Raw genomic sequence first — 133942 nt, 5'->3', positions numbered from 1 at the left:
CACAGGAGGACGGGGGTTGCTTAGCCTGTCCTACAGAGGGGCCAAGCCCCCCCTCAAGCCCCTTTGAAAGCATACATTTTATGAATGTCATTTATCTAGGTTTCAGGCTTTGATTTCTGTGAAAAGAAGGAAGACAAAAATCTACACACTGACGTCCTAACCACCCATGCACTGTTTATCCTGGGCCTGCAGTGTTTGGGGAGCTGTGGAGAAAATGGCAGGTCTCTTCCAATGTACCAGGAAGGAGCATGCCAGGAGCAGCTTTGCTGCCGGGTGGTAGGGTCTCCGTCCTCTGCTTTGTCTGGCACATGGCCATGTAAGTGAGATGTGGCCATGGGACTTCCTTTAGCTGAAAAAGTGAGCCCTGTCCGCTTTGCTAGAAATAGTTAGATCCCGTGAGTCCCCAGCCCTCTGTGGTGCAAACAAGGGTCTCGAACTCAGTCGCCCAGCCTGCAGTTGTCTCATCACCTGGGCCCCTGGTAAACTTTAGTGAGCAGAGCCCCACTGACCAGCAGGAAGTGAGCCTGGGATAGTTTAAGACACCAAGAGTTGAGGGTGTTTGTGCAGCACAGTCTACCCACTCCCGATCCAGGATACCAGGTGTCTGAAAAGCTCTTAAATAGGAAGGAAAAGAAAATCCCACAAAGTTATTCGAGACAGCAGCTGAGCTGTGGGATCTCCCTGCCCTCTCTCCTTTTTTCCTGTCTTGCCCTTTCACAGTGTGCAAACCAGAAGTCCCCAGTGATGATGCCAAGAGGAAGACTAGAGCAGGAGGGATCAGCTGCCATTGGGACTACCTGGGGGTGTAGGGAGCACTGTAGGGTTTGAGGGAGGGGCACCTGAAGCCAAGTTATCTGGTTTGACGTGGCAGTCCCGTTCTGTCCTGCCCAGAACATCTGTGGCCAGTGCCATGCTCCACAGTCTAAAGTTTCTGAGAGCAAGACAAAAGCAGTTGCGAGGAGGCAGGCGAGGAGAGCAGCAGCGTTTGATTACAAGAGAGTCGGCCGAGCACCTCTGCCAGGGCTTTTCTGACCTCACAAGGGTCTATCAGTGGTCCCAGGAGATAGTAAGGGCTGTGCAGGGCGTGGCCACCAGGCCGTCCTTCCTGGACTCACGTGATTCCCAAGACGTGTTGTTTTCAGTCTGGAAAGTCAAGGATTTTTGTGTGTGTGTATAAATTGGATAAACATTTGAGCAGGGGAATTACAGGAGGATGTGCGGGCGAGGAGGGACGCACTTCCGTCGGTTCGTGTGCGTGCCCGTGAGTGAGAGTGGCCACGTGCGCGCTCGAGTGCGTCTGCCCAGGGAGACTCCTTTGTTCAAACCACACCAAGAGGTGTCCGTGCATAGCCCGCTCGCCAGATGGCCGCGCCCCGTCCCCACGGCCGTCTGCGGGAGGCCCCTGCCAGGCCTCGGAGCGTCCCCCGGGTTCCCGCACTCGCCCCGCGAATTTCGGCGTCGAGGCAGGGAGGACCCCGGGCGCTGCGCTGCGGTGACCGACAGTAACCCCGCGCGGGGCACCCTCGGCCGGGTCAATGACCGCGCTCGCCTTGCAGCGGCCCGCGCAGCGCCCGGGGCCGCCCGGCCCATCACCCTATCACCTAGCAACGCCCACTCGAGGGGCGCCATTGGGCCAGCGCGCACGCCCCCGGCCCCCGATTGGCTGCGGCTGCAGAGAGAGCCACGCCCCCGGCCCGTCTCCGCGCCGCCCGGACGCGGGCCGGTCAATTCGTACGCCTAGGGGTCCGTCTAGCCCCCAGTGTGGCCCCAGTATGACCCCCAGAGTGACCCAAGTAAGCCCCGTTCCGTTTCCACCGCGCGCCGTGCACACGTGGCCCCCGCGGTCCCGGGGGTGGGGGCGGCCCTGGGAGGCGTGGAGCACGAAACGGAAGTTGGGGGGCGGGGGTGACGCCGCGCCCCGCCCCGAAGCCCCCCGAGTACGGGGGCCCTCAACCCGGCGCCCCCCGGGCGCGCCCCCGAGCAGGGTCCCGGCTCCCGGCGGCAGCGCGCCGCATCACCCCACTGGCGGCGGCGCGCCTGGTCCCGGGGCGCAGCCCCGACGCTCATTGGCCTGGGCGGCGCAGCCAAGCTGTCAGCCCATGTGGCGTGTCCGCACGGGGATGGCCGTGGTTAAATAGAGCCGGCGCGGGCCTAGAGGGAGCCAGAGAGACAGTAGCGGCCTCCCCTTCACCGCGCGCTCCATCCTCGCTCTCCCCCAGCCGTTTGCACAGCCGCCCGAGCCCAGACCAGGTACAAGCGGCCAGGCCGGGCCGGGGTCGGAAGTTGCGAGCCGGGAACCGGGTCCTGGGGCCAGACTGGATCGGGGGCTGGGGCGGGAGCAAGGCTGCCGGGCTCGAGGGGGCGCCGCCGGCCCGCATCCTCCGGCCTTGGGTGCGCATGGTTCGGCGCGCTGATGGTGAGGGCTCATCTCGCAGAGCCTGCTCTGGTCTCGGGGTCCGAGCTTCTGGTCTGGATGTTCGAGCCCCACGAGGCGCCCGAGGCTAGGCGGCAAAGGGCCCTCGCGCCGTGCCTAGGCCCGGCGGGGCAGGTGGGCGGATGGCGAGGGGCGGACGCCCGGGAACGCCGCGAACAGCCATTTTGGTCTTGGGCTGGGCCAGGCGGCTGCGGACCCTCGAGGGCCTGTTGGAGCCCCCAGCCGCCAGGTGGGCGCCGGCTCCCGGCGCCCTCGAGGGCCTCCTTTTCCGGCTTGGCCGCCGAGACCCTCCACCCGCGGCATCCTCCCGCCTCCGGGTGCAGGATAGCCGTCTCGGCCGACCGGAGGGCCTGAGAAGAGGGGAGGGAGGTGGATGCAGGAGGCGCAGGACTGTATGAGGACGGCTTCTCCAGCACGTGGGCTCCCTTTGGAGCCCCCAAAGTTCTGCGGGGAGAGCCACTCCTGCCGGGTGCAACCTCGCGGCGGCGCGCGCGGTTTCGCCTGCGCCGCAGGGGTCTCCACCCTTTTGCCTCGTCCCGCCGGACTCCGTGTGAATAGCAAGTAGGGGGAGAACAGAGCAGGCGCTTTCTGGAGAAGCAGCCGCCCCGGGAGCTGGTGCTTCTGGGCCGGCAAAGGGCTCTTTATTCAGCGCTGGGGGAGGGGGCTCCCTCTGCCGGGACGCCAGGGCCATCAGGCCACCCAAGGAAGACGCTCTCTCCACTCCTACTTTCCCATGCTCAGAGAAACCCTAAAGGGTCGGTGGTTGGCGAGTTCACCAGTCATCGGCGCCATGAGGCCCTGGAGGCTTGGTGGAAGTTTGTAGGACCAACCTTTGGCCTTGCCCCCTTCCTCAGGGACTGCACAGGAGCCCCCATCGTGGGCCCACCGGCTTAGAGTAGTCTAGGTTCCCTCGTTGGTGCTGGGAGACGTGGGTCTGGGTAGACAGGCAGGCTGCACGGAAGTAGGCAAGCACAGTCCTGAGGCCTCGAACTGTGCAAATGTGTGGGTCTGGGTAGCGCTTGCCTGGCAGCCAACCAGGAGTGGTTCTCCAGGTTGGAGCCTGCTGAAGGGGCCGTACAGGCTGGGGCTGCCGACTGTGGGACAGGGACCAATTTTTCCCCAGAGCGCCACCAAGCCTTGGCAGTGTCGAGAAGCCCAAGCTGTGGTTCCGGCCTGGAGGGCAGCTTGGGATGCTGAGCGCAGAGCCAGCTAGTGTGGGCGCTTTTTCCCACCCCCACATTTGCCCTTTCTCCTTCGCCTACTAAATTCCCTGGGCCACCTCTTAACAGGCTGACGGCCAGGCAGTCCCTTCCTCAGAAGGGTTTGGGCCCTGCCTGCCTCCCACCGTAGGGGCCCCTCCTGAGTCTCCTGCAGCAGGGCTGTGGTGGGGTCACCCCAGGCTAAGGCCAATGCCCAGAGAGCCCAGTGCGAGGTGTTAGCAGGCTGGACTAGAGTGGACTTCCCCCTCCCAACCACTGTACATACACTTCACACACTTGCACACACAACGTTCCAGCGGGTGCACAGCCCCAGAGCTGGCCATGTGGATCTCTTTGCAGGGCTTTCTGAGCTGCTGTTCTCAGACCCTTGGGTGGGCCAGATGGAGGAGGGGCGTCAGGAAGCCAGGGTTGGGGAGCAGCTGGGTCTCCAGCAAGGCTGTGGACTGGCAGTGTTGGGGCCCCGGCTGACCAGTGTCTGGGCCCTCGCGCCACCCTCCTTGCAGAGAGAGCAGCCATGGAGGAGGTGGTGATCGCTGGCATGTCCGGGAAGCTGCCCGAGTCGGAGAACCTGGAGGAGTTCTGGGCCAATCTCATCGGCGGCGTGGACATGGTGACAGATGATGACAGGCGGTGGAAGGCGGGTAAGCCAGCCTGGGGCTCCCCGCCTACTTGGGATGTTCTTTTCTCTTTTCTCACCGCTACTGTGGACACAGTCTCCCGGGGTTACCAGGGCAGGCCTGTTCTGGCCTGCACTCCGGTCCCATTGGCAGAGCCAACGGTCACCTAAGGTGAGGCCGTGTTGCAGCCTCTTTCTGGAGATGGTATCAGAAGGCTCTGGGCTAGGGGAACCTGGGACCTCTGGCCAGTGGGCTAGGGACTGAACTCCAGCCTGTGGGAGTCTGGAGTTCCTGGTTGTGGCCTTTGCTCCTTTCACAGACCAGGGGCGTTGCTTGGGGGTGGAGCCAGGGCAAGGCCAGGTGGGTGAACACCTCCGGCCAGCCACTGCCCGCCCACTGGCCCACCCACCTGCTGTCAGATAAGACATCAGGCTCCCCCGGGAAGCTGGTTTGACTCCCTCACGCCCAGTAGGTTCTCCCACAGAGCGGCTCCACCTGATCTACAGGATGTGAGTCAGTGTGGCAGAGCCTGGCTGGCCTTAGCTGCCAGGCCAGGATGGGGCCAGGCAGAAGGTCTCCAGCCAGGTCAGGACCGTGGGAGGTGGAAGGAGGTAGCGCTGCCCCCTACAGTGTTCTGCTCTGCCTGTTATCACCCATGAGGTTCCTCCTCCAGGACCCCCCCTCAGAAGTGAGCCCACCCATCCCAGGGAGCTTTAGCTCCCTGTTGCAGCAGGGACCCCCCCCAAATCAATCACTCAGGGCCATGATGTCCTGTGACTGATTTCTCCACCTGTGTGTGTTCCCTAGGACTATATGGCCTGCCTCGGCGGACAGGCAAGCTGAAGGACCTGTCCCGGTTTGACGCCTCCTTCTTCGGGGTCCATCCCAAGCAGGCGCACAATATGGACCCCCAGCTCCGCTTGCTGCTGGAGGTCACCTACGAGGCCATTGTGGATGCAGGTGGGCCATCTGGGGGGCTGCAGAGGGCCTGTCCCTGAGTTTCCTGCTGCCCTTCTTGAAAACCTCCCTTTTTGCTTCTAAAAGCATCGTGTGTTCATAACAAAACATCCAAAACAGAAGATAATGAGGAGGGAGCGGAGTCCCAGGTTGGGGCCGACGGGGTGGGGAGGTGTGGGCCTCAGGCAACTCAGGTTTCACAACTGCACACCAGAGGTATCCCGGGCATGTCCCATCGCCCCAGTTTCCTCACTCCCCATTGCGTGGCTGAACTTGGTGAGGGCAAGACACCAGGTGCCAGGCAGAGCAGGAGGCAGGATCTGACCCCAGGACTCTTGCCCTCCACTCCCCTCTGCTAGGTTGTGTCTAGCCTTGGAAAAGTGCTTTGAGGGCACAGACTTGTCCCAGGGATACCAGGGACATGGAAGTCCTGCTGGGTGGGAGCAGGAAGGCTGGCCATGGGGGTGAGGCCCCTCAGCAGGTGGGCAGCGGGGGAACCCGGGACCTGCCTACTGCCACCTGTGGTTTGCAGGGTGGGTATCCTGGCCTTGCAGGTCTCTTGTCCTGCAGCAGATGCTAAGTAGTCCCTGGGGTTGTCACTTGAGTGTGACAGGGTCCTGGACAGGCACTGGGGGGAGGGGCGGGGAGGTAGAGGCCTTTCTGCTGCCCAGGCCCCACCCGGAGACCTTGGATGCCGCTCTCCTGGGGCTGGCCAGTGTCCCTCCCTCCTTCCCAAGCCTGGACACTCGGCCTTTGTCTCTCTCTGTCTTCTTATCTTGGCCCGCCCAGGGCAGGCCGCCCTCAGGGCTCATCAGACCCTGCCAGCAGTACCAATGCCCAGGGGAGTAGCCTGGGGACAATGCTGTCCTCTGTCCCCACCTCTGGCTGTCTCTGGCCGCTACCTGACCCAGAGACTGGAGCCCCACCTGGCACCCCGCTTGCCCCCCGGACCCTAGTTTCCTATGACCTGGTTATCTGTTGTCAACCCTCCCTGGGCCGGCCACCCCACTCAGGCTCCACTGTCTCTTCCCTGGCCCCCAGCCACTCCAGAGTCAGGCGAGGTGGAGCCTCCTCTCATCCAAGCCCTAGTGGCTCATACAATAAAGAATCCCCCTACAAGGTAGAATTGAACCCACAATCGATCCCACGGAGATGGAAACGGCAACCCACTCCAGTATTCTTGCCTGGAGAAATCCCATGGACAGAAGAGCCTGGGGGGCTACAGTCCGTAGGGTTGCAGAGAGTCGGATATAACTGAAGTGACTTAGCATGCACGCGGTCAGCCAAGCCAGAGAGGCCAAGGGGGGACGCCTCACCTCCTAGAGCTCGACAGCGGGCTAGGCACAGCACAGCTGCAGGTCTGACTTCTGCCTCCCACAGGCATCAACCCAGCTTCCATTCGGGGGACAAACACCGGTGTCTGGGTGGGTGTGAGTGGCTCTGAGGCTTCAGAGGCTCTAAGCCGAGACCCTGAGACCCTCGTGGGCTACAGCATGGTGGGCTGCCAGCGTGCCATGATGGCCAACCGCCTCTCCTTCTACTTTGACTTCAAAGGTGGGTGCCCACACAGTCCCTTTGGGTCTGACTTGGGAGCGGGGGGCAGGGGCCGGATGACAACTGAGACCCTTCCAGACTCTGACCGCACCTCCCCCAGGAAGGACAGCAGGAACAAGGTCCTGGTGTCGTAGGCTCCACGTGGAGAGCACTCAACAGAGCAGTCAGAGCCCCGAGGTGGTAGGGTGGGGAGGCGGTCCCATAGCTGCATTGTGTCTTTGCCTGCAGGGCCCAGCATTGCCCTGGACACAGCCTGCTCCTCCAGCCTGCTGGCCCTGCAGAGGGCCTACCAGGCCATCCAGAGAGGGGAGTGCGCCATGGCAATTGCGGGCGGCATAAACATCCTGCTGAAGCCCAACACCTCGGTGCAGTTCATGAAGCTGGGCATGCTCAGCCCCGAGGGCACCTGCAAGTCCTTTGATGCATCAGGTGAGGGCAGTGGGCATGGGGCCCCGGGCAGTGCCCCCACCCCCTCTTCTATCCAGCACCAGCCCCTGAGCCCTTCCTTGAGCTTGTGAGCCTGAAGTGCCCTCCGCCCCCAGGGAATGGCTACTGCCGTGCAGAGGCTGTGGTGGCCGTCTTTCTGACCAAGAAGTCCCTGGCCCGACGGGTGTATGCCACCATCCTCAACGCTGGCACCAACACGGACGGCTGCAAAGAGCAAGGTGGGAGCTGGCCTGGGGCGGGTGAGGGTGGGGCTGCAGGCAGTCAGGCGGCGCTGGGTGTGCTGAGGCCCGGCCCCATCCCCAGGCGTCACCTTCCCCTCCGGAGAGGCACAGGCACAGCTCCTCAGCTCCCTGTACAAGCCGGCCGGTCTGGACCCGGAGTCCCTGGAGTATGTCGAAGCCCATGGCACCGGTACCAAGGTGAGACCCCTTCCTGGCCCTGCTCACACCCCACATCCCATGCCAGAGAGGCACCAGGGCGGTGTCCTGACCTCCCTGAGTTCCCCACAGGTGGGCGACCCCCAGGAGTTGAACGGCATTGCGCAAGCTTTGTGTGGCACCCGCAAGGGCCCCCTGCTGATTGGGTCCACCAAGTCGAACATGGGACACCCAGAGCCTGCCTCGGGGCTCGCGGCGCTGGCCAAGGTAGGCAGGAGAGTCTAGGGCCATCTTTTCCCTGCCCCATCAGCTTCTTACAGCCTGCTGGGGGCGGGGGGGGGGCGGTCCCTCCAGGCTGTGCTGTGGGGTGTGGGCCAACTGAGGCCCGGAGAGCAGGCCGCCAGCATGTGGCCAGTCCCTGCTGGCTTCATGGGGCCATACATTTCACCCAGTACTTGCTCCACAAGGGGCCAGCCAGAGGGAGCAGAAGCAACAGGGCAGCCCGCCTCTCCAGGCTTGCCCTCCCTGTGGCCTCCTGACCAGCTGGTAGCTTGGAGGACCCAGGTTGCCACTGGTTGAGCTTCTGGGTGTGGTGGGAACTTCAGGTGGTCTCGGCTCCCTGGGCCAGCATAGCCACCTGTCTGCAGCTCTTAGCTTGAGAGATGGAGTGGGGAATGGCTAAGGAGCCTTTGTCTAAACCCATAGCCAATCAGGCCAGGAGGTGGCAGGGCCCCGGGTGAGGCCTAAGCCTGAGAGGGGACCCAGCATGTGGCTTGGTCACCAGATCTCTGCACTGGGGCAGGGCGAGCTTGGTGGGGAAGGAGGTTGCTTGCAGTGGGCGGGGCCTCTGGGGTGGCCCCGAGGGCCCTCAGGAGGGGACGTACCTGAAGCTCATCCCGACCAGCAGGGGCAGGGAGCCCGGGGCCAGCCGCCCTGCTGACCGCTAGGCACCCACAGGTGCTGCTGTCCCTGGAGCACGGGCTCTGGGCCCCCAACCTGCACTTCCACAACCCAAACCCCAAGATCCCAGCACTGCAGGACGGGCGGCTGCAGGTGGTGGACCGGCCCCTGCCCGTCCTCGGGGGCAACGTGGGCGTCAACTCCTTTGGCTTCGGTGGCTCCAACGTGCACGTCATCCTCCAGCCCAACACCCAGCCACCGCCACCGCCTGCCCCGCATGCCGCCCTGCCCCGTCTGCTGCGGGCCAGTGGGCGCACCCTGGAGGGTGTGCAGGGTCTGCTGGAGCTAGGCCTCCAGCACAACCAGAACCTGGCCTTCGTGAGCATGCTCAATGACATCGCAGCCCCCTCCCCAGCAGCCATGCCCTTCCATGGCTACGCCGTGCTGGGCAGCCAGGGGGGCAGCCAGGAGGTGCAGCAGGTGCCAGCCGTCAAGCGCCCGCTCTGGTTCATCTGCTCCGGTGAGCCCCCACCCCACCCCGCCCCACCCCACCCCAGGTTTTCCCCGAGGGCCACACGGGCTGGGACTGCACGGCGCTGCCCTGACATCTCCCTCCGGAACAGGAATGGGCACACAGTGGCGTGGAATGGGGCTGAGCCTCATGCGTCTGAGCAGTTTCCGTGACTCCATCCTGCGCTCGGATGAGGCTGTGAAGCCTTTGGGACTGCAGGTGTCACAGCTGTTGCTGAGCACAGACGAGACCACCTTTGACGACATTGTCGTCTCCTTTGTGAGCCTCACTGCCATCCAGGTGTGCCCCTGGGGTCCGGGGTGAGTGGGCTTGGCAGGGCGATGAGTCTGGGACTGGCATGACCCATCCTGTCCCCCGCCCCCCCAGATCGCCCTCATAGACCTGCTGACTTCTATGGGCCTTCAGCCCGACGGCATCATCGGGCACTCCCTGGGTGAGGTGGCCTGTGGATATGCTGACGGCTGCATCTCCCAGAAGGAGGCCATCCTTGCTGCCTACTGGAGGGGCCAGTGCATCAAGGAGGCCAACATCCCGCCTGGGGCCATGGCAGCTGTAGGTAGGTGCTGCCCTCTGCTCCCCCATTCCGCTTCACCCCTGGGCCTAAGGGTTTCCGTGGGAGGTGGGTATCTTACTGGCACCATTCTGTGTTGGCGCTGGGCAGAGGCCAGGGCCTGGGGGCAGCTCGCCAGCCACTGTCCTCGCTGCAGGGTGAGAACGACCCTGACACCCTGCCCCGCTGTGCCCCGGATGACCTTGGAGCCCGGCATACTTGCCCACGGGGGTGTCGGTAGAGGCCAGCGTGATTTTCACATGAACCCCTTGGGGCAGGCTGCAGGCAGAGGAGTGGGCCTGCTCACACTTGGGACAGGCAGGGTTGGGGATGGGAGGAGACCAGAGAGAGCCAGAGGGGCTGTCGGAAGAGTAAGGCCAAGGCCCTCTCTGGTGGGCCAGGCGTGGGACCCGAAACTGGCTCCCGCCCGTAGGATGGCATTAATGACACCTCCGCCTGAGACCAGACAACCACAAGGGTGAAACTGCCTCATAAAGATGCCGCTCGGCAGCTGTTATTAGGGCCACCCGGGCAGTGTCCCCCTCCCCGGGGAGGGCCGTGTGGGGGTGCCTGCTCCCCATGCACCCTCTGAGGCTCTCTTCTGCTCCCAGGCTTGACCTGGGAAGAGTGTAAGCAGCGCTGCCCCCCTGGCATCGTGCCTGCCTGCCACAACTCCATTGACACCGTCACCATCTCAGGACCTCAGGTGGGCCCTGGGAGGCGAGGCCTCGTCCCCAAGTCCCCTCCCACCCCCCCAGGACGTGCTCTATGTGGGGAGCCAGGCACTGGCCCAGGCCCGGACTGCCGTCAGCGCCCGCATCCCTCCCCATCTGCGCCCCACCCCCCAGGCTGCCATGTTGGAGTTCGTGCAGCAGCTGAAGCAGGAGGGTGTGTTCGCCAAGGAGGTGCGGACGGGCGGCATGGCATTCCACTCCTACTTCATGGACGCCATCGCCCCCACGCTGCTTCAGCAGCTCAAGAAGGTGGGCGGCTGTCCACGTGCTGCACGGCAGGGTCCTCCCTGAGGACGGGTGGGGAAGGCGGGCCCTGGGTCCCTCAGGCTGACTGACCCTGCCCGGCCCTGCGCGCAGGTGATCCGGGACCCCCAGCCACGTTCCTCACGCTGGCTCAGCACTTCCATCCCCAAGACCCAGTGGCAGGAGAGCCTGGCCCGCACCTTCTCGGCTGAGTACAACGTGAACAACCTGGTGAGCCCCGTGCTGTTCCAGGAGGCGCTGTGGCAAGTGCCCGAGAATGCTGTGGTGCTGGAGATCGCGCCCCACGCCCTGCTGCAGGTACGCGTGGTCCTGGAGGGATGGTGGGCTGGCCAGGCTCCGTGGGACCGAGCAGGGGGCCAGTGGGAACCGGTCAGGGGGAGGCCCAGCCTGTCTCTGCCTCTGCAGGCCGTCCTGAAGAGAGGCCTCAAGACCAGCTGCACCATCATCCCACTGATGAAGAAGGACCACAAGGACAACCTGGAGTTCTTCCTCAGCAGCATGGGCCGGCTCTACCTGACCGGGTGCGTCCCTGCTCAACCCTGGGAGGCTCCTCACCAGCCAGGCCACAGGCCGGCCTTGAGATTGTCCCCAGGAAGCGGACCTCTGGGTGCTGGGGCCACCTCCGCACCCTTGCCATGCCCCCCACCCCACCCTGTCTCAGCCGTCTCCAGGGTCTTAGGGGAGACGGGTTGACCATGGGTGTGACAGGGCAGTCACAGCTCCCCGCTTCCACCCTCCAGCATCGACGTCAACCCCAATGGACTATTCCCACCTGTGGAGTTCCCGGCTCCCCGGGGCACCCCCCTCATCTCCCCCCACATCAAGTGGGACCATAGCCAGACCTGGGATGTGCCCGCTGCCGAGGACTTCCCCAACGGCTCCAACAGCTCCTCTGCCACCGTCTATAAGATCGGTGAGTCCTTGCGATGCAGGCGGGCCGGGGGGTGTGGTGGCTTCCCCCCTCCGCAGCGGTGGCACTAAGGCCCCGGCCCCACAGACATCAACCCCGAGTCCCCTGACCGCTACCTGGTGGATCACTGCATCGACGGTCGCGTCATCTTCCCGGCCACCGGCTACCTGTGCCTGGTCTGGAAGACACTGGCCCGAGCCTTGGACCAGAACATGGAGGACACGCCTATAGTATTTGAGAATGTGACGCTGCACCAGGCCACCATCCTGCCGAAGACAGGTGAGGCGGGCAGCTCGGACTACGGGATAAGAGGGCCAGCTGCTGACCCCTGCAGCTGACCTCTTCTCCCGCTGCCCACAGGGACTGCGGCCCTGGAAGTGCGGCTTCTGGAAGCCTCCTGCACCTTCGAGGTGTCTGAGAATGGCAACCTGATCGTAAGCGGTGAGCAAGGGGCACCAGACCAGGCTACAGGGTCCCTGCCTGGGGGTCTCTGGCTGGACCTCGGCTGCCGGCTCAGCCCTGCCCTCACTCAGGCCCTTCTGCCACCCCCACCCACAGGGAAGGTATACCAGTGGGAAGATCCCGACCCCAAGCTCTTTGACAACCGGTATGGCATAGACCCTGCGACCCCCACGGACCCCACGGACCCCACGACTGCCATCCGCCTGAGCCGTGGTGATGTGTATAAGGAGCTACAGCTGCGGGGCTACAACTATGGCCCCTGCTTCCAGGGTGTCCTCGAGACCAGCTCCAAAGGTAGGTGCACGGGAGGTCCCACTTTGTGCTTTGGGGCCAATTCCTGCTGCCTTGTATGAGGGGGCCACAAGGGGTCCCCCAGGTTGGGGCACATGGGGGAGAGGGCCCACAGCGGGAAGAGACCCAGGCTGGCTGAACCGACAGCCCCTTTTCCCCAGGCAACATGGGCCAGCTGCTCTGGAAGGACAACTGGGTGACCTTCATGGACACCATGCTGCAGATATCCGTCCTGGCCCCGGGCCAGCGCAACCTGCGCCTGCCCACACGCATCACCGCAATCTACATCCACCCGGCCACCCACCAGCAGAAGCTGTACACGCTGCAGGACGGGACACAAGGTCAGCCCTGCCCTGGCCCCACACACGTGGCTCCCTGTGCCAGGCCCCACCCACCCTCACCCAGTGTGTCCCCACAGTGGCCGACGTGGTAGTGAACAGGTGTCTGGACACCACGGTGGCCGGCGGTGTCTACATCTCGAGGGTCCACACCTCGGTGGCCCCCCGGCGTCAGCAGGAGCAGCCGATGCCCATCCTGGAGAAGTTCTGCTTCACACCATACATGGAGAGCGGGTGCCTGGCCGGGGACCTGGCCCTGCAGGAGGAGCTGCAGCTGTGTGCGGGTGAGTCTTTTGCACCCACCACCTTCATCCCAGGGTCCAGCTCCCAGTGCCTGGGCCCGTTACCCCATCACAGCCTCTCCTACATGTGGGGTCTACATCTGCCTTCCCCTGGAAGCGCCCCCCCACCCGGAGCTGATGTCTTCAGAGGGGGCCTCGGCACAAAGGTGACAGATTTCGCCCCTCCTGTCTGCCTCCAGCCAGCTGCACAGGCGTGAGACCACCCTCTACCCAGGGCTCATGCCCAAGCTGAGGGGTGCGGGATGGTGGTGGGAGCTAGGCAGGGGCAGCCAGGGCCGGCAAAACACGGAACCCACCCTCTGGGGAATCCACACCCTGTGGCGCTCACACCTGCATGGGGCGCAGGGCCGCCCTTTGCCCACCTAGTGGTACCGATGGTCAAAGCCAGTTTCCAGCCCTGGAGGACTAGATGGTCCACTCTATCCCTCTATTTTCTGTCAGCGGGCAGAGCCAGGTAGTGGGTTCTGCTCCAAGCAGTCACCAGTTCCTGGTGGCGGGGAGCTTCAGGAACCCCAGCCCAGCTGAGGCTCTTGCCTGACACGCGACTCTCCCCTCCCCAGGGCTGACACAGGCACTTCAGACCAAGGTGGCCCAGCAGGGGATAAAGATGGTGATTCCCGGGCTCGACGGTGCCCAGGCTCCCCAGGAGGCCCCACAGCAGGGCCTGCCTCGGCTGCTGGCCACCGCCTGCCAGCTGCAACTCAACGGGAACCTGCAGATGGAGATGGGCCAGATCCTAGCCCAGGAGAGAGCCCTGCTGTGTGATGACCCCCTGCTCAGTGGGCTCCTCAACTCCCCAGCACTCAAGGCGTGCGTGGACACTGCCCTGGAGAACATGACCAGCCTCAAGATGAAAGTGGTGGAGGTGGGTGCCCCGCGCAGCCGCAGGCCCAGTGCACAAGGACTCAGATACAGGCAGTTCCGACCCTAAGGAGGGCCCAGGGCCTCTCAGATGTGAAGTTGCCCGACTTGAGATGGTGCTGAGGCTTCCCAGACACCAAAGGGGAAGGGGACACTGGGAAGGGACTGGAGCTGGGCTCCAGGGGTGTGGTGGGCAGGGCAGCACTGGCCAGTGACCCCTGCGGAGTCGGTGGGTGGGCCTTTCTGGGAGACACCCACCTGAGGTTGGGGGACGCCTGCCCAGTGGCAGCTGATCCAAGAAACTATTCCACGCCAGGTGCTAGCTGGTGACGGCCAACTGTATTCCCGCATCCCTACGCTGCTCAACCTCCAGCCCTTGTTGCAGCTGGACTACACAGCCACTGACCGCCACCCCCAGGCCCTGGAAGCTGCCCAGGCCAAGTTGCAGCAGCTCAACATAACCCAGGGCCAGTGGGACCCCTCAGACCCGGCCCCCAGCAACCTGGGTGGGGCCAACCTCGTGGTGTGCAACTGTGCCCTGGCCAGCCTCGGTGACCCGGCCACGGCTGTCGGCAACATGGTGGCTGCCCTCAAGGAGGGAGGCTTCCTGTTGCTGCACACGCTGCTCAGAGGACACCCCTTGGGAGAGACTGTCACCTTCCTCACCTGCCCTGAGCCACAGCAAGGCCAACAGCACCTCCTGAGCCAGGTGCGGGCGGGGCCGGGATTGGGTGGGCGGGGCCTGGGTGGGGGCGGGGCCGGGAGGCTGCTGAGCCCTGACCCCCTCAATTTGCAGGATGAGTGGGAGAGCCTGTTTGCTGGGGCGTCCCTGCACCTGGTGGCCCTGAAGAAGTCCTTCTACGGCTCAGTGCTCTTCCTGTGCCGCCGGCTGGCCCCGCATGACAGCCCAATCTTCCTGCCCGTGGAGGACACCAGCTTCCAGTGGGTTGACTCCCTGAAGGTCAGTCCTTCCCAGCCCCCACCAGGCCAGGCTGACCCAGCTCCAGTGCCGGGTCCTGGGGAACCCGCACCCCCCCGCCAGTCAACTCTTCCCTCGTCCTTCTACAGAACATCCTGGCCGATTCCTCCTCCCGGCCCGTGTGGCTTATGGCTGTTGGCTGCACCACCTCAGGGGTCGTGGGCTTGGTGACCTGTCTCCGGAAAGAGCCTGACGGGCACCGGATTCGGTGAGATGCCCACTGTGCTACGTTGCCCCTTGCCCCCCAGGGCCCCACCACAGCCTCCCCTCACCTGTCTGGCTGCCCACAGGTGTGTCCTGGTGTCCAACCACAACAGCACATCCCCCATCCCTGAGACAGACCCGAAGTCCTTGGAGCTGCAGAAGGTGCTCCAGAGTGACCTGGTGATGAACGTCTACCGTGACGGGGCCTGGGGAGCATTCCGCCACTTCCCACTGGAACAAGGTGAGCCCCCCCGGGACTGCCCTGCTCCTCCAGGTTCCTCGCCTACCAGCTGGGTGAATGAGGAGAGGGCAAGAGGACTCTGGCTGGAAGCCCTGCTCCAGGCCAGGGCCACATGTGATCCTAAGGACTCCACTTCCTGTCACCCCCTAGACAAGCCCGAGGAGCAGACGGAGCACGCCTTCATAAATGTCCTCACCCGAGGGGACCTGTCTTCCATCCGCTGGGTCTGCTCCCCTCTGCGCCACACCCAGTCCACGGGCCCTGGCGTCCAGCTCTGCACCATCTATTATGCCTCCCTCAACTTCCGCGACATCATGCTGGCCACGGGCAAGCTGTCCCCCGACGCTATCCCAGGTACAGGCAGCCCACAGTAGGGGGACCAGAACAAAGACCCCCCCCGAGACCAGGGCCTGGGATGAGAGGGGTCCTCACCCCACAGTGCTCAGGAACCTGGGAGGCTCCTCCTAGTGAGGTCAGGGCCCACTCACCCGCCATCTGCCCCCAGGAAATTGGGCCTCTCGGGACTGCATGCTAGGCATGGAGTTCTCTGGCCGAGATGCCAGTGGAAAGCGTGTGATGGGGCTGGTACCCGCCGAAGGCCTGGCCACCTCCACTCTGGTGCCTCAGAGCTTCTTGTGGGACGTGCCTTCCAACTGGTGAGTCACCAGGGCTGGGACCCGGGGCCCGACGTGGACGTGGCCAGGCATCGGGCCAGAACTGACCCCTGCACTGTGCCCTCAGGACCCTGGAGGAGGCCACCTCGGTGCCCGTTGTCTACACCACAGCCTACTACGCGCTGATAGTCCGCGGACGCATGCAGCCAGGGGAGACAGTGCTGATTCACTCGGGCTCCGGCGGCGTAGGCCAGGCTGCCATTGCCATTGCCCTCAGCCTGGGCTGCCGCGTCTTCACCACTGTGGGTAAGCCTCTGACCCTTCCCAGAGCCCAGGATTGTCTGCCAAAACCCAGACTCACCAGGTGTGCCTCTCTCTGCCAGGGTCAGCCGAAAAGCGGGCATACCTCCAGTCCAGGTTCCCCCAGCTCAACGAAACCAGCTTTGCCAACTCCCGGGACACATCCTTCGAGCAGCATGTCCTGTGGCACACAGCCGGGAAGGGTGAGTGGTCCCCATCACTCACCACCCACCATCCACCTGTATCCTCAGCCCCCTCTTCCTTCCACCCCCCACTCACCAGCCACGCTAGAGGAGACGCTGGCCCAGGAGGGACAGGGTCTAGCCTTCAGACTTGTGCCAGGTTGGCCGGGCTGTGACCTTCACTATGGGGACCCTGCTTGCCCCCCTATCCCAAGGTGTTGACCTGGTCCTCAACTCCCTGGCGGAAGAGAAGCTGCAGGCCAGCGTGCGGTGCCTGGCCCAGCATGGTCGATTCCTGGAAATTGGCAAATTTGACCTTTCCAACAACCACCCCCTGGGTGAGATGGGGCGGCAGGCCTGGTGGGCGGCTGGGTGGGCAGGGGGCTGTTGGGCAGAGTGGAGGTCTGCAGGGTGGTGGGCTGTGGGCTGTGTGGTGAGGCCCCCCGCCTGCCCACTTGTCCAGGCATGGCCATCTTCCTGAAGAACGTGACTTTCCATGGGATCCTACTGGATGCACTCTTTGAAGAAAACAGCACCATGTGGCAGGAAGTGTCGATGCTGCTGAAGGCAGGCATCCGGGAGGGTGTAGTACAGCCCCTCAAGCGCACAGTGTTCCCCAAGACCCAGGTGGAGGACGCCTTCCGCTACATGGCCCAGGGCAAACACATCGGCAAAGTGGTCATTCAGGTGAGTGGGGGGCCCTGGGGTACTCCGGCCCCAGCCCTGGCCCCTGCCCCTGCCTGCAGTGTGTGAACAAGGGCGCTGCTTGGGCTGCAGATACGTGAGGAAGAGCAGAAGGCAGTGCTGCACGGGACCAAACCCACCCAGATGGCGGCCTTGTGCAAGACCTTCTGCCCAGCCCACAAGAGCTACATCATCACTGGGGGCCTGGGTGGCTTTGGCCTAGAGCTGGGCCACTGGCTCGTGGAGCGAGGGGCCCAGAAGCTGGTGCTGACCTCCCGCTCTGGGATCCGCACAGGTAAGTGGCCCCAGGGCGGGCACGAGGGTGGGGCAGTGGGAAGGGCCTCCTTCAGACCCCCTTATGGTGCTCTCAGGGCACCTAGGCTTGGGGCCCGACCTTCATTTGCCCTTCCCCTCCCACCGTCTGTGTCCCGCAGGCTACCAAGCCAGGCAGGTCCGTGAGTGGAGACACCAGGGGGTGCAGGTCCTGGTGTCCACCAGAGATGTCAGCTCACTGGATGGGACCCGGAGCCTTATCACTGAGGCCGCCCAGCTTGGGCCCGTAGGAGGCATCTTCAACCTGGCCGTGGTGAGGATGGCTTTAGAGGGGCTGGAGCCAGCTGCCCAGGGAAGGGCCCCTCCTAAGAAGCCCTCCAAAGGCCTGGGGCCGAGGTAGGTGCTAAGATCCCCTCACCCCAGGTCCTGAGAGATGCCATGCTGGATAACCAGACCCCCGAGTTCTTCCAGGACGTCAGCAAGCCCAAGTACAATGGCACCCTGAACTTGGACAGGTGGGCTCCTCCCTCCTCCCCTCCCTCCTCCCACCGCCCTCCCCTGCACGGCCTTTGCACTGGTGTCCAGAGGTCTGGCTACGGGCCTCTGCTGGGGTCTGACTGCAGGTCCAGGGGAGGGGAGGCGGTTTGGCGGGCAAGCAGGAGTCCTGGGCATGACAGCCGGTGGGCTGGGGAAGCCGGCTGGGGGTGACTTAAGAACCCACAGGGTGACCCGGGAGGCATGCCCGGAGCTGGACTACTTCGTCGTCTTCTCCTCGGTGAGCTGCGGGCGTGGCAACGCCGGCCAGACCAACTACGGGTTCGCCAATTCCACCATGGAGCGCATATGTGAGAAGCGTCGGCACGACGGCCTCCCAGGTGGGCCCACCTGCCACTCCCCAACTCCCGCAGAGCCACCCTCACACCTAGCCCGACTCACCCCAGCGCCACTGCCCACCCACAGGCCTGGCCGTGCAGTGGGGCGCAATTGCTGATGTGGGCCTCATCGTGGAGTTGAAGGGCACTAACGAGACGGTCATTGGCGGGACACTGCCGCAGCGCATCACCTCCTGCCTGGAGGTGCTAGACCTCTTCCTGAACCAGCCCCACCCCGTCCTGAGCAGCTTTGTGTTGGCGGAGAAGGCCGCATCCCGTGGCGACGGCGGCAGCCAGCAGGATCTGGTGAAGGCCGTGGCTCACATCCTGGGTGAGGCAGCACCCTGCCCCCTCCCCACCTGCGGACACTCGTCTCCCGGGTCTGGTTTCCCAGGCTGCCAAGGGGGGCGTGCTGGGCTTGCTCATGGAGGGAGAGGCACAGGTGGTCTGTGCAGAGCTGGGTGGGGGCTGTGGGTCCCATGACCATAGTGATGATGGTGTGCGAAGATCCGGTCACCAGGGTACAATACCCACCCAGGGCCCCTCCCGAGTTGCCAACTGAGCCACCTCCCCACCCCCTCCCCACCCAGGCATCCGTGACTTGGCCACTGTCAACCCAGACAGCTCGCTTTCAGACCTTGGCCTCGACTCACTCATGGGTGTGGAGGTGCGCCAGATGCTGGAGCGTGAGCACAACCTGGTGCTGTCCATGCGGGAAATCCGGCAGCTCACAATCCGCAAGCTGCAGGAGATTTCCGCGCAGGCTGGCACAGCTGATGGTAGGTATGGAGGGGGTGTCCCCGCAGCAGCACTGTCCCCTCAGGGCTCTTGGCCTCCGAGCAGGTCAGGGCTTGTCCATCTGGCCCGTTCCTGAGAGCCCTCCTTGGGTGCCCAGCGGCCCCCACCCACCTGCCCTGGCCACCCGCAGCCAACATGTGTGCGTGTATGTGTGTGTTTGTGGCAGGGGACCCTATGGTATCGTCCCTGGTATCTGCTCCTCTTCACAGAGCTGACGGACTCCACACCCAAAATGGGGAGCCCTGCCCAGCCGCAGACCCAGCTGAACCTGAGCACCCTGTTGGTGAACCCCGAGGGCCCGACCTTGACACGGCTCAACTCGGTGCAGAGCTCCGAGCGGCCCCTGTTCCTGGTGCACCCCATCGAGGGCTCCACCACCGTGTTCCACAGCCTGGCCGCCAAGCTCAGCATCCCCACCTACGGCCTGCAGTGTACAGGAGGTATGTCAGGGACCTAGGGGGCTGCCCCCCAGGGAGTTGGGGATGGCACAGCACCTGCAGACAAGGGCTAATAAGCCTCATGCTTTGCCCACAGCGGCACCCCTGGACAGCATCCAGAGCCTGGCCACCTACTACATCGAGTGCATCAGGCAGGTGCAGCCAGAGGGGCCCTACCGCATCGCTGGCTACTCCTACGGGGCCTGCGTGGCTTTCGAGATGTGCTCACAGCTGCAGGCCCAGCAGAGCAGTGGCCCCACGAACAACAGCCTCTTCCTATTTGACGGCTCCCACACCTTCGTGATGGCCTACACTCAGGTGAGGGCGGCAGCCGACGGGAGTCCCCGTGTCCTTAGGCCCAACCGCTTGTACCTGCCACTGCAGCAGCTCCTCCTTTCTTTGCAGAGCTACCGGGCCAAGATGAACCCTGGCTGCGAGGCAGAGGCGGAGGCCGAGGCCATGTGCTTCTTCATGCGGCAGTTCACGGAGGTGGAGCACAGCAGGGTGAGTCGACCGGGCTTGGGACCTGGCCTCCCGATGACCCCGCCCCTGCCCAGGTGCCGCTCACTCACTGTTCTGTGCTACAGGTGCTGGAAGCCCTTCTGCCCCTCGGGGATCTGGAGGCGCGTGTGGCGGCCACCGTCGAGCTGATCACGCAGAGCCACGCGAGCCTGGACCGGCACGCGCTCAGCTTTGCTGCGCGCTCCTTCTACCACAAGCTGCGCGCCGCCGAGCAGTACACGCCTCGGGCCACCTACCACGGCAGCGTGACGCTGCTACGGGCCAAGATGGGCGGCGCCTATGGGAACGGCCTGGGCGCTGACTACAATCTGTCCCAGGTGTGCGACGGCAAGGTGTCGGTGCACGTCATCGAGGGCGACCACCGCACGCTGCTGGAAGGCAGCGGCCTGGAGTCCATCCTTAGCATTATTCACAGTTCCCTGGCCGAGCCGCGCGTCAGCGTGCGGGAGGGCTAGGCCACTGGCCCGCCTCCCCGCCTCCCACCTGCCGACCCTGGCACCGCACCCCACGCGCAGGCGCCCATAGGACCAGCACCCCCACGCACGCACACACACACACACCCCCCACCCCGCGGCTGCCCTGGGCGCAGGGCCAGGACTGGCGCCGCCGACTCGGAGACCTGCCTGGTCTGTGAAGAGTTGGCTGAGTCCCTAGCCGGGCCGAGCTTCCAGAACCACACGGGCTCTGCCGCACAGGTGTGGTCGTCAGTTTTTCTGTTTGGATTCTCCTATTTATTGCGTCGCCGGGGGGGAGCGGGGAGTGGAGACGCCAGTCTGTCCACCTGTGAGGCTGGCGCTCGCGGCAGCCGGCCCGGGGCCCCATGATGCCGGAGGTCGCGCGGAGCAGCCCTGGGCGCTGGGCACCCACCCTATTTGTCTGTGTTCGTTTTTCAAGAAATAAGGTTCAAATTGCTGCGTGGGTTTTGAAATTTACTGTAATTGTCTGTGTAAAGAACTATGTCTGTACTGTTTCATTTTTACACCAATCTGGTAAAGATATTGTCTCCCATGATTAAACCGCACGTTCGCTCTGGCGTCTGGGCATCCTTTCATCCTGCCTGCTGATCAGCTGTGTGAGCCTCCACTGTCCTGGCACCCCAGAGAGTACCACCCTCTGCTCCCCACAGGAGAGGGGGAGGTGATACCTGGCTCCAGAAAACAGGCTGGACACCTCCAGGGAAGGGGCCCTCGATCAGGGAAACTTGACCAGGAGGAGACAGGCAGGCAGTCTGATAATCGGCTGGCATAATTGTGGAGGACCCCGCCTAGGGAAGCCTTGCCAGAATTCCTTCTCCCTCAGGGAAACCTTGGGTTTTCTCTCCTTGGCCTCAACTGAGTGGAGGATTCCCACCCACATTATTGAGAGTAAATTTTACTTGAAGTCACCTGGTTGTAGACCTGCACCAGATGGACCAAATCCCTTCACAGCAACACTTAGATGAGCGTTTGCTTAACTGGCCGAGTCCAGCGGAAGCCTGACCGCCACTGACTCACACAGGTTTAGGAGGAATGAAGACTGGATGGGAGGGAGTAAGAGGGGCAGGGAGGCCCTGGGGAAGGCTGAGCCCCTCCAAGCCAAGGGAGGAGGTGGACCTGCTGGGCTGGAGGCTTCTGGGCCAACAGAGGTGAGCTGGAACAGGGAGAGATGGGCCCTACAGTGAGCCAGGACTAAATGGGCAAGGGGAGTAGGCCCCCTGCTAGACTTCTATCAGAAATGACAGAGGTGACTTAACTAAGATTATACATATATTAAAGGCTAAAGACTTTGCAGTGGTCCAGAGGTTTAGCATCTGTGCTACAGCAGGGGGTGTGGATTCAGACTGTGGTCTGGGAACTAAGACCCTGTGTGCTGCGAGGTATGGCCAAAAAAAGGCTAATGGAATATTACAAATGACTTACTTCAAACAATTGGACAACTTAAAAATGAACAAATTCCATGCAAAACAAAGTCAAGAAGAAATAGACAACCTGAATAATCCATCTATTGAGGAAAATAAATTTGTTTTTAGAAATCTTTCCACAAAGAAAATTCCAGGCCTGAATAGCAAATTCTACCACTGTTTAACAGGAGTGAGTGACAGGGATTTAACAGGAAAATATTACCAGTTCTATTCAGACTTTCAGAATTTTGGAAAGGAAACCAGCCTCAATAATTTCAAAAGAATTCAACTTACATAAAACGTTTTGGGGTGTCCTAGTCTTCTCAGGGGCCATAACAAAATACCATAGATTGAGTGGCTCACACAACGGGAATTTATTTTCTCACAGTTCTAGATGCTGGAAAGTCCAAAATTAAGGTTCCTGCCAATTTGGTTCCTGGTGAGCACTGCCTTTTTGCCTTGCTATGTCCTTTGGCAGAGTAAGCACAAGCTCTAGTGTCTTTCCCTCTTGTAAGGACATCCATCCTATTGTATCAGGACCCCACCCTTATGACTTCATTTAACCTTTTTATTTCCAGCTAGGCCCCACCTCCAAATACAGTCACATACAACTGGAATGGGAGAGAGGAGGACCCAATTCAGTCCACATCAAGGGGATAATTTACAACTCTTCTGTAAGGCCAGCGTTACTTTTGACACTGACAAAATATTATAAGAAAACTACCAGTCTCTATCATAATCATATATGCAAAAATTCTAAAAATAATTTTAGCAAGTAGAATTATAGTATAATGTTAAGACAAAATGGTGTTTTCCTAAGAATGCAAGGCTGGTTTAACATTCAAAATTCAATATAACTCACCATATTAATTTTAAAAAATTATTATCTCAGTGGATGTAGAAAAGATCTATTAAATGCAGATGTACAGAATACAAAATCATTTATGAGAAAAACTCGCAGCTAGCTAGGAATAGAAGGAAGCTTCCTCAACCTGATAAAAGATTTCTATGAAAAGCATACAGCTAACATCACACTTGATGGTGAAAAATGATATATTGTCCAAGATTAGGAACAAAACAGATTTCCAGTCTCACCGCTTCTACTCAACACTGTATTGGAAGTTCTGCCCAGTTCAGTAAACCCAAGAAAGGAAATCAAAGGCATATGGATTAGAAAGGAAGAAATAAAATTTCCCCTATTTGCAGATGACATCATTGTTTTTGTAGAAAAGCTGATGACATCTACAAATCTGCTAGAACTCATGAGTGCATTTAGGAAAATTGCAATATACAAAACCCACTTGTAGAGCTTTCTTGATGGCTCAGTGGTAAAGAATCTGTCTGCCAGTGCAGGAGACACAGTTTCAGTTCCTGGTCTGGGAGGATCTCTCATGCCATGGAGCAGCTAAGCCCATGCACCACATCTGAGCCTGTACTCTGGAGCCCAGAAACCACAACTACTGATGCCTGTGCACTCTAGACCCCATGCTCTGAAACTAGAGTAGCCACTGCAACTAGAGTAGCCCAGACACCCCACAACTAGAGAAAACCCACGCTCATCAACGAAGACCCAGTGCAACCAAAAATAAATAAAAATTTTAGAAAGCTTATTTCCTTGTCACCTTATATGCAGTTTTAAACTATTAATTCTACCTCAATAAAGCTGTTAAAAAATTATATACATGCATGTATGAGACTGCACATGCTCATGTCCGACTCTTTGCAACGCTATGGACTATACCCCACCAGGCTCCTCTGTCCATGGGATTCTCCAGGCAAGAATACTGGAGTGGGTTGCCATGGCCTCCTCCAGGTCATCTTCCAAACCCAGGCATCAAACCCATGTCTCCTGCATCTTATGCATTGTAGGTGGATTCTTTACCCACTGAGCCACCTGGGAAGCCCATCTATGTACATAGATACCAGATAAAAGTCGCTTAGAAGCCTAACATATAATAAGACACTTAACTTCTTTTATTCTAAGAAAAATGCAAAATATAACCACTCTGAACTATTTCATTCCTTACCCATCAGACATACAAAAATTCAGAACACCACCTACATCCTCGGCTGGTGAGGCTGAGAGGAGACAGCAACTCATGCATGCCTGGTGGCAATGCAGAATAGCACAAACCCTCTGGAAGGAATTTGGCAATCTACAGAAAGATTATCCATGCAATCCCATGTCTTGTAATTTATCCTAAATGTACACCTACAGCAATTTTTATAGAAAGCAGCACCACATGTTCACAAGCAGATTCATTGCAGCACTATTTGAAATTACAAAATATCAGAGATCACATGTCCATGACGGTTGTGGCTCAGATCATGAATTCTTTATTGCCAAATTCAGACTGAAATTGAAGAAAGTGGAGAAAACCACTAGACCATTCAGGTATGACCTAAATCATATCCCTTATGACTATACAGTGGAAGTGAGAAATAGATTTAAGGGACTAGTTCTGATAGACAGAGTGTCTGATGACCTATGGATGGAGGTTCGTGACATTGTACAGGAGACAGGAATCAAGACCATCTCCAAGAAAAAGAAATGCAAAAAAGCAAAATGGCTGTCTGAGGAGGGCTTACAAATAGCTGTGAAAAGAAGAGAAGTGAAAAGCAAAGGAGAAAAGAAAAGATATACCCATTTGAATGCAGAGTTCCGAAGAACAGCAAAGAGGGATAAGAAAGCCTTCCTCAGTGATCAATGCAAAGAAATAGAGGAAAACAATAGAATGGGAAAGACTAGCAATCTCTTCAAGAAAATTAGAGATACCAAGGGAAAATTTTACGCAAAGATGGGGTCAATAAAGGACAGAAATGGTAGGGACCAAACAGAAGCAGAAGATATTAAGAAGAGGTGGCAAGAATACACAGAAGAACTGTACAAAAAAGATTCACAACCCAGATAATCACGATGGTGTGATCACTCACCTAGAGCCAGACATCCTGGAATGTGAAGTCAGGTGGGCCTTAGAAAGCATCACAACAAACAAAGCTGGTGGATGTGATGGAATTCCAGTTGAGCTACTTCAAATCCTGAAAGATGACGCTGTGAAAGTGCTGCACTCAATATGATAGCAAATTTGGAAAACTCAGCAGTGGCCACAGGACTGGAAAAGGTCAGTTTTCATTCCAATCCTGAAGAAAGGCAATGCCAAAGAATGCTCAAACTACCACACAATGGCACTCATCTCACACACTAGCGAAGTGATGCTCAAAATTCTCCAAGCCAGGCTTCAGCAATACGTGAACCGTGAACTTCCAGATGTTCAAGCTGGTTTTAGAAAAGGCAGAGGAACCAGAGATCAAATTGTCAACATTCGCTGGATCATCGAAAAAGCAAGAGAATTCCAGAAAAACATCTATTTCTACTTTATTGACGATGCCAAAGCATCCACACATTTGACTGTGTGGATCACCAGAAACTGTGGCAAACTCTTCAAGAGGTGGGAATACCAGACCACCTGACCTGCCTCTTGAGAAACCTGTATGCAGGTCAAAAAGCAACACTTAGAACTGGACATGGAACAACAGACTCGTTCCAAATCTGGAAAGGAGTACATCAAGGCTGTATATTGTATCCCTGCTTATTTAACTTATATTCAGAGTACATCATGAGAAACACTGGGCTGGAAGAAGCACAAGCTGGAATCAAGATTGCCGGGAGAAGTATCAATAACCTCAGATATGCAGATGACACCACCTTTATGGCAGAAAGTGAAGAAGAACGAAAGAGCCTCTTGATGAAAGTGAAAGAGGAGAGTGGAAAAGTTGGCTTAAAGCTCAACATTCAGAAAACTAAGATCATGGCATCCAGTCCCATCACTTCATGGCAAATAGATGGGGAAACAGTGGAAACAGTGGCTGACTTTATTTTGGGGGCTCCAAAATCACTGCAGATGGTGATTGCAGCCATGAAATTAAAAGATGCTTACTCCTTGCAAGGAAAGTTATGACCAACCTAGACAGCATGTTAAAAAGCAGAGACATTACTTTGTCAACAAAGGTCCGTCTAGTCAAGGCTAAGGTTTTTCCCCGTAGTCATGTATGGATGTGAGAGTTGGACTATAAAGAAAGCTGAGCGCTGAAGAATTGATGCTTTTGAGCTGTGGTGTTGGAGAAGACTCTTGAGAGTCCCTTGGACTGCAAGGAGATCCAGCCAGTCCATCCTAAAGGAGATCAGTCCTGGGTGTTCATTGGAAGGACTGATGTTGAAGCTGAAACTCCAATACTTTGGCCACCTGGTGCGAAGAGCTGACCCCATTTGAAAAGACCCTGATGCTGGGAAAGATTGAGAGCAGGAGGAGAAGGGGACGACAGAGGATGAGATGATTGGATGGCATCATCGACTGCATGGACATGGGTTTGGGTAAACTCTGGGAGTTGGTGATGGACAGGGAGGCCTGGCGTGCTGCGGTTCATGGAGTTGCAAAGAGTCAGACTCGGCTCTGCGACCAAACTGAACCAAACTGAACGGCTGATTGACATAATAAGCAGCAGCCCGTTCCCAGTAAGAATGAGAAAGACCATTATGATATTCTGGACACATGTATTAAGTGAAAAAGTGTTAAAGAATGATATCTCTGTATATTTGAGAAGGAGAAATAGGAATATGTATGTGCACCTGTGCTTATTTTTTCAGAAAGGAGCAAGAAGGATGAAGAAACCCAGGGGCAGTTGAGAAGGGGTTGGTAGGACATTTTTCTGAGCAAGTCTTTCCATATGGCTTTGATTTGGGGAATTACATTAATATTTTATATATTCAAGAGTAAAATTAAAAAAAAAAAAAGAGTAAAATTAAGGCTCCCCTGCTGGCTCAGTGGTAAAGAATCCACCTGCCAGCTCAGGAGACATGCGTTCGTTCAATCCCTGATCCAGGACGACCCCACGTGCCACAGAGCAACCAAGCCCACGAGCCACTACTACTGAACCCACATGCTGCAACTACTGAAGCTCGTGCATCCAGAGCCTGTGTTCTGCAACAAGAGAAGCCAGCACAGTGAGAAGTCCATTCATCACAACTAGAGAGTAACACTCACTCACCACAACTGGAGAAAGCCCTGTGAAGCAATGAAGACCCAGCACAGTCATAAATAAGCAAATTTTTTAAGTCCCTGAGGGCACAAACCACATGGTAGAACAATTATTCAAGAAAATCTGCAATGACTTGAAAGAAAGTTACAAAACCTTGCTGAGGGCAATTAAAGAAAATCTAAATAAAGGGGGAAATGTGCCTAATTCATGTATTCAAAGAGTCAGTATTGTTCCTATTTCTGCTCTCCCCAACTTGATCTATAAATCCAGTGCAATCCGAATAAAAGTCCCACAGGTGTTTTTTTTGTTTGTTTGTTTTAACGTGAAAATTGAAAAACTGGTGCTAAAATTTAAGTGGAAATGCAAAGAACCTGACATGGACGAAATAAATTTTGGAAAGTACAAAGCTGGAGGAATTCCACCTTTGATTTTAAGACTTATGATAAAGTTATATTAACTAAAACAGTGTGGTATGGGTGTAAAGCTAGACATATGGGTTAATGAAACAGAAGAGAGACTCCACAAAAACACCCTCACATATACAGTTGCTTTTTAAAAAGGTACCCACCATACTGATAATTTAAGGGGTAAAAAGAGTCCTTTTTTTTTTTTTTTACCGCTAAAAAAAATTTTTTTTTTCATTAAAAAAATTTTATTGGGGTATAGTTGATTTACAATGCTAGTTTCAGGTACACAGTAAACTGAATCAGTTATACAAACACTTTGGGATCCTCTTCTCTTATAGACTTTTACAGAGGACTGAATTTCCTGTGTTATACAGGTCTTTATTATCTATTTTATACTTAGTGGTGTGTATGTATCAATTCCAATCTTCCAATTTATGCCTCCCCAAATCTTTACCACTTTTAGGCATACAGTTCAGTGGTAATAACAATGTTCATAACATTGAGCAATTATCACCACCATCCATCCCCATGAACTCTTTCACCTTGTAAAACTGAAACAATACCCATTAAGTATTTCTTCACTTCCTCATTCCCAGCTCCTGACAACCACCAGGAGTATTATTCTTCTAAAAATATATCCAGACAACCTATGTTTTCACCAATTCATCAAGAAAACTGGATGATTGTGTTAATAGTATAATTAAAACCTCAAATATTAAAAATGTTATGGTACTCCATCTAGAAATCCTCAACATTGGTGTCAATATGTGACAAACCTAATTTTAGTTTTTTGTAATGTACCTGGAAAGAGGTACAGCTAGATGTCAACTGTGATGCTCATTCACTTTCACATCCCTAAATCTTTCTGTACCCTCTTGCTTTTACCCAGACCCACCTATTTTTATTTGCTTTAAAACATTTATTGCAATCTTTCTAATAAAGATCACCTAATTGATTTTGGTCCCCAAATTTCTAGGCAGCCCACCCCCTCTCCACCGGAGTTTGACAGCTGCTCACACAGGTTCACGCAGGAAACATGTGAAGTTTCAAGGATCTGACCAACACCAGGTAGCGGACATCCTCTGCATCAGCAAAATCCTAGAACACAGTACCCAGGCAGAAGGCATCTTGCTCTCCACTTCTTGTCACAGCCTGTTGCTGAAGTGGCAGAAACCATCACCTGGACATCCCAGCCACCCCAAAAGTGCTTCTCCAAGAGAATTCCAAACTTTAGGCCTTCAGTCACCAGGCTAGCCTGGAATCTCTGTGAAGGGGTACTGCCCTGGCTGGGCTTCCAAAGCTCTCAGGCCTTCTTTTAAGAATAACACACCGGTGGACGTTTAACTCCCTCGTGGTGCCTCGGACCCTCCTTCGAGAATCAGGAGCCTGCACGCCGGTAGATGTGCAAAGACGGCGCAGGCTGCAGCCTCCCCCTGGTCTGGGGAAGGTTCCGCAGCAAGCGACAGGCCAACCGCCTGAGGACCATCCTTACTCTGCGCGAGTTCGCCACACAAAGAGCGGTAAAGAGTCCTTTAACCAGTGCTGGAACAACTAGAGGTACATGTGGGGGAAGGGAGGAAACACAACCACAAGCACTACCTGTACAAAAACTAATTCAAAATGGATTATAACCTGTAAATGAAATCTAAATCTACAACATTTCTGTAAGAAAATATAATAGGAAATCTTCAAGATCTCTGCGGAGGCAAAGATTTTTTAGGCCATAAAAAAGCCTAAATATATGCTTAACTGGTTATCATCAAATTCATCTGCTCCTCAAAAGATCCTGTTTGGAAAACAAAACTAGAACCAACCATCACACTAGGCGGAACTATTTAGGGTTCTTATAGCTAACAAAAGATTTATATCCAAAATTATATAAAGAACCATTAGGATGCAGTAATGAGACAAATGGGGCTTCTCAAGTGACACAGTGATTAAGAATCCACCTCCCAATGCAGGAAATGCAAGAGACACAGTTTCAATCCCTGGGTCTGGAAGATCCCCTGGAGAGTAGGAAATGGCCACCCACTCCAGTATCCTTGCCTGGAAAATCCCATGGACAGAGGAGCCTGGTGGGCTACAGTTCGCGGGGTTGCAAAGAGTCAGACATAACTGAGCAACTGAGCACAGTACATACATAGTACAGCACAATGAGACAAATAGTTCAAAGTTTTTAATGACAAAAGAATTGAACAGTCACTTTACAAAATAAGATACACACACTTCCCAATAAACATATGAATACAGGCTCAATATCTTTAGTTATTCAGTTCAGTTCAGGCGCTCAGTCATGTCCGACTCTGCGATCCCATGAACTGCAGCACGCCAGGCCTCCCTGTCCATCACCAACTCCCAGAGTTTACCCAAACCCATGTCCATGCAGTCGATGATGCCATCCAATCATCTCATCCTCTGTCGTCCCCTTCTCCTCCTGCTCTCAATCTTTCCCAGCATCAGGGTCTTTTCAAATGGGGTCAGCTCTTCACATCAGGTGGCCAAAGTATTGGAGTTTCAGCTTCAACATCAGTCCTTCCAATGAACACCCAGGACTGATCTTTAGGATGGACTGGCTGGATCTCGTTGCAGTCCAAGGGACTCTCAAGAGTCTTCTCCAACACCACAGCTCAAAAGCATCAATTCTTCAGCGCTCAGCTTTCTTTATAGTCCAACTCTCACATCCATACATGACTACGGGGAAAAACCTTAGCCTTGACTAGACGGACCTTTGTTGACAAAGTAATGTCTCTGCTTTTTAACATGCTGTCTAGGTTGGTCATAACTTTCCTTGCAAGGAGTAAGCATCTTTTAATTTCATGGCTGCAATCACCATCTGCAGTGATTTTGGAGCCCCCAAAATAAAGTCAGCCACTGTTTCCACTGTTTCCCCATCTATTTGCCATGAAGTGATGGGACTGGATGCCATGATCTTAGTTTTCTGAATGTTGAGCTTTAAGCCAACTTTTCCACTCTCCTCTTTCACTTTCATCAAGAGGCTCTTTCGTTCTTCTTCACTTTCTGCCATAAAGGTGGTGTCATCTGCATATCTGAGGTTATTGATACTTCTCCCGGCAATCTTGATTCCAGCTTGTGCTTCTTCCAGCCCAGTGTTTCTCATGATGTACTCTGAATATAAGTTAAATAAGCAGGGATACAATATACAGCCTTGATGTACTCCTTTCCAGATTTGGAACGAGTCTGTTGTTCCATGTCCAGTTCTAAGTGTTGCTTTTTGACCTGCATACAGGTTTCTCAAGAGGCAGGTCAGGTGGTCTGGTATTCCCACCTCTTGAAGAGTTTGCCACAGTTTCTGGTGATCCACACAGTCAAATGTGTGGATGCTTTGGCATCGTCAATAAAGTAGAAATAGATGTTTTTCTGGAATTCTCTTGCTTTTTCGATGATCCAGCGAATGTTGACAATTTGATCTCTGGTTCCTCTGCCTTTTCTAAAACCAGCTTGAACATCTGGAAGTTCACGGTTCACGTATTGCTGAAGCCTGGCTTGGAGAATTTTGAGCATCACTTCGCTAGTGTGTGAGATGAGTGCCATTGTGTGGTAGTTTGAGCATTCTTTGGCATTGCCTTTCTTCAGGATTGGAATGAAAACTGACCTTTTCCAGTCCTGTGGCCACTGCTGAGTTTTCCAAATTTGCTATCATATTGAGTGCAGCACTTTCACAGCGTCATCTTTCAGGATTTGAAGTAGCTCAACTGGAATTCCATCACATCCACTAGCTTTGTTCATAGTGATGCTTTCTAAGGCCCACCTGACTTCACATTCCAGGATGTCTGGCTCTAGGTGAGTGATCACACCATCGTGATTATCTGGGTCGTGAAGATCTTTTTTGTACAGTTCTGTGTATTCTTGCCACCTCTTCTTAATATCTTCTGCTTCTGTTTGGTCCCTACCATTTCTGTCCTTTATTGACCCCATCTTTGCATAAAATTTTCCCTCGGTATCTCTAATTTTCTTGAAGACAGATCGCTAGTCTTTCCCATTCTACTGTTTTCCTCTATTTCTTTGCATTGATCACTGAGGAAGGTTTTCTTAGCTCTCCTTGCTATTCTTTGGAACTCTGCATTCAAATGGGTATATCTTTCCTTTTCTCCTTGGTTTTTGCTTCCTGTCTTTTCACAGCTATTTGTAAGGCCTCCTCAGACAGCCATTTTGCTTTTTTGCATTTCTTTTTCTTGGAGATGGTCTTGATTCCTGTCTCCTGTACAATGTCACAAACCTCCAACCATAGGTCATCAGACACTCTGTCTATCAGAACTAGTCCCTTAAATCTATTTCTCACTTCCACTGTATAGTCATAAGGGATATGATTTAGGTCATACCTGAATGGTCTAGTGGTTTTCTCCACTTTCTTCAATTTCAGTCTGAATTTGGCAATAAGGAGTTCATGATCTGAGCCACAGTCAGCTCCTGGACTGTATAGAGCTTCTCCATCTTTGGCTGCAAAGAATATAATCAATCTGATTTCGGTGTTGACCATCTGGCGATGTCCATATGTAGAGTCTTCTCTTGTGTTGTTGGAAGAGGGTGTTTGCTATGACCCGTTCTCTTGGTAGAACTCTATTAGCCTTTGCCCTGCTTCATTCCATATTCCAAGGCCAAATTTGCCTGTTACTCCAGGTGTTTCTTGACTTCCTACTTTTGCATTCCAGTCCCCTATAATGAAAAGGACATCTTTTGGGGGTGTTAGTTCTAGAAGGTCTTATAGGTCTTCATAGAACTGTTCAACTTCAGCTCCTTCAGCGTTACTGATCAGGGCATAGACTTGAATTACCATGATATTGAATGGTTTGCCTTGAAAACGAACAGAGATCATTCTGTCATTTTTGAGATTGCATCCAAGTACTGCATTTTGGACTCTTTTGTTGACTATGATGGCTACTCCATTTCTTCTAAGGGATTCCTGTCCACAGTAGTAGATATAATGGTCATCTGAGTTAAATTCACCCATTCCAGTCCATCTTAGTTCACTGATTCCTAGAATGTCGATGTTCACTCTTGTCATCTGTTTGACCACTTCCAATTTGCCTTGATTCATGGACCTAACATTCCAGGCTCCTATGCAATATTGCTCTTTACAGCATCGAATCTTGCTTCTATCACCAATCCCATTCACAACTGGGTGTTGTTTTTGCTTTGGCTCCATCCCTTCATTCTTTCTGGAGTTATTTCTCCACTGATCTTCAGTAGCATATTGGGCACCTACTGACCTGGGGAGTTCATCTTTCAGTGTCCTATATTTTTGCCTTTTCATACTGTTCATGGGGTTCTCAAGGCAAGAATGCTGAAGTGGTTTGCCATTCCCTTCTCCAGTGGACCACATTCTGTCAGACCTTTCCACCATGACCCATCCATCTTGGGTGGCCCCATACAGCATAGCTTAGTTTCATTGAGTTAGACAAGGCTGTGGCCCATGTGATCAGATTGGCTTTAGTCATTAGGCAAATAAAAATTGAAACCACAATGCCTTTTAAAAATATTTATTTTATTTTTGGCTGTGATGGGCCTTGGTTGCTGCGTGGGCTTTTCTCCAGTTGAGGAGAGCTGGGGCTGCTCTCTAGTTGTGGTGCAAAGGCTCCCCTTATTGAGGTTCTGGAGCTCTAGAGCAGAGGTTCAGTAGTTGTGGTACACAGGCTTAGGTTCAGTAGTTGTGGTACACAGGCTTAGCTGCACCATGACATGCGGAGTCTTCTGGGATCAGGGATCAAACCCCTGTCTCCTGCATTGGCAGGGGGATTCTTTACCAGCGAGCTACTAGGGAAGCCATCACAAGGCCTTTTATTTCTTTTTCTTCTCTTATTGCACTGGTTAGAACTCCTAGTACTATTTTGGATAAGAGTGGTAAGTGTTGGCATTCTTAGCTTTTCCTGATCTTAAGAGAAAAGCTCAGTCTGTCACCACTGAATATGATGTTAGTTGTAAGTTTTTTGTAGATACTTGTCATCAAATTGAAATTTTCCCTCAATTCCTAGTTTATCAAGGTTTTTGTTTTTTTTTTAATCATGATTAGCTGTTGGATTTTGTTCTCTGCATTTATTGAGATGATCATGTGATTTTTGCTTATTTAACTTATGTGCAGAGTACATCACGCAAAATGCCAGGCTGGATGAATCACAAGCTGATGAGTTGCTTTCTCCTACTGCTTTCAAGAGTTTGTGTTTGTCTTTTAGCAGTTTGACTGTCATGTGTCTAGGTGTGAATATCTTTCTATATATCCTATTAGGATTCTTGGATTGGTAAATTAATGTTTTTCTCATAAAATCTGGAAAGTTTGAGGCCATTACTTTTTCAAAAAACTTTTTCCTGTTCCTTTTCGTCTTTCCTTTCTCCTGGATGTGTATGTATAATATGTGTATTCTTGATGGTATCTCATGGGTCTCTGAGGTGCTATTCATTTTTCTTTATGCTTTTTTCCTTTCTGTTCTTCAGATTGGATAATTTTTACTGATCTATCTTCAAATTCACTGATTCTTCCTTTGGCCAGTTCATATCTGCTGTTGAGGCCCTCTAGTGAAATTTTCATTTTAGTTATTGTGTTTCCAACTCATAATTCCCATTGGCTTTTTAAGAATCATTTAAAGATATTGATAATCTTAACTTGTTGAGTCATCATCACATTAAAAACAAAACTTTAAACATGGTTCCTTTTTGTCCTTTGGACATATTTACAGTAGCTGCTTTAATTCTTTCCCTGCTAACTCCATCATCTGAGCCCCCTCAGGGACAGTTTCTAGGAACCTTTCTTTTTTTCCTGTGTATGTCCTAAATTTTTTGTTTCTTTGTCTGTCTTATAAAATTTTATTAAAAACTGGGCATTCATAATATGTTGTAGTAAGTAACTCTGGACTCTGACCCCCTCCTTGCCTTAACTGTATGTGTTTATTGATGTTGGCATTTGTTTGCTCAGTACCCAACCTGGATGAATTCCATACGGTCTGTTTCCCCTACAGTGTGTTGCCACTGGTATCTCTACTGGATTTTTTTGGTTTTATTGGCCACACTGAGGCATGTGGGATCTTAGTCCCCTGACCAGGAATGGAACCTGTGCCCCTTGCATTGGAAGCACAGAGTCTTAACCACTGGACTGCCAAGTAAGTCCCCTACTAGATTTTTTAAAAATCTTTTTTTTTAGGGAACTCCTAGGTGGCTCAGTGGTTAGAACTCTGCACTCTCATGGCAGAGGGCTGAGGTACAATCCCTGGTTGGGGAACTTAGATCCCACAAGCCATGTGGCAAGGCCAAAAATAAAACCTTTTTTTATATGCAAGCCTGGTTTCCTAAGACTTATCCCTGGGCCATTATAGTTTAATGGCCAACCAGTTATTGGTTAGCTATTATGCTTAAGTCTACTGAACCAGTAAGGCCTCCACCCTTTGCAGTTAGCTCAAGCAGTTTATTGTTTGGGCCCGGCTTTTTCCTTGCACAAAGCCTCTTCTTCAGTCAGACAGGAGTATATAGCTGTGGCCAACTCTGGTCTTTCCTTGCTGTATGCACAGCCTAGCAAATTACTATCTTATCAAGGCCCACATGGCTAGCTCATTTACTGAATTTCTTTGTTAAATTTATGGCTGGACTATTGCTTTCTGCAACCAGTATCAGGCAGCCAAGATACAGGTTTCTACCCAGTTGTTTGGGGCTTCCCTGGTGGCTCAGGCAGTAAAGAATCTGCCTGCAATGTGGGAGACCCAGGTTCAATTCAACCCTTGGGTCAGTAAAATCTCCTGGAGAAGAGAAAGGTTACCCAATCCAGTATTCTTGCTTGGAGAATTCCATGGACAGAGGAGCCTGGCAGGCTATAGTGCATGTGGTAGAAAAGAGTCAAACTTGGCTGAGCGACTAACACTTTCACCCCGCTGTTTGCTACTGTGATTACAATTGTTTTCTGGGGCTTTCCCTATTTCCCAGTCTAGTCAGCTCTCTCCAGAGTCTGTAGAAACTAGAGGCCCTCAAGGCCTACCAGGCTCTGGTGGAATTACCAGTGGGAGGAAGGAAATAAAAGTTGTACAATACTGAAATCACAGACTCCCACTGGTCTTCTCATAGATGAGCAGTCTTTTTTTTTTTTTTTTAATAAGTGCTTTTCAAATATGGTATGAAATTTGATCAACTTCCAGAGTCCTGAAATGGTTGCTTTTAACAATTCTGTCCAGTTTTATCTTTGCTGTTTTGGGAAGAAATTTGGTGAGCTCCTCAATCTGCTGTGCCACAAATTCCACCCACATATGTAAGTTTAAAATTTCCAGTAGCCACATTTCGAGAAAGTTAAAAAGATAAAATTAATTGCAATAATATATTTAACCTGAAAAGAGAAAAAAAGAAAAAGTGTTAGTCTTAGTCTCTCAGTCCTGTCTGACTTTTTACGACCCCATGGACCGTACAGCCCACCAGGCTCCTCTGTCCATGGAATTCTCCAGGCGAGAATGCTGGATCAGGCAGCTTTCCCCTTCTCCAGGGAATCCACCCAGGGATCTAACTGGTGTCTCCTGCATTGCAGGCATTCTTTACCATCTGAGCCACCAGGGAATTGCCGTATTAGGCACTCATATGCAACCTAATGTAATATAAAAAATATTATTTCAACATATCATCAATATTTTTAAAATTATGAATTAACTTTTACTTTTTTTCCCCTAAGTCTTTGAAACCTGGTGTGTCTTTTTCCTGTTATAGCACGTTTTAATTCAGACCACATTCCAGCAATCAAGATGTGACAACTGGCTGCCATACTGGACACACAATGATGGATATTTGATATTAGGAAATAGGGATTTTTCAGGTGTGTTAATGATATTGCTCTAAAAATCCCTGTCTTTGGGGGATACTGAGATACTTAAGGATGAAATGGTAAAATGAAACTTGGTTCTGCTAGAGGAAAAACTTTCCCTCTTCCCTTTTGGGACTGTGTTTAGGGGTCCTGCAAATAAAATTGACAAAAGACAGGTGAACGTGTAACTCTATGACTGATTCATATCAATGTATGACAAAACCCACTGAAATGTTGTGAAGTAATTAGCCTCCAACTAATAAAAAAAAAAATCCTTCTGTAAAGGTTAAAATAGTGTAAGATATTTAACAAAGACTAAAATAAAGATGAGGGCCAGAAAAAAAAAAAAAAAAAACAAAGAAAGAAAGTATATTCACACCCTCTGGCGGATACAGGGGACCGACACTCAGTAATCAGAGGTAGAGGTTTCTGTAACCGAAGGTAATAGGAGAAAGGGCGGGAGAAGGGGAAAACGAGGATCAATCGGTTTCTTTAGGAAAGGGAAGAGAGTATTTAGGAGAACGAGCAGGAGGTAAGGTTGTTATATTCGCTAAGCCGGTGACTCTCGCATGTCTTAAGTTTACAATGAAGAATCCTGTGGGCCTGGGAGGCCGAGTGCGGCGCTTTGGGGACCGCGGGCCAGGAGTTTCACGCGGTGTTCGCTTTCCGAAATAAAACAGAGATTTTTTGGTCCTTCGAAGACTTTTATGAGATTCCGCGTGGGGGCCGAGGCGAGGACTTTAGCCCCGAACCTCTGCTTGGGAGGGCGGGAGTTCGGGTACGGTGGCACCCGGGCAATAACCAGCCCCCTCAAGCGAGGGGAGAGCCCCAGTGGCCCCTGTCCGGCCCCACCGCTGCGAAACTGCCCCACCGCGCCGGGCGGAGTCGACTTCTAGCCTACGACCCCCACCCCGCACACCGCCCCTCCGCCGCGCGGCGGGCCCTTCAGCAGCCGGGCGCGGTTTCCCGGGAATGCGTTTCTCGCAGCACCGCGGGCCGCCCGGAACGGCCTGACGGAGCACCTCCCAGCGGCCCCAGCGCGGAGCCCTGGGCCCGGCGGCGGCCCGGTGGCGGCCCCAGCGTGGCGATCTTAAGCCGTGGCGCGAGCCCAGGAGCCCCACTCCGCGGTACCCTAGCCGCATCCCCGGAGCTCCCGGTGGGGACCCTGGCGGGCCCCTGGCTATCCCCCCCGGCCCCGAAGGGCCCAGCTGCCCAGAGAGGAGCTTCGACCTGGCTCGGGCGCCCAGGTGGCTCGGCTCCGCCCAGGTAGGTAGGTTCCCTTCAGGTTTGACCCGCGGTTCTCTGGGGACCCGGGGCTCTTCCTTTGGGTGGAGGTGGAGGGCCCTGCGCTCAGCGCCTCGTGTCCAGGCCTCTATGGGCATCATATTGATTTTTACATGTCGCTTCACAGTTCCCGAAAATAAACCCACAGCTGGGCGCTTAGGCAGTTGTTAAGCCGATGACCCTGCTTAATAATTCCCAAAGTAGTACAGGAGGTGGGTGTTCTCTGACAGTCCCTCGTTACGATCTGATCCTTTGAGGTTTCAGTTGTAATTTCCAGGCTACCTACCACCTGTTAAGTCACTGTAGGGATCGGTGGCTCTGATAAGGTTGGCCGGGCGTGGGTAAGAGAAGCCAGAGGGAATGTACTGTTAGTGCTTTTGTACATTTGACACCCAGAGGAGGGCACAGTGTCCGGGTGACTGCCATGGGCTGCTTGGTGGGCCCGGAGGGCAGCATCACCACAGGGTGGTCCTGCCTTGGTGGGGATCTCCAGGTCTTGTGGGTTGTAGCTGCCTTTTGTGATGGCCTCCCCTGACAGGCAAAGCACTATCAATCACTGTTCCATTTACTCTTCATGCCAGTCCTGCCAGGCAGACATCTTAATCCCGCTAAGAAGTGAGAGGTTAAAGCTCAGAAAGTTTGAGTAACCTGCCCACGGTCTCCACTGGAAGGCGACAGCAATGAGGCGTCAGCTCCTGGCCTGCATCAGCCGACACCCTCAGCACCCGCGTTTGTGACCATCAGGCAGCGCTAGAGCAGCCTTGAGGGGGGTCACCTCCTGCATCTGTGCTCCGCTGGCTGCGGCTGAGCCCATGGTCTTGCCCTTCAGTGTGGAGGCAATGCCAAAGCTGGAAGGCTTTGAGTTCTGGAGCCGCACCCTGGGGGGGGCCCGCCACGTGGTGGCCCCCATGGTGGACCAGAGCGAGCTGGCCTGGAGGCTGCTGAGCCGCCGACACGGGGCCCAGCTGTGCTACACACCCATGCTGCATGCCCAAGTTTTTGTCCGTGATGCCAACTACCGCAAGGAGAACCTGTACTGCGATGTGTGCCCCGAGGACCGGCCTCTCATTGTACAGGTTAGCAGCCCAGCCTCCAACGCTGGCCGAGAACCTTTTCCTGGGCCTTTCCAGAAAAGGCTTTCCGGCTTTCCGAGATCAGAGGGGCAAGGGCAGGCCAGTTCTTACAGAGGTTGATCTCTTCCCAGTAGCTGCCTCAGACTTTTGGCAAATGGATGGCTTGGGTGCTGTGGAAGATTTGCAGCCCCTCCCTCCCTGCCCTTGACATCACCCTAGGTGCCCCCTCTTTATCAGACAGACAGAACAGCTCTGCTCTTGGCAAAGTCAGTGATACTGGCTTTCTGCTACATCTGGGAGGATTGTGTGAATCTGTAACTTGCTCTGCTGGTGGCATGGGGGTGCATCCTAGCTTGGTCATGTTGCTTTTTTTTTTTGGCCACACTGTGTGGCATGTGGGATCTTAGTTCCCCAACCAGAGATTTGAACTCGTGTCCCATGCAGTGAAAGCATGGCGTCTTAACCACTGGACCACCAGGGACGTCTCTAGCTTGGTCATATTGTAAACATCTAAGATAGGATACCATCCTGCAGTCATCCCCTGGGACTACACCTCCACTGGGTCACCTATGAACCCCTGGGCAGCCCCGGTGCCAGGGCCTGGCTGGGGCTTGTGGCAACTGTCATGTCTCTTCCAGTTTTGTGCCAATGACCCAGAGGTGTTTGTCCAGGCGGCTCTTTTGGCTCAGGACTACTGTGATGCCATCGACCTGAATTTGGGCTGCCCGCAGATGATTGCCAAACGAGGTAAGAGTTCCTGTTCTGGGGTTCTGCGTTGAGTACCGGCTTTTGGCTAGGGCAAGGCTTGGAGTGCAGAGATGCCAGATGTGTGGGTGAGCTGGCTGAGGGCCTTCCTCTGGCAGCTTTCTGATGTGGGCCCTTTCTTTGTTCCTCCCTCTGCAGGGCGGCCCTTCTCGGTCACTGGGGGTAGGGGACAAGGTTCACCTGGCCATCAGGGGCTTGTTACTTCCTCCATGCTCAGGAAGTTGTGGGGCTCCCTCTGGATAAATGTGTTTTGCTGAAGAGTCCCTCCTCCACCCTTGTGCTGCCTCGGGCACCAGTGGCCACTGCCCTGGCATCTCAGCCTTTCTCCCTCACTGGCCTGAGGAGTTCCTGGTTGGTCAGAGACCACGTAGGGTGGGCCCTCAGCTCAGCACCCTTGAGCTCAGGCCACTGAACTAAAAGAACGTGGCCAGGCAGGTCGAGGCCAGTGTGGATGCAGGGGGAGGGTGCAGAGGCTGTGCTTGTTCTTTGCAGGTCACTATGGCGCCTTCCTGCAGGAGGAGTGGGACCTGCTCCAGAGAATGAGTGAGTTGGCTGTGCCGCCCTTGGGGACTTGGGGCTACATTGTGGTTGGGTGGCAAGCCCGAGACAGCCTAGCAGGGCTCAAGAGAGGACAGTAGCTGGCAGAGTCCTCCTGGCCTTGGTGTGCCTTCCCCCTTCCTGCTGTAGAGGGCGGCTGTGAAGTCGCCTGTCCCATACCTGTTGCCCTCCTTTGAACCAAATAGACGGTACTGGAGGGAGGCATCCTTACCTGGACCACCTCTTCCAGTGTGGTTGGAGGCACAACTCACAGCTCCCTGTTACCAATGCGGGACGTCTGTGGAGCCTGTGTTCCTTTGGGGGCTTAGCCACGGGTCCCCACAGCCTACTTGAAGGTGGCAGCACAGTTCTCTCAGGAGCCGACTCTGCCCTTCCCCAGTTCTGCTAGCCCACGAGAAGCTTTCTGTTCCTGTCACATGCAAGATCCGCGTCTTCCCAGAGATTGACAAGACCGTGAGATATGCCCAGATGCTGGAAAAGGCTGGCTGCCAGGTGAGGACTGTGGGCTTCCAGGGCTCCACACTGCTTCCGCACTTCCAGAAACGCCCCTTGAGGGCTTGCTCCTGGGATGGGCAGGAATCGGCGACCTTTAGGTGAGGCCTGATGCAGGCAGGGAAGTCCCATGCTTGCGTCCAGGAGGCCAGTATTGCCTAGGGGTGGTGCTGGGCCTGAATCACCTTCTCCCCACCCACCCCCACCAGTCCTGGGGTCAGGCTGGTGCTTGCTCCTCCCTCACACCTTTGGCCTTGGCAGCACTCCTGCTGCCACTGCAAAGAGGACTGGCCCTTGAAAGCATTTGGGCTCTCACTTCCACATCCTGGGTGGCATAGAGGAACAGCTCTGACATGGGAGTCCTAGGCAGCACTCCCAGGGTGTCAGCTGGCTCAGGTGTGGCCCAGAGGAGTGAGGGAAGCTGACGCCTGAGAAGCCAAGGGCAGGGGGTCCCCTGGAGTGTTGGGGGCTGCAGCTGAAAGCGGAGCTGCAGCAGGTGCTCCTGTGTCCTAGCTGCTGACTGTCCACGGGCGCACCAAGGAGCAGAAGGGGCCCCTGTCAGGCACCGCGTCCTGGGAGCACATCAAGGCCGTGCGGTGAGTGGACACGGTGAACCCAGGGCGGGGAGACAGCCCAGCCCCAGGGCAAGGCCCTCAGCCCTTTGGGCACGAGATGAGGGCGCAGGGCCTGAGGGTGAGCAGCTCAGTGGGAAGATGGAGTTTGGGGGCCTGGTACTGCCCGCAGGGTTGGGGGAAACAGCATCCTTCTGAGCGTGTGCTCATCCTGTTCCCTGACAGGAAGGCGGTGGCCATACCTGTGTTCGCCAACGGGAACATCCAGTGCCTGCGGGACGTGGAGCGCTGCATCCAGGACACGGGGGTGCAAGGGGTCATGAGTGCAGGTGAGGCTGTGCCCTCGCCTGCAACTGGGCCACCACTGTCAGGTGCTGGAGGGGTCCGTCCACATCGTGGCACCACTGGCCCAGCTGAAGAGCCTCAGGCTTCACGTGGTCATCACCGAAGGCCCCATCTGCCCGACTGGCCAGCACTCTCAGGCCAGTGGCCAGCCTTGCCCTGGGGATGGCCAGGCACAGGGGCCCTGAGCCTTGCATCACCTTCCCCTGCAGAGGGAAACCTGCACAACCCTGCCCTGTTCGAGGGCCGCAGCCCTGCCGTGTGGGAGCTGGCCGAGGAGTACCTGGACATTGTGCGGCAGCACCCCTGCCCCCTCTCCTACGTCCGGGCCCATCTCTTTAAGCTGTGGCACCACACGTGAGTCAACCCCCATGGCAGATGCTGTCTGATCTGAGCCTTGCCTGGGGCATTTGGGGTTTTTAAGATAAGCTCTCCACAGACATTCACAAAATCACCACCTGCCACCAAGTCAGGTCTGGGAGGACCGCAGTGATGTGGTGAGGTTGGGCGGGGAGGAGGGATTGTGCCCCTCTGTGCCCAAGGCTCAGGGTCAGCAGTTGGGAGGTGGGGGCTGAGCCGGCTCTCTGATGGAGCATCTGTATTAGGCTGCAGGTGCATCAGCAGCTTCGGGAGGAGCTCGCCAAAGTGAAGACCCTGGAGGGCATTGCTGCAGTGAGCCAGGAGCTAAAACTGCGGTGTCAGGTAGGTGCTTGGGCCACCATGTGGTGGGAGAGACTTGGTCTTGGGCCTCTTACTGAGGGCCCTTTGGGCTTTTCCAGGAGGATATAGCCAGGCAGAAGGAGGGAGAGAAGCCTTCAGGAGGCTTGCCTTTCTTCCACTGGATCTGCCAGCCCTACTTCCGGCCAGGGTGAGCCTCCTGCACATGGGCTGACCTGGGTGGGAGGTGTTATACAGAGGAGGGCTCTTCTGCCTGCTGCCCAGCCTTGATGGACATGCTGGAGGCTCAGCTCCATCCCTTGGTGACTAGGGGCCTCCTTCCTCACCAGCCTGTGCTGTTTCATTTAAATTGCTTTTTCCATATGATGCTTCTCCAAGGTCCTCTGACCCTGAGTGGATTTGTCCTGGGATCAGCTAGACCCTCTCTAGCTTCCTCTGGACTTTCTGAAGTGAGGCTGGGCTGTCATCTGTAGCCACAGCCCTACCCAGGGTTCAGACACTGGTGTCCCAGCCTCCGTGCCGGCTGCTGGGGCCTCAGCAGAGTTGCACATACGTCCTCATCTAGGGACTGCGACTGGTGGGCTGCCTCTCATGGGTGTCCCTCAGCTCTGCCCACCATCCCCGCTTTCAGGCCCAAGGAGGAGAGCAAGGAGAATGGGGGTGCCCGCAGCAAGCGGGCCCTGGAGGAGGAGGAGGGCACCACGGATGTCTTATCCAAGAACAAGCAGAAGAAGAAGCTGAGGAACCCCCACAAGACCTTTGACCCTTCGCTGAAGCGTAAGTGGCTCCCACCACTGGAGTTTGGGGAAAAGGCCAGCCCCTAACGGGTTCCCCAGGGTCACGTGGCTCTGCTGCTTCCTAAGCTGTGGGCAGTCCAGCAGGAAGGGCCCTGCAGCCCTTCCACATGCCCCAAGGAGACTGGCGGGTTCCCTGAGGCCACAGCCAGCCAGCCAGCCATCCTGCCTTCCACTGTCCCTCAGCTGTTGCCCTAGGGCAGCTAGAGAGGCAGGAGTAGGGCTAGGGGCTGCCGTGCCCAGGAAGGACCTTCGAGTGGGAGGCGTACAGCATGGGGCATGGAGCCCATGGGTCTTGGGTGAGTGGGATGAGGTTTCCCAGTAGGACCATGTATGCTGTGTCCTCTGCCCACCCCAAGAGAGCAGGGACACCTACCAAAGGCTACATGTAAAAGGTGGCAGTGGTGGGTGGCCTCGCCTAGTTCCAACAGCACCTCCTTTTGCTCTTTTCTCAGCAAAATATGCAAAGTGTGATCAGTGTGGAAACCCAAAGGTGAGTCCGTCCGTCCTGGCTGTTAACACCTAGGGCAGAGCTCAGCCCCAGGAGCGGTGGGGACCTGCATGGGCAGTCCTTTTTCTATCTCTGCTGGTGGCAGCCGGGTCACCGCCCATGGTAGGGGGGCTTCTTTCCTGTAAAGTAGCTCTGCCTGGCCTCAGGACAGCTCTTCCATGCTCCTGGCCACTCACTCAGGCTACAGGGTGGCTGAGGAAGGGGTATTAGCCCCTGGCTCACAAGCTTTTCTGTGTCCAGGGCAACAGGTGTGTGTTTAATCTATGCCGGGGCTGCTGCAAGAAGCGAGCTTTCAAGGAGACTGCCGACTGCCCAGGTGAGGAGCGCCTGCCGCCATCAGTACCACCCCATTCCCCAGTGGGCAGTGGAGCCTCAGCCTCCTGAGCCCCATTTCCCTCCTCCTGCCCCTCTACCAGGTCATGGACTGCTTTTTAAAACCAAATTGGAGAGGTCTCTGGCCTGGAAGGGTGCCCAGCCGCGGCTGCAGGAACCACAGCAGGCCGGGCCTGGAGAACCAGGTGGCTTCCCTGAGGTTGTGGGCAGTGCCCTGGCCTAAAATGGGCAGCTACAGCCCCATGTGCTACCCCCCAGGCCTGCTGCTGAAGCCTCAACTGATGTCCCACTTAAGGAAACGCCTTTACTCAGGGAACCTCCTGCTACTTCACACGGAAGGACAAGCTGGTCTTCCCTTCGGCCCATGCTGGGGGCCCGGAGATGCTGTACTGAGGAGCAGGCTCCCAGGCTGGACCTGCCTTCCTCACAGCCCGCGTGTGTTCAAAATGAACAATAAACCATTTCAAAGATGGGATGTTCCCAGGCTTTTTGATAACCTGAGTGTTACTGGGGCCAATGGGGGCCGAACTTAGAACAGGGGAAGTGGGCAAGGCACCTCCTGCCTTCATCTTAGCCATGGAGACCTGCCTAAGGGAGGGCCACGCGCTGGCCTCCACCCCGCAAAGCCAAGTAGAGTGTGAGGAAGGGGGCCCCATGGAGACAGGAAGGAGTGGTACCAGGGGCTGTTCTCAGGCTGCCCTTTAATGGACTAAGATTCAACAACGCTGCAACCTCAAACGATGCATCAACATGGAGGCTGGGAGGCAGTGCTCCCAGTGGGGGCCCCAGGTGACATGTGGGTGAGCCCTGTGGGCTTCTCCTTCAAGGAAAGCCCGCCTCCTCCCCAGGCCCCCGGCACAAGGTGCAGCGAGGGGGAGGGGGCACAAGAATCTGGGCACATGGCAGCCCAGGCGGGGGCACCAAGGACTAGCGTCAGTCAGCAGCCAGACCCCTGCAAGTGGGCCACAGGCAACACCTCGGGGGGTGCCGCTGGAGCAGATGAGAGGCCCAGGAGTCCGAGGGTGGGGGGTGGGCAAGGTGGGGGTGCGCAGACCATCCTGGAGGTGGAGGTTGCTCTTACATGTTGGTGCTCATCCGGGACTGGCTGTTGGCCGGTGTCAGCTCCCCTTGGCTCCCTTCCCGGGGAGGGGACTGCAGTGGAAACAAGGCTCAGACCAGGAGGGTGTGTGTACCCACCCCATCCCTCCAGTCCCAGGGCTGTCCCTGCCCACACCTTGACGTGGATCTGGTTGCGCAGAACGGCCGCCCGCAGGATCATGGCTTTGGCACGGCGCTGGAACTCCTTGCCCATCAGCAGAGACTTCTCAAAGGTGGTGCTGCGTTGATCTACGTCCCGGGCATACAGGATCTGTGGAGGTGCAAGCTTCAGTGGGGCCCAAGGTCCCTCTCCCGCACCCCACGGCCCTGAGTCCAGCCACCTTGCTGTGGGAATCGATGCGGGCGTTGATGAGCCCCTCCAGGATGAGCTGCGTCAGCTCGTCCTCCAGCGCCGCCACTGTGGTATTGAAGGCTGTGGCCATCTTGCGCATGTCAGCTGACACGTAGGGGCTGAAATACTGCAGAGCAGAGGGGACTGAGTTACTCAAAGACGCCTTTATAGCGCCCTGCCTCGGCCTCAGCCTCCACCAGAATGCTTACCTGAATGAGGGCCCGGTTGCGAATCTGTGTGTACAGGGTCCTGACGTGGGGAGCCAGGTACATGTCTAGCAGCAAGTTGTCCTGGCGAGGACAGCCAGTCAGGGACAGCTTGCCCCAGGCCTTCTGAACTTACCCACCCTTCCAGCCAGGCCAGGCCCCTCACCTTCATCTCATCCAGCATCTTCAGGCATGAGGCATACTTGGACTCGTAGAATTTGAAGATGATGTCCCGAACCTGTGGCTCCAGCTCCAAGAACAACTTGAAGGAGCTGCAGATGCCAGATTCCTCAGAGCTGGCCCTGCCCACCCATCCGCCCTGGAGGCGGCCAGGGGCACAGGAGCAGAGCTGCAGGGCCCAGCACCCCACCCTCCACCCACCCCACCCTCCACCCACCTGCTAGAGATGACGTTGCGCTGCAGCTCCTGCCGGTCAAAGGTGGCCAAGGCGCACAGGCCGCCGTACACAGCCACGTTGCTGGGGGAGAGCAGCTGAGGAGCAAGGGAGGTGATCAGAGACTGGGGGTCAACGGCAGGCAGCACAGAAGTCTGGGCCAGGCCCACCCTATCTCACCCATCGCCCCCTCAGAGTGCCTAGGACCTCATGAGGACGAGCCCCCAACAAAGAGCCCAACTCTTGAGCCCTCAGCCTGCTTCCCAAGTCCCATTGAGGTCTCCTCCCCAGAGACCTCACGTCCCTCACCTCAGGGAAGTCGCAGTGGTCGAAGGAAGCCAGCAGAAAGCACTTGGCCGCCTGCTTGTACTTGCGTGCTGCCAACTCAGCCAGGCCTGGGGGCGGCAGGGGGGGAGGATGAAGCCCAGAGGAAGCTGCCTGTCAACAGGCGCACCTGGGACAGAAATGCTGGCGAGGGAGAGGTAACCTCATCGGCCAGCATCAGCAGCTTTCTGGGAGAGCCAGGCACCCAAGGAGGCCGAGCACCTGCTGTTACTACTACAAAGGGCACCCGAGCTGTTCAGCTGACAGGGTGGGAATGGGATGAAGGTGGGGATGGAAGTGGGGGTAACCAGCCAGGACGGCAGCTATCAGAAGGCAATGCCTCTACCCCCAACCACGGGTTCCTACCTCCTGACCTCCCTAAGAGGGACATGAGTCAGGCAAGTGTCTGGTGCATGCAGCACAGGTTTGGGGCTTGTGCGTTTCCTGGGCTGGGGTCAGCTGGGGTGCCCTCCTGCCCCTATGCCCCGGGGTCCTCACCTGCTGCACATTTGAGCTTGGTGAGGATAGCCTGAGTCTGGGTGTCACGCTCCCCACGCTGCTGCAGGAGAAGGTGGCACAAGTGAGCAACACATGCCCTCCATACCCTCAACTCCCAGGCGCCCGGCTCCAGCCTAAGAGGAGCAGAGGCAGACTCCAGGAAGACAGGGCCCACCAAGGTCAGTAGTGGTCAGGGCTCCTGGATCAGGGTTTGAGGGGCGGAGAGCTATCTTTTTACCTCAGCGATTTCCGGGGTGGACTCTGCCTTGCTGACGTAGCTCAGCACATGAGACCAATTCTGCAAGTAGACGCTGACCTGGCAGGCAGGTGGGATGCACTCAGCCTGGGCGCCCCCTCCTGGTCCACTGGCATTGCTGCCCTGTGGCCACCCACCCTGGGCCCACCTTGATGACATTGAGGCACATGTTAATGACATGCTTGGCGCTGGTGCAATAGTCCCGGGCCCGGGAGTAACACTTGAGGGCGTTGCTGAGATCCCCACAGTCCAGATAGTGGTCACCCAGGTCATCATGTCCACGCCTGTGGGTCCGGGCACAAGTGGTCACTGGCTGGGCCATAGGACTGGCTGTCCAACCCCCGACTCCAAGGACACACCTGAAGCTCTCTTGATGAAGCCCATCCCTCAGCCCCCTGGGCATACCTGATGCTCTCCTTGATAGAATTGCCCTTGTAGTTCTTCAGATCTGTGTCCAACTTCTCCAGCTTCAGCAAGGCCTTCTTTCTCGTGGCCTCCACCCAAGCTGTGTCCAAGGGTGGGGGCTCCACGCCACTCTCAGGGATGGCATCAGGCGCATTCTGCAGCTCCCTGAGGGAGGACCTGGCCATCAGGGGCCCACGTGCAGGGGGGGCGGGTGCCTCCCAGCGGCCCTCACCCCCATCGGGAGAGCGCCCAGGTGGCACAGGGGCAGCTGTGACAGCAGGAGCCCGCAGCCTGGCGGGAAAGCCCAGCAAGAAATAAGTCACACAGCTATGCCGAGAAGCCAGAAGTTGCCGTCTCCACAGGCTCTGCCCAGTGTCAGAACTGCACACGCACACACACGCATGCAAGTGTGGAAAAAGCCTGAATACTCAGCAGGGAGAGTGAGAATCTCGCCCACTGAGCCGTTCCCCACCCCCTCCTGGCTTTTCAACAAGAAAGCCAGATCACTGTGTTCTGGAGCCAAATGCTGCAGGAGCACAAGAAAGGCCTCTGCCAGGGCTGGCCACACACTACACCCTGTCCCTGCCCCACCTTGCTGAGCCCTGGCCTCACCTGGCAGCCTCTGAGAGCTTGCGGTGGATCTCCTCGTACATGTCCACATTGAAAGTCCTCTGCACAAAGGACAGGGCCATCTTCAGGGCCTCCACTCGCAGCGGGGGGCAGTGGTCAGCAATGAACTGCAGTCGCTCGATACGCATCAGGCCGCTATAGCTGGCCGCATACTGCTCCAGATCCTGGGGGCAGAGGTAGATTGTGCAAGCTGGGACCCTGGACCCCAAGCCCCCGCCAGCGGGTCGGGAGCCGGGACACGTGGGCACCAAATCAACCACTGTCTGGGGTCTGAGGAAAGACCACTTAGGATGGGCCAGTGCAGGGGCCTGGAGTAAAGCTCTGCCCTGGGGGTGAATGGTCAGAGCCATGTGGGCAGCCAGTCACCAGGCTGAGCAATGAGGCAGGGCTTCCCAAGGTGGGCCGCAAAGAAGACCTGTCCTCGCAGTGAGACTTGACCTTCAGGGGGCCTGGCACAAGGTGCTTCTCCATGTGGGGGAAAAGCAGCTGCAGGGTCTGGAGGAGGCCAGCAACCCATTAAAAATGGGCAACTAGATATTTTAGTCCATTTGGTGGCAGAGTCAGACATGACTGAGCAACCGAACAACAACAAAGAAAGTCTAAACGTTTCTGAGTTAGAAAAAGATGTGGTCAGGGAGCCTAGCCTGGACTTCCCAGCAGGAGTGACACTCCAACCTGCCCCTTGACCCACCCCGGAGGAGAGCCTGTCAGACTCCATACCAGGGTCGGGTTCTCCACCACGTAGTTGACATCAGGGGCATTCTGCGGGTCCTCCTGGGGGTCCACGTCAATCTGCATGGGCTCCACGGCCCCCTGCAACACGGGCAGTCATCTTGGCACCTTGAGGAGGAGAAGCCCAGAGAGGGCGAGAGGCCCTCACTGTGCCCAGCTCAGCTCTGCCCGCCATCTCTCAGGCGGGCGGGATCCTGTCCCAAGACCCTCCCCACTGCCCACCAAGTCCAGCGCCGCCACACCAGGGATGGGGCTCCTGGCCAGACTGTTGGCTCAAGAGCTGAACGCTCGGCCGGACCATGATGGCCCATCTCTGGGGCGGGAACCAGACGCCGGAGGACCACTACCCAGGGACCCCAAGGGTCGCTACGCGCTCCCAGCCACCATTCTGACAGCAGCCTCCTCCAAGCCACGGGGAAGACACGGGCGGCCTCCACCCCGGCGCGGCCGAACAGCCGAAGCCGCAGCGCCGGGCGAGTCCCGCGGCTGAACCCGGCCGCAGTCGCGGCCGGGAGACGGGAGTGGGGCACCTGGGCGCCCTGCGCGGCCCGACGGGCGGGCGGGCGGGCTGGTCCCGGCCCCTGTCCTGGAAGGTACCTCATAAAGCAGCGTACAGGCCGACAGGCTGGCGCTCAGGCTGAAGTCCCCGGCCGTGCCCGGCAGGAAGAGCTCTGACCTACCGCTGGGAGGGGTGCAGTGCACATCTGCCACTGACGACGCGGCCTCGCGGGGGGCCGGGCCACCCCGCATTCTGTCCTGACTCTCTGCACCCCCCGACCCTGACACAGAGCTGGCTGGCTGCTGAAGGAGAGAGAGCGTTAGCGCGCCGGGCCTGCCGGGGCCGACGGGCGGGACGCTGCGGCCGGAGCCCGGGCGCGAGAAGGACGCCGCGCGAGGGGCGCGCACCGCCGGCCCCGCTCCGGCCCGGCGGCGGGGGCGCGGAGGGGCCGCCGGCCGCGGCTCGTTACCTGCAAGTTAAACACCTGAACCGGCAGCGGCATCTTCGCCCACCCCGCCGCGGCGCACCGTCCACTTCCGGGGCAGCGAGGCCGCGACTTCCGGGTCGCAGTGTGGGCGGGGCAGCCCTTAAAGGGGCCGCGGCGCGCCTGGCCGGGCGGTGCCCGCGGGTCCCGCGGCCGCATGAGCCGCGCGCGGGGGGCGCTTTGCCGGGCCTGCCTCGCGCTGGCTGCGGCCCTGGGTGCGCTGCTGCTTTTGCCGTTGCCGCTGCCCCGCGCGCCTGCGCCCGCGCCAGCCCCGACTCGGGCCTTGGCCCCCGGCTCCGGCCCCCGCGCGCCCCCTGCCCGGCCCGCCACCGCCCCCCGCCTGCGGCCGGACGACGTCTTCATCGCGGTCAAGACCACCCGAAAAAACCACGGGCCGCGCCTGGGGCTACTGCTACGCACTTGGATCTCCCGGGCCCGACAGCTGGTGGGTCCGCCCGGGGACCCCGCCGACTCCGGAACCCCCGCTGACTCGGGACACCCCCACCCCCAACCCAGCCCCCGCCTCTGGCAAACTCGCACGCCCTGAGATCCCCGCTCCTTCATCCTCAAACTTGCATCCTGCCCTGGACCCCACCCAGGATCCACCCCAAGACCCCCTACCCACAGATGTGTCCCCAGCATGGCTGTCAGGCCCCAGGCCTGAGAATGCAGGGACCCAGGACCCCCAGTGCCTACCCTCTCCTGCCCCTTCTCAAGCTCTAGTCTTGAGTGGGTTCTCCCAGCTTCTGGGCTGAGACCCCAGAAACGCCTCCAGCGAGAGCAAGCCTGGCCCTAGCAGCCCTGGGGATGCTGCAGGTAGAGGAGGCTGTCCCTGGTTCACCACCCTCCCTTCTCCTGGATCCCCAAGCCCAGGCTCACCTGTCCAGCTTCATTCCCCCTTGCTCACCAGGCCAAGGCCCTGCCAGGCCCAGAGTCCCTGGGGTGGGGGGCTGCCCCTTGAAACCTCACAGGCCATCTCTCTGCAGACGTTTATCTTTACCGACGGGGACGACCCTGAACTACAGCTCCAGGGAGGTGAGTGCCCTCCCCAGCCCAACCTGGCTGCCGTGTCTGAGGGGTCTTGGTCTAGTGCCATGCAGCCCCCTGCTGTGTACACAGGTCCAGAGGAGTTAAGGCACCTGCTTAGGGTCATACAGCTGATAGAGAACAGAGCCTGGCATCCAGGGTCCACCCTTCCAGCCATGCTCTGGTCACTGGCTGACTTCCCAGGGCCTCTGGCTGGAGCCACGTCCCCTGAAGAAGGGCCAGCAGGGAACCATGCCTTCCAGGCCTGCCCTGATGGGGATGGTCCAGCCTCTCAGTCCTGTTTCCCAGTGGGTTTGCTTTCATGGGATTGCAAGTGGTTGTCATCTGCCTGGACCTCGGATGGCGGCAACAGGGTCAACTGAGTGAGGCCAAGACAGGACTACCATTGGGTCTGACTTCACAGTCTTGAACAGGACAGGCCTCGTGCTGGCCAGCCAGCAGCATTTAGCCCAACTTTGGTGGGGTGGGCTGGCAGCAGGTCTCACCCCGGCTCTCATGCTTCCATTTCTCCAATGGGCAGGTGGCCACGTCATCAACACCAACTGCTCCGCCGTGCATACCCGCCAGGCTCTGTGCTGCAAGATGTCAGTGGAATACGACAAGTTTATCGAGTCTGGACGCAAGTATGTGGTGGCCCAGGGCCAAGGGAGGCTGGTCCCCAACTTGGGTCAGGGGCTCCCCTGCTCCCACCCTCTGGGCCCAGCCTGGCTCCAGATTTCTACACGTTCCCAGGTGGTTCTGCCATGTGGATGATGACAATTATGTGAACCCCAAAGGCCTGCTGCAGCTGCTGTCCACCTTCTCACCTAGCCAGGACATCTACCTGGGGCGGCCCAGCCTGGACCACCCCATCGAGGCTACTGAGAGGATCCAGGGAGGTGGAACCGTGAGTGCTGGGGCGAAGTGGGCAGGGGCAGCTGAGAGTATGGAGACCCCAGCAAGGAAGGGCTGGGACTGATGCCCAGTCCACCCAGAGGCGGTGTTTTGGTAACTGGGGCAAGTCAGGAAGGGCTGGAGCCAGAGGCACCTAAGTTTTAGAAGCCCTTGTCCTCTTGTCCCTTTAGAAGCTTCTGCCCCTGAGCCTGGGAGCAGTTAAGGGACAGCTTAAGGATGATCCTCAGGGTGTCCAGATGAAGAGTTAGGGTGACTAACCCTGACTAGTGGCTCCCTCCTTTTCAGGTGACAACGGTCAAGTTCTGGTTCGCTACTGGTGGGGCCGGGTTCTGCCTGAGCAGAGGCCTTGCTCTCAAGATGAGCCCATGGGCCAGGTGACGGAGGCGTGGTGGGAGGGAAGCAGGTGCTGGCTGCTGTGGGTGGGGGGTTGGGGTTCCCCAAGGCTGGAGAGGCACTGACCTGTTCCCCCCTCCGCTCCCCAGCCTGGGTGGCTTCATGAGCACAGCCGAGCGGGTGCGGCTGCCAGACGACTGCACGGTGGGCTACATCGTGGAGGGGCTGCTGGGCGCTCGCCTGCTGCACAGCTCACTGTTCCACTCCCACCTGGAGAACCTACAGAAGCTGCCACCCGACACCCTGCTCCAGCAGGTAGGCCGGCTGGGCCCCTGCTGCGTCCATGGCCGTCCCTGCATGGGGGCCCTGCCCCCCTGGCCCCCCCCCCAGCTGAGCAAGGGCTTAGGGAGGGATTCTGGCGAGACAACTGTGGGTCCCAGCATGGCAGCAAAGTTTCGTGGACCCCGAATCCAGGCTGCTGGGACCCGGAGTCCCAGCCGTGGGGGATCCCCAGGCTCACATGAGGGCCTGTTGTAAAGAACAGCTGCTGTACCTTCCCAGGGGGCGGCCCTGGGCAGCAGGGCTGGGGACAGTGGTCTGGGCGTGACCAGTGTTATAGACCTGGCCCAGGCAGGGGGTCCAGGCCCTCTCGCCCCTACACTTGTGCCAGCGGCCTCCCCCACGTGTCTGCTGTGCTGGCCATGCCTCTCAGCCCCCATCAGGCCCCATCACCTTTCCGTGGTGTTCCTGAGCTTGCCCTAAGAATGCTGACTCCTGGCGGGGCACTGGGGACGCTGGAATCCAGGAGGCCAAGCAGCGTCTCTGCTGGAGAACAAGGTAGGAGGCGCCGGCCCTGAGAGTGACTCTGCTTCCTCTCCTCTCCCAGGTCACTTTGAGCTATGGGGGACCCGAGAACCCTCATAACGTGGTGAATGTGGCTGGGGGCTTCAGCCTGCAGCAGGATCCCACGCGGTGAGCGGGCGGTGGGAAGGAGTGCTGGGGCCAGCCCACCCCTCCAGCAGCCTGACCCCCGCTTCCCTCCCAGGTTTAAGTCCATCCACTGCCTTCTCTACCCGGACACGGACTGGTGTCCTGTGCAGAAGCAGAGCGACCTCGCTCCTCGGTGATCCCCGACCCAAAAGCCTGGCTCTGCCCCAGGTGCAAGTGTGCGAACAGTGCTGGAACAGTGCTGCCCCCTCCTGGGTTCAGTTGGCTACTCCAGGCGGCGACAGCCGGGCCCTCATCCAGGGAGATAACGGGCGCCCAGCAGGCGCTCCAGCTGACCGGCAGGCCTCCCCACAGCCCCGGGCGGGCCCGGGTGAGCTGGCACTGTGGGAGAGGAGGACAGTGCTGGGGGCCTGGGACGGGGCTGGCATCTGCCTCCCCGGACTCCATCCTGTTCCCCTCACCTGCTGGAGAGAGGATTCTCAGCCAGGGTCGGGTGTGAGATGCTGCCCCCTAGAGGTGACTGTCGGACACCTTACTTGCTGTTCTCTTGGGATGCCACCCTTCCCACACCAGGTCTGGAGCCCAGCCAGGGCCTCTGCCTCCATGGGGAACTGCCCACAAGGGCGCAGACCCTCTGGACAGCTGTGCTCTTGGGTGCAGCTTAATCCTGGCCAGGTTGTCTCCATTCAGAGGCCACCTTCTCGGGGTCTCTTGGCCGAGAGGTCCTTCCTGAGGGACCTCGAAGACACTTTTCCTCCACTCTGACTCTGCTCAGTACTTTCCATCCTTCCCCCCCTCCCGGGGGCTGCAAGTCCATGAAACAGCAGGAGCCTCTTGTTTGGGGCCCTCTCTGCAGTGAGACGTCCCCATCCCACCAGTCGACCCACATTGACCTTGACAGTGCCTTTCCATAGGAGGAGGAAACAGAACAAGGGGAGCCAGCACCTGCCTTCTGGTCTCTCGCGCTGCTATTGCAACAAGTGAATAAAAGCTTGATTGTTACTCTCTGTTGGTCATTGTGTTAATTAACCAGTGATACCTGGCAGCTCAGCTTCAGGAAGGGCCACACAGCATCCAGCTCCTTCCCACGAAGGCACTGCCCCGAGACTAGCTCCCTCCCAGGCAGATCTGTGTTCCGTACAGCCTTGCTGGCCCAGCTGAGCCTAAAGCTGCCCACTGGACTCTTCAGTGTGAGCTGAAGAGTATATGGGTTGCGGAGGTGGTGTTCCTGCAGGGAATGATGCAATCAAGACAGACCTTGCTCCAGAAGGCAGACTGCCTGTTAAGACTTGCTTTTTTAGCATACTGTGGAACTAGAGTGTGTGTGTGCGCCAGCATGCACAGAAGCGTACGTTGAGTTCATGTGCCTCTGTCCGTGGGTGTCCACACATGTGCTTCCATATATCTGTGAATTGCTGTGTAAATGTATGCATGTGGGTATGAATGCACATAGCTATGTACATATGGGCAGGTGTGTGTGTATGTGCATAGGGCAGGCCAGCGACTCCCGGTAAGCAGGTTGGAGTCAGCATGCACTGGTGGTCAGGCCGAGAGAGGTTCCTTGAAGAGGGGTATACGGCAGATCACCAGGAAGTGTCCATGTGCAGCAGCCACCCCCCGCCCCATTGTGTTCCCAGATGTGGAATATGTAACAGCCCTCAAGACCTAGACACGCACTGAGCCCCTCAGACCACTGGGCATCCACAGATCACAGAACCAGGATAGCATCAGTTGGACCAAAATATCCCTCCTCTGGCTGGAGCCACCTCAGGCCTGGATCTCTGGGCCAGAGCCACCTCAAAGGTACAGACTCCTCTCTTACCGGGTCCAGAGGAACAGTCACCCCCAAGCCGCTGAACCACCTCCAAGGGGTGGTGGGACTAGTGGGCACCCCCAGGCTGCAGCATGGTCTGCCAGAATGGGTGGACCATGTATTGTTCAGAGAGAAAAAAGCCTCGAAAACACACAAAAATGTTTACATGTGATTGTTTCTGAAAAAAACTACAAAATTGGTAAAAACGTTTTTTTCCTCTTCCTTTGTTGTTCAGTTGCTCAGTCGTGTCCAACTCTTTTTGTGACCTCATGGACTGCAGCATGCCAGGTTCCCCTGTCCTTCACTATCTCCCAAAGTGTGCTCAGATTCACACCCATCAAGTTGGTGATGCATCTGTTTCATCCTCTGCCACCCGCTTCTCCTTTTGCCTTCAATCTTTCCCAGCATCAGCGTCTTTTCCAATGAGTCAGCTGTTCGCATCAGGTGGCCAAAGTATTGGAACTTCAGCTTCAGCATCAGTCCTTCCAATAAATATTCAGGGTTGATTTCCTTGAGGGTTGACTTGTTTTCTCTTCCTACTTTTTGATATTTTACAAATACCAAAATATGTTGTATGATAGACATATATTATGTATAATCAGAAAAAGTTAAAATTTTTGTAATTAAGGTTCAGAATTAAATTGTGTGTACTTGACCCTCCATCTGACATTTTTTTGGATAACTGTTTACTAAGCATCAGTCCATCCCACATCACTGCATGCCAGAGGAATGATGATCTGCAAAATAAACCAGCTCTTGAGGCTGGAGAGAGCCGGTGTGTATGGGATGTAACCGCTGATGAGTATGAGCTTTCTTTGAAGTGAAGTGAAGTGAGTCGCTCAGTCCTGTCCAACTCTTTGCGACCCCATGGACTATACGGTCCATGAATTCTCCAGGCCAGAATACTGGAGTGGGTAGCTGTTCCCTCCTCCCAGGGATTTTCCCAACCCAGGGATCGAACCCAGGTCTACCTATATTGCAGGTGGATTCTTTTTTTTTTTGCAGGTGGATTCTTTACCAGCTGAGCCACAAGGGAAGCCCTGAGCTTCCATTGAAAAGAGTCAATCCTCATTATACTCCATGTTTCAAATTCACCCACATAATAAAACTTATTTCTAACCCTCAAATCAATACTTACTTTCCTGGTCATTCTCAGACAAACAGTGGTGAAAATTTTGAGTCATCAGATGTGTGCGTCCCCTGCTGAGGTTGAACTAGGTGAGACTCCACCCCAGAGATACCCAGAGGATGAAGACAGCAGAGGGCAGTGCAGAGTAAAGCAAGAAACTCAATGGGAACTAACTTCCTTCTAGAATTAGATTTTGGTGACAGTTACATAATTTTGTGAATGTAATAACAACAAAAAAACTCTAGTGAATTATATACTTCAAAACTGTACGCTTTTTGATATGAGTGATATCTCAATAAAAATGTTATTTAAAATGTAAGCCAAAATGAAATTAAAAATTGAAATAGTCCTATATTTATTACATAATTTGAATTTAACAAAAATATTCCCATAAAAAAATCTCCAGGATCAGATGGTTTCATTGGTGAATTTTATCAAACATTTGGGGGAGGAATATCATCAATCTTAGGATCTTCCAGAAAATAGATGAGAACAGTTCCCAGATCATTTCATGAGGCCAGCATTACTCTGGTACCAAAATCAGACAAACACATTACCAAAAAAATTGACCAGTTGAATCTAAATTTTACATGAGGGACTTCCCCTAGTGGTCCAGTGGCTAAGACTCTGCACTCCTAAGGCAGGGAGCCTGGGGTTCCATCCCTGATTAGGGAAATAGATCCTGCATGCTGCAAAGAAGATCAAAGACCCTACAAGCCACAGCTAAGACCAAGCTCAGCCAAATAAATTATTTTTTTTTTCAAAAGCAAATTTGAAAAAGAACAAAGTTGAAGGATTTACACAGCCTGATGTCAAGACCTACTATCAGACGTTGATGAAAAATTAATCTGTTGATCTATGAAAGAAACGAAAAATTTTATTTGAGCCAAATTTGAGGATTATAAGCCAGGAAGAGCATCTCAGAAAGCTCTGAGAACCATCTGTTAGATGTCAAGGCACAGTTCTATAAGTTTTTTGAGACAGAGGGCCATACATCAAATGACATATTTTTAAAATACTTACTAACTAGCCAATTTATTTGGCTGCGTTGGGCCTTAGTTGCAGAATGCAGAATCTTCCTTGTGGCACAGAGGCTTTCTGGTCCTGCCTCTTGGGCACAGTAGTTTCAGTGCTCTGACTTAGTTTCTCCACGGCATGTGGGATCTTAGTTCCCTGAGGGAGCAAACCCGTGGCACTTCCATTGCAAGGTGGATTCTTAACCACTGCACCACCAGAAGTTCAGTCACTAAGTCATGTCTGACTCTTGCGACCCCATAGACTCCGTAGCCCACCAGACTCCTCTGTCCGTGGCATTTTCTAGGCAAGAATACTGGAGTGGGTTGCCATTTCCTTCTCCAAAGGATCTTCCCAATCCAGGGATCAAACCCAGGTCTCCTGCGCTGCAGGCAGATTCTTTACCGACTGAACCGCACCACCAGGGAAGACCCCAAATGACGGAAGATTGACAGTTTACATGATCCAGATCTAAGTGTCATGCTAGTAAGTCACGTGACCCCATACAAGATGAAGAAGAATGCTGTCTCTTCAGGAGTTGTCTAGTTGATGCTGGGAGAATGTTGCTCTTTATAGTTGAACTGGTATTCCTGCTGATGGGGGAGGTTTGGTTGATGCATAACGCAGACACACAATGCACAGTGAGGGGAGAATGTAGGCCAAAGGGCAGAGAAGATTTCTTGTTTAAATATCTCATCTTAAAAAATAAATAAATAAATAAATATCACATCTTGCCATAAAAATATGACTTCTTTTTCACAAAGCTACAGTATGAAGACTGTGGTGCTGGCACTGGGACCAACAGATGGATCCACGGGACATGCAGCAGAACCCAGTCACAGATACACGCTTCTACCATCGTAAGTGTTCCCAACAGAGTCATCAGAGCAATTTAAGGGGAAAAGTCTTTTCAGCAAATGGTGCCAGAATTAGTTTACTAATTAATTTTTTATAATTCAAAAAAAAAAGCCAACTTGGAGAAAGTACTAGTCAGGACGAGCTAGGCTGTGCTGCAGAAACCACTAAGCCCCGTTAGTAAATTTGTCTGTATCACACTGTGATATGCACGGGTGGCTCTCTTCTAATTGGTGAGTCAGGAACTCAGGCTGCTTCTATCTTCAGGCCCCAGCATCTTGTAGTTTAAGTCCCCCTTAGATTGTCCAGGTGAAATGGAGGAGAAAGTGGAATGAAGGCACACCAGATCCACACCACCTGAGCCCAAAAGTGACATTAATTTCCCACATTTCACTGGCTGAAAGAAATCACAGGGCCACCATAACAGCCAGGGAAGCTGGAACATAGAAAAAGACCCATGGGTCTGCTGATCTCTGCGGCATTGATGTTACAGAAATGTATGACCAACCTAGACAGCATATTAAGAAGCAGAGACATTACGTTGCCAACATTGGTCCGTCTAGTCAAAGCTATGGTTTTTCTAGTAGTCATGTATGGATGTGATGGTTAGACTATAAAGAAAGCTGAATGCTGAAGAATTGATGCATTTGAACTTTGGTGTTGGAGAAGACTCTTGAGAGTCCTTTGGACTGCAAGGAGATCCAACCAGTCCATCCTAAAGGAAATCAGTCTTGAATATTCATTGGAAGGACAGATGCTGAAGCTGAAACTCCAATACTTTGGCCACCTGATGTGAAGAACTGACTCCTTGGAAAAGACCCTGATGCTGGGAAAGATTGAGGGCAGGAGGAGAAGGGGACAACAGAGGATGAGATGGTTGGATGGCATCACGGACTTGATGGGCGTGAGTTTGAACAAGCTCCGGGAGTTGGTGATGGACAGGGAAGCCTGGTGTGCTGCAGTCCATGGGGTCGCAAAGAGTCAGACACAACTGAGCGACTGAACTGAACCTAATGCAAGTTCATGTGCCTGATGCACAGTGAAACCAAACATACCGAAATGCTTGAGTCTGGAGCAAAGAAAGATTGATGGCAGGGCCAAGCAAGGAAAAAGGGTGGCTCACGCTCAGAAAAACCCTGAACTCCCTGATGGTTTTCCAAGAGAAGTTTTTAATAGGTAAAATTTGGGGCAAAGACTGAAGGGATGTGACTTTCTTCTAATTGGTGGGTGGTGAGGTAGCAGGGCGGTGCTCCAGGAATCTTGGCTCAGCCTGAAGTTACCATCCTCGACCTGGGTGGGGGTCTTAGTTTCTGCAGAAGAGCCCAAAATGTTGTTATGTGTATTCCTAGAGGAGAAACCAGGACCCTGCCCCACGACTACACTATTGTTTCTTGACTGCTCCTCTGCCGGCATCCCCTCCCTGCCTTAACAACTGTTTGAATCAGCATTTTGGGACTCAGGGATACCAGGCCAAGGAGGCTGAATGCAGTCTATTTCCTACAAACAAGAAACAGGGAAGAGGGAAAGGATTTGTACCTGGGAGGGCCCCACAGGGTCCTACTCTGTTTGACCAAGTGAACTGAGGGAAAGAAACTGGGTCTCTGATGTTGCTTGTTGCTTGTGCCACATTCTCGTTGTGCACTTGTTTTTATGAGAGAAATATTTCAGCCAGTGTCAATCACCTTGTTTGCAGCTAGAACCACTATAACTCATATGGAATGTGAAACACTGTCCATAAATGTAAATTGTTTTTGAAAGGAGTACTAAGGGGAGACACAGCTTTCCAGGTGGCCCTAGTGGTAAAGAACCCACCGGCCAATGCAGGAGACATAAGAGATATGGGTTCAATCCCGGGGTGTGGATGATCCCCTGGAGGAGGGCCTGGCAACCCAGTCCAGTATTCTTGCCTGGAGAATCCCATGGACAGAGGAGCATAGTGGGCTACGGTCCATAGGGTTGCACAGAGTCGGACACGACTGAAGCAACTTAGCACACACACTAAGGGGAAGAAGAAAAATTAAATAAAACAGATGTTGGGCTGTATCCCAAAGGTGTAAGGGCTGTGCTTGCCCAGCTTCAAGACAGAAGAGCCCAGAGTCAACAACAGAGCCATCAGTGGTTTAACGGATTGGGGAATTTCCAGGTCTGGAGTAACACCCTACCATGTGCAGCTGACAGAGAGCAGGAAATGGTGGCAGTCTTCTCTCCTGGGGGCTGGGGGGGACAGGGAAGATTGCCAGTTATAGGGGAATTGACAACAGATGGGCTCATTAGTTACCAGGGAAACCAGTAACGGGGCATGCCCCTCACCAATCCTTTAGTAGGAACAATCACTAGCTGAGGCCTGGGGCAAGTATGTAGGAAGGTCAGTATTGTGTTAGGTTATACATGAAGCAGGCACTGGTAGGAAAGGGGATGCACAGAAAGCGAGAGAACAGTCATCTTGAGTGGCCTGACCATACAGGAGGAATATAAAAAATAGAGAAGATATGGAAGGTAAGCCCCTCAGCTTGAGAGGGTGGCTCTGAGTCCAAGCTTGAACTGCTTGCTGCACAACAGGCCAGTAAATTGAGAGTAAGAATCAGTAACTTTTTTCAGAAAGCCAACAGACTGAGAAGACAGTGGGCTATCGTCCCAAAGAATCATCTTCCCAGAGTTAGAATTCAAGCTTCTTAAACTAAAAGGGGAGGGGGAAAGTTCTGGTTCTGGCCAGACTCTGGAGGGGATGTGTTAATTTCTTCCTGCCTACAACCATTCACAGTTGGGCCTAGTTGGGATATTTCCCGAGAGTTACACAAAAGTATTTTAGCTTCATGCTCTTTACCTGGGAGGCAGGGTTCCCAGAGATAGGCCATTACGTGTAATTTAGTTAATAGACAATATCCCTTAGGTAATTAACTTGTCAAAGGATACAGGCTCTTCCCTATTATAGCTCCTGGGTGCTGCACACAGTTATAGGGGAAAGTCATTATTTTAATGTCTTTTAAGAGAAAGAGGGAGAAACATTTGCACTTTGAAAAATCAGCAAGGGCAGAAGATCCTTTGGAACTGTTACCAAGTTTAAGCTCACTCTGCTCACCGCACAACAGGTCAATGAATCTACAGATGAGGTGTTGAGACAAGGAATATGACTTTATTCAGAAAGCCAGCAGGCTGAGAAGACAGCAGACTAATGTCTCAAAACAACCATCTTGTCAGGACCTGGATGTCAGGTTCTTTTATAGAATAGAGAGGAGGAGGAAGTGAGGAAGTAAAGTAAAAAGGCCATTAATCTAGCAAATGTCTCCTGGAATGGCCAACTTCGGGGAGGGCATCTATTAATTTCTTCTTTCTGCAGCCATTCAGAGATAGGCGAGGTTAGATTGTCTCTGTGAACTGAACAAAGGCACTTTAGTTTAACAGTCAGGCAGAGTGGCAGGGTTCCCTAAGGAAGGCCATTATGTATGATTATGATAACAAAAGCAATGAAAAGCTAAGGGTAAAGTCTAAGTCAGCTACAAATAGCTGAGGAAATAAGAGAAGAGAAAGGCAAAGAAGACAGGGAAAGATAAACCCAACAGAATGAAGAGTTCCAGAGAATAAGAAGGAGAGATAAGAAAGCCTACTTAAATGAACAAGGCAAAGAAACAGAGGAAAACAACAAAATGGGAAAGACTAGAGACATCTTCAAGAAAATTGGAGAAAACAAGAACATTTCATACAATGATGGGCACAATAAGGGACAGAAATTATAAGGACCTAACAGAAGCAGAGGAGATTAAAAAGAGGTGGCAAGGATACACGGAAGAACTGTACAAAAAAAGGTATAACCACGGTGGTCTGGTCACTCCCCTGGAGCCAGACATCCTGGAGTGAGGTCAAATAGGCCTTAGGAAGCATTACTAAGAACAAAGATAGTGGAGGTGATAATTCAGAATTAGCTCAGAATTCCAGCTGAGCTATTTAAAATCCTAAAAGATAATGCTGTTAAAGTGCTGCACTCAATATGTCAGCAAATTTGGAAAACTTAGCAGTGGCCACAGGGCTGGAAAAGGTCAGTTTTTATTCCAATCCCAAAAAAAAGCAATACCAAAAAATGTTCAAACTGTTAGGAGAAGCACACTGACTGAAACCTCCCACCATGGCCAGGCACCATAGTAACCATTTGCATGAGTTGTTTTAGAACAGGAGGTCCTGGTAAGAAACATGGAACTAACAAGCCACCACCAACAGGAAGAGTTCGGGAAAGGTCAAAAGGAGATACCACATGTTCGACCACCTCCCAGAATCCTCCTCTCTGGCATCCATCTTGGCTGAACAAGGTGTTCACCACCAGGAAGGACTCTGAGTCAGAATGATTGGCTAAAGACAACCAGGAAACTAATCCCATCACCATAAAACCCAAGACTGCTAGCCATGTAGCAGAGCTATTCTCCTGGGCTCCCTGACCCTCCTGCTCTCCACCCGGGTGCCCTTTCCCGATAAAATCTTGCTTTGTCAGCACATGTGTCTCCTCAGACAATTCATTTCCGAGTGTTAGACAAGAACCCAGTTTCGGGCCCTGGAAGGGGTCCCCCTTCCTGCAACAAAACTACTGCACAAATGCACTCATTTCACATACCAGCAAGGTTATGCTCAAAATCCTTCAAGCTAGGCTTCAGCAGTGTGATCTGAGAACTTCCAGATATACAAACTGGGTTTTGAAGAGGCAGAGGAACCAGAGATCAAATTGTCAACATTCGTTGGATCATGGAGAAAGCAAGGAAATTACAGAAAAACATCTACTTTTGTTTCATTGACTACACTAAAACTTTGACTGCATGGATCACAACAAACTGGGAAATTCTTAAAGAGATGGGAATACCAGACCACCTTACCTGTCTCCTGAGAAACCTGTATGTGGGTCAAGATGCAACTGTTAGAACAAGACATGAAATGACGGATTGGTTCAAAATTGGGGAAAGAGTGTGACAAGGCTGTATATGATCACCCTGCTTATTTAAACTCTATCCAGAATACATCATATGAAATGCTGGGCTGGATGAATCACAAGCTGGAATGAAGATTCCCGGGAGAAATGTCAACAACCTCAGATACACAGATGATACCACTCTAATGGCAGAAAGTGATGAGGAACTAAAGAGCCTCTTGATGAGAGTGAAAGAGAACAGTGACAAAGCTTGCTAGAAACTCAACATTCAAAAAACTAAGATTCTGGCATCCAGTCCCATCACTTCATGGCAAATAGGAGGGGGAAAGTGGAAGCAGTGACAGATTTTCTTTTTCTGGGCTCCAAAATCACTGTGGAAGTTGACTGCAACTGTGAAATTAAAAGATTGCTTGCTCCTTGGAAGGAAAGCTATGATTAACCTAGACAGTGTATTAAAAAGCAGAGACATCACTTTGCCCACCAACTTTCATCTAGTCAAAGCCATGGTTTTTCTGGTAGTCATATATGGATGTGAGAATTGGACCATAAAGAAGGCTGAGTGCCAAAGAATTGATGCTTTTGAATTGAGGTGCTAGAGAAGACTCTCAAGAGTTTCTTGGACTCTTCTTGGACAAGGAGATCAAACCAGTCAATCCTAAAACAAATCAACCCTGAATATTCATTGCAAGGGCTGATACTGAAGCTCTAATACTTTGACCACCTGGTGCAAAGAGCCAACTCATTGGAAAAGACCCTGATGCTGGGAAAGATTGAAGGCAAAAGGTGAAGGGGTGGCAGAGGATGAGACAGTTAGACAGTCTCACTGACCCCATGGACAAGAATTTGAACCAACTCCGGGAGATAGTGGAGGACAGAGGAGCCTGGCATGCTGCCATCCATGGGGTCACAAAGCGTTGGAGATGACTTAGTGACTGAACAACCACAATAACAAAGTCAAAGAAACAGTTTCAACACGGAGTCAAAATTGGCTCTAACAGAAGTTGGACAAACTGAAAGTTGTTGAGTCAGGGTGACCCTGCTCTCCATGTGGGCTGGGTTCCAAAATTCATCCCAAGCTATCGCTTCCATCTAATTTCACAGATCCATGGTGGGCACCAGGTTCACCCCACTACACCCCCATATCTAATCTCTGCACCAAAGGCTGGCTGCTAAGCCTGCACCAGAGTCAAGCAGCGCAACTTCTTCCCTCGCACTTGAGTTAGCATTCTGGTTCCACCTACCCCCAAGGCCACTTTCCCTTTCATTCATTGAATATATTTATAATAGCTACTTTAAAGTCTTGCTTGGTAAAGCCAGATCCGTTTTTAACTGGTTGCTTTCCCTCCCCCTCCCCCCGACTTTGAATAACATTTTCCTATTTCTTTTCATGGCTAGACAATTTTCACTGTATATGGGACATTGTGGATGACATGCCAGAGAGAGTCTGGATTTTGTTATTTTCCACTGACGTGTTCATGTTTGTTCTGGTAGATAGTTTAATTACTGAGCAATCACTATGTACTTGTCTGGGCTTGGTTCTGTGCTTCATTGGGATAATCTGTGGAAATTCTCTGGTGTTCCCAAGGGCCTCTAACTTCGTGGGATTCAGCCTCCAAATTCTTGTCTCCTCTGTGCATTTTATCAAGGTCTCGTGCCGGGAACCAACACACGAGACCCTACCCCTAAAAAGGCCATAGGGGAGAAAACCTGATGGGCAAGGCGAATCAGCTTTTCAGGGGTTTCGAAAAAGTCAGCTCATGAAACCCTACCCCTAACAAGGCCGTAAGGGAGAAAACCTAACAGGCAAGGCGAATCAGGTTTTCAGGGGTTTTCGAAAAGGCCAGCTCATGAGATCCCACCCATGGCAAGGTCACGAGGAGAAAGCCTGACAGGCAAGGCAGATCAGGTTTTCGGGGGTTTCAAAAAGCTGCCCCCGGCTCTCACCTTAAAGATGATGTGTGTCTTTCTGTTGCCTGCCTCAATGGACTACTCCCTAATTTCTCTGACACAGGCAGGAAGGCCCTCCCCGATCTCTTCCCAAATAAGAATCAATTTAGAACTTTAATCAATAAGTTTCCCAGGTGGTGGTATTTTATGAGATTATTCAGGGTGAAAGGAGTGTTTTAATTTAAACTCCTTTGCTGGTAGTTTGTTAGCCAAATGCATTTATGCCCTTGGTACTAATATGAATGATTGCTTATAATATCCTAATCATAAAATAGCATAAAGAACCTGATTATATAAAAGCCCTAATAGATATAGAGCCCTTTTAAGGGGTAAAGGAGTCCTATTAGAAACCATAAGAAAAATTATTCTATAGGTGGTTATTGGGTTGAGTTTTGCTTGCTGTGTTTTGCTTGCTGTATTTTTGCCTTTAATGTGCTAAGGTTGTGTTATAAAAACCATTGTTAATATAGTTAAAGATCTAGAGAAATAAGAACTTAGCCCTAGTGTGGTAACAATGAGATGGTTGTTAATTGTCAGCCAGGAGTACTAGGCAGAAGCTGCCTCACTGAAGCCGCAGAGTCTGTATGGGGTAAACTTCTTAGATAAACGCAACTGACAACTTTTGCAGAAAGATTAATTTTTGTATTAACAAGAATATAATTCTACTCTGTACTATTTCCCTATGACCCTGTTACCTTTCAGTTAAGGTCACCATAAAAACGGAAAATAGGTTTACAATCACCTGACCTGTATGAAATGTTAATAGCCTCAAGACCAGAAGATCATATGCTGAAAATTACTATAGAATTAGAAAGCAAAAAAATCCTGCTTTTCCTAAAAATCAAAATGATGTAATGCTTACAAGAGTAAGCATCTTGTACCTTGAAAACGTTCTGTGAAAGGGTGTAAAACCGGTTGTCAAAAAGTAAAACACAGACTTGGCCCTATCAAGGCTGGTCTCACGTGTCTTCTCTCTCTCTCGCCGATGCCGTTCATCCTGAGGGTACCCCCTGGATCCTGTCGAGGCTGGACCCCGGCAGTCTCGGGGATTAGGACTGGAGCAAGTTTACCTCAACTAGTCCTGAATCATAAGGATCAGACTTTGCAGGCCTCAGCTGGATTGCAGAGAGTGGACTAGTTGTTAAGAGCTGTGTTCACTCTGGTGGGGCCACAACTCCTGGGCCTCTGGCCCTGTATCACCCCTAGTAGCTTCACTCTACCCTTAATCTCTCTTGGGTCATCTCTCCCTGCATACACACAGCTCAGTCCTCAGCTATCAACTCAAGGAACTGGCACAGACCTCTGGGCACAGCCTTCTCTCTACTGCTGTGCCTTGAAGATTTCAGCTCCTCGAGCCCTGATCTGCTTCCTCTGTTCAGCAGGACCATGCATTCTGTTTGGACTCCAGTTTCCCGTCCCTCAGGGGAAGCGTTATCTGAGCTAGAGCATCTGAGGGTCTCATCTCAGGGGTTCCACCTTCCAGAGCTGGAGGTCTTGTGCTGCTTGTTATCTGTTTCCTGGGAATAACTCCTGGGCCTCTGATGTCAAGATTCCTGGTTATTTACAGCAGGAAGGCTAGTCTGGGTGCCAGTTACAACATCCCCACTGGAAGCAGATGTGTGTGCACGTATTTTTAGTTTATAGTGAGAAGAGTGTGTTGTATACCTCAGTCTGTTTTTTGACTTGTTCCTTAGCTCCCAGGGAGCAAGTTATAGCAGTTCCTGGGGAGCCAATTCCACAAGGAGGCACTAGCTGGTGGGAGGGTCTGGTGGAGCCTGGGGAGGCAGAAATGCAGCTAATCTGGGCTGCTTTCCAGGGACATCATCACCTTGAGGAAGGGGTCACCCTTTCCATGTCTGTGAGAGGCCAGGGTGTGGAGGGAGCAGACAGAACTGCTTAGGACGGAGTGATCTGAACTGCCATCGGAGAAAACCCTGGACTGGAGAGCAGGGTCTACAGCTCCGGGCTCACAGTACTTGGGACCCTGTGCCTCCAGGCTGGGGTCAACTCCCCCGTGAGCCACTGACTCCAGCAGAGTGTGGGGCCTCTGTTCCCTACGGTGGGGAAAGGGCCCACAGGAAAACTGTTTGCCCACAGAAAACTTGACAATCCCTCCCTAGCTCTGCGGCTCTCGCCACTCAGGCCTAATCACCCTGGGAAAAGCCACCCTGGCTGTTCCCAAAGGATCACCTTACTTCTGAAGCTGTCCTCTCCCAGGAGTATTTCCTTACCCAGAAGAACTTAGGACAGCTCTTAGCAAGGTGAAGGAGAGCAGGGCCTCTCCCAGTCTACACCCAGGCTACAATGCCATGATGTCATGGGCAGAAACTGCACGTAGGCCCTTTCCCATCAGAGAAGCTTCTGTGGGTCCTAGGAATTCAGGAGCCTCTGGGGAGTGGAATTCTTGCACAATAACCCCAGCACTTAAGCCTCCCTCTCATTTCTTCAAAACCCTGGTACTGAGCTGGGAACAAGTCAGCTTCCTGGAGGGCAAAGCCCCCAGAGAGGGGTTGGGGCTTGCAGGAGATGGCTGATGTGGGGTAGAATAGGGGCACATCCTGAGAAAGACTGAGACTCAGCAACCAGTGAGTCTTCCCCCATCCCGCCAGGGCTGGGCACGGCCCCACCACCCCTCCCTGCACATTCCCGTACCCTCTGGCTGTCCCCTCCGCCCCAACAACACAGGAAGGACTCATCCTTGGGGCTGAAGAAAAGAGTCACCAGGCTGACATGGGAAGGACCAGAAAGATCATGGTCCAACAGTGACATTCCAGTTGATTGAAGGAGGCCATAGGCACTGGCCTGAGGTCCACAAAGGAGGCCTTCAGGAAGCCCTTTCTGCGTGGTGTCTGTGGGCTTGAATGCCCCCTGCTCCCAAGAGGGTGCTTGCAGTAGGAAAGGCTTGGCCCTCAGCGCACAGACACTCCTAGAGGCAAGAGGCCCCTAGCTGGGCTCCTGGGGTGGCCTGAGCCCTGGATTCCACTCCTGGTGGCGAACACAGAGGCCTGCGCCTGGGATCTGACCTGGAGTGCTATGCCCCCTGCCTGATCAGCTTGGCACCTTGGCCCTTGCCAGCTGCTGGCCAGGCAAGGGCTGCCCAGAGAGCCAGAAGGACCAGTACAGTGTTCAGGAAAGTGGAGGGTCAGAAGCTCTTATTAGGTCCTTTCAATCCCCTCATAGTCCAGAAGAAAACAAAATATACCAATGAGATGGCCTCTTGTTTCTTTCCAGGAGGGTGAATATTTTCCAGCCCCCACCTATGGTGACTGCAGGACCGGATCTAACTCTCAGAATCCGGTGTGAATCTGGCCCAGCAGGATCCCCAGGACTCCTCACCACAGCCAATGTGCTATTAGTCATCCTTGCCCAAGATCCAGCCAGTGTGATGGGTTCCATCGAGTGCCAAGATTCTGTCCCCTCCTTAGTATGGCTGCCCGGTAGGAGGACCCTAAACGCAATGACAAAGGCTCAGCCCAGCACCAAGAATGAACCTGCTGGGACTTCCCTGGTGGTCTGGTGGCTAAGACTCTGCCCTCCCAGTGCAGGGGGCCTAGGTTCGAACCCTGGTCAGGGAACTAAATTCTACATGCCACAAATAAAGATTCTGCAGGCCGCAACAACCCCCACCCAAAAAAAAATATCCCGCGTGCCGAAACTAAGACCTGGCTCAAGCAAAATAAGTAATTTTTTTTCCCCTGAATGAAGAAGAACGAACTTGCTGACATTCAGGTCCTCTTCATCACACCGATGGGACAAATGTGTGCTTGTGTGTGTGTTCATGCGTGACTACAACTATGTGTGTCCATGTGACTACACATGTGACTTGCTGTGTGTGTGCCCATGTGCATGCCCAAGTGCATGTGCTCACACTTGCATGTGCCATGGGAACACACGGGAATCGTGAGAGGAACAATGACCTTCAGCCAGTGACCCGAACAGGTTTTCTGTCCCTCCCTTATGGTCACTCTTATGCACCCTTATGGTGCAGCTCTCAGCTGCACCAGCTTCTTGCTTCATCCAAGAAGGTTCCCTGTGCAGCCTCTTAACCTCCACTTAAGGGTTCATGCCCTGAGTCTTGGAGGCCACATTGTCAACAGTGCTCTCTTGAAAACAGTTCTATTGACAATAATAAAGCCACTTTCACCCGTCTTGGATGTGGGCCTAGCAGTGGAAGATTTCATCACTATTATTGGAACTCGTTTCCCTGCTCCTGTTTCTCCCCACCCACTCAACCTCAAGTTCCCTGTGCAGGTACAGGTCACGGCCCACGTTCTGTGTGGCTACCAGTTGGCTTCACCAGTTGTTTTAGAATATGTCTTTCATTCATTCGTTCACTCTGTAGACATGGGTTGAAAGAACACTCTCTTCCAAGTATTGGGGAAATGGTGATGGAGAAAGCACCCCTGCCTTCTGGGGGTTCAGGTGACTACAAGTGACAGAGCACAAGGAAAGGGGAAAGCCATCCCAGGAGTGCGGGAGCCCAGAGGGCTGACCCGTGAGGGAGCTGACACATGGGGGTGCCCAGAAGCCAGAAGGAGAAGACAGGCCAGCAGGGAGACTTGCAAGGTTAAGCAGGGCAGGCACTGGGCAATGAGCAGAGCTGACCTGGCCTTTGGGAGAGAGATAGGGATGCAGGCAGTCAAAAGGCTCCTCGTGGTAGAACCAGTGAGCCTGGTGCACCCCGGGTGAGGAGTGGAGGAGGAGGGGAAGGTCTGGAGCAAGTGAGGGCTTTAGGTCGAGAACTGGGCAGTGCCGGGGCCACAGCTGTGGCTCTGGGTGGGGTCAGGTGGCATAGAGGAGACACTGCAGCTCAGTGAGGAGTGACGGCTCAGTCTAAACAGCAAGAAGGCGCATTACCTGGATGGGGCATGGGAGAGTCCCACTCACCCATGACCCTGGCTACACCCGGGCACTATTTGGGAGAAAGTTTTGATTTCCACGTCCAGAGGATACAGTCCATCTCCCAGATGTGTAATTTTCTACGTGGCATCAAGTCCTGTCCAGCCTGGGCTGCAGGGTGGGGCCTGGCCTGCGGGGACTCCTTCCCTGACACCCTCGTCATGTGCCTTCTGCCCCTATTCTGTTGGGGGCCCAGCTCTCCCTGAGCCCCCTGTGGCCATTCTGCCTGGACCCTGGCCTTTCTCAGTGAGCACCCAAAGGCTGACCCTTTGGACCCTGGCCTTTCGCAGTGGGCACCCAAAGGCTGACCCTTTGAGAGGGCCCATTCCCCTCAGAGGTCTCCTGTCCTGGACCCTGCCCAGCCCGGACTTCAGCCCCACCCCCCTTCCCTGATCAAATATGCTGTATTTATAGTTCCAGTTTTTTGTTTTTGTTTTTAATAATTTATTTATTTTTATTTCTGGTTATGCTGGGTCTTCGTTGCTGCATAAGCTTTTTCTAGTTGTGACGAGCGGGGGCTTCTCTCTAGTTGCCGTGGCTTCTCTCACTGCAAAGCACAGAGCTCTGTGGGGCTCTTCTCTGTAGGTCAGAGCTTATGGCGGCAAAAACTGCCATCAAGTTAGGAGTGATGGGAATCCCAGGGTGGCAAGGGTCAAGGGGTAGCACTTAATAACAGAATAGCCAGTTTCACCAGCAGAAACAGGTTTATTCCAGAATAGCCAGAGGAATTGTGACTCAAGAAACCACAAACTATGGGGAACCAGAGGCAAACCTAGAGAACAAGGCAGGGGAACTTGCTTCTACAGCGGAAGGAAGAGGTGAGAGGAAGGTGGTAATAACCAGAGTCTCAGTTGGAGGAACTGGGAGACCACAGTATGGAGGCTTCCCATTGCTTGGGCGGCAGCAGTCTCTGATTGGTTGGGCTGTCTGGGCGGAAAGACTTCTTCCTCCTGCTGGACAGTAAATAGAGGCACCTGTCCTTGTTGCTTGGGGTCATGGACACGTGTGGCAGGCAGGAGAGCTCCCCTACAGGCCTCCCCAGACTCCAGATGTGGCTGAGGTTCCCTTGGTTCTGTTACCGAAAGTGTGGATTGGCTGCTCTCCACTCTAAAGCCAATAAAGAGGCAAGGTTGGTGGAAAAGAAAGTTTGCTTTCTTTAGGAGGCTGTCAGTCCTTGGGGTGAAGACAGACTCCTATCCACAGGCTGACTCCTCTGCACTGACAATCAGTTGGCAAGAGTTTTTATAGGTGAAAGGAGGAGCTACATGCAGAAACAGCACAGTCAGCTCTGACAGTCGTCTTGAAATTTGTCGTCTTGATTAAATACACTTAATCTTCAGTTCCAGGGTATGTTTGTTCCCATTTCTCTGAGGCCAGCGCTTGCAACTGTGGCAGCTTATGTCATGGCTACAACCTGGTCGTCATGTAGTTAACTTCTTTCACCAGGTGGACATTTTAGTATCTATAAAACAGCTCAAAGGATAATGCTCAGAATAACATCTTAGCTCTTGAAGAGAAACTGAAGAAACTAAACTATGCTTAATGAGTAAACTATTACCATCTAGTCTCACTGGATTCTTTTCCTTTGTTTCTGCATTTTCTTACTTCTCTGATTAAACTTACTCTTTGGTTAAAGTTTTTCCACAGACTAAAGACAGGCTGAGGACATGGGGATGGGGCAAAGACCATAGGGTCCCACTCCACTTCAATTCCAAAGACTTAATCCTCAAAGACAACTTGGTCACACTTGCCACAATGGTGTGTGTGTGTATTAGTTGTTCAGTCGTGTCCGACTCTTTGTGACACCATGGACTGTAGCCCGCCAGACTCCTCTGTCCATGGAATTCTCCAGGCAGAAATACTGGAATGGGTAGTCATTTCCTTCCCCAGGGGATCTTCCTGACCCAGGGATCAAACCCAGGTCTCGTGCATTGCAGGCAGATTTTTTACTCTTTGAGCCACCAGGGAAGCCATGCCACAATGGTAAGCAGACCCGAAGCAGTGATCAAAATGTTGTACCTTCAGAGATCTGACTCCACCTGGCAGTGGAGAACAAAAGAATATGGGGCAGGGGGACTCCCTGGTGGTCCAGTGCTTAACAATCCACCGAGCTATGCAGGGGATTTGGGTTCAATCCCTGGTTGGGGAACAAAAATCTCAAGTGCCTTGGGGCAACTAGGACCACTCGCTGCAACTACTGAGTCCATGTGCCCCAACAAGAGCTCCCACATGATGCAAGGAAGATCTCAGGTGCTGCAACTAAGACTCAATGCAGTCAAATAAAATAATTAATTTTTTTAAAAAAGAATATGGAGCAGTGTAGAGATAAGCAGTGTTCTGCCCGTAGTCTGAGTCCCAGGTCGGGAAAGAAGACTCCTCGAAACAATGCAACTTGTAATAGGGGAATTTATTACTGACTCGAGCCAGGGCCTCCCGCCCTCACCAGGTGTGTGAGGACGAAAGGCCCCAAGCCCCAGTTCTCTCGGGTATTTATTAGGTCAAAATAAGCAGCAGGTAGTTGGCGCAATCGTACTGGTTACACAGTTGCAAGGTAATTTTTGTTGGCCCAACGTGGGGCTTTCAGCTTTCCCCTGATAGGTTCCCTTTTCTCTGGCTAGGCATATGTTGATTGGCTGGCTCCAGGAGGCCTGATAATTATGTTACCCCAGGAAACCAGGCCTACTCCTAATCTAGGCTGCCTGCCATGGCGTTAGCCGTGACAGCCTCACATTTCCCCCCTGTCTTTGTACTTTTGTAGAGAAATCTTTCTCTTCGCCCTGTGAAATTGACTGATGTTGTTGTCTCAATACCATAATTTGGATGGTATTTAGGCCCTCCCTAATAAATGAGACCAGACGGTTTAAAATGCATGGACCAAAGGTCAGTAACAATATTAATATTATAAGTGGACCCAGGAGGGTGGAAATCAAAGTGGTCAACCAGGGGGAGCGCTGAAACCAAGATTCAAACCAGCCTTGTTGGGCTTTTTGTTCTCTCTTCCGCTGGGCTAGTCTCTCTCTTACTTTTTGGAGAGATTTTTGTACCACCCCTGAATGGTCGATATAGAAACAGCATTCTTCTCTCAGTGCTGTACATAATCTTCCTTGTTGTAGAAACAACAAATTTAAACCTCTCTTATTTTGTAACACTACTTCAGCCAAGGAGCTCAAGGATTCTTGGAGGTGCGAAATGGACTGTTTCCGTGGTTTCACAACCCCAAGCGGCGCAATAAAAAGAGTCAACTCCCCCACATTTTTCAGTTTGGTTCCGATCCCTTCCTCCCTCCGGGCAGACATAGACAGGCACCTGTTAGTAGTACTGTGGGCCTTTCGCTCACAGTTATGGGTGAACAGACCAAAAGAGCCATGGGCAAAGAACTTGGTCAGTTGGTGGGGACCAAACCCATTACTGTCAGCCGCCAGCACGCACAAATCAAAGGTCAGTACTGGCCACCATGTCCCTTTGGGGGCCACGTTGGAGCTCGAATTAAGCACTTCTCCAGTCTCGGGATTGTAGATCACCCAAGTCAGTTTAGCTGGCTGATGGGGGTTGTGGCTGGTTGCTCTTGGGCCGATGAAAACTGTTATCAGCAGGAGAGTTAAGAGGGCTCCCGTCGTACGAGTTTTAGTTTCAAAGGATTTGACGGGTGAGGTCTTGCCTCCCATTCTGCTTGCGCCTTCTCCTGTTCTTCCGGGGTGGCTTGCCGCACGTGATTGCAGTGAACCTAGGGCCCGATCTCGTCGACCTTAACAGCAGTAGGAGTGGTAAGGAGAACAACATAAGGGCCTTTCTATCTAGGTTCTAATGCTTTAGATTGGTGTCATTTTACCCAAACCCAATCACCCGGGCCAATATTATGTGAGGGGATGGTCCCCTTGCTTGTTCCCTCGTGTATATCTCGAATTAATTTTTAAACATGGCTATGTACCTTACTTAATGCCATCAGTGTTTGCTGAAATTGTCCCAAGGTAGGGGGTGGTAGGCATTTTCCCTCGAATATAGGACACACAGGAGGGGGTCTTCTATACAGAATCTCAAAAGGGGTAAGATTCAGCTTATAAGGGGTGTTACGCGCTCGAAAGAGCGCAAAGGGAAGGAGGGTCACCCAGTCCCCGCCAGTCTCCATTGTCAACTTTGTCAGAGTTTCTTTTAGGGTCCGATTCATTCTTTCAACCTGTCCTGAGCTCTGGGGATTATATTCACAATGTAACTTCCATTTTGTCCCCAGAGCTTAGGCCAGCCCTTGTACAATCTGGCTCACAAAGGCAGGTCCGTTATCAGAGCTCATAGTCACTGGCAGCCTGTACCTAGGCACTATCTCCTCTAAGATCCTTTTAGCAACCACTGTTGTTGTCTCTCTCTTAGTGGGGAAGGCTTCTACCCACCCCGAGAAGGTATCTACCAGAACCAACAGATAGCGATACCCGTACTTGCCTGGCCTTACCTCAGTGAAATCTATCTCCCAGTGTTGCCCTGGCTCTTTCCCTCGGTACCTCATTCCAGTGTGCTGCCTTTTCCCTGTCCTCATCAGCTGGCACGCTTTGCAAGCCTGGATTATCTCTCGTAGAGTTGCATTTTGTCGAGGGAACCTCAGGCAGGCCGTCTGGAGAAGAGTCAAGGTCTTTTTCTCTCCCAAGTGTGTTCACATAGGTGACGACCCAGGATGGCAGGCAATATCAGGTTGTTGTTTTGATCTCAGTACCATCCATATTTGTCATCCTTTTGGAGGGTGGTATCTTCGTTGATCCAAACGAGGTCAGGGAGGGAATAGTCGGGGACTGGCGGCAGAGTCCCCATACCAGGAGGTGGAAGTCCCATGGCTAATATGGGGGCGGCGTAGTCCCGGCTGGCCACTTTTAGTAGGGCCCGTCTGAGTGTCTGGAAAGGCTGTTTCATTGGCTCAATCCAAGTCCAGTTTGGGGTCTCTTTACTTCCCTCATACAAGGGCCGGGCCTTCTCAGCAAACCCAATGATCCACAGTCTACAATATCCAACAGTCCCCAAAAACTCTCTCACCTGGCGGGGGGTCTTGGGCTCTGGTATCTGCAATATTGTTTCCTTCATGGCCTGAGTTAGCCACCTTTGCCCCTGCCTGATCTTATACCCCAAATAAGTGACCTCTTGCCGGGATATTTGCACCTTCTTTGCACTAGCACGATATCCCAAGGTGCCTAGAGTCTGTAAGAGGTCACCAGTGGCACGGCTGCATGCCTCCTCTGTGGTTCCAGCCAACATAAGGTCATCCACATATTGCAGCAGGATGACCTCTGGGTGGCGAGTCCGATATTCATAGAGGTCTTCACTCAAAGCCTCATTAAACAAGGTAGGGGAGTTTTTGAACCCTTGTGGGAGGCGGGTCCAAGTTAGTTTTACTACCGGTTGGCCTTCCCCCTCAGTCCACTCAAAGGCAAATATCTCCTGGCTCTGGGCCACCAGGGGTAGGCTGAAAAAGGCATCCTTCAAGTCCAACACAGTGTACCAAGTGTACTCAGGCAGCAGACTGCTCAGGAGGGTATACGGGTTGGGGACAGTAGGGTGTATGTCACTCACCCGCTTGTTGACTTCTCGTAGGTCCTGGACAGGTCTGTAATCCGTACTCCCCGGCTTCTTCACCGGTAGCAAGGGGGTGTTCCAAGGGGATTGGCACCGCTTGTGAATTCCGGCATCCATGAGCCGTCGAATGTGGGGAGTGATCCCCCGCCGAGCCTCCTGGCTCATAGGATATTGCCTCACCCTCACAGGAATCGCCTCGGTTTTTAGTTCGATGATGACCGGATGTCTCTGTTTAGCCAGTCCCATTCTTGCTGTTTCTGCCCATGCCAACGGGTATTTGTGGACCCACGGTTGTATATCTGGTGCTATAACATCTGAGGGCTTAGGCACAAAAAGTCTGTATTCATCTCTTAAAGCTAGAGACAAGATATGTATCGGCTGTCCAAGTCCATCCGTGACTGACATTCCCCCAGGGTCAAAATGGATCTGAGCATTAACTTTAGTCAACAAGTCCCGTCCAAGTAGAGGGGCTGGGCATTCTGGTATCACCAAAAATGAATGGGACACCTGATGGGTCCCCAAATTTACTTTCCGTTCTGTGGTCCAACAATATTTTTTTGTCCCCGTGGCTCCCTGCACCAAGCTGGCTTTCTTAGACATTGGTCCCAGTTTTTGATTTAAAACAGAGTGTTGGGCGCCAGTGTTCACCATGAAGCCAACGGGTTTCCCTTCCACATGTATGGTTACCCAGGACTCGGGAAGGGGTGCTGAGTCTTGACTCCCCTAGTCACTGTCTTCCCCCACATATAGAACTCGAGTTCCAGGGGAAATTCTCTCTCTGGGTTGTTCCTTCTCTTCGGGTCCCTCTTAGGGCACTCATTTTTCCAGTGCCCCCGTTCTTTGCAGTAAGCACACTGATCTTTCTTTAGGGCCTGTCTTTTTGGCCTCTCTTTTTCTCCCGACAAAGTCGTTCCTCCCTTTCTTCTGGGGTCTCCCTATTATTAAATACCTTTTCAGCTGCTTTCAGTAAGTCTTGTGTTGTCTGTTCTCTTAACCCCTCTATCTTTTGTAATTTCCTCCTAATATCTGGGGCTGCCTGATTCACAAACGCTAGTAGAACTGCAGCGCGTGATTCCTCAGCCTGGGGGTCCATAGGTGTATATTGCCTAAAGGCTTCTATTAGCCTCTCTAGGAAGGCTGACGGGCTCTCAGTGGGCTCTTGCCTTACTAAATTTACCTTTGCCAAATTTGTTGGCTTTTTAGCTGCAGCCCGCAGGCCAGCCATTAGAGTCTGGCGGTACACTCGGAGACGCTCCCTACCTTCCACTCGCTCAAAATCCCAGTTAGGCCGCAACAGAGGAAACCCCTCATCCACAAGATGAGGCTGGGCGGTTGGTCTCCAGTCAACCCCCGGGACCCGTTTCTGCGCCTCTGCCAGGATTCGCTCCTGTTCTTCCGTGGTGAAGAGCACCTGCAACAGCTGCTGGCAATCATCCCAGGTGGGGTTATGAGTGAACAAAATGGAATCTAAGAGGTTAATGAGGGCTTGGGGTTTCTCCGAAAAAGGAGGATTTGGGGTTTTCCAATTATACAGATCACTCGTGGAAAAGGGCCAATACTGATAGGTTCGCTCTCCGTCCTGGTTAGCTGGTCCCACCCGGACGGGGAGTGCCTGTACAGTAGATGAAGGTAATTCTGGGTCCCCATGATCCTGCTCACCCCTATTTCCTCTATTCCTTCTCCGGGGTCAGGATTCCCTTGTCCCTTCTGATTCATCGGGGGGGCTCCGCCCCCCGGGGGAACCTGCAATGGAGGAGGGGCATATGGCGGGGACCTAATTTCCGTCTCCAAGTCAATCAGGTTCCAGTCGGAGGATTCCTGCAAGACCGGTTTTGGGCCCTTATTCTTGGCTTCCTCTGGGGGAGTGGGAGTTTCCATAACCAGGGCCTGTACATTAGGAGAATCAGGGAGTTTGTGAACAAAAGGTTTTAACCATTCAGGCGGATCTTTTACTAGATCTTGCCAGACCATAACATATGGGACTTGGCTCGGGTGGCCCCAGGGATCAGGAGCCATAATTTTCTCTTTCACTGCCCGAATAATAGAAGGTTGAAAAGTTCCCTCTGGAGGCCATCCAACTTGGAAGGTGGGCCACTCTGCAGAGCAAAAGGTTATTAATTTACTCTTTGTAACTAGTAGCAACAGATCATACGCTCTAGCCCTGACATCCGAGAAATGATCAGTCATGAGAGAGAGTGAGGTAAATTTTCTTTGCCCCATAGTGAGAGTCAGAAGAAAGTCACCGAGAATTACCACCAATAAATCCTATCGGGAGTGGTGGCGGCCAGGAGGTTGGGCTTGTGGTATGTTTCGTGAAACTATTTGAGTGCCTTAGTCATTGCACGGAAGTTTTCTTGCTGGGGGCGGGCACCCTAAGGGTTTCTAGCCCGTTCCGTGACCCCCTTATCCTTTCACAGGAGTCTTCCAGTGGCAGGTGCCCTATCGGCTCTTAAGTGCCTGTCCCGTGCCCACACAGATGGGTTTTTATTTGGCCAGATTCTCGGTTTAGAATACGAGAAAAAAGAAAAGAGTTTCACCCTCTCGGGCTCCCGTTACTGGGGCTGACTTGTTGGGAGGCCTTCAGAATCCGCCAGGGAGTAGCCCTGGCCGGGACTCATCAGTTGCCCCGACAACTGTCTGCCTGTTCACTGAAACTCCCAGAAACAGAAATGAGGCTCCAAGGCTTTATAGGAAGAAGTAGACAATGACACACCAGAGAACAACGAGACAGGAGACAATGCCGGCAGTTATACAGAAAAACACACAGACAGACACACATCGGCCGACAACACAGATCCTCTGGAACAAGGGTCACCTTACCGTATGGCATCCACTGTTCCCCAGATTTGGGCTTAGGAGAGGAGGTCTCCTTCCCGCAGAGCTGGCTGCCTTCCAGTGCGCTTGCTGGCCTCGGTCTCACGCCAGCCAGAACGGCCAGTCCGCTCCTTCATGGAAAGCTTTCCCTAACGCCAGACACCTTCCTGCCTTTTAGCAGGGCCTCGGATTTACTCTGGTCTTTTTGTGCCAGACACCTTCCTGCTTCACAGCAGGGCCCCGGATTTACTCTGGGCTTTCTGTGCCAGACACCTTCCTGCTTCACAGCAGGGCCCCGGATTTACTCTGGACTTTTCTAGACTTGCCTGAGCACCGGTGCTATTACCTGTCTTTTTCCCCTTTGTTCCAAAGAGCGTTCTTCTCCGGTCAAGGGATCCTGGACGAGCCCCCAAATGTTCTGCCCGTAGTCCGAGTCCCCGGTCGGGAAAGAAGACTCCTCGAAACAATGCAACTTGCAATAGCGGAATTTATTACTGACTCGAGCCAGGGCCTCCTGCCCTCACCAGGTGTGTGAGGATGAAAGGCCCCGAGCCCCAGTTCTCTCGGGCATTTATTAGGTCAAAATAAGCAGCAGGTAGTTGGCGCAATCAGATTGGTTACGCAGTGGGTAGTTGGCATAAGCGGATTGGTTACACAGTTGCAAGGTAATTTTTGTTGGCCCAACGTGGGGCTTTCAGCTTTCCCCTGATAGGTTCCCTTTTCTCTGGCTAGGCATATGTTGATTGGCTGGCTCCAGGAGGCCTGATAATTATGTTACCCCGGGAAACCAGGCCTACTCCTAATCTAGGCTGCCTGCCATGGTGTTAGCTGTGACAGCCTCACAAGCAGTAGTTATGGTCATGTGACCAGTTGCAGAAAGTTCAGTCGCTCAGTCAAGTCTGACTCTTTGCTACCCCGTGGACTGCAGTGCGCCAGGCTTCCCTGTCTATCATCAACTCCCAGAACTTGCTCAAACTCATGTCCATTGAGTCAGTGGTGCCATCCAACCATCTCATCCTCTGTCGTACCTTTCTCCTCCTGCCTTCAATATTTCCCAGCAGCAGGATCTTTTCCAATGAGTCAGTTCTTCGCATCAGGTGATAAAGTTTTGGAGCTTCAGCATCAGTCCTGCCAATGAATATTCAGGACTAATTTCCTTTAGGATTGACTGGTTTGATCTCCTTGCAGTCCAAGTTGCAGAAAAGAGAACTATAATAATTTCACCCTCCTTCTGACACAAATATATTTGTTGTTGCTATTCAGTTGCTCAGTCATGTCCGACTCTTTGCGACCTCATGGACTGCAGAATGCCAGGCTTCCCTGTCCTTCACAAATATATTTGTGCACATATTAAGCAATTTTTTTTTCTCTTCTCCCTCTCCCTCACTATCTACCATAATATGTGTTAATAGTGGTTATCCTTCTAGGTCAACATTGAAGTTATAAGAGGGTGAATATATAAGAGGGTGTGGCTCCATTGGAAGAGGAATGGATATCACCCAGAGATGGATAAAGGGACTTTGTCATCTTCTGGTCAGAGGGTAACATGTATTTGGTTGTGTGTTGGTGGTTGCATTATGTCAGGTAGTCTTTGCTATTAACTTTACTTGGAATTGAAGTTAGATGGACTGGGGTGGATTTGTAGTGATCAGTGTATATTGTGCAAGGTTGAACCTAGGGTCCCATAGTCCTTTCTCTGCACAGTTCCGAGCTGGTGTGGAACACAAGGGACATTCTGCCTGGGATTTGGGGGAAACAGAAGTGAAGCTGCAGCAATCACATTCTTTTTGCACCTGGCAGGGAGACACAGTGATTAAAGTGATGTCTTAGTGATGTTCGCTTCCATCCTGTGATCAGAGTTAACATCATCAGTGATGGGACCAATCAAAATGGTGCCAACTGGTGGGATGCTATAAGGTTGCTTTGTCACCATGGTGCGCATGACAGAGATACACAGCCTGCATGATTACAAAGAAAAACTGGGCAAAGCCAAATTGAGGGACTTTCTAATAATAACTGATCTATATTCTTCAAGAGTATCAAGGTCATAAAGATCAAGGAAAGACTAAGGAGTGTTCCAGAGTGAGGGAAACTAGAGACAAGACCTCCAAAGACAATATGTGACCCTGGACTGGACACTTTGGCCATAAAGAACTGGAGTGGGGAGTCTCAGCTATGCCAGACAAGCAGGTTGTAGAGACCTGTAGCTCACAGTTAGTACTAACCAATGGGACTCTGTGTGAGGGGGGTGTCCTCACCACAAACACAAAACCAGTGTGCAGGGACTTCCTTGGTGGTCCAATGGTTAAGACTTCATCTTCTGACACAGGGGGGTGTGAGTTCAATCCCTAGTCAGGGAGCTATAATCCCACATGCCTTGGAAGCACCCCCAAAACCCCAAAACATAGAGCAGGAGCAATATTGTAGTTAATTCAATAAAGACTTTAAAAAATGGTCTCCATCAAAAAATAATCTTGAAAAAACAACAATGGGCACGAGGAAACTTGGGGGTGATGGATATGTTCATGACCTTGGGTCGAACCAAGATCTCCCGCACTGTAGGTGGAAAGCTTTACAGCCTGAACTACCAGGGAAGTCTCTGTGACCTTGATTGTGATGATGGTTTTCAGGTGTTTTGTCCAAACTTATTAAACTGTATACATTAAATTCTATACTCATGTATATATCAGTTAAACCTTTATAAAGCTTTATGTTCTCTAGAAACATAAAGAACGTCATTGGGACAACTTATGAAAGCTGAATGAGGGCTGAGGACACGTGGAGGGACACATGGTGTTATTCTCCTGACTCTGATGGTTATGTTGTATATATGTTGTGTTGGTGTGTGTTATGTTGGGGTTTTGTTGTATTTATTGTGTGTTTTTGTGGTTGTATAGGACAATGTCTTTGTTCAAAGGAAACAGACGCTAAGTTATCTGGGGGTGATGGAATGCTAGATTTGCAAATTTCTCTCAAATGGTTTAGGGAGAAAAGTTCCTGCTATCCTTGCAACTGAATTGTTTCAAAATAAATATTATCTTTAGCGTTTGAAAATGTGTCTGGAGAAAAAAAAGAAAATGTGTCTGGAGTGTAGTGATGGCCTTGGTTGAGTGGGGCAAGTGCTGCTGGGGTTTTGTTTGGGGTGGGGATTGATGGAGGTAGGGAGACTTTTTAAGCTATGGGCATTAAAGAGAACACTCCCCAAAAGGACCTCTGTGAGTAGATCAGGCAGTGTGTGTGTGGGGGGGGCGGGTAGGGCTGGAGTATGCCACAACCAATGGATGTTTCTTTTCATCAGGCCACTTGGAGGTTAGCTCCCAGGGCTCAGGAATGGGCTGGGAGCAGATGTGCTCTATCCTGTGGTCTGGTCCCATGAAGAAACCTCCTGGTCACACTGCATATGAGGACTCAGCTCTCTGTTGCTCAGGGCATCCCCTGTTGTGTATTCTGGGCCAGCTCACTCATGCACAGAATTGATCGTCAGTTTTCCACTTCCACAGTCTGCATCCTAAGTCTCTTTTAAGAATGTTTCTCTAGCTTTGCACAGTAGCAGTACCATAGCCAGTGAGGTTTATCCAATGCGTGATTATGGCTAATTTGAAAAAGAAGAAAAAAAAAGAATGGCCTGGGAATTTCCTGGTGGTCCAGGGGTTAGGATGTTCACTGCCAGGGCCCAGATTCAGTGCCTCGTCTGGGAATGAAGATTCTGCAAGCAAGGCAAAAAAAAAAAGAATGAGTTTCTGACAAGTGTGAGGGAAGAAAGCCAGGTTGGATGTGTTACCTGAGTCCCTGGCAGGGCAGGGACCGCCTTCCTTTTAGTCACTGATGAATTCACAGGATCAAAAGAGCAAGCTCATCTGGGCCTCCAGGAGTCAGGGAGATCTCAGAGATGTGGGATGGATTTTCTGGCAGGAGCCCTGAATGAGAGTGAGGTGTAGGTGGCTGGGGCCCACAGGCATATCTGAGACGTGAAAGTCCGAGACTGGCAAGGGGCAGGTGAAGAAGATTCCCGAGACCAAAGTGGCCACCAGACTGGGGCATGGTGTGATCCAGGTCGGCAGGTGCAGGGGGCCAGCCTGAAGCATAGTGTTTCTTGGCCGTCACCCCAGCGCACCAGACTCAGCGCTCTCAGGGACCAGTTCCAGGCCATCTGCTTCCAGCCAGCCAGGACGGGACATGTTCCACACCATAGGGTTTATTTCTTTTTTTTTTTTCCCCTAGGGTTTATTTCTAATTTGTTTTCCAAACCCGGGTTGGAGCTTCTGGCTGGCCCCTTTGGATTGTCGGTAAGGAGGGCAACCCCTTCCAGGGAGGCAGGTTTCTGTAAACAGGAAACAGAAGCTGTGCTGATGTCCCTAGCATCCCCTTCTCCAGCCAGCCCCACCCCAAACCGCCCAGCCTGCCCCAGCCCCAGCCTATAAAATCCCCACACCCTCATTTCTGGTTGAACAGTGGCTTAGAACGGCACCATGCAGCTGAATTTCAGTGGCCTTCGGGCCCTGGTGACAGGAGCAGGAAAAGGTAGGCGTGAGCTGGGCAGGTGGGGGTGTGAGAGGAACTGAGGTTAGAGAGCAAAGTGCGCAGACCCAGAGCCTCGTGTTGGGGCCTGCATGTCCCCTCTGTGCCTGTCACAGCCTGCCCTGCCAGCAAGTGCCCCCCCCAACTCCAGCCACCGAACCAGCCAAAGTGGACCTGCACTGCTCCCTACCATCCAGCAGGCCCCACTGGGACAGGACACTAGCCTCTCCTTGGTCAATGCAAGAGCCTGAGAGGACGGCCCTCAGACTCAAGTCTGGGCAGATGGGGGCACATCTAGCCAAGGCCTCTTCCTTGGGCTCAGCAGGAAGGGGCTGCCCTCTGGGCCTCCCTTGGCTGGATTCTAGTTGTCCAGATACCTGCCTCCCGCCACCTCCTGGGCCAACACCCCTCTAGCCAGCACCCTCTCATCACTCTTTCCTGAGCAGCATATCTGCAGCCCCCACTCGCAGTCTTGGTCCAGATTTGTTGGGCCATCTTCCTGCCTGGTGAACCCCTTTAGGGATCGGACGGGACACGGTGAAGGCCCTTCATGCCTCAGGAGCCAGAGTGGTGGCTGTGAGCCGCACCAACGGTGACCTGGTCAGCCTCTCCAAGGAGGTAAGGTGTGCAGGCCTAGCGTGACCCGGGGCTGTGACCCTTGGGGATGCCTCATAAGCCTGCCAGGACCACCCCTTTGGTCACCAGCCAATGCCTCCCCACAGTGCCCCGGGATAGAGCCTGTGTGCGTGGACCTGGGTGACTGGGAGGCCACGGAGAAGGCTCTGGGCGGTGTGGGCCCTGTGGACTTGCTGGTGAACAATGCCGCCGTGGCACTGATGAAGGCTTTCTTGGAGACCACCAAGGAGGACTTTGACAGGTGAGGAGGAGGAAAGGAAGTTGACGGGAGAGGGCTGCCCAGGACAGGGTTCGGGTGTGACCGTGGTCTGTCTGCTGTCTCCCCAGGTCATTCAATGTGAACCTGCGCGCTGTGCTCCAGGTGTCCCAGGTGAGGCAGTGGGAGGCTGTGGCTCAGCACTGACATGGCCCAGGCGGGGGTGCGGTGGGCTCAGGCTGTCCCCTGTCTTGGCTTCCAGATCGTGGCCCGGGGCATGATCAGCCGTGGAGTGCCTGGCTCCATTGTCAATGTCTCCAGCATGGTGGCCCACGTCACCTTCCCCAACCTAGCTGTCTACAGTGAGTCCCTCTGCCCAGTCTTGAGCCCCTATTCCGGGCAGGAGCAGTTGGGCTCCCGGGCTGGGCCTCATGCAAAGCCTGCTGAAACCTTAAGGATCCTCAGTGCTGCCTTCTCCTCACAGGCTCCACCAAGGGTGCAATGACCATGCTGACCAAATTCATGGCCATGGAGCTGGGACCATACAAGGTAGGCATGGGGGCCCTGGGGGTGCCAGGGATCCAGGCCTGAGAAGGCACGCAGGGTAGGGGTCAGGTGGGTGGTGGTGGGCAAGGCTGGGGCCTGGGGATCAGAACGGGTGTAGGGGGCTTCAAGGGGTGAGTGAGCAAGCTCAGTGGGGGCCGTGAGGGCGGGGTTCGGACGCCGTCTGAGGCCGCCCCTCTGGCCCCTCCGGCCCCAGATCCGGGTGAACTCCGTGAATCCAACGGTGGTGCTGACAGCCATGGGCCAAAAAGCCTCGGCTGACCCTGAGTTCTTCCAGAAGCTGAAGGAGCGCCACCCGCTGAGGAAGTTTGCAGGTCAGGGGGGGCTTCGCGGAGTGGCGGGCCCAGCTGGAGCTGCTGGGCAGAGCCAGCCCGGCCGAGCCGCGCTGACCCCGCCCCCTACCCGCTGCAGAGGTGGAAGACGTGGTGAACAGCATCCTCTTCCTGCTCAGCGACCGCAGCGCCTCCACCAGCGGGTCGGGTATCCTGGTGGACGCCGGGTACCTGGCTTCCTAGAGCGCCACGCCTCCACGCCCCGCCGCCCCGCCCTCAGGCCTTCAGGGCCACCAGGCAACACTTCTCCACGCCCTAGACCACGCCCCCGACGCCATCCACGCCCACTCCCAGACCTGCACGCCCCGGCCCACGGTATGGTCCCACCTCCACGACACAACTCGGCAGCGCCCCACCAGCCTGCAACCCCATACCTGCCCCACCCCGCCCACCCCCCGAACCAGACCACATTCCTCCACACCCAATATGTGGGTGCCAGGAGACCCAGTCCCTCCTGCTCCCACCCACTGTGTGGTCCACTGTGCGGTCCACTGTGCTACGTTGGATTTGCCTAAATAAATAGAAGCCATTCTCCTGAAACTAGTAGCCTTGCCTGGGCTCTAGATGAGCTTGCCCCAAGGGCAGGGAGGGGAGGATCAGGGACTGAGCCGCACAGGTTAATCTTACAAGAGGTAGAGAAGGGGCAGATCCAAAGTCAAAGGAATTCCACAGCTGACCCCTGATTTTGATCTGAAGGGCTATGTTTTTCCTTGTCTTTGTTGTCCATGCCCCTGATACACCCAACCTTCTCTGTGCAGAGGGCAGCCTGCACCCAACTTTCCTTCCCTGTGGTTCTGGATCTGACCTTCAGCCCAGCACCCCCTGCTCTGACTACCTTCAGTTGGAGAAGGAAGAGGGTCTGAGGAGCTGCGGGGAGATGCTCTGGGCCATCCCTAGGGAAGATGGGCCTGAGCTCTCAGTCCTGGAGTGAAGGAGGTAGAAGGGTGGTGCTGGACCATTATAGTTTACCTAAGCCTGAGAAACCCAGTTTCACCTTGGGGCACACCTTCCCCCACAAGACCACCCATGAAGAGGGCAGCCCCAGCTAGGGAAGTGTCCAGAGCTGCTGCCATGCCTACTGTTCCTGGCCTGACCCCAGACACAAGAGCTCTGCAGCTGGGGCAGCTAGAGGGTCTCCTGGGCCCTGCCGGGATTCAGTTGTGCTTGCCCTGGTCGGCTTCCTACCCATGCCATCTGAGTGTGTGATGAGGGCCTGAGGTGGTCAGTCAGCTGGCCTGGTGCAGTGTATAACCCTGGGAAAGGGGGCAAGAGACAAGGGGCTGGGGTGGGGCCATCCAGGCAATGGTAGCACTGGGTTGAGAGAGTAAAGGGCAATTCTGCTCAGCTTCAGGGCTTCCAGAGCAAGGTCTGTGCCAAAACTGATCTGGATCAGTGCAACTGGCCCACTCTGGGAGTTGCTGATGGACAGGAAAGCCTGGCGTGCTGCAGTCCATGGGATCGCAGAGTCGGACACAACTGAGCAACTGAATTGAACTGGCCCACAGAGGATCACTGGACAAAGAAAGGATTTGGACACCATTCTGGGGGGACAGGAAAAGCCAGTGAAAGGATCTAAGCTGATGTGCCTCTCAGGAAGGACAGGCTGGGGACTGTCCCCCCTCCCCTCCACTCCTTGCCCCTTGGCTTCTGGCAGGCAGATGGCAGGGTCCAAGGTTAGGAGCAGAAGGCAGGGTTAGGTGGGAGCCCAGAGGGGATGGGCAGTGGCACATGACCAGGTCTGGTAGGGAGAACTCACTTGGTGATCCTCCAGGGGCTTCTCAAATCTGTGCCTCCTGCTGCCCCCAGGCCACCTTCTCGCCAGACAATCCACCCCTCTGGGCCCAAAGCCCCGCAGAGGCCCTGCAGTCACCAATTCCTTACATAATCCTGGCCAAAAAAGGCCCTCAGGGCAGTTTTGAGACTTTCCCACCATGATCCATAGAACAAAGTAGATTTAAGAGATGGAACCAGTGCACACATGCATGGACACATGTGCACACGAACATCTCTAACTGACCCAAAGCTCCAGGAAGCAATGCTTGCCCTTGGGGGCCACTGGTACCCTGATGATCCCAATCCTAGCCCATCCCAACCTATCCTAGTTTTTGAACTACTAGTGACCTTCTGTGGGTGGGTTGGACGAGTTAGTGTTTCAACACCCTTGCAGCTAAAGTGCACTTTTGTGGTCCTTGGCCTCTACTTCAGGCTTATCAGTTTAGTTCAGTCACACAGTCTTTTCCGACTTTTTGTGACACCATGGACTACAGCATCCATGGATTCCCTGTCCAGAACCAAATCCCAGAGCTTGCTCAAGCTCATGTCCATCATAGGTGATGCCATCCAACCATTTCATCCTCTGTCGTCTCCTTCTCCTCCTGCCTTCAATCTTTCCCAGCATCAGGGTCTTTTCCCAGGAGTCTTCGCATCAGTTCTTCTTCAGGCTTATAGGCTTGTCCAAACCCTTTCACTTTAAGCACTACAAGTGAGCTGCTCCCAGGTTTGGGGGAGGGGAACATGTGATCTTTTTAGCCAAACTTTTATTCTCAGAAACAAAAAAGGGGTTAGCACTGCGTTCTCTTTCATCTTCTTTCGGGTAAAAATTACCATATCTGGTTTTATTTATTTATTTTTTTGTAATAACCTACTTGGAAGGGAAAAATGTTGGCGGGGCCCGCTAACCTTATTTCTCGCCGGGTTGAAGGGCCACAGAGAAGGCAGTTGGATAAACTCTGCCCCAGGGTCTGGCGAGGACCCTGTGTGTCTCCCCTCGGCCGCGCCCACTCCTTTCGGCCAATTGCCCCCGCGGGAGACCACTATTTGACTATCCCCGCCCACGGCGGGACACCACCCTGCGATTGGCCTGCCGCGCCCCGCCCCGCGCCCCGCCCCGCGCCCTCCTGAACCCTGGAGCGCCGCTCAAGGTTCGCAGCAGCCGGAACATCATGGATCTGAGACTCGCGGGGCGCCGGGCGCTCGTCACGGGGGCTGGCAAAGGTGGGCCTGGGGAGGTGGCGGGGGCCGGGAAAAGGTGGCCGGGGATGGGTACCCTCACTCCTCCGTGCTCCTCGCAGGCATCGGTCGCAGTATTGTCAAGGCGCTACACGCGGCGGGCGCGCGAGTGGTGGCCGTGAGCCGGACCCAGGCCGACCTGGACAGCCTGGTCCGCGAGGTAGGCGCTGCCCTGTCCCAGCCCAGGGGGCAGCAGTGGGGAGCTGAGGGCGGCCAAGGAGGGACACACGGGAGCTGGGCGCTGGTGCTTACCAAGGACTCTTAGCACCCCCGCCCCTCGCCGGACGTGCGGAAGAACGATGATTCTTCCTGGACTTAGGAGGAGGCAGAAATGGCTGCTTTGCTGGGCCAGAGGCGCTCGGGCGCTGGGAGGAAGTAGACTGGCTGGAGGCGGGGCTAGATTCCCTGATCCTGAAGCCCCTAGTTGAGTTGCCAAAAGGACAAGTTAACCCTCCCCCGACAGCATCCTGGGAGACCCAAAAGGCGACTAGTTCCCCAGGGACCCCTAACCCCCTATCCCTGTGAGACTGAAAGGTCACGAAAACACAGTCCCTCTCACTTGAATGGGAGAGGCCCAGCTGTACCCTTTCCAGGGCATGGAGACTCTGGTAGATGTGTTCCCATACCACATAATATACAGTGTCCTGGGGTGGAGACCGTGTGCGTGGACCTGGCTGACTGGGAGGCCACGGAGCAGGCGCTGGGAGGTGTTGGCCCTGTGGACCTGCTGGTGAACAATGCAGCTGTGGCGTTTTTGCAGCCCTTCCTGGAGGTCACCAAGGAGGCATATGACATGTAAGTCGGGGCGGGTGGAGGAACACCGTTGGGGAAGGGCTGTCTCCTGCTGCAGCAGCCTCAGTCCCTGACCAGGGTCTGTCCATCTGCCTCCAGGTCTTTCAATGTGAACCTTCGGGCGGTCATCCAGGTGTCCCAGGTGCGCTGGCTTCAGGGCAGGACTGGGAACTGCTGGGTGATGCCAGCCCTGCCTCATCCTTCTTCTGCGATTTCAGATTGTGGCCCGAGGCCTGATAGCCCGGGGAGCCCCAGGGGTCATCGTGAATGTTTCTAGCCAGGCCTCCCAACGGGGACTGACTAACCACAGTGTCTACTGTGAGTGAGGCCCGGCTGTGCCCTGCCCCGACTCCTCCCACCCCCCCACCCCCCATCTGAGCAGGCAGCTCAGGCTCCACACATGCTGTCCATCCTCACAGGCTCCACCAAGGGTGCCTTGGACATACTGACCAAAGTGATGGCGGTGGAGCTCGGGCCACACAAGGTGAGCCCCAGTGGGATGCCTCCCATCCCCCAGTCCATGTGCTCAGAGAGCCTCAGCCCATCAAGTTGACCCCCTACCTGTGCTAGTGCAGATCCGTGTGAATGCAGTCAACCCCACGGTGGTGATGACACCCATGGGCCAGGCCGCCTGGAGTGACCCTCGGAAGGCCAAGGCCATGCTGGACCGCATCCCCCTTGGCAAGTTTGCTGGTGAGTTGGGCAGGAGCCCGGCCGGGAGTCATGCCAGTGGCCTGCTCAGGTGAGGGGTGGGAGGGAAGGACAAAGGGCAGCTCCTTTCATGCACGTCCTGAAACCAACCTCGCCCACAGAGGTGGAGAATGTGGTGGACACCATCCTTTTCCTGCTCAGTGACCGCAGCAGCATGATCACAGGCTCCACTGTGCCGGTGGATGGGGGCTTCCTGGCTACCTAAGCACCCCCCTCCATCCCCACACACCCCTGTTCCAAGTTGAACCCACCTTTACCCCCAATCCCCTTCCCCATCTCTTCAGTAAACATGGTTCTTCTGTCCAGCCTGCACAATCACACCTAGGCTGCAGTCATGTGGCCGGAAGATGCAAAGCTCAGAGCTGAGCATGGGGACAAATCCCAGGTAGAGACACCCGTTCAGCTCACCCTGGGCCAGTGGCAGCCTGGCTCTCCTGCCAGAGATTGTTGGGCCTGGCTAAGTCCCTGGCAGGTATATAGGACTTTCCAGAAGGCCAGCTCCTAAGGAGGGTAGTGAATTTGACCAAGGATGATCTTCGGCCCTGTCCAGAAGCCTCTCGGGTGGAAGTGGTGGTGTTTTCATGTGAATGATCATTGGTATTCCTTAAGTCAGCGCGGAAGACAAAAGTGAACTGAGCAGGCTGTGTGCTGGAACTTCACTACTTTGTTCACGGTTGAACGACTTTGCCGAATCAGGTGGTGGTTTTCAATTACTGAGAGAATATTCCCGCAGCGTTCTGAGTCCTTCACCATGTACTAGGCACAGTCCAGGTCAAGATCCAGCTGTAGAATTTGCCAACTTCCATGGTGACATATTCCCTTCTGTTTGATGTCCTTGAGGTGGAGCTGACACAGAGATGTCTGTCCTCCACTTTTCCATGCTGTCCTCACCACACAGATACAAAAGGCTTACACCCCAAAGCACAGATGATAGTACGTGTATGAAAATATTTAGGAAGTGATGGATTTTGAGTATTTGTTAATTTCATTTTTAAATACAACTGATTTCAAGTTTATGTAATTCTTAACAGTGGTTACTTAAAAACTGGCTAGCAGAATTCCTGAAATCCAGCAGTCCACCCTCTGCACACCACTGCGGGGGAGCTGAGTGTCTTTTAGCTTCATGTCATGTATCTGCCCAGACTGGTGCCTTGCAGGCCCCAGGGGTGATGTCCTGGTGACAGGCCGGGCCCACCCCTCACCTCCTGCCGTGTCTGCCCAGCAAAGCCAAACTGTTGACCCATCTGCCACCCTTCCTGTCCTGTCCACAGCTCTGGGGTTGTAGGACACCCTTGTTCTTTAGAGTGTGTCTTCATGAACACTCAGTTGAGTGGCCCCTGGCCTTGGCCTGGGCTCCACAGGGCCCCCTAGGGCCTGACTGCAGACTGTCCTGCATCACCCCTGGGAGCTGCTGAGGGGTGCTGTGCCCTCCCAGAGGCCTGAGGTCAGCACAGGAGGGGCTTGCTTTATGCAGAAGGGGCCAAGCACACTGGCTCCCACCCACTCCCACACTCACTCCCACTCCATAGGGTCCCTCCTATGGAGGCAGAGGACTCAACTGGCCTTGTGCTGGGAGCTGGGGAGTGTCAAGCTCACTGCTCTGTACCCTTGGCTGGCAGGGGCTGGGGGCCTAGCACCCCCAGGGTGGAGGAGTCGGCAGGGAGAGACCCGGGCAGGGCAGGGAGTGAGATAAGAACAGGAGATGATGAAGAAGGTTTATTGTATAAAATAAGAAGGGGCTGCCCCATCCTGGGGCACAAGGACAGAACCCACCCCCCCCAAACTCCCCCATCAGGGAAGCCCATCCTGGGGCTGCCCCGGACCCGCCCCTACAGCCTGAGGGAGACCCTGCTCCCTTCCAGCCTCCCGTGGGGGCCAGGGGAGGCTGGAGCTGCACCTCTACGAAGACGAGGCAGAGCAGACAGGACCCCCATGGCCCCCGCATTGCCCCGGGAGCAGCAGCCTCATCCCCATGCTTCTTCCCCCTCCCCACCCCCACCACTCCCCCACAGCGGACTCAAGGACACATCTCAACACAACAGATACAGGCAGGGAGGGCTGCTCTTCCGGAAGTGGGGGCTCTAGAAGACCGTGCACTTCTTCCCTGGCTTTTTCACAGGGGGCGGGCAGAGCACAGCCCGAATGGCCTCGTCGAACACTGTCTTCAGGCCCCGCTGGGTCAGGGCTGAGCATTCCAGGTACTTGACAGAGCCTGGGATCGGCCAAGAAAGGGGGCCGTGAGGAGAGGTATCGAGGGTTGGGGGGAGCGCAGGCTAACGCTGTTGCTCGCAGAGCATACTCCTCTCCTCCCTGCGCCAGCAGGCCTGGACGGGCCCACTCACCGATCTCTCGGGCCATGGCCAGGCCCTGGGGGTAGGTGATGGGCGCTAGCTTCTTATCCCGCAGTCGCTCGATGGTGTCCTTATCGTCACGAAGGTCCAGCTTGGTGCCCACCAGGAGAATGGGCGTGTGCGGGCAATGGTGCCGAACCTCTGGGTACCACTGTGGGAATGGAGGCTCTGATCCCTCCCTACCCCTTGAGGGCCTTGCCCTCAGCCTGGCCCAGAGCAGGCCACAGCTCTCAAGGGCCCGTTCCTTGTGCCTAGACCCACACTTAGCCCTTCTTGCCCTAAAGGGCAACCATTAGGTCTGGTAAAGCAATGACCAAGAACAAAAATATGCTGCCAAGAAGCTTCCAAGCTCATCAGGGCCTCGCAATCAGGGCCCTCCTTTCTCTAAGAGCCGCACTCACCACCCCTACCCCAAGTGGAATAGGCATCTCTTCTGCCTCTAAAGAACAATTTGCCTCTGTCAGGCCTTCAAGCAAGAGACCCTGTCTTGTAAGGACAAGTTCTCTGGGCAGTCTCCACCCCTCCCAGGAAGACCAACCCGGCTTCCTGCCCTGCCCTACCTTGGCTCGAACATTCTCAAAGGAGGCTGGGCTCACCAGGGAGAAGCAGATCAGGAAGACGTCCTTGGGAGGAAGGGAAGGAAGGAGAGGACCATGTGGGAAGTGTCAAAAGGCTCTGAATGGCCTCAGACCTCAACATACACACGCACCAGGCCCTTGGGGCCTCTACCCAAGCCACCCAGCCCCTGCAGGCACCCCTGTGGTCCCCTACAGTTTGGGGGTAGGAGAGTGGCCGCAGGCGGTCGTAGTCCTCCTGCCCGGCGGTGTCCCACAGCCCCAGGTTGACGGGCTTCCCATCCACCATCACATTCGCAGAATAGTTGTCGAAACTGCAGAAACAGAGAGATCCGCCAGTGTTTGGGTTCTCAGTCCTGCACAGACCTGCAGCTCTATCAGCACCTTGCTCCACCCCAGGAACCCAGACCAGGGCCACTTGGGCCCCACCTCGAAGCCCAGGGGAGCTTCGCGCACAGGCGCCCACACCCTCTGCTCCCCACCGCTGGACCTGCCCGCCTGCTCACACTGTGGGGATGTACTCTCCGGGGAAGGCGTTGGTTGTGTAGCTGATCAGCAAGCAGGTCTTCCCCACGGCGCTGTGGAGAGAAGGCGAGCCCACGTTGCCCCCAGGCCCATCTCTGCCCTCCGCTCAGCAAGGGCGGCCCACTCCCACGGTCCCAGGGTGGGGACAGGGGTGCTTGCCCAGCAGATCCGCAGTGAACGAGGGACAGAGGAGGGGGACCAGGACAGGTGGGCTTCGGAGACAGAGTGGTGGGTGCGGGCTGCGGCAAGCCGCCTCAGCGCTCCAGGCAGGTGCCGGGAGGGTGGCACCCGCTGAGGGTTCAGCCCAGGTGAGAGCCCTGGCCCCACCCACCCGGAGGCCGGGCGGGGCCGCGGGCAGCTGGCAGCATCAGGTGGGCCTGGGCTGGAGGCCTGCGCCCGGCGAATAGCCGGGACCCCGCCCCACCACGTCCTCCTGCCCCTGCCCGGTCCCCGGACGCCCACAGGCCGGTCGGGGGCGCATCCGGGCCGCCGCGCCTGGACCCCGAGCCAGGATCCCTGGTCTGTGCGCGCGCCGCCCCCTCCGCCCCGGCCGCGCCCCGGAGCCGCGCGCCCTGCCCAGGAGGATCCCCAGGGCCAACCCCGCCGGGCAAACCCGGCCGAGCGGCCTCCGCGCCGCGCACTCACCCGTCGCCGACCACCACACACTTGATGGCCTGCATGGGCGCGGGCCGGGCGGGCGCGGCCGCGAGCCGAGCTGCGGAGAAATGCCCGGCGCCGCAGCGGCCGCGGACCCGAGCCGAGCGCCGAGCCGAGCGGCCGGAGACAGCCGAGCGCTGACGAGCGCCGGGCGCGGAGACAGCCGAGCGCGGCCGGCAGGGCGGGCGGGGGGCGCGGACCAGCCCCGAACCCGGGCCGACGCGCTTTCCAGAGAAATCTGGTGAGGGGCGGGACACAACGAACCCCTTAGCGAGTCTGAGCCCGGGCAGGCCCTCCCCGGTTCCCTGTGACCCACTTCATGGGGTGAGGGCAGCGCAGGCAGGCGGCTCCCACCCACCTGGACAGGTTGTGGTCGATAGGCACAGGGTTTCTTCGAGGCAGAGCACCCCCAGGGCCCACCTACCCTCCAACCAAAAGGCAGCTGCTGAAAACTCGGGTGTTTGCTGTCAATCACCAGAGACCCTCAAAGCTGGCAGCCCTCTGCGCCCCCCCCCACCCCATCCCCTCCTATCCGCTGCAGTAGCCAGACCATCCCCACCTGATAGCAGTTAGAAGGGGTGACCCAGCCACACCTGGAGGGCCGGCCTTTCCTGCAGGGCCCGGGTTTGGGAGCACAGACTGATGTGGGAGAAAGGCACTGGAACCAAAATGTATCACAAAGTGCAAAATTCTGTATTTCAAAATACCCTGGGGTGAGCAAACTGCAGAGCTCCTGGTTGTAAAAGGTGACTGCACCACGGTGGGTGGGGCCGGGAGAGCTCACGCACTGCTCCTACCTTCTTGGGTCTGTGTTCTCAGGCATGTCACTCCCTGCGATGGGGATGACGGAGTGGGGAGGGCCCTCTTGGCCAGCCAGGTTCTGGACCGCCCCCACCACCCAGACAGGGACCCCGATTGTAAGCTGCGGCTGTCTTGCTCTCAGATCCTGCCCAGCACTGATTTTCCACGTTACTGGCTGTAGACTCTGCGCAAAGAGCCCAGACCTGCCAGTGGCCTGTTCCTGGTGAAGAAGGGAGGGGCAGGCGTCAGACACTCGTCCGACAGATGCCACCTTCCTGCCGCTCTCAGACTTTCCCTGACCCCTCACTTTTGGGGGCTCAAGGTCCTCAGGGGGGACCCCTGCACATAAGCCAGGACAGCATTTTGCAGGAAGCTGGCCCTTTGGGCCTCCTCATCCCGAATCCGGGCGATCTCAGCCTCTTTAAGGCGAAGCTTCTCTCGGAGAGAGGCATTCTCGCTCTCCCTGTCCAGCAGCGCCTCCCGGTGGTCACTCGCGATCACTGCAGGAGGGGAAGTTCAGTGAGGAAGAGGGTCCGCTCCCGCCAGTTAGGAGGTCCACAGGGGGCTGGCGGGGTGGGGTTTGCTCAGGGTCCCCTGGGCGTACACGCACCCAGCCTCCCCTACCAGCACCTCCCGGAGCGAAGACCTGGGCCAAGCTCAGCTCTCCCGGCCCGCCTCCTCCTTCTGTGGGATGGCCTAGTAAGGAAGGCCCTGCAGAAATGCCACCGGGTGGAGGGGCCTGGGGCTCAGCTCGCCTTTCAGCTGGCGTTCCAGGGCCGCGGCCTTCTCCTTCAGTGCTTCCTGGGCCGTCAGCTCGGCCTGCAGGCGGCCATTCTGCTCTTGCAGCTCCAGCCGCACCCTCGTCACCTCAGCTACTTTTTCTTGGTCCTTGTTGCTCAGCTCCTGCCAGGCAAGGAGGGGTGAGTGTGAGGTGCTGGCTGGGGCGGGGCGGGGGGGCAGTGCTCCAGGGGCACCACCGGGAGCTCTCAGTGTCCCAGCTACCTGCTGCAGCTCCTCCAGGCGCCGCCTCAGGCTCTCCACCTGCAGGCCCAGCTGGCTGGCCCGCGCCTGGGCATCGGCTACCGTCTGCTTCTGCTGCACGCAGGCGCTCTGAGCCTCGTCCCGTGCCTGTGCCAGCAGCCGCAGCTTCTCCTCCAGGTGAGCCAGGTGCTGCTGCTGTGGGCCCAGGAGAAGGACGGGTGAGCTGCTCTCTGGCCTGTGGCTCTGAGCTCCTGTGAGGAGTGACCCCTGCCCCTTCAGGCTGAAGGAAGCTTATATTTGCAAAGTGGAAACCACTTTGTCACTACAGTTAACACATGCCTTGTTCTGAATGGGTTCAAACGCGAATGAGGAGACTCCCCCGTGTGCCAAGCTAACACCATCCTGCCTCCTGGGCCCCCCACCCCCGACTTCCACCAAGTGGTCACAGGCTGCACATTTGGGACAAACCCCTTCCCCACTGTGGGGAGGGAGGACCATGGCTTTTTGCAGGGGGGGCTGGAGGTGGTACTGATGGGCTGAGTGTCCTCGTCTGGCTCTTCTGCACCCCTGGAGCTCCTGTTCCCTTGTCCCTCCCTACAGAGCCAGGAGACAGCCTCGGTCATGCCCACTTAAGCTCGAAGGGCTGTGCAAGCCCAGCAGCTCATGCCAGCCCCTCAGTGCTCTCCCTGGTGGGTGCTGTGAGCAGTGGGCTGTGACCCTGAGCTCACCTCCTCCAGGCGGACTTGGTTCTTGGCCTTGATGAGCTCCTCCTCGGCTTGGCTTCGCTCACTGAGTGCCGCGGCCTTCACCCGGCTCAGCTCCTACACCACAGACAGTAACCATCCTCAGCCCTTGCCGGGGGACCCCTTCTAGCCACACTCAGCCTCCCAAGCCTGGCACCCAGCTCACCTCCTCGAGTGACAGCCGTGCAGCCTCCAGCCTCTGCACCCTCTCTTGCATGGCTCTTTCGCTGTCCTCCAGGTGGCGAGTCATGTGCTCCACCTGCCCAGGTGCGAGGCAGGGATAGGGCTGGCAGTCTGGCCCCCTAGGTTTCCCCTCATGGGATCCCCACCCTGGAGGGGGCAGATGAATCTTGGGGACCCTGTTCTTTCCAACTAGAGGCTGCCCCAAGTGGCTTCGGAGGAAGCTAGGACGGAGGGCAGGTCCCAGTGCTGCACCCCAGATGGCAGCCTGCACTGTGGCCCGGGCACAGTCAGGGTCCCTTCTAGAAACCGGTAGGGAGGGTTTGGGTCTGACATCTGCTGGGACTGTCAGCAGCAGCCCAAGGTTGTTGAGGGAAGCCCAGCCAGGAGTCTGCCTTAGGGACACCATGCCCCACTGGGGGAACAGGGAGGGCAAAGCCCAGATGACACAACTGATAGGCACCTCCTTGAAGCGCAGCTGTTCCGCGTCCTCCAAGCTCTGCCGGGACCTCTTCTTCTCCAGTTCCAGGCGTTCTGGAAGCACAGGGGAGACAAGTGGGTGGGACTCCTCATGGGGCCCCTGGTTCTCAGGCCCCAGCAGCAGGCCTGGGTGTGCTGACCTTCAGCCTGGACGGCCCGCATCTTCAGCTCAGCCGTCGTGTTGGTCAGCTCCGTTTTGGTCAGGAACAGCTGCTCCTGCTGAGATTTCACCTTCCGCTCCAGTTCATCCACCTGCAAAGTTGGCAAGGAGGGAGGAAGCTTCGTTCAGCTTACCCGAAGCCCCACCCCAGGCTCCCCAGGGGCTGGCCCCATCCCCCCCCCACCCCCATACCTGGTTTCGCAAAAGTAGGTTCTTTTCATTGGCAGCAGACAAGTCTCTGAGGAGCTTAGACTCCCGCTCTGCAGCTTCCTGGGGGTAACACAGCAAAAGGGCATCAGTGCCCATCTGCCACCATGCACCCCCGGCCTGCCCACCCCACACCCACCCACCTGCTGCTCCAGCCTGTGCTCCTTGGCCTGCCTCTGTGCCAGGCTCCGCTGTTCCTGCTCTGTGGTGGCCAGGAGCTCCCCCAGGTCCTGGGCCTTCTGCTCCGACAGAGCCAGGGCAGCCTCTGTCATCTGAAGTCTGCAAGGAGAGAAGGGCCAGCCCTGCTCCAGCCGACCTCTAGCCTTTGCTAAGGTCATTCTTGCCAGGCCACTACACCTGCTAGTGCCCCTTGAGCTAGTCTAGGCTCCTCAGAGACTTGTCTGCTGCCAATGAAAAGAACTTGCTTTTTGCAAAACCAGGTAAGGGGATGGCGGGGGCGGGGGGGCTGGTGCAGGGCAGTGGAACCAGGCTTCTAGGGAGCCTGGGGTGGGGCTTGGGGAAAGCAGACAAAGCTTGACCTTCCCTCCCTCAGTGCCCAGTGCCCAGCTTTGCAAGCAGATGAGTTGGAGCTCTTCCCAGAAAGCCTTCTCAGTAACTACCCTAGCGGTTTCCCTGACTTCCTTTGTGCACTGGAACCTGAGTCCCTACTAGGATGGTCCTCCTCTGCTCTGTGGGCAGGCCTATGAAGTGTTCTGAAACCTCCTCATATCCCCATCCTGCCTTCTGCCCCTCCTTACTTGGCCTTGAGGGCATTGATGATGGAGTGCCTCTCGTTCAGGGCTTCCTGAAGCTGCCCCACACGTGCAGCCGATGCCCTGTGGACAGAGAGGAGGGTTCGAGGGGCCCAAACCCGAGTCGTCTGAGCCCCTCCCTGAAGCGGCTGCTGCCCCTCATGCTCACACAATGTCCAGGTGTGGGCTAAGGCAGTGCTCAGTGGCGCCTTGAGCCCTCCAGCCAACTCCCTCAGGAAATACAGCCCACATCCTTGTCTGTGGGGAGATGACCAGGCTCCCACATTAGGTCACTCCAGGGCCAGAACCAGGACCCAGACCCCCAGGTTCCCCCACTGCACTGCCGCCCTGCCCTGGACCCGGGGCCAAGCTCACTTGCTGCTCCTGGCCATCTCTTCTCTCTGTCTGTCGATCGTCTCCATCAAGTCCATAAACTGGGGACAGAGCCAGGCAGAGCCCGTCAGGGCCCAAAGCCTGCTCACTCCCCATGGTTGGCAAGAAAGGAGGCCGACATCTACTGAGGCAGCAGGACACCAAGGAGCTGAGCCTCATCCAAGGAGAGGGAGGCCCAGGGGGAAGTCCACCCACCCAGCTGAAAGGCATCAGAACAAGAGGCTGCCTCTGGGGCCTAGGTACTGGCTTCTCGGAGAGGCTCCAGAGCTCAGAGGGAGGGAAGGTGGCCATGGCATGGGGGCTGAGGGGGGCTCTTTGTCCACACAGCCGGGACGGGGCAAGGCCCTGCGGTCAGAGGCAGCATCGTCCTTACCTGCTTGGACTTCTCTTCCCGGAGGTGCCGCACCTCCTTGCTGAGCACCTGGGCACGGGCCTGGCTTTCCCGGAAGACGGTCTGCCGGTCCTGGTTGTGGTCCATGGCTTGCTCTGTTGGAAAGAGTGAAGTCGTCTCCTGGGGGACTGAGCCCCAAGAATGGCCAATGGCCAGCCCACCCCCATGTCTTAACCACACCGATCGGACCCCTCAGTGCACTAGCAGGTGAGAGGCTCAGAGGCAGCGGGGACAGGGGATAGGGGCAACAGTGAAGCGAGGAGCCTGGGAGGCACCTGGTGGGGGGACAGTCTCATGGGAAGAGGTTGCTCAACTGTCACAAAAGGTGGGCATTTGGATTCTTCCCCAAAGATTAAAAGCCAACATGTGACTTTTAAGAGGTGAATGTTGTGCTCAGCTCCCATGTGCTGGAAAGATCCAGGCAGCATTTGGAGAGGGGCCGGCCAGAAGCGGCCACACTGTCAACTGGGGTGACTCAGAGGCAGGTGCAAGAACCAAGAAACAGGAGAGGACATGAGTTGGGGAGACTCAGGAGATGGTAACCTCACACTAGATTCCGGCCAAAGCCTGGGCCCTCAAGGGGCTGGTGCTGCTGGTGGAACAACTTGCCGAGGGGAGTGGCAGAGCACTCAGCAGGCCTGGGATGGAGGAGTTGAGGGTCATGACAGAAGGGACCGTGGTGTGAGGAGGGGACCGTGGTAAGCCTGGGCCGTTGGCACTCTGCAGGCTCCCGCCTCTGCCCTTTCTTCCTTGGTGCCTGCTCCCCGCTCCCTCTGTTTCTAATACTCTACCATTGTGATGCCCTTATGGTTCCAGCCCAAGCAGCCCCTCTCTCGGTGGATTCTGCCCCCAAAGGTTAAAGGCCAAAATGTGACTTTTAAGAGGTGAATCAGCTGATCCTGTCAACAGGGAATCAGCTCTATGCCCTGCTTCAAACAGTGCAATTTGCCAGCAGCCCCATGTGCCCATACCCACGGCTCTGAGGATGTCGCCCGGGATGTTATTCCCAGCCAGCTCCAGCTTCCACAGGGTTCTGTTGCTGGGGAGACAGTTCACCAGGGCGCGGCCCCCGAGGAGGCCAATGTGATTCCAGCGCAGGTCTGGAAGGAAATGTGGTGTTGCCAGGGGTGGGAGGGCTGGCCCTGCCCAAGACACTGGCACTTCCTGTGATGGGCCACAGATCAGGAGCCCGGCTCAGTGTGCCCCTCCTCACCACCCCCTCCCTTCTGGGAGAGGACAGAGGAAGCATTGGGAGGGCTTGGGATGCAAGACCTCCCTGCCTGCTCTGAGGATGGGGAGGGCCGGTGCTGGCAGCCTCACCCAGTTGCTGGAGGCTGGCATTGCTCTTCAGGGCCAGGGCCAGCTCCTCGGCGCCCTTGTGGTTGATCTGGTTGTTGCGGAGGTCCAGCTGCCGCAGGGTGCCATTGGCCGCCAGGGCCCCGCAGAAGGTAGCAAAGGCTTCATCCCATGTGCCCAGGTTGTTCCACTCCAGGGTGAGGCTGCAGGAAGGGTGGACATGAGGTGCATAGCCCAAAGGGCATCCTCCTCCCATGGGATCCAGTGGGCTCGAGGAGGAGCGCGGGCTTGGGGGGTCTCTGGCAGAAATTGAGTAACTTATACCCACCTACCCCTGACCAGAGAAGGCTGGCATGAGGTGTGAGCTCCCATGTTGCAGAAGAGTGTCCCCTGGAGCCAACCCAGAACCACAGAGAGAGCAGAGGCTGCGGGGAGAGCTGGGGGCTGGGACTGCCACCCTACCTCTGAATGGACTTGTTCTGTCGGAGGAGTTTTGCCAGTGCCTCGGCCCCTGCTGCTCGAAGGTTATTGCCCTAGGACAGGAAGAGGTCATCCAGTCACTCTCCGGCGTCCTGGCCTGGGCTCTGAATACCCTGGTCAGGCAGCGGGTGAGGCCATGGCACGCTCTGAACAGACGTGTGGCTCCTTTCAGATTCTGCCTTCCCTGACCAGAGTGGCCTTCTGATGCAGGCTCTTTCAGTGTGCTTGTGAGAATGCTCTGGAACTCACATTTCTGCCCTCAGAACACCAGCACACATTCATGAGACCATGAGAAAACGGTGCGGAGCCTGTGTGCCCAGAGCGCTTACAGACATGGTCTCTGGCCACCATGCAGACTCCTGGTTGCCAGGACACCTGCATCTTCTCTACTCCTGCTCTCAGGTGGCATGCCCCTGAGTGCAGATCCACCCACCTTGAGATCCAGAAACCGCACAACAGTGTTGACACACAGACCCTGCAGCAGCAGCGTGGCCCCTGTAAGAGAGCAGGGCAGTCACTCTCCACCCCTGGCGGCTCCATTTTGGGGCAGCTCCCCAGACACAGGGGAGGGACAGCTGTCCACGTGGCCCCCACCAGCCAGGGTTCATGCCAAGTCACCCCACTTCTGTGTCAGGTTTGAAACAGCTTCCAAGTGCCGAGTCAGGCTGCTGACCCTTGTGCTCATCAGCACGGCAGGACTCTCCTAAGCTGGGGGACGCTAAGGGCTTTCCCGTTAAAAAGAGAAATTGCCTTCTGCGCTCAGGTTTCCAAAGGGGTTGCTTTAATGACAGTGAAATGGAGAAACTTCACCAAAAATAAAAAAAGAGATCAGGTGGGACAGAGAGTTCTTTGCTAGAGGTGCCAAGCACCAAGGACTGGGGTATATGTAGCTAATGAGCAGCAGTGCAAAAGCAGCCAGAGGAGGTGGCCCTGAAGCAAAGGGCTTGAACCCAGCCCCAACTCTGAAGTTGCAAGGACTGCCCTGGGCGCTGCCGGCCCTTGGTGCCCACCTTCCTCACTCAGCATGCAGTCACTCAGGATGAGCTCCGTCAGCAGTGACTCCTTCTGCAGCAGCTTGCCCAGAGCCCTGCAGGTGTCCACTGTCAGGCTCTGTGTGGCCAGGTCCAGCCGGCCCTGCGGCAGCTGGTGCAGTTGCTGCAGGACAGTCTCCTGGGGTTCGGTCCCACTCTCCTTGCACAGCCGACTGTAGGCGCGCCGGAACTCCTCCATGTCCCTGGAGTGCAGGAAGGGCTTCTCCCCAAACTCCTAGACAGGACTCACCAGAAGCCAGCTGGAGCCAGGAAGCCAGGGAAAGGCAGAAGGGCAGGGCCTCTCCCATGGGGGCCTACAGAGGCCCCGGCAGCTCAGTGCGGGGCACAAAGACCCTAAGTCCTCAGCAGGCGAGGAACAAGGAACAAACTGAGTTGGTCCAACAGGCAGGAGGCCCCAGGAGAGAGGGGGCAGGTGATGCTCAGGAGACCGCAAGAGCCGGGGACCAAGGAGGTGGGCGTCCTCGGGGGCGGAGCCTCCAGCGGTAGAGCCTGTCCGGGCGTCGGACGTACCCCTGGGCCCCGGGCCGGAGGCCCTAGCCCTCGGGCCGCTGACCCCGGCTCGTACGCCGCAGGTGTACGCGGCCTCCGCGCGCCTCAGTATCCAGGAAGAGCAGGGCGCGCCGGGAAGACCTGGTAGAAACTACGACTCCCAGGAGGCCTTGCGGAGGAGGGCTTTCACCACGGCCAATGAAGGCGAAGGAGCGGGCGCGCGCGGCGGGACTATTGGTTGGCGTTGCGAGGGCGGGGCTCCGGGAGGCGCGCTCTGGGTCGACTGGCTGACAGCTCGGGGGCGGGGCTCCAGAGGGCGCGCTCAGGGTTCATTGGCTGGGGAGGCGGGGGCGGGGCTCCAGAGGGCGCGCGCTTTTGTGGCGGTCATGGAGGAAACCGGAGCCGTCTTCCGGAAAGTGAGAAAGGGCGTGCTGGCTGGGCGGGTTGGGGGCGCCGGGCGAGGTTTCTGTGGCTGGGGGACGCGCACGGGGCCGGTGGGGACGCTGCGACCCCTCTTCCCTGCCTGACTCACGTGCGGGTCCTGAGCCGGCCCCCGCGCTGCCATCTAGGGTGAGCCAGTTTCCAGAATCCGGCAATGACCGCCATTCCGAGCTCCCTTCGTCCTCCGTGGTCCCGTGCCCCGGTAGCAGAAGGTTGAATAGGCGCCCTAGTCTGTGGCCAGACGGAAAGTGCAGAAATCGGGCAGGGGTAGGTGCTGGCACAAATGCAGGGAGACTCAGAGAGGAGCCCGGGCCGCCGACCCCTGCCCCTCGCCCCGCGGCTACGGGTTCGGCAGGACTCTCCTCCCTCAAGGGTTTAGCGTAGAGCACAGTGCGGCCCAGCTCGCTGGTAGTGTAGACACAGCTCGGCTGTGTATTCTAAAGCTTCTTTTTGGCCTTTTTCCTGTTACGCCAGACCTGTGCTTTGCGTCTCGATTTAGCCGGGCTGGCTCCGTTGTCTGGTGTGTTTGTGTCTCTACGAGTGCTCTTCTTAGCAACACACCCAGCAGTCAGGCACTGGGTATGCACCAGGCATGAATTGGCCCGTGTAATGCTCAGCACCCTAGGACATGGGTCCTAGTACTGTCCCTACTTGCCAGTGGGAGAAATCAGCAGAACTAGGGTCAAACCCAAGCCACCCACTTCCAGAGTAAGCCCCTTTGCCCTGCACCTGGCAAGTGCTGCTCTGGGTGGATGGATAGGGAGGCCCGCCACCTCCCACACTCCGCTGGCTATGAGTGGTCTGGGTCTCATTTTGTTACTCTGCCTTAAGGTTTGGAGACACTGAGCCCTTGATGTCAGGCCTTTGTGAACCTGGGGTGGGAAGGTGCATCCCAGCCCCTTGTGAGCACTGCCTTGTCCACCCTGTCCTAGTGGGGATTTTCGCTCTTTTATCACCCAGAGCTGGGGTTGTGGCCATTACCCATGACCAAGGCTGTCGCGTCAGGGGTTGTGTTGCCTCCACACAGTGGGACAAAGGCTGACCACATCCCAGATCCCATCTTCCCCTCTGCAAATTTAGGGAATCTCAGCTCCCAGCTGGTGTTGATCCCTTTGTCACGACCACCCCATGCAGCTGCCCCCCACCAGCAATCTGACTGATTTAGCTCTTCACCTGGGTTTGGGAGCTGCTGGAGTGGTAGAGCCTTCTGGGCCCTTCCTGGTATCTTCCAGGTACACGGGCTTCCCCAGTGGCTCAGTTGGTAAAGAATCTGCCTGCAATGCAGAAGACCCATGTTCAATCCCTGGGTCAGGAAGGTCCCCTGGAGAAGGGAATGGCAACCCACTTCAGTATTCTTGCCTGGAGAATTCCATGGACAGAGGAGCTGGCAGGCTACAGTCCATGGGGTCCCAAAGAGTCAGACACCACTGAGTGACTAACACTCCAGGTACACAGCGTGTAGGACCAGCAGGTGGCGCCAGGCTCCCGTGGTCATAGCTGGAAGGGTGAAGCTGCTTCAGCGCTGCTGGTGACCAATGGCAAGCTCTTCGCCTCCAGAGATGGGTCTCCAGTGGGGTCCACTCCCTCCACTCTACTCTCCAGCTTTGCTGAGCTGCACTGGGCAAGGCAGTGCCATCTCCATGGCCAAGGCTGGAGGCCTGTGGGTCCTTGGCTCACCTCTGCACGACACCTGGCTTCTGGGCTCCTGGGCACCCACTGCTGCTGTTCCACGTCCCCAGGCGCTCTGTGGGCTCCTCATTCACAGCTTCTTCCAGCTGGTCCCTACCCTCAGCAACCTCCCTGGGTCCCCTACCTTGACTGCCCATTGACAAGGAGCCTGGCTCCTGCTAAGCTCTGGGGTTCTCACAGTACCCTTCCCCATTACAGGAAGATCCCCTTCTCCGTGCCATGCTGTAGGCCCCAAGGAGGGACCTGGGATGCAGCTGGCACCGTGCTCAGAGCAGGGTCTGACAAAGCCAGGCAATGTTAGTGACATGGGCAGGCCTGTGAAGGGGCCCACTGTGGGGAAAGCAACTTGTCTCTGGGAGCAGGAGCACAAGACCATTCTGGATACCATGAGGACTGGAGCCCAGAGCAGTGGGCCGGCACCTTGGCTGCTCCCTCGTGTCTGCCACACGCGTCTCATATCTGGCTCTCCTGGAGGCATTCGCAGGGAGGTATCCCCCCATGCCTAGTCCTCCACCCTGGGGAGACCCAGCCCCACAGACAGCATTTCCAGCTGGAAATTACAACCCCATCCCATCCACAATGAAATGACTAAAGGGTCAGCAGGAGGGGTGGGGGAAGTGGCTCACTGATGTGCCCTCCGTCCCCCAGGAGCTGGTGAGCAAACTGCTGCACTTGCACTTTAAAGACAAGAAGACCAAAGGTGTGTGAGCCCGAAGCAGGGGTGGGGTGCTGGGACCCTGCGCTGCAGCTCTGCAGGAGCCAGGGCCTCAGGGAGGGCTGGGTGGGCCAGACAGAGGGTGGAGGTCACCAGCCTGAGCATGAGCCACACCAAAAGCGGTGAGGGTGGAGTGGGGCAGCAGGGAGAACGCGTACTTGTAACCTGCTCCCTTCGCCTTGCAGTCAGTGGGGATGCGCTGCAGCTCATGGCCGAGCTGCTGAAGATCTTCGTTGTAGGTGAGCAGAGGGGCCCGATAGCGTCCTCTGGGGTCCCACCCAGGCTTGTCTGGGTGATTTGTGATCCCTTTACATTTTTCAGTGAGGCTATCAAGACACCTTTTTCCCATTTTCCCACAAGCACCTTGTCCCTGAAAATTTCTGTATTTCAGAAGTCTCAACCTTGTCTTCTGAGCTGTCAGCTGGCACAGGGGTGGGGGAACAGCCAGGGCTGTGGCCAGGGGGGTTGGGGTTCAAGCCCCCCCAGCTTTCTCTACCTTACTTCCCCCCGCATCACGGCAGAAGCGGCCATCCGCAGTGTCCGGCAGGCCCAGGCAGAGGAACTGGACCATGTGGATGTGGAGCAGCTGGAGAAGGTGCTGCCTCAGCTGGTAGGTGGGCCTCCAGAACAGGGCCTGGGTGGGGAGTGGGTGGGTGGCCCACACCCATAAGGCTCTGAGCACGCCTCTCCCCCACAGCTTCTGGACTTCTAGGGTTTCCACCCTCACTGTGACTGCCTGCTGGGAGTCGTAGCCTCTGGTTGCAGACATGACAGAAGCCGCTGACCCACAACGTTCTCCTCCAGCTCCCAGCAAACCACCCCTCTTCCCCAGGTCATCCCTTCTGCCTGCTGCTGACAGCCAGGACACAGCATGCGGAGGGGAGAGGTCGCTGACAGGATGAGGGGCCAGGTGCCTGGGTGGGTGCCCTACCCACCCCGCCCCCGGGGGCAGCCAGGTACCCACCGGTGTGAGAGAAGCACTCGGTCACTGGGAAGCGGGTGGCGGGAGACCCGCCCACCTAAACAGGTAGCCCACATGTCCTCCGCACACACACAGAATGGTGTGGTTCTGCCACTGGTACCAAAGCTAGTGTGTCACCTTCCAGCCATCCGATACTCCCCTCAAAAGATGCTTCCCTGAGCTACATATTTGTTTTCAACAAAGCAACATCAATAAATCAGAGCCACCTCCCCAGGCACAGCCTCCTGTTGCCATTAATCACCCAAAGTCAAGTTGCTTCGAAGCTGGAAGAGGACAGAGTAACAAAGACCATGTGTGAGTACCCTGCCGAGGGCCGGGCTTGAGGGGCTGTGACATCGGAGCCCTCGCACGTGTGGCTGCTCGCCTGGGATGGTGCCTCTGCCACGGGGCTGCCGTGGGCATGGGGTGCCAGCGACCGGCCGGGATGCCCAGGGATGTGTGGGCAGGGCTCTTTGGGGGGAGAGGGGTCATGCCAGTGGAAAGGACCACTGCCCCCAGGGCCCAGGCGAGGCAGGTCAGGGCTGTTCAGGACCTGTTAGGAGCCCAGTCAGGAGGCTTGGCTGCCCTCTGGGGCCCAGCAACCACCCCCCCACCCCCCCCAGCACCTACCTCCCATTAATTCTGAAAGCTGTCTGGACTTGTCAGCCTAGGATTGAATCACCCCGAGGGCTCTGGGCCCAGTGACCTCGGAGTCAGGACTCTCATGGAGCAGCGGGACCTGGCCTGCTGGGGAGGGACATCTGCCCGACTGCCATGGGCACCCAGGAGCCCTGCCCCCACCCCCAAGGGTGGCATAGGTAGGGGGCCAGCCCGCCCTCCCTAGTTTAGCCCCGCTGGCTCCTTCCTGCACCCGTTCCCCGCCTCTGCCCCCCATCTTCCTCTCCCCTCCTCCCACAGGGAGTCTGAGGGCTTCAAAGCTCTGGGCGCATGTGGAAGTAATTAGACCTGAGGGGAGAGGCTGGCGACAAGTGCCAGGGCCCGTGCCCCCCCCACAGCCACTTTGAAGTGCACTCAGACGGTGGGGCGGGCGGGGCTCCGGGAAACCCCAGGCAGGCCCTGCCCGCCCAGCCCTCCAGGGGTGGAGGCAACATCCTCTCTCCTGTCAGGGACTGGGGGCCCGGCCTGAGCTGCAGCCAAGCAGGCGACGCCCAGAGGCCTTTCTCCCCAAACTTGTGTCCTCCACAGAGGGGGCGTTAATGTCAGTGAGGTTCAAAACCAAAGGGCAGGCAGTTCAAGGAAGACACCTGTGTCCTTAACAAGAACAAGCCCCAGCAAGCAGCCTCTGGGCTCACGTGTCACCATCCAGCTAGGCTGGGGGCCTCTGGCTGGGAGCTTGGCACAGAGCGGAGGACAGAGGGACCCTCCCCTGGAAAAGATGACAGGAGGGTCTCAGGAGAGGCTCGCGTCTTTATTTCCGCTCAAGGTGGGCAGGGGTCCTGTGGCTGGCAGAGTGGGCACCTCTGGCAGCTCTCACCTCTTCCCGGCTGCAAGGCAAACACACGGGGTGACCTCGAGGCCCTGGGCTCCTGCCCACAGCCCCTCCCCGCCCAGCCACACCCCCAGGGTACCTGGCAGCTTCAACCACTTGGGCACTTTGCCCAGATCCCTCCTCACAGGCTGGGCTGTCCCCCGGCTGAGCTCAGGGGGCCCCACTGCCCCTTCCTCAGCAGCTGGCTCCAACTCAAGGGGTGCAGGGTCAGGGGCTGGCGGTGGGGGTGGGGTTCCTGCAGCCCTGGACATGCACCTGGAAACAAAGGCACAAAGGCCGAGGTGCTGGGTGGCGGGCGCTGTGCCATTGCGCTCCGCCAACCTCTGCGAACACTCACCTGGCTGCAAGCACGTCAGCTGCAGATGGGGAGACGGTGTGTTCCAGCAGCCTGGGCTCCAGGTAGATGCCTGCAGGAGGCCCAGTGTACCCTCAGGCCACAGACAAGGGGACCCCACCCGCCTACTGCTGCTTTGCTCTGGGAGGGAGAGTGGCCCAGCTCTGGGGAGTAGTAGGGTAAGGGGGTATCCCACAGGTCTCCCTCCCAGACCTGAAGTCCTCTGCTCTGGGGCATCTCAGGAGCTGGAATGTGGGGCCCAGGGCTGGCCAGAGCTGGTGGGCAGAGGGGGACGCTACCCACCTGTCGGCTCCTCAGGTCCAAAGTGCACAAGGGCGGCAGGGAAGAGGTTCGCCTGCAGGGAGGGCAGAGGGGAGCTCAGGGAACAAGTGGGCCCCGTGGGGCACAGGACGGCAGGGAGGAGCAGGGAGGGCTGCAGCCCGCTTCTGTGCTGGCCTCACGGGCACATCTGTTAGGCCCAGGGCTCCACTGAGGAGGCTACAGCCCCACCAGGCCCCTCCCATCAAGCCGCCCACTGCCCAGCTTCACCTGTTCCTCCTCTGGCACCAACCCCAGTGCGAGCCAGGCCAGGGCATCAAACAACAGGGTCCTTCCAGGGCCCAGCCTCAAGCACCAGCTGAACAGGAAGCTCTTGTGGTGCGCGTGCTCTGGCATTTTTAACTATCTCCCCTTCCTGCCCAGGTCCCAGGGTCAATGCTTAATATTCTGAAGGTTGTGGCCGCCCCACCCTCAGCAGAGACTACAGGACATCAAGGGGTCAGAGATGCAGATGAACACAGAAGTGCATGGATGGGGATGGGGGCATGGGGTGTGAGGTGGCCGCCAACAGAGGCCACAACCCGCTATGCCCCAGGCTCCCCCGACCTCTGCTGCCCAAGAATGGAGGGGGGACTCTGCAAGGGCTGACAGGTGAGCCCAGTTCCCCTGGGAGCAGCTGGATGGGCGATGGGAGTGCCATGTGCAGGGCTCGCCAGTGGTACCCAGACATAGGAAAGTGAGCGGGGGGCCTCTTGGAGCCAAGTTGCTTTGGGAGCCTGGGTTCAGAGGTGCCCCCAGGCCTACTGCCTTGACCTGAAAGCCCACATAAGGGTTCCCTGACTCAGCACTGGGTCACCTTATGAGGAAGAGCCAGTGCTAGCCAGCGTGAAGCCCCTCCTGCAGGGTAGGGGGGGTCCCCACATTCTTCCTGGCGTCCTGTCCGTGGGGGTGGTGGCACAAGATTTCTGCTCAAGGACTGGCCCCACCTGCATAAGACGCATCACATGGCCCCTGAAACATTCCTGGAGGCCTCCCAGGCAGGAGGGCAGACTATGGTGCAGAAATCAGGGTTGTAGGATAGGATCCCAGAGCCCCCCAGCATCATCACCTGCCTCCAGTCCCGCCTGTGCATCCAAGGGTGACCGTGGCTGCAACCCCCGGAGCTGGCCTGAGGAGCAGCGAGGCCACCACCCACAGCCCTGTGTCCTCAGCCCTCGGCAGAAGGGCCGCAGCTGCCAGCTGAGTGTGTCCTCTCAGCTCTGAGCTCTTGGAATTGGGTGGGGAGTATTAACAGAAAGAAGCTTCAAAGACCAGGAACGCTGGGATTGCAGGCAAAGCAGAGGGACAGAGAAGGGCCATGAACGCTCTGAAACCCCACTCTGAGGCCTGGGATCACAGCCTGCTGCAGGGGAATGGCCTGGAGGGTGTTCGGGGGCTGCCCCCTGGCCCGGGAGGCACCTGAATCTGGAGGGGCTGGAAACAGGTAGGAGAGTGCCTTAACCTTTCTCAGGTGGCCCAGTGAGGCCAGACCCTGAGCTGGCCAACCCCCTAGGCACTGGTAGGATTATCCCAGTGGGGCCACCTAGGGGCTGCAGAGCTTAAGGCCTTGAAGGACCCCTCTGGGCCCCTCAAGGCAGCTCTTCTGGAACCTGGCCTCCCTGCCTCCCCTCTGCACCTGCTGGAAGTCCTCTACCTGCCAGCTTGTGTCCCAGGGGACAACCCCACTGGAAAAAGGGGTGAGTAGAAAGCACAGAAGGCCACTATGACTCCAGGAGGGAGGTGCACCCCTCTGCTCAGGCTGACAAAGTTCACAGATCGTGGTGGTCTTCGGGGCCCTCTAAGGGCATCACCAAGGGGTGGGGCTTGATGTTGGGGCTCTGGGTAAGGCAGTGCAGGGGGGCTGAGACAGGAGCAAAGGGAGGTCCCTGAGGCTCGGGGCTGCACCAGCATGAAGGGGCTTGGGCCCAGGAAGTAGGTATGACGTGGGCTGTTGGGGACCTCTGTGTTCAAGGATGGCATCCTTGGCAACCACCAATCCTCAACCTCACCCATCTCGCCCAACAGTCATTCTCCTGGCCCCGTGGCCAAAACAGGCAGCTAGGCTTCCAGCCCCCACACCCACCCTGAGCTGTCACTTCCTGGGGTGCAGGACTGGCCCCCGGGCAGCCGGCAGCCAGCAGCCAGCATGCGGCCCTGCCAGGGACATGAAAGCCGGCAGCTTCCGCGCCCGCTCACCCGCGGGAGGGAGGAAGGCTTCCTTCCCCAAGCCCTGCCAGCTCTCTGATCGCAGGCGGGCAGGGACGCCACCCCGAGCGGAGGCCCCACGGCTCCAGGGCGAGCTGACGGATGAAAGGAGACGGCTGCTAGTAGCAGGGGGCAGAGTGTCACCAGGAATCAGGCTGCGTGGGCGGGACAGGCAGCACCCCAGGGTTCCTAATTGGAGGGGGGTGCCTGGACACTGGCCTCTCTCCATCCCAAAGCATCTTCCAAATTCAATGTTTATCAACAGGCTGGCCAAAGATGGAGAGTGGGGAGGGAGGGAGGCAGGGCGGGTAGGGATAAAGGCAGGCCCGGTGCCTCTGGGGCTCCCAGGGGGCTGCATAAGGGGGCTGAGAAGGGGGAGTGGGAATGCGGGGAAGCACCCTGCTCCCACCAACCTCGACTCCTTTCCTTGGTGGGCTTCTAGCCTCTCTGCTGGTCTGGCCCCATCCCCCCATGATGGTGGCAGCCCCAGGCAGCAAGCAGATCCCCTTGCCCCAACTCAGACCTCTGCAGGGCCTGCTGGCCATTTAACAAAGGCCAGCCTCTGTTACTAATTAAAATATCTGAAGAGACTTTAAGAGGAAACCATTAGGCCAGAGGGCTGGGGAGGCCCCGGGCTGCTCTCCTGGGGTGAAGGGACAGGACATTCCTTCTGGCTCTGGACTGCAGCCCAGCAGGGCACCGGATCAACACTCCTCACCCTGGGAGCTCTCGGGGCCCCCAGTGCCCAGGGAGGGCCCGCCGTGGCATTCCCAGCGGAGGCCATGGGATCCAGGGGACAGGCAGGGGCAGGGCAGCAGGCCTGGCAGCAGCCCCTCCAGTCTGCAGCCAAACTTGCCCAGCAGCTGGCACCCCAGGGGCCTCCTGGGCGGCTGGCCACCTGAACTGAGGCCTCTGACCCTTGGTCCTTCGGGGGCTCCCCGAGCAGCCCCACGTGCCAGCCCCTTCTCACCCAGATCCAGGGGCAGTCCTGGCTCAAGCCAGCATCAGCCAGCTGGACAGGCCCATCCCCACTGAAGCAGGAGGCACGAGAGACTGAAAAGCCCCAAAACTGCCTTCAGAGGCGCTCTGATACAAGCTCACCCCTCTACAAGGCCTTATCGTACTTCTGACTGTGGCCTCACCCGCCCTCCCTGGCAACTGTCCCTCCCAGGCCAGCCCCAGACAGTACCTGAAAGAGGGTCAGCGTGTTGTCGTCCAGGATGGTTTTTGGAGGAGCGATGACTGTGGAGAAGTAGTTGTCTGCACCAGGAAGTGCCCTGCCCCTCCCCCCATCACCGCCCCCACCTTTGGCCCATGCTTGCCCCTACACCCCCAGAGGCCCTGCTCCCAGAACAGCTTGAGAGTGAGCCGGAGGATTTCTGAAGCAGCCCCCTCAGCTCACATCTCCCTATCTATCTCTCTGCTGTTGCAAAAACCCAGCCAGAAGCTGGGGAGAGGGCCAGGGGCAGACTCACCCACAGGGGAACACCTGACCCCTCAACCCCCAGATGTTCTCCAAAGGCGGCCAGCAGCTCTTCCTGACACCCCCTCCCCCAGCCCCTACATCCCCCAGGGCAGGCGGGCAGCAGAGGGCACAGGGGTACTGAGCAGGGTCACCCTCCCTCCCCAACTCCCCCACCTCATGCTCAGACCCCAGCGCAAGACCCGCCAACCCGGTGCTGCTGCTTCTGTGGCAAGAGCTGCTTCAAGCCCCAACTGGGAGGGGCCGGGGCGGCTAACGGGATGTCCTGAGGAAGCACTCACACAGGTAGAACGGCAGCTCGGGGTTGCCCAGGTGGCGCCTCACGAAGTCCCGCAAATCCCCCACTGCAGGAGAAAGGTGGGTAAGCAGGCACCCCACTCCAGGGCCACGCCCCCTCCGCAGTGGGATGAGCCCAGTCCAACCTCTGTGCAGACCACCCCCCAGGTCACCGAGGACCCTCCTCAGAACTGGTGCATGGCTGGCTTTCTTCAGGTGAGCTGCAGTCCCAGGCCAGAGGCCCCAGTACTGGGTATAGGGGAGCCCACCCTCTCTGGGTGCCCCTCTGTCCCAGCAGAGCCCAGAACAGTGGGTGCATGGAGGGCACCCTGCCCCAGAGGCACTGCCCAGCTGCTCTGCCAGGCCTCTGACGAGAGCCGGTCCCCAGCCCTGTGCCCACTGCCTGCCCCAGAGCCCAGACGGAAGGAGCCTGGAGGGGTTCGTGGGTCCTCCCGCCCTCCTGGCCTCCCAGACGGGGCTGCTCACCGGTCTCGCTGGGGCGGAAGAAGCCCTGCAGGATGTAGCGGTCAGGAAACAGGACCCTCAAGACCACCTAGGCCAGGACAAGCCGGTTTGTCAGCAGGACAGCTGGAGCCCAACCCAGGCAGCTGTACCCCTGGGCCCACAATGGCCAGGCCTCCCCTACACTGGGCCAGCACCCCCTCACCTTGGCTGCCCCCTGAAACTCCTGGCCATGGGCTGGAAGCAAGGACCAGACAAGTACCCACATGCACTTGTGAAAACACAGTGACATTCTTCATCTTAAAACGGGGCTGACTGGTTCATTAACAAACCGCAGCCCTGCAGGCCTGTGCTGAACTACAGGAGACCATGGCCAGTTGACCTGTGGGCTGCGGGAAACGCAGGAGGCCCCAGCACAGAGCCGTGTGGAGATGGCACCCCCCCATCCTGGGTACCTTAGGGTAGCGCTGCAGCTTCTCCTTCATCTGAGCCTCCCTGAAGGCTTTGGTCACCAAGGGCGCTTCTTCTAGGCGCTTCCTGGGGAGGGGGTGGGCAGTGGTGAAGGTCCCAGGTCTCCCTAGCCAGAGCAGAGACCCACACTGGCTGGACTCTGGGCTTCTCCCTCAGGCTCCGTGAGATGCCCCCCACACAGGGCCAGACAGGACTAAGCGCCCCCTGCCTGGGCCCCCGCACCCTCTGAGGTGCTGCTGAGCGCATGGATGTCTCAGAAGGGGCCAGGGCACACCCACCGCTCACTCTTGAGTTGGGCCAAGCGTCTTCTGACATCGTCCACCGTCACCTCGAAGAACTCGTCAGGCAGCTCCGCAGGCCAGGCCTGGAGCAGCACCTCCAGGTCAGGGTGGCACACCACAGGGTCTCGGTCCACCGGCTGGGCAGGTAGAGAGCTCAGCTGACGCAGGTCCCAGGAGAGGCCCAGGCTCCCCACCCTGAGGGGCTGGGGTAGCCACACAGACCCCAGCTGAGCCATGTGCTGCCGGCCCCACCTGTCAGCCCGTGGCCAGGACTCCAGGGTGGGGCATGGGGCACCCAAGCCTGTCCAGGACCAGGGACCCTCCCCCGAGGCTCGCCCACTCAGCAATACGGATGCTGAGACCCTCACCAACAGGGCCCCAGGGTCTCAGCGCAGCCAGGCCAGAGGGCACCCTGACTACTGGGGGGACCTGGACAGTGAATGAACGGCAGCATCTCTGTTCGCGTCCTGTCTTTATGGGGGCTCCCCATGAGCTCCAGGAAGCCACCTGCTATCACGGTCTCCCGAAGTGGGGAACAAAACTGGGGAGCAGTACGCTGGTCAGGGCCACGTCAGAGATTCCACAGGAGGGGCAGGACAAGCAACAACCCCTAAATCAGAGGCTTGGCAAAAACCTGCCAGCGGCTGGCCCGTGGCTACACAGACCCCACCTCCCTCCCTGGGGGAGCAGTCAGCCCCGCCCTCTGCCCACCGTGGGGACACAGGAAGGGACAGCCTCTTTCCTAATTGGCAGCCAACAGCGACGGAAATTACAAGGCAGGGCTCGCTGTTTGCAGTGCCTCCGGGTGGGTAATTGCAGCGAGTGTAGCCCAGCTGACAACGGGGGAAGACACCTTCGTGGTGCTGAGGCTGCCTACGGAGCCCAGCCTGGCGGAGGTGTCCCGCGGGGCCCACACCAGGTCCTGCCCTCCCTTGCACGGACTGTCCACAAACGCCTGGGGTGAGGCCTCTCTCGCCTCCTGCTCCTGCCTGCCCTCTCCTCCATGCCCCAGCCTTGCACAGGAACCCACACTCTGCCTCCAACACCCAGCGCCGGGCTCGGCAGGCTTCTCTCAGTGTCCCTTCCTGCACCCTGGCTTGACCCCAGCCCCGCCGGCTCTAAAGGTCAGACTCACCGTCCTGGGGCTGGCCAGTGCACCTGCCAGGTGGCCCACGGCTGCTCCCCCAGCCACCCCCGAGGCCCTGACTGCCCAGGCTGGCAGGTCTCTCCCACTCCTGAGCACACAGCTGCGTCACGCCTTGTAACAAAGGGCAGTGGGCTCTCGCCAGGAAGCCCCTCTGATCTCAGGGCACTGGTGGCAGGGGAGCTAGGGAAGACTGGCTGAGGCCCGGGCAGTAGGGTCGGTAGGTGGCTGACCGAGGCCCCTGGGGGTTGCCCCCTCAAAGCCACAACCCTCCTGCAGCCCACAGGCAGTCCACGCCAAGCTTTTTATAACAAGATGCCAGGCGCCAGGCTGCCCCCCACAGCCACGGCGCCTGCATTCCAAAAGGGCCGAGCACTCGCCTGGGCTCCTGGGGGAGGGTGAGGGCAAACATGGATGTGCCTGAGCAGGGCACCACAGTTTCCACGAGTGCCAGGCCCCTGGGGACTCGAGCACAGAGCCCACGTGCCAACGAGCAGGCTCTGGGGCCACGCTGCCCCAGTCCCACCCTCAGAGGGCCCCGTGTGGGCACACGAGTGAGTCGCCCTGAGAATCCAGCCATCGGGTGACTTGTGGTCTGTGGCCTGGAGCTGAGCCTGACCATTCAGAAGTGCCCCTCTTCTCCGGGGGACATGTTGGTGAAGCCCGACCCTGAAAGCGTGGGGCCATTCTGGCCTCCTTGTCCTGGGTACTTCCAGTGCATAGCCCAGGGATGACCTGGAGGACCGCAGGCCACTAGCACTTTCCACAGCCCTCCCACAACTTCCAGAACAAGGACGCAGGCGACATCAGCCTTTAGCTTCATGCTGCTCAGGGGCCACTGACCTTTAGTCAGACAATAAACTGACAAAAATCTCTCTCAGTGTTGCATCTACCCTCAGTTCATGCCCCTCCTCCCACGCAAGCCTCAGCTTTGCTCCAGAAGCCCGTCTGTCTGTCCAACAGCAGCCTGGAGCCAGGGTCCCACATGCGAGCCAGAGGGCCGGGAGAGAGCCACCTCGAGATGACTCTCTCTGACTCGCCTGCATCATCTGCACCTTGGGGAAATTCCCTGCTCCTGGGCAGAGGAGCCAGGGGTCTGATGCCACCCATCAGAGCCCAGACCACCCAAGTCCCAGAGCGGCTGCCCTGACCTGGCCCCAGGAGGGCCCTGTCCCACGAGAAGAGTGGATTTCCATGGCTGGTTGGTAGGACACATCACCCTGTCCTACCAAATGACCAAGGGAGAAGCCAGGAGGCCTCAAACACCTCCACACAGTCTGCCCAGTGGAGCTATTTCCACTGCAAAGAGGAGAGAGACCAGGAAACGAGAAGAGGGCCTGACAGCTCCACGTGGGAGGAAGTGCGGTAGACACGGCACCGGGGGGAGGTCAAGCCTTGGCCCCACTCACTTCAGATGCTCTGCTGGCAATCTGGCCCTCATTTGCTGTTCCTTCACCCACCATTCCTTGGTCATGCGCAGTTGTTATGCACACAGCTCCCATCCTAGATGGATTTATGGAGATGTTTTTGGATAGAGACTAGAGATCTAGAATGAGACACCATTGGGTAAGGAAATAGAAAGGCACCCAACAGCCGCTGTCAGAGGGCTTGGTACCCTTACCATGGAGACTGGGTTCCCGTGCGCTGGTCGAGGGCCAGAGCTCCCAGTTCTGGGATGGGGCTCCAAAATTAAACACCCCCTGTGGAGAGGCAGGCCTGGAACCTTCTCAGCACACCTGGCAACTTGTCTTCACAGCCCAGAACTCCAGGTCAACTTTTCAAGAGCCTGCGGGAGCCGCTCGGAGGATGCGCCTCCGCTAAGAACCCAATGTCACCAGGCCTGGGTCATCCTGGCAGAACTGCAAGTTTTCCATCATTGGCTCAGAGTCCAGCTCCTGAAGGCTGTCAGTATTCAGGGCACAGACTGGCTCTGACTCCCCCACCCCCTTAAACCCCCGGAATGCCAGAGGAGCTGGTCTCTCCCCTGATGGCCTCAACGCTGTGGGCATCTGTCAGCGAGAAGATGAGTAGAATGATGAGGTGGCAGCCAGGGCCGGGGGCCTGAGTCCAAGGAGTTGCGAGGTGGGGGGTCTATACGACTGCCCATGACAGATGAGCAAACAGGCACCATCCTGAGGCGAGGCACAGCGGGTGTCTACAGGCTCCGAGGGTAGGGCCTTAAGGGACCCAACCCTGCTGGTGAAACACTCCATGGGGGTCCCTCATTTCCTGCAAACACATGACCCTGGCAAAGATTCCCTTGTCCCAGCTTCCAACCAAGTTATTACAGACAACACCCAGAAAACCTGAGAGGAGGAAGGTGGATGGAAAGCGTGGATGAGTCAGGGGGTCTGCAAACTGGATGAAACTAGCAAGGGGAACAGACGGCACCAGGGGAGGGACGAGACCCTCTGGAGGTGGGGAGACAGGAACACCCTCTGTGGGTGACGTTCAGAGGAGGCCCGGAGCGATGGCCTGAGGTTGGAGAGATGTTGGACTGACATCTGGGCCACTCAGTCATGGGGACTTGGGAACCAGCCACCAGCACCTTTAGAAAGAGCCGCTGCCACAGTGGGACAGACCCTTCGAGGGAGACCCGAGGGGAGGAAGGTGAGGGCACTGCCCACCGTCAGCACCACTCCAGATCAGCAAGGTCACAGGCACAGCCAGGGGCTGGACGTGGAGGGGACAGGGCACCGGGCCAAGATCTGGGCCCACGGCATCCCCCAACAGCTGGTGGACACGCTCCAGTGGCTGCCACATGAATGGCTGAGGACCCACTTGGGCACACTAGGGTCCCTTCGTGTCAGAAGCAGCCTCACTGCCCGCTGAGGTTTCATTTTCTTGACGGTAATTTTCCAGGACATGATGACACAGGGAGAAAAAATGCAAAAACTATTTGGAGGTGACCTCAACCCCAGATTTTCCAGCTTCCCTGTGAGGGCTCTTGTGTCCCTCCCGCCCTCCCGCCTCCCTCTTGCCCAGACTGTCCTCTGACAATGGTTTTTGGTAACAGGGAATGTGAAGCGTTTCCCCTTGAGGCTTGGAGCTGAAATGAATCACTACGCAGGAGGGACGTGGGCCAAGCCTCCGTCACTCTCAGAGCCGGCCGCCCTCCGGAGCGTGCGCCGTGCCAAAGTGAGGCCAGGCCTGACCAGCGAGGCCACACTGAACCTGAGCCCCTCACCCGCTGGGCCCGTCATGACACAGGCAGAAGCCAGGCCTGCCCCAGCCTGGGGCTGAGGTCCACACCTGACTCTGCCCATCTTCCGAGCAGGAAAAACCAGAGCAGATCTTTAAAAGAGAAATGCTGGGCTGCAACAGCGACACGGGCAGTTTGAAGCTGGCATCTCTCCGTGCACACAGTGCACAGACCCCCAAAGGACTGAAATAAGCAGACGCAGGGCGTGGGGTGGCTCTCCTCATCCGCAGGGGAAGATGTGTGTTCCAGACCAGCAAGCCCGGGGGTGGATGCACACAGCGGATCTGGGCCAGGACCAATCCCACACAGGGAGCCCCCGGGGCCCAATCAGGACGGGGGCCCGCCAACCAGGCCTCCTGGCCCTGTGGGCAGCTCTGGGTACCAAAAGATGCTCAGGTGGCCGGGGTGCCCTGCCCGCCTGTTCATCATGGCTCTGCAAGCTGGGCGTCTGCCTCTCCCCTGAGGCCAGTCATGGCTGACACAGCACAGAGACAGCTGCAGGGCACCCGCCGGTCACCAGGCTTCAGAAACCGCCTCGAGACTCAGCTGGGGCCTTCAAAGCGGCTGACCCATCTGCCGAAAACCCTCAGAGGACATCCCAATTAAGGCCAAGGCTGGCGCCCGCGGGTATCCACAGTCACCAGCAGGTCAGGGACAGCTCATACCCCACCCTGGGTTCACACACAGGGGAGAGTGAGCTGTGCTCTTGGGGGGCTGTCATGGACAGACACCCCAGACCAAGAGAAGGAGGGCAGCAGGGCAGCAAGGGGCACTGCTCCCGGTCTACCCCAGCCCCCAGGTCCTGGCCAGGGTCCCCCCAGTCCTGTGTGTTCTAAGCTTCCCAGTAACCGGGGACAGCCGGAGGTGAAGCTGATGCCTGCCCCAAGGTGTGGGTGCAAGGTGCGGAGCAAGTCATCGGGGCCACATCTCCAGGGGAAAAAAACCACCCCCCGGGCTGGAGGGCAGGCAGGGGAGACCACGGTCAGCCAGCCCTGCTAGGGGGTTGGGGCTTTTGATCACGAACCCCTGTACAGCTGCGTGGGGGGATGCCTGCTGGGAGCACGGCCCAGCAGCACAAAGAGCTGCGGGGCAGCCTCCAGGGCCAGCGGAAGGACTTCAAAGGACAGGCCAGGGGCCGCCGGGCAGCCCCAACCTCTCCCCGCACCCGGTTCTGACGGCCAGTAAAACTACCTTCTAATAATTAATGTTCTGACATCAAAGGCAGGAGCCGCCCGGGTCTGTAAACCATCCTGGGCCTCAGCCGAGGACCTGCCTGTATTTCATCCTGTCTCTTCTGACTCTTCATTCAAATCCAAAACCACACACAGGCAAAACATTAATGGGAAACTTGGAAACTCTTCTTGATTACTAAAATGTACCTTTGAAGTTCCCCCAAAAGTTCTGTTTTGTTCCCTCCTCCCCTCCCCCAGGACTCGAGGGGACACAAAGCAGACACCATGTGGCCAGCCGGGCCTCCGGGTGCGCGGCTGTCAGTGACAGGAGGCGCGAGGCGGGCGGGCGGGCGGGGGACACGCCACAATCAACCAGCTGCTGGGGCTCCCAGATCAAAGACACACACTGCTGGCGGCCAGGCGGACCCTCCCCGGGACCCCTCCTTCCTGGGGCCCCTGGGGTCAGCACTGGGGGATGCACTGGGAACCTGCGCCTGACAGCAACCACTACCAGGCCAGCACCAGCCCCGGCCACTCCCCACACAGCCATGGGTGTCAGCGGGTTCCCAAGAGATGCAGAGAGCCACAGGCTTTAGGTTGGGAGGAGGAGACAGCCAGCCCCAGTTCTAGCTTTCTGGCCCCCAAACTCAGGGACCCCTCCCCCAAAGGGCAGGCCTGAAGGGAGTCAGGCCTGGGCCCTGGTTCACCCCAACCACGAGGCTCTGCGTTCAACCACTGATTCTGGGCCCAGGTGATGAGACTGGGGGCTTCATACTACTATCTAATGCAGCCCAAACATCAGTGTAGAAGCCAGTGGGGTCTCCAAAAGGCCAGGGTGCCACCACTAACTCCCTAGGATGGACATTCATGGGGCTTGGGACTGGCTCAGTCCCCACCCCACCCCAACACCTCCCTCCCCACCGTCCATTTCAGCAAGAACACACCAAGGGTGATCTGGGGAGCAGGAGGAGGTCTCTGATGCCTGTTCCTCTGCAGGGACTCAGGCTCTGTTTCATGGCTGAGCTGCCCCACCTCCCCCCAACACACAGGCACAGGTGCCCCTACTTTTCCACCATACTCCAGTGTGTGACCTGGAGCAAGAGTGAGGAGGGGGCTCTAGAAGAGACAGGGTGCAGGCAGGCTCCAGCAACTACAACTAACAGAGTAGCTAAACACATCACTGAAACTGGACTGACCCCTGGAATGCAAGGATAGCTTGATGGGAGAACTCTACCCAAAACCACATCATGCGAATGAACTGAAGGAGACAATAAGGCGTGGAGTTACCTCAATGTGGGAAAAGCAGTTCATAAAACAACCACACTTACAATAAAGAAAAATTCTCAGAGAATTAGAACCGCTTGATTTGATGGACTTTTCACAGCTCTCAGCATCCTTCCCAGATAAACTAAGATCACTCCCTGTAAGATCAAGGTCAAGACAAGGATGCTCACTAAATTTGCTATTCAACAGACACCAGAAACCCAGTCACTGATATACAACGAGCAAAAAAATGAGAGAAGGACATCAAGGAAAAAGATAAAACTGATGTTATTTGCAGATTCCAACTGACGCTGAGAAACTGCTGGAACCAGTAAAGCAGGTGAGCATCCCACTGCCCAGGTGGAGCCTCACCACCCTCACTCCAGAAGCTCCCAGTCCACGCAGGGAATCCTGCAGTGGCTCTCCATCACCTGGAAAGGTGATTTGTAAAGAGCAGTTTCTTTTGGCAGCGGCATCTTTCTCATCACATAAAACCTCAAGTGGACCCTGAGTGTGGATACATGGAGTCATTCTGGCTGGAAGGAAGGGGAGAGGAAGGTGGAGAACCTGGGGGCCCCACTCCAAAGGTGCAGCAGTGTCTCAGACAATGCCCACGTGCACCTGTGCAGCCTCAAGGGCATCAGAGGTGAGAACCTGCCACCCAGGCTGCCAACCCAGGCTGGCGCCACCGTAAGGTCTCCATTAGGAAAGACTCTCTCCAGCCACAAGCCAGAGGCCTAAGCTGGACTCTGGATGACTGATCGCACAGAGCCTCCTTAGGGGCCAAGCCCAGGAGGCAGGGTGTCCAGGACAGTCCCAGGGCAAGACATTCTTTGGTGCCCAGGAACCCAAGACACTGAGAAATCTACAACATGCCACTCCTGAAAACAGGGTCTGTGAGCACTGCCGAGGGAACAGTCACACAGAGGGACACAAGCCCATGGGAGCTTTGCCCTACGACTCATGAAAGCCCTACTGGACAAAGTCCCAGAGGCTTTCCTGAGGGGAAAGTCCTGCATCGGCACCCAGCTCAAGCACCTGACCCAACAGAAATCATGCCTGTCCTCCCTCTTAGGAGCTCCGCTAAGGCTGCAACTGACCAGGGCAGGGCTGGCCTGACCTACAGAAGACCAGAGATGGCCTTGGGAGCTGGCACCATCAGACGGCGGGGAGGCAGACGCTGGCCACATGCCTGTCTTCTGCAGAGGTGTTGGCCACCTGGGGGTCCCCTTGCTTAGCATGATCCAAGATGCAGGGTCCCGGCCACTGTGCATGTCTGTGTGTGGTCAGAGCAAGAGATGGGAGCGGGCCTCACTGCAGAGGAGGGTGTGAGACTCAGGACAGCTCAAAGATGCCCACAGACAGACTCAACATCTACAAAAGCCCCACACTGCCCTGATGGCAGGTGTCTATGCAGGAAGCTATACTGGGTTGGCCAAAAAGTTTGTTCTGGTTTTTCCATAATATCTTAACAGAAAAACCTGAATGCGCTTTTGGGCCAACCCAATATCTCAACAGAGTTGATCAGAGCCTGGGCTCTTCCATCCGAGCTCAGAGAAGGCCGTGCACCCTCCTCCCAGCCACGGCTCAGGCGGCCACCAGGAACTTCCCAGAAGTGTCCAGCAGAGATGTCCAGGGCCCAACCACAAGGCCACAATGTTTGTGAAGAGTGAGCAAACTCACCCTCTTCTGGCCAGCGATCGGACACAATGGGTGAGCTGGGGAACGCCTGGCTCAGGAGTAAAGGTGGCATGGCACAATCAAGGCCAAACCACCTTCACACCAACGCCGGTCAAACCCACCAGCCCAGCAGAAGGCGAGGTACCAGCTCTAGGAAGGATGGCTCTGTCGACTGTGACGTGGCCACAGGGACACACAGGGTTGTCAAAACCCATCAACAGTACATCTAAAATGGTGCCTCAAGAAAGTTAATTTCAAGCAAAACAATGCCAAAACATCACTTCCCTGAGAAGATGAAAACACACGCAAGTGACCCTGCTGTACCCTAGGCTGACCAGCCACGAGGTCAGGTGCTGTCAGAAAAAATGACCCCAGTGTCCAGCCCAGCTCACCCCTTACCGGCTCCGGCTCTGGCTGAGGCTCTTGGCCAGGCCTCGACTTCTTCGGCTTGGAGGGGCCTGCAGGGCTGGAGAAGGACTTTGGCAGTTTGGCTGAAGATGACATCAGAGGCCTCGCAGACCCGGAGGGGCCCCCCAGTCGCTGTCCCCCACCAGAGAAAGGAACAAAAGGGGCAGGTGGGGGCTCCTTCGAGATCTGCTTCGCCTGAGCATCCGCTGGTTTCGGGCCTAGGCCATCCACGCAGCTGGCACCCGGGCTTACTGCCTCATCCTGACGGCTCACATCGCCCTGGCTGAGCCCTGGCGAATTCAGCGGGAGCAGAGGGCTGCTGGCTGCCTGGTCAGCTGACATGGAGGGGGTCGGGCTTCCTGGGCTTTTGCTCCAGGAGGCCCCAGGCTCCTGCTTGCTGGCAGAGTCACATCGCTTCATGGAAAACCTGAGTGGAGAGGCCCAGAAAGCAAGTGAAACTCCACACGTGGAGCCCCGGGTCTCACGGTGCCGCCCCTTGGCCCTGATGACTACCAAACTGAACCCAGTGAACCGAAAGCACCCCACAGCCCTTCCCGACCCACCTCACCTCCCAGGGGAAGGAATGTGCACGGGATCACCATGCCAACCCTGCCAAGGGCAGATCCCCCACCTGACACTGCACCCTAGGGTGCCCAGCCCCCCAGGCTGAGGGCGGGCGAAGCCACCGGCGAGGGTCTGGGCTTCCCCATGTTTCCTGTTGCCTTTCCTGTGAGACCCCCGTTTTCTAAACCAGACTCGAAGACATGCCCCACCTGATGATCGCACTGCCCCCAGTAAGGCCCAGCGACTGCAGCGTTGTGCTCTGCAAGGCGGCTCTGCCGGTCACCTGTGAGGGGGTACAGGACATCCTGCTGACCCCGTGCTGATGAAGCTCCCCACCCACTGAGCCCGCCGCATGCTGCCTCCCCCAGCCTGGGCACTATGTCACCAGCACTGTGGGATCGCCCTGCCGACCCCAGCACCCAAAAGGCCTGGGTCCAGCCCCTGCACCCCTATCTACACCTGAGCATTTGTCTGCTCATTCATGTCTGTCTCCCCAATCCCACCCCATCCGAGGTCTGGGTGGGCAGGGCTCGGGCCTGGGTTAGCCACATCTGGCCAGCTGATGAGCCCCCTGAGGGCCGGGACTGACCATCATGGCCTCAATCCAGGCCCAGGTACCCAAGGCCCAGCGGTCTCTCTCCTTCCGGGGAAGATGTCTCCCTCAGGCCCCTCCCACTCACGGCCCGGAACCCTCACCCAGCTGAGCCCTGGGTCCGGAACCTCAAGCTGGGATAAACAGGTGGGTGTGGCCCATCCCTACCAGGGGCCCCTTGGGGACAGTGGCCACCCCAGGCCAGGAAGGGCACTTGGCCAGGCTTGAAACAAAAGCCCCTGTGAGCCAGGGCGCCGAGCGCCAGGAGGGTCCCCCGTCACGGGCGGGCGGGCGGGGACAGGCAGGGCCTCGGTGCCAGGCCAAGCCCGCACCACGCCACACTCGGTTTTGAAAAAGATCAAAACATGGAGCAAAGCAAATATTTATTAAAATGAAACCACTTTTGTGACTCTTGGGCTTTGAGAGAAGCTGAGAAAACAAACAGGGCTCTGAGGGAGGTTTGGGAGCAGCCCGGGCGGCCCGCGGTCGGTTCCAGCGGAGCCGGCGTCCTGCCTTTTTTCCATGAAACACATCATGCTTTCAGGGCCCAAGTCTGCCCGTCGCTGCTTTGAAAGCAGGTCTGAGGGAGTGAATTTTCCAGATTGGAAAGTGGGGCTGGGCCTGTGTGGCAGCTAGGAGTGGGCGGCGGGGTGCGGGCCAGGGGGGCGGGTCCGCAGCTCACCTACCTCATCCCTCATGTACACGCAGACCGGGCTGGCCTCACACGGCCGCTCCAGACACTCCCTGTGAGGAGAGTGAAGAAAGCATCAAAGGCGGCCACTGCCCGGGGACACTGCTGCCCTCAGGACGGCACCCTGGCCAGGTGCTGGCCAGGACGGCACCCACCCTGGCCGCCCCACGGCTGGCCATCAGCCTGGCAGAGTCTCCCACCTGCCCCTGGCCTCTGGGCTCAGAGCAGAGAGGACACGGAACGGGGGGCGGGCAGCACCTCCCAGATGTGCCTCACAGCTCTGGCAACTGTCCCTGCGGTCGGTGATGACAAGTCCTGGGGGACCGTGATCGAACTTTTATCTGAACCTGTCCCCTGAGTGGGTTGCTGCCAGGATCACTTGGCAAGGATCACACGGACTCCAAGGAGAGAGTGGGGCAACCCTGGGACTAACAGGGAGGTGGGCAACAGGCCCGGCCACCTGTGCCCCTCCCCTGTAAAGCAGACCCCAAGATGGAAGGGAAGGGCCCTAGGGAAGCGTAGCTGGGCACGCTGGAGGGTGGAGGGCATGTAGGTGCACAACGGGGCACATGCTCAGGACAGTCCACACCACTTGCACCAGCCTGTACCGCGACGGCCAGCGAGGTTACAAGCACACGGGGGCCACGTCCTGGCTTCGGATGGCTAAATTGCTGGTGGCAGGCCTGTGACAACCAACTCAAGTTCATTTCTTCATCTCTGCATCTCCTGACACATAACCGTAGAACCAGCCCCAAATAAAGGCCCATCCCAGACCCACCAGCAGTGCCCCAGGCCTGTCCCTCTCCTCCAGGAAGGGTGATATTCAGGAAAGGCAGGAGAGCTGAAGCCCCCTTAGGCCATGCAGCTCAGCCCAGCCGGGCCCCAGGGCTCAAACACAGAAGTGGCTGGGATGGGGTTACATAGGTGCTGAGCTGGTAAATGTATGGACACTGGAACACTGCCTGGGCCCACCCCAGACCCGTGACAGAGGACCCATGTCCTCTGGGTGGGTTCAGCATGTTTTCTCCCATCTCTCGTTTGCTTTCACATTTTACGGGGCCAGGCCTCAGGAAAACACAAGACCCCAAAGTGCCAGAGAGTCAGCCCTTGCCAGGCCCACACGTTCTTCATCCTGACGCCAAAACAGAGGAGGAGCGAAGGAAGCTACTCCAGCAAACAAGATCCCAGGCCCAGAGAGGAAGAAGGAGGGGGAGACACGGGGGTCCTGCTCCTTTCAATGGCAACAGAGACGGCAGCTGCCTGGGCTCAGAAAGCTGGCTGACTGCCCATCACAAGACCAGCAGAGCCCTCTCTGCTCCTAGAGGCTCTGGTCACGCATCCTCCCTCCAAAATCCTCGCCCACGGCACCTGAGGGCAGCCCGGGAACCACAAATTACAAACAGGGACGAGAGTATGGCAGCACCTGGGAAGGTCTGCCTGCCTGCCTGCTGTCCTCAGAGGCCTCTGGACATCAAACAGCAGCCCGACTTTGATGTCGGCTCCTCCAGAGGGATCGGGTTCTCGCGTGTGGGATCTGAGAGGAGGCCCATAAACACGCTGAGGGGAGTGGCAGCCGCGATCGCTTCCAGACTTTCCTGGCCAATTAGCAGCGTTCTTGTGTCCAGCTGAGGACAGCAGACCAGGAGGTTCCAGTTCATTGGTGAGTTGAAGCCGCCATTCCCTGCCACAGGCCTCGCTGAAGATCCTCATTCTCAGAAGGAACTTTAGCAGGGCCCTCCCGGGGACCCCTGTGCCCCTGGAACTGCCCTCAGCTCCCCCAGCCCAGGAAGGGCCACTGGCCCAATGGGGTGGTGCTGGGGAGGATCTTGCTTCATCTGAGGCCAGCACACCTGCTCCTGGGGCTGAGCCAAGGGCCAGGGGGTCGGCCAGGCAAGGCCAAGGCCCTGCTGTCCTTCACCCACCACAGAGAGTGCTACTCTACAGATGTGGGCTCCCGGCAGAGCTCCCAGGGAAGTGATGCTGTGAACGGGGGGGCAAGGCAGTTTATCTGGAGCCCCTTATGTTTCTGTCACCTGTTTGGGCCTGACCAAGTGGGGCTGGTACAAACTCAGCTGCCTCTGACACAAGGCTGGCACCACAACACTCCCATGCAAGAATAACCAAAACTGACAGAAACCAACCCAAACTAACAGAGCCGTGCCAACAGGCTCAGAGGGGCCCCTGAGGCCACTAGAAGGCCCAAGGGTGGGCGAGGCTACGTCCTGAGGGGCCAGGTGACTCACACCCACCACACTCAGCAACCCAGCCCACAAAGAGATGAGGTTAGCGCCAGATGGACCAAGAAGGATGAGGACTGGCCAAATCACAGGGATTCCTTCCCCTGAGCAGACAGAACGGGAAGTTTCGAGAGCAAAGCGGCCTCTGGCCTTTCCAAACAAGGCTGGGGGTGGGGAGGGAGGCCTGCCTGAGACCACTGAATGAATAGCCTAGCATCTATGCCTCGTGCTAACCGCCCACAAGGCCCTGGGTCTGGGCTCTGCGTGACCATGGCTGGTCCCTAACCTCACAGGCATCCCTTCCCTGCAGCCCACAGTGCCGTGGGGGCAGCACAACCCCAAGAGAACAGGCAGATGGCCTGTCTTTCCCAAGGACCCCTGAGTCCCTGCTCTTACTATCCACAGGGTGAACATGGCTGAGATGGACCAGCAGGCTCAGCCATGAAATCAGGCCCAGTGCCAAGGGGCACTGGGCTTCAGGGGAGAATTGAGCCTGCACGGCACGCCTGGAGCCTCCCTGCAGCAGACGCCTGGGAAGCAGAGAGGCGGACGGGCCAGCCCACATGGAGCCAGTACTGTCCTCGTGGCTCCAAGTCCACACGGGTGCTAGCACTCACAGGGCAGCCGGCCCAGAGGGAGGCCAGCTCCAAGTGTGAGACACGCCGAATTTCAAAGACCTCCTACCAACGAAGAATGTAAAATATCTCCTTTTTCCTGTTGATTACATGTTCAGAGGATAATATTTTGGATATACTGAGTCAAGTTAATTATATTCCTAAAATTAATTGCCCCTGTTTTTACTTTTCTTTGATGTGGCTACCAGAAAATTCTGAATTACCTCCTTGTCCCGCACGTGTGGCCCACATGGCACATCCAGTGGACAGTCTGTGGCTCCAGATGCTGGTGCCAGGGCCGGGCCACTGTCCACCGTGATCCCCAAGCAGAGGACCCACCGCCCGACCAAAAGTGGACCCGGGATGCCAAGTTCACACCCGCACAGCGCCAGTTGCTCAGGGACGCTTACCACTTCGCGAAAGCGTCAAGTGAGAAAAACCAACTTCCTGCTTGTCCCACTCTTGGGCACACGGAGACTCAGAATTCCCAGAGCCGCCCACCCCCCAGCCAGTGAGGGAGCTGCTATGAGCCAGCTGGAGCTCCCTCACCACATTGGACCTGTCAGGCGGCCGCCCCCCACTCCGTCAGCAGGGCACTCTTGTGGCTCCAGCGTGACCTCACCAGTTCACTGGGCATTTGGCCATGGCTTTGGGGCCGAAGCCGCCACCCACCCTCCCACATCTGAACCCTGCTTCAGTTAGTGAATGCCAGCTTCCAAGCAAAGGCCCAGATCTGCACTTTTGGAGACGAAGCCTTGGCAAGTCCCACGTACAGGTCCAGCAATTCTGCCTCCAGAGTAGATCCTCAGGGCAGAGCAGTCAGCAGTTTGCTCAGAGAGGGCACGTGGTACATGGGTGACCCCGTGTGTCTAAAAATGGCTCTGTTTCACCCTCATCCCCTGAACCATCTAGCAAAACAGAGAATTCTAGAACAAATCCATTTCCTACAGTGTTCTGAAGGCACTGTGCGGCCACCATCCTGGTGCTACCAAGAGGAGCCCGAGCCCGCCAGCCCCCTGAGGGTGCGGAACCATCCCCGCATCCCCAGCTCCTGACGAGTCACAGTGATGCCACCAGATGGGGGCCCACTGGCCCAAGCACAGCCAGCCTGTCACTCGGAAACGCACGCCCTTTGGTTCCAGGACTGCTTCCCACCAGCTTCCTCCTGGGCTTCTGTTTTCTTTCTAGAGTTGAGGCAGCAGGAGCTGGCAGGCTGGCCTGTCCGGACTCCCCATCCTCTGGCCTCTGCGCTCGTGCCTGGCGGCTTGGCTCTGTGGCTCCTCCCAGGTGGAGGCAGGGCAGGGATTCTGCACCCCAGGTCCAAGGTCTGCTCCCATGCCTCCATGGCCCCATGTGCCCTCAGGCGTCTGCTACCAAGAGAAGAATGTGCTCCAGCAGGCCACAGATCAGCCAGACCAGCTAACCCTCAGGTGCCTCAGCAGAACGGCAGGCCCCCAGTCCGCCAGCGCTCCCAGACACGCAGCACACTGGCATGTGTGTCTGGGATCTTGCCATCTGATCCACAGCTGTGGCTGACCCCAGCACCTTCTACTGCGGCTTGCTGATCTGCTTCTGAGAGTTCTTGTTTCTGAACCCTCCTTTTTAATGGCATCCAGCGACCCAGTTCCAACAGCCTCTCCATCCTCCGAGAAAAGGAACAAATGCTCTTGCCTGTCCTGACAGCTGCTGTCCCTTCCTGTTTGCACTGGACTCTCATGTCAAGCTCGCTCAAATGTCTGGGCACCTTGGCTGTGAGCTCCCAATTACACTGGGGCTCTGGCCACAGTGCGACTGGCTATCAGTAACCAGGTGGTGATCTGAGGAGCCACCCATGCCCCCAACACTAGGAGCCTCCAGAATTCTCACGCTCACCTATCCCCATTCTCGGGACAGTGTGGGCAGAGCCCCACCCTACCCAGGGAACCACCTCCGGCATCAGCAGTGTGGAGTCTGCGGGGATCTAGGACCTCACCTCCTCCTCCAGTGCCTGCCATGGCCCCCCCACGTCCCCTTGTCACCCTCCCCACCCTGTCACCGTGAGGACCCCATCCAGAGTCCCCTCTTCCACAGAGACAAACCTAGTTCTTGGCACTTTGAGAAACATCAACTCATCTCATCATCATATCACCCTTGGGAGGTCCCGAGAGGGCAAACAACTTGCCCAAGGCCACACAACAACCACTGTATCCTTCCACGGTCCCTTCCATTCTGTGGCTGGAGACCTTTAAAAGTGGACAAAGACTTCCACCCCACAAAGAAAAATCAGAACTTAAAAGACTACCATTTTGACACTTTCAGAAACAAAGTTTAAACAAAGTCAGATAGAAACTGACCCATGGCAACTGTCATTATAGTGTTTTCTCTAAACAGAGCCCATTCTCACCACAAGGGAGTTTTATAGCTGCAGCATTTGTCATCTGAGAAGCCCAGCACCCTACTTCCCTATTCAATGCTCACCACATCGGAGGGGGTCTCTTGGGTCCCCCACAAGCTCTTCCAGGAGGGCGAGGCCTGGCCATCACACCACAACACCCAGTAAAGACAGATGAGCTACTGGCATAGACCGAAGGCGGTACCAGCAGCGGCTGGTGGAGGCCGAAGCACAGCTCATGCTTGCGGCTCTGGATCAACCCCAGTGACCACGGCAACATCCCCACGGCAGAGGAAGGCACAGCCCAGAACCTGCTCATCAGCACTTACCTGATCTGGGCAAAGTGGCAGAGAAGCTCCCAGAGCGACTGGCCTGAGCAGAAAGTGTCTTGCAACCTAGAGCCATCGTCTAACTGCAGAGCGATGCGCACCTAAGGGGTGAGACGTCGGAGCCAGGTCAGGAAGAGGAGCACTGCCCTGGCTGGACCCCGCCCAGGTCTGGTCCTCAGGGCACAGGTGGAGGGCACTGTGTTTGCTGAATTTTTTTTAAATAAGTAAGCACACCGTTTTATGAGATGCTTTTAACAATTATCTCCCAAAATAGGGACACAAGTCTATAACCCACAAGGGGGATAAATTCTCTGGTCCCTCTATCAAGTGACAGACACACTAAAGCACAAAGTCCCCAGGTGAGGACCTTGCTCAGCCCATTGCCACAGTACAGTGACTCTCTAGGTCACTGCTACTGTTGCCCTTCTGGCCAAGGGGCTCCTCCAGGGCACGTTTATCTACACTGTATGTGTCAGTCGCTCAGTTGGGTCCGATCTGTGACCCCATGGACTGTACCCCACCAGGCTCCTCTGTCCAAGGGATTCTCCAGGCAAGAGTACTGGAGTGGGTTGCCATTGTTTACATTAAATCCCAGTAAAAGACAAAGGAGAAACCACTCTGCGGGAAAGCGTGAGGGGGTCTCCAGCCACGCCCAAGGAACCCCCTGGGGAAGTCAGGGTTCCGTCCACATCAAAGGCTGAGAACCACAACTGTAATGGAAAAAGAGGTCTATCAGGCTCAGTGGGCTCTAGACAGAGAACTAACACCCCTGAGGCTAGGCCTAGCCTCATCTCTCAAGCAGGATGAAAACTGCTTCCCTGCAGTGTTGGGAGTATTTGCACTTTCGTTCGTAAAGGACCTGCCTGGGCACAAGAGGGCAGCTATCACCATGATTCTTGTCTCTCTCTGTAGTAATCCTACTACCATCTGCTAAATCCCTAGGAAGCAAAAGTTGCAGATTTGGTAGAAAGCAGGGAGCTGCGGTCGGAAGACTCAGGCTGTGCTCTGGCTGCGCCCGGTCAGAGGAAGCCTGCGGCTCACCCTGTGTGTCCTCATCCCAGAACTGAGGCTGCACTGGATGCCGCACAGAGAGTCCTGCCGACTCTAAGATTCTTGGCGATATTCTATGGTGAATGCTGCCAGCATGCCGACATGGACACAGCACAATTAACCGCCCCCACCCCAAAACACATTCAGCACAAAGAATGAAAAGTCTCATTTCCAATCATCAGTTTTTGGAATAGAAAAGTGGCTGTCGCCTGACTGAGAGAAGCCAGTATCACCCGAGGATGGGGACGAGTGCCTCGTGTGCACAGCCCACGCTCCCCACCCCATCTGCTCGGCCCAAGTGGTCTGAACAGAAGAGCTGGGAGGCGCACTGCCGCCCCGAGAGCCACCTACCATGTTCTCAGGCCCCTCGCGGCTCCGGGAGATGGGCACCATCTCCAGCTTGGCATTGTTGGGCAGGTTGGCGAATCGCCACTGGAGAGAGAGGTCAAGCACATTCCTCTGAAACCTGCAAAACAGATCAAAGCCTCAAGCTGCCCCCTGACCCGAACACAGCCCAGCACTGCCAGGAGCAGGGTACGAGCAGACGCCCATGTCTGGCCAGCACTTCCACAATCCCTGGCGGCAAAGCTGCAAGAACTGAGGGATGGCCTGAGAGCCTGCAAAGACAGGGTGGGTCCCTGACTCCAGTAGTGGGTCTTCTGAAGGAAAGAGAGTGAGCTCTGCAGGTCTTCTGAAGGAAAGAGAGTGAGCACTGAAACAATTAGAGCAAGAACAGTGAGAACACAGACAGGTCACCCCTGGGGCAAAGCAAGCGCCTGCTCCCTCAGACCATGAAGCAGTGATCAGTCCAACTACAAACTCAGAAGAAGAAAGCACACATGGGCACAACTGAAGGGCATGCACCTTGCTCTGCACAGAAAAGTTCCTACGGAACAAAGCCCTGTTGCCACTGCCCGGAGCTGCAGCACTCCAGCCACTGCAGCCACTGCCCTGTACTGCAGGCCACCGGCCAAAATGACCTGCTCCCGTCCCCCCTGCTTCCTGCCATCCTTGGAAGCAGGACCACAACCCCAAAGACCAGTGACAGAGGCAAAGGTTTTAGAGAATCACAAATGGAATGACCTGACCTAAAGTCCCCATGGAGAGCCAGGCCCTCACCGTAGCTGGAATATGGGGATAAAGGGCTGAGACCACCATCCCTGGCTCACAAAGCCAGGTCCTCCAACCCTGGAGCAGCCCATCGTCTCTCTGTCCATGTCCTGCAGGTTTTAGAGCTGGGGACCTGGCAACTTAGAGCCTCCAACAGATGAGGAAGAGGCCTGCGTGGGCCCACAGCCTCCTCTGACCCTCATGCACAGAGCTCCTGGATGTAAGGAAGGATGGTTCCTAGAAGGAACTAGTGGGAGCAAAGTGAACTGGTGAGTCAGGAGGGAAATACCCACGGCCAAGAGGACAGGTAGAGAATCCAGCGACCTCCGAGACACCTGCTGGTCTCCACTGGCAGCCAGCCCTCCCGGGAAGCATGGCCAGGGTTGTGATCAGCCTGCTTCACAAACAGGAAACCCAGATGTGAAGTACCTACAGGTAGCCCAGGCCACCCAAAGACAGTGCTAGGACCACACTGCACAGCTCCTGATATCCAGCTCAGATCTCATCTCGTCTGGGGACTGAAAGAGAGTCAGATACCCACACCTGACAAGAGGAGGGATAGAAAGGGGCTTGGGACTTGGAGGCCTAGACACTGTCTCACCTGGGTGAGGGCAGGAGTGTGGCAGCCAGGTGGCCCTGGAGCCTGCATGACCTTGGGCCCTCTCATCCTGACCCTCTCTGCTCCCACAAATGCTATGGAAAGGAGAACCACCACTGTTAACTCTACAGATCACTTGGGAGTGAGGAAAGCTCTTGCCCATAACAGAAAACAGTACTGCCATGTCGCCGTGATTTTATAAGACACAGACAGCAGCCAGAATGAATCACCAGAAGAATGAATAAGAGAACTTATTTATGCCTCTCAAAAGTCAAACCATGAGCTCCATTTTTAATGAAAGTTTAGGGGGATAGGGGGAACTACAGCACTGGCAAGAGAATATGAGATTTGAACACACAAGAAAGTGGTCACCCGGCAGCATGAAAATCAAGACGCCTTTGGAAACAATGGTTTTCTGAACATGCAAAGGGCGTCTGGAAGACCTAGGAAAGAAAAAACTTTGATACCCATCTTCATCACTTTAGAAATTGCCACACAACAACTTCAACGTTAAGTGCGAGACAGGACAGCAGAGCTAAGGAAAACTCGACTGAAGGGAGGCATTCGGAGCCCTGGAGATGAGGGGAAGGGGCCTCATGAAGTACACACATGCACGTGGGCAAGAGGCTGCCTTCCTTGGCAGGAGCAGCAGTTTTTAAACAAATTACACAGCCAGTAGATACAAAGAAAACAAGAGAAAAATCAATACATGTTGTAAGAGTCCAACCAGGCACCACATGGAAATCGCAGGCAGGTTCAGGGAGAGCAAAGAAAGAGTGCATAGCTCTGTGACAGGATGCCAGGGGAAGGCCCAGTACAGGCCCTGGGATTCTCCGTGGCTGGGTAGGAGGCAGGGATCTGGGATGACACGAAAGCATGCGTGCTCAGACCTTCTCTATAGAGCCCCATGTGAGAGGCAGCGCAAGCCAGGTCTAGCAGAGCAGTCTCCCACACCTCGGGCTCCTGTCTACCCCTGATGGGAGGACAGCCATACTGTGAAGGATATGCTGCTAAGGTAGAAAGCTCCCATATGCGACAGAAATCCACACCCACTCGTGTGGGGTTTTGACTCTTTCACTGCCCTAGATCCCAGAATCTGGTGAAAGCCCTCTCTTTGGAAAAATGCCTGCACACGAAGACTGGTGCACAGCTCCAGGGCCTGAAGCCACCAGAAGCCACCTGCACTTTGCAGGTTTCTTCCCATTTCTCCATGATCACCTCTTCTTGCCCTCAGAGCCCCACCAGGAACTTACACAACCTAAGGCCCAAAGCCCTCTGCCATGGTTGGAATGATGGCCCCTAAAAAGATATATCCATAGCCAAACCCCCAGAACTCACGAATGTAACCTCATTTGGAGACAGGACCTTTGCAGATGTAATTAAAATCTCAAGATGAGGTCATCCTGGGTTATCTGCTAGGCCCTAAATTCAGAGACAAGTGCCCTGATAAGAGACACACACAAGGATCAGGGAGGCAGAGGCGAGAGGGAGGCAACCACAAGCCCAGGACACCTGGAGTCCCCCAAAGCTGAAAGAGGTAAGACAGCGGACTCGCCCAGATCTCTGGAGGGGACGCAGCCCCACCAACCCCGTCATCAGGGGCTTCTGGCTTCCAGGGGATGAGCGAATAAACCCATGTGGGCTGAAGCCCCAGCAGGGCCCTGGGTGAAGGGTGATTATGGATTTGGAGCCCGTGGCCTGGCCAGGGCAAACTCACTTCAGGTCGTACTCGTTGGGGTTGAAGTCCTGCCGACGGCACGTGTCCTCCAGGACCTAAGGGTGAGATGAGGGTGTGAGCCAATGTGTCAGGCCTGGTCGCCCCAGGCGGGGGCAGGCAAGTGCCACTTGAGGCAGCTGAGGGCACAGAGTCCACCTCTAGCAGAGCCTATAATACAAGTGTTGGACCATCCACTCAGCAGCTCCACACACCTCACCTGCAAATCCTGCTTACTCTCTCCTCACTGGGCCTGCTGTGTCAACTCAGCCCTGCTGGACCCGGCCCTCAACAACTGGCCACCACAGGTATCTTCCTACACACTCAGGGACGCCCCTCCACCCCCAGAGAATAATGTTCAGACTCCAAAAAGAGCCAGCTCAAGGAGGTCCTGGGTTCCCCACTCGACGGAAGCCCGTCTTTCATCATGCTCTGCACACACTGAGTTGCCATTCATCGGCTCAACCCCCTTCCCCACCGTGTCTTCGCGCCGGCTCCTACATAACAGAGCCCAACAAGCATTTCCAACATAACGGGTTCGACATGGGCCAGCTGCCAGGTTAAGGGCAGCAAGTGACTCAGCAAGTGACGCCGCCACAGCGCACCGAGCCGGAGGGTGACCCCAGAGTGGAGACATGGGGCCGGGACCTTCGGAGTTGGGCTCGGAGCGCCGCGTGCTCAGATGTGGGTAGTGGGGGCCGCGACCCCAGGCATCCCCTCAAGGAGGCTAGCCAGCCCCCATCCCCGTGCGCCCGGAGCCCGACGCGGAAGAAGGCGGGCCCGCCGCGCCTTGAGGCCGTTCATTGGCCGCAACAGGCCCCGCCCCAAGGTTCCCTCCCGGTCCCGCCCCCGCGGCCCTCGCAGCAACCGCAGGGGCGGCCGGCGCCACGTCCCCGCCGCCGCGTCTCCGCCTTCCTCTCGCCCGCCGCCCGCCCGCGGCCGCACCTGCAGCAGCACGGTGCTCGGCGTCACCTTCACCGTGTGGCGCCGCCCGTTCGGGGCCAGCACCGACACCGCGGAGCCCCCGCCGCCTGCCGGGGCCGCCATCTTCCGCTCACGTGACCCGCCGCCCGCCTGCCCGGCGTCAAACAACTTTATCCGCAACAGCCGGACGCACAGCCTCGCGGCTTCGGGGGGCGGGGCCTGGGATGGGGCGGGGCCTGGGATGGGGCGGGGCCAGCGTTCCTCCGGGTCCGCCCCTGCATGGCCACGCCCCCGACGCTTTCGCTGGCCCCACCCCCACCCCCGAGCGCGCGCCCGACACCTGAGCGCGGTCACAGCAGTCGGGCCACGTAGCCCTGGGTCCCCGCTGGGGGTGCCCTGGGCTCCTTATCCCCTCCGGCCCGTCTTGGGTCCCACTGCGCCCTTTCCTGCCCCCTATGGTCCTCAG

General features: G+C 56.3%; 10 protein-coding genes across 22 annotated transcripts; 5 read left to right on the top strand and 5 right to left on the bottom strand.

The window, feature by feature from the left end:
• The first annotated feature begins 2093 nt into the window (after positions 1-2093).
• On the top strand, positions 2094-20889 carry FASN (fatty acid synthase). The gene is made up of 42 exons (XM_043463917.1): positions 2094-2250; positions 4158-4295; positions 5079-5231; positions 6609-6782; positions 7011-7211; positions 7325-7447; positions 7533-7648; positions 7739-7873; positions 8564-9026; positions 9130-9317; positions 9405-9594; positions 10200-10294; positions 10437-10571; positions 10680-10883; positions 10992-11107; positions 11327-11499; positions 11584-11775; positions 11857-11937; positions 12055-12252; positions 12411-12590; positions 12668-12871; positions 13450-13754; positions 14067-14459; positions 14547-14711; positions 14819-14937; positions 15020-15174; positions 15325-15528; positions 15680-15830; positions 15916-16094; positions 16172-16291; positions 16486-16608; positions 16734-16957; positions 17048-17249; positions 17389-17540; positions 17651-17742; positions 17951-18102; positions 18188-18430; positions 18690-18878; positions 19107-19337; positions 19432-19652; positions 19740-19838; positions 19922-20889. Exons 2-42 carry the CDS (start codon positions 4169-4171, stop codon positions 20309-20311), a joined length of 7557 nt encoding a protein of 2518 aa, XP_043319852.1. The 5' UTR covers positions 2094-2250; positions 4158-4168; the 3' UTR covers positions 20312-20889.
• A 15455-nt stretch (positions 20890-36344) lies between these two features.
• Positions 36345-43849, top strand: DUS1L (dihydrouridine synthase 1 like). 2 transcript variants are annotated; one of them, XM_043463898.1, is made up of 14 exons: positions 36345-37227; positions 37827-38321; positions 38957-39065; positions 39576-39626; positions 40021-40133; positions 40647-40729; positions 40931-41034; positions 41260-41404; positions 41653-41749; positions 41827-41915; positions 42357-42502; positions 42975-43012; positions 43271-43346; positions 43447-43849. In XM_043463898.1, the coding sequence occupies exons 2-14, from the start codon at positions 38058-38060 to the stop codon at positions 43584-43586; spliced, it is 1455 nt and encodes a 484-aa protein (XP_043319833.1). In that variant the 5' UTR covers positions 36345-37227; positions 37827-38057; the 3' UTR covers positions 43587-43849. The 2 variants fall into 2 exon arrangements, with proteins under 2 accessions (XP_043319833.1, XP_043319842.1); XM_043463907.1 differs by having other exon boundaries at positions 36345-37231.
• Positions 43850-44047: 198 nt separating this feature from the next.
• On the bottom strand, positions 44048-49679 carry GPS1 (G protein pathway suppressor 1). 8 transcript variants are annotated; one of them, XM_043463826.1, is made up of 14 exons: positions 49227-49679; positions 48247-48339; positions 47509-47690; positions 46897-47187; positions 46640-46775; positions 46474-46551; positions 46236-46296; positions 45723-45808; positions 45417-45511; positions 45186-45291; positions 45023-45103; positions 44803-44940; positions 44598-44732; positions 44048-44515 (listed from the first exon to the last, which is right to left on the bottom strand). In XM_043463826.1, the coding sequence occupies exons 1-14, from the start codon at positions 49602-49604 to the stop codon at positions 44441-44443; spliced, it is 1935 nt and encodes a 644-aa protein (XP_043319761.1). In that variant the 5' UTR covers positions 49605-49679; the 3' UTR covers positions 44048-44440. The 8 variants fall into 8 exon arrangements, with proteins under 8 accessions (XP_043319761.1, XP_043319770.1, XP_043319779.1 ...); XM_043463835.1 differs by having other exon boundaries at positions 46236-46293; XM_043463844.1 differs by having other exon boundaries at positions 46897-47061.
• Positions 49680-81840: 32161 nt separating this feature from the next.
• Positions 81841-84182, top strand: LOC122438691 (carbonyl reductase [NADPH] 2). Its single transcript, XM_043463814.1, has 8 exons — positions 81841-81917; positions 82435-82532; positions 82637-82791; positions 82878-82920; positions 83009-83108; positions 83231-83295; positions 83507-83624; positions 83722-84182. Exons 1-8 carry the CDS (start codon positions 81866-81868, stop codon positions 83823-83825), a joined length of 735 nt encoding a protein of 244 aa, XP_043319749.1. The 5' UTR covers positions 81841-81865; the 3' UTR covers positions 83826-84182.
• Positions 84183-86500: 2318 nt separating this feature from the next.
• DCXR (dicarbonyl and L-xylulose reductase) lies at positions 86501-89170 on the top strand. The gene is made up of 8 exons (XM_043463780.1): positions 86501-86636; positions 86714-86811; positions 87292-87446; positions 87543-87585; positions 87662-87761; positions 87863-87927; positions 88019-88136; positions 88256-89170. Exons 1-8 carry the CDS (start codon positions 86585-86587, stop codon positions 88357-88359), a joined length of 735 nt encoding a protein of 244 aa, XP_043319715.1. The 5' UTR covers positions 86501-86584; the 3' UTR covers positions 88360-89170.
• Positions 89171-89855: 685 nt separating this feature from the next.
• RAC3 (Rac family small GTPase 3) lies at positions 89856-92791 on the bottom strand. The gene is made up of 6 exons (XM_043463792.1): positions 92251-92791; positions 91587-91658; positions 91277-91394; positions 91066-91128; positions 90497-90656; positions 89856-90366 (listed from the first exon to the last, which is right to left on the bottom strand). The coding sequence occupies exons 1-6, from the start codon at positions 92283-92285 to the stop codon at positions 90236-90238; spliced, it is 579 nt and encodes a 192-aa protein (XP_043319727.1). The 5' UTR covers positions 92286-92791; the 3' UTR covers positions 89856-90235.
• Positions 92792-92934: 143 nt separating this feature from the next.
• LRRC45 (leucine rich repeat containing 45) lies at positions 92935-100815 on the bottom strand. Of its 2 annotated transcripts, XM_043463720.1 has the most exons (17): positions 100137-100815; positions 99560-99621; positions 99109-99179; positions 98671-98849; positions 98322-98450; positions 97333-97445; positions 96942-97000; positions 96573-96650; positions 95958-96093; positions 95800-95877; positions 95588-95699; positions 95431-95501; positions 94954-95046; positions 94773-94865; positions 94066-94239; positions 93819-93966; positions 92935-93563 (listed from the first exon to the last, which is right to left on the bottom strand). In XM_043463720.1, the coding sequence occupies exons 1-17, from the start codon at positions 100354-100356 to the stop codon at positions 93367-93369; spliced, it is 2013 nt and encodes a 670-aa protein (XP_043319655.1). In that variant the 5' UTR covers positions 100357-100815; the 3' UTR covers positions 92935-93366. The 2 variants fall into 2 exon arrangements, 1 of the variants encoding a protein (XP_043319655.1); XR_006268598.1 differs by lacking the exon at positions 92935-93563 and having other exon boundaries at positions 93827-93966; positions 94066-94295.
• Positions 100816-100996: 181 nt separating this feature from the next.
• Positions 100997-104215, bottom strand: LOC122438667. Its single transcript, XM_043463768.1, has 4 exons — positions 102786-104215; positions 102468-102605; positions 102282-102382; positions 100997-101382 (listed from the first exon to the last, which is right to left on the bottom strand). Exons 1-4 carry the CDS (start codon positions 102932-102934, stop codon positions 100997-100999), a joined length of 774 nt encoding a protein of 257 aa, XP_043319703.1. The 5' UTR covers positions 102935-104215.
• On the top strand, positions 100998-104709 carry CENPX (centromere protein X). Its single transcript, XM_043463800.1, has 5 exons — positions 100998-101083; positions 103446-103497; positions 103698-103751; positions 104034-104122; positions 104210-104709. Exons 1-5 carry the CDS (start codon positions 101054-101056, stop codon positions 104222-104224), a joined length of 240 nt encoding a protein of 79 aa, XP_043319735.1. The 5' UTR covers positions 100998-101053; the 3' UTR covers positions 104225-104709.
• A 1172-nt stretch (positions 104710-105881) lies between these two features.
• ASPSCR1 (ASPSCR1 tether for SLC2A4, UBX domain containing) lies at positions 105882-133678 on the bottom strand. 4 transcript variants are annotated; one of them, XM_043463736.1, is made up of 16 exons: positions 133498-133674; positions 132556-132611; positions 129482-129596; positions 128081-128181; positions 122525-122582; positions 121456-121529; positions 120674-121109; positions 111811-111950; positions 111517-111598; positions 111086-111152; positions 110605-110667; positions 110030-110082; positions 106621-106672; positions 106321-106390; positions 106063-106238; positions 105882-105978 (listed from the first exon to the last, which is right to left on the bottom strand). In XM_043463736.1, exons 1-16 carry the CDS (start codon positions 133597-133599, stop codon positions 105965-105967), a joined length of 1659 nt encoding a protein of 552 aa, XP_043319671.1. In that variant the 5' UTR covers positions 133600-133674; the 3' UTR covers positions 105882-105964. The 4 variants fall into 4 exon arrangements, with proteins under 4 accessions (XP_043319671.1, XP_043319682.1, XP_043319673.1 ...); XM_043463747.1 differs by lacking the exon at positions 133498-133674 and adding an exon at positions 133201-133321; XM_043463738.1 differs by lacking the exon at positions 106063-106238 and having other exon boundaries at positions 133498-133678.
• Between the last annotated feature and the right edge of the window lie 264 nt (positions 133679-133942).

Source organism: Cervus canadensis, chromosome 1 (assembly GCF_019320065.1).
Source record: "Cervus canadensis isolate Bull #8, Minnesota chromosome 1, ASM1932006v1, whole genome shotgun sequence".
Lineage (NCBI taxonomy): Eukaryota > Metazoa > Chordata > Mammalia > Artiodactyla > Cervidae > Cervus > Cervus canadensis.
The sequence above is the reverse complement of the archived record's forward strand: the minus strand, read 5'-3'. Positions and strand labels throughout refer to the sequence as shown.

Excerpts from the sequence above, each read along its gene's own strand:
- FASN (XM_043463917.1), top strand. The coding sequence starts at position 4,169 with ATGGAGGAGGTGGTGATCGCTGGCATGTCCGGGAAGCTGCCCGAGTCG. Across the intron at positions 12,872-13,449 it reads GGAGCTGCAGCTGTGTGCGG|GGCTGACACAGGCACTTCAG; the intron begins GTGAGTCTTTTG and ends TCCCCTCCCCAG. Across the intron at positions 17,541-17,650 it reads GCATCTTCAACCTGGCCGTG|GTCCTGAGAGATGCCATGCT; the intron begins GTGAGGATGGCT and ends CCCTCACCCCAG.
- DUS1L (XM_043463898.1), top strand. The coding sequence starts at position 38,058 with ATGGTCTTGCCCTTCAGTGTGGAGGCAATGCCAAAGCTGGAAGGCTTT. Across the intron at positions 39,627-40,020 it reads GGACCTGCTCCAGAGAATGA|TTCTGCTAGCCCACGAGAAG; the intron begins GTGAGTTGGCTG and ends GCCCTTCCCCAG. Across the intron at positions 40,134-40,646 it reads TGGAAAAGGCTGGCTGCCAG|CTGCTGACTGTCCACGGGCG; the intron begins GTGAGGACTGTG and ends CCTGTGTCCTAG.
- GPS1 (XM_043463826.1), bottom strand. The coding sequence starts at position 49,604 with ATGAAGACGTCGTCCGGCCGCAGGCGGGGGGCGGTGGCGGGCCGGGCA. Across the intron at positions 47,691-48,246 it reads TGGTGGAGAACCCGACCCTG|GATCTGGAGCAGTATGCGGC; the intron begins GTATGGAGTCTG and ends CTCTGCCCCCAG. Across the intron at positions 45,809-46,235 it reads CAAGCTCAAATGTGCAGCAG|GCCTGGCTGAGTTGGCAGCA; the intron begins GTGAGGACCCCG and ends TGCCGCCCCCAG.
- LOC122438691 (XM_043463814.1), top strand. The coding sequence starts at position 81,866 with ATGCAGCTGAATTTCAGTGGCCTTCGGGCCCTGGTGACAGGAGCAGGA. Across the intron at positions 81,918-82,434 it reads GGTGACAGGAGCAGGAAAAG|GGATCGGACGGGACACGGTG; the intron begins GTAGGCGTGAGC and ends GAACCCCTTTAG. Across the intron at positions 83,296-83,506 it reads TGGAGCTGGGACCATACAAG|ATCCGGGTGAACTCCGTGAA; the intron begins GTAGGCATGGGG and ends CTCCGGCCCCAG.
- DCXR (XM_043463780.1), top strand. The coding sequence starts at position 86,585 with ATGGATCTGAGACTCGCGGGGCGCCGGGCGCTCGTCACGGGGGCTGGC. Across the intron at positions 87,762-87,862 it reads GACTAACCACAGTGTCTACT|GCTCCACCAAGGGTGCCTTG; the intron begins GTGAGTGAGGCC and ends CCATCCTCACAG. Across the intron at positions 88,137-88,255 it reads CCCCCTTGGCAAGTTTGCTG|AGGTGGAGAATGTGGTGGAC; the intron begins GTGAGTTGGGCA and ends CCTCGCCCACAG.
- RAC3 (XM_043463792.1), bottom strand. The coding sequence starts at position 92,285 with ATGCAGGCCATCAAGTGTGTGGTGGTCGGCGACGG. Across the intron at positions 91,659-92,250 it reads TGTGTGGTGGTCGGCGACGG|CGCCGTGGGGAAGACCTGCT; the intron begins GTGAGTGCGCGG and ends TTCTCTCCACAG. Across the intron at positions 90,367-90,496 it reads GGCCATGGCCCGAGAGATCG|GCTCTGTCAAGTACCTGGAA; the intron begins GTGAGTGGGCCC and ends GGCCGATCCCAG.
- LRRC45 (XM_043463720.1), bottom strand. The coding sequence starts at position 100,356 with ATGGAGGAGTTCCGGCGCGCCTACAGTCGGCTGTGCAAGGAGAGTGGG. Across the intron at positions 96,094-96,572 it reads ATCAATGCCCTCAAGGCCAA|ACTTCAGATGACAGAGGCTG; the intron begins GTAAGGAGGGGC and ends CTCTCCTTGCAG. Across the intron at positions 94,866-94,953 it reads CACGGCTGTCACTCGAGGAG|GAGCTGAGCCGGGTGAAGGC; the intron begins GTGAGCTGGGTG and ends TCTGTGGTGTAG.
- CENPX (XM_043463800.1), top strand. The coding sequence starts at position 101,054 with ATGGAGGAAACCGGAGCCGTCTTCCGGAAA. Across the intron at positions 101,084-103,445 it reads CCGGAGCCGTCTTCCGGAAA|GAGCTGGTGAGCAAACTGCT; the intron begins GTGAGAAAGGGC and ends TCCGTCCCCCAG. Across the intron at positions 103,498-103,697 it reads TAAAGACAAGAAGACCAAAG|TCAGTGGGGATGCGCTGCAG; the intron begins GTGTGTGAGCCC and ends TTCGCCTTGCAG.
- LOC122438667 (XM_043463768.1), bottom strand. The coding sequence starts at position 102,934 with ATGGGCAGTCAAGGTAGGGGACCCAGGGAGGTTGCTGAGGGTAGGGAC. Across the intron at positions 102,383-102,467 it reads CTGTCCATGGAATTCTCCAG|GCAGATTCTTTACCAACTGA; the intron begins GCAAGAATACTG and ends TCTGCATTGCAG. Across the intron at positions 101,383-102,281 it reads CCAGCAGCTCCCAAACCCAG|CACCTACCCCTGCCCGATTT; the intron begins GTGAAGAGCTAA and ends CATTTGTGCCAG.
- ASPSCR1 (XM_043463736.1), bottom strand. The coding sequence starts at position 133,599 with ATGGCGGCCCCGGCAGGCGGCGGGGGCTCCGCGGTGTCGGTGCTGGCC. Across the intron at positions 111,153-111,516 it reads AGCTGCAGCGCTACCCTAAG|GTGGTCTTGAGGGTCCTGTT; the intron begins GTACCCAGGATG and ends GTCCTGGCCTAG. Across the intron at positions 110,083-110,604 it reads CGAGCTGCCGTTCTACCTGT|TCATCGCTCCTCCAAAAACC; the intron begins GTGAGTGCTTCC and ends ACTTCTCCACAG.